The following is a 144,179-nucleotide window of genomic DNA, read 5'->3' as shown; positions in this document are numbered from 1 at the left end:
TCGCCAATTCTGGCGACGGGGTTAGCATTCCACCCTTCTAGAGGGACACGACATGCCTGTAACCTATAACCCGGTTAAAAGTCAGACAGAGCCTTAGCATCCACAAAATGGATGCTGCCACCGAGACACAAGTCTGCCCTCCTGCTGCTGGGAGTCCTCCCAGAGCAGGAGACAAGGACAAAGGGTTTCCTGCCAGGGGCGGTGCCAGCACCGTCCCAGACAGGGTTTTGTGTATTGTAGGTAGGCAGGGCTTTAGAGGAAGGTGACTGCACGTGGCACCCCGGTGCTCACTGTGCATAGGCTGGCTGGAACCAGTTCCAGGGTCACTCCAGACCCTGTGCTGGGGAAAAGCCCGCCAAGGAAGTGGGTGTAACCACCCCCCTCCTGGTCCCACCCATAGGGCAGGACCTAGTCGCGTGCCAGCCCCTTTTTCCCAGATAAAGGTAGAGACTGGCCCCCTTCCAAATCAGATCATCTTTGAATCCTGAAACTACTTTCTGCGAAAGGAACTCAAGACTTCTTCCTAAGATTTCTCCCTTGTGACTAAGGAGTAGTCACCCTGCATCCGCAGGCACCATCTAAGAACACTGCGGTCTGCTGTAAGTCCTTCCTCCGGAATCCGACTGCCCAGCTCGACGAGAACCGGCTTCCCTGGCACCTCTGACCTCTACCCACCTCTACAGCCCAGCTGAGAACCGTGGGTGCGACGAGACCTCAAGGGACCGGCCCTCTGCAAGACTGCACGACTTCTTTCCAGCAAGCCCGCCGAGTGAATTCCTGGTGAGTGCTTTGGGGTCCGAGAAGCCCCCACCCTGAGCAGCTCCAGCACCGAAGAGCAGCCCCCCAGCATCTCCACGATCTGCGTGGGGCCCTTCTGCTTTCCGCTGCTCACCGCGTTGTTTGGCTACTAGCCCGTTGGCTTGTGGCCTCCCTGACGACGCCCGACGACATTTCTGCTGCTGGTCTGGTTGCTCCAGACTGGCCCTTGCTCCCTCCCAGAAGAGGAGCACCCCGGACCCTCCTGGTCCACTCAAGACGCCATTTTGAGTCCACCGCGTGGGCTTGAATTAGCCAAGGCTTGTTGCCCAATCCTGGGTAACTTCGACGCCAACGACTTCATCCTCCGTGGGACAGCTTGCACCTCCATCCTGGTCGCCGACAACGCCTCCTGGTCCGAGAGACTGCAGAGCCCAGCAGCGCCCACTCACCTGACTGCGGTGACTTCGCCCGGTGCCATCCTGGTGCCCACTTAATCACTGGCTAGTGATTCAAGAACTTGGTCCCCTCTGCTTTCAGGTTTCTTCTTCCTTGATCCAGGCTTGGATCCATCGAACTTTCCTTCACTGGTCGCCTGCCAGCAACTTCTTCCTTCCAGGCTCCTGGTCCGGCAACGAGATCCCCGACGTCTTTTCAGACCTATGCAGCTGCAGCCCCTGGGCTAGGTAACTTCGGCACTTCGGTGTCCCAGCATAGCCTCACTATCCTAGGGTCAGGATCCACTGTCGTTTTCTTCCTACCAGGTCGGGTTCGCCCGTGAACACTAACTTTGCCTTTTCTAGCTTCCATAGACTTTGTCCCGCATCCCGCGTGAGAGTGCACACTCTGCACCCGAGTTCCCTAGGCCTCCTGCTAGTAATCTAAAGGTTCAGTAGTCCAGTCCTAGCGATCCCAAAGCCTCTGAGAATCGTTACTTACCTGCTAGTAATTCGCATTCCACTTTGAAAGTATATGGTTTTTCGTGCCCCTCGGGCATTTGTGTAACGTGCTAACTTAAAAGTATTTTCGTAAGAGTTTTGTTGTGTGCTTAGCACCCTGTCCTCATAAAGAGTACAGGGTTGTTGTGATTCTAATAAATACATTGTTTATTTTCATAACACTTGTGTGGTGTCCTTTCACTGGGTGTTCAAGGGGTAATGTGATGGTAAAACAGCTGGCTTAACACGCCCTCTAGAGTCTTAGCCTTAGACTGCTCGTATCCATGCTACTAGGATAGCTGGTCTATAAGGTTGACTTACAACCAATCATCAATAAGGGTTGTTTGGACTGATATATAGTGATCACTAGAATAGTGAGCACTGCACATCAGGCCAACTTCTCACACATCCGCTCAGGACATCTAGGATTACTCCATCTAGAAGCCCACCAGTTGTTCCTCAAAGGAGCGATAGAACCGGTCCCGCTCTCTCAGAGGGGCCGGGGGTTCTATTCAAGATTCTTCCTGGTGCGGAAGACGGCAGACACTTGGCGTCCCATCCTCGATCTTCGGGAGCTCAACACCTATCTCGTAAAGCTCTCCTTCAGGATGGTCACTCTCCAGGAAATTCTTCCTCTCTTGAATCCAGGCGACTACTTGGCGTCGCTGGATTTAGAAGACGCATATTTCCATATTCCAATACACCCAGCTCACAGACAATACCTTCGCTTTACAGTGGGAAAGAGCCATTTCCAGTTCAAAGTGCTTCCATTCGGCCTTCGGTCGGCACCGAGAGTGTTCACCAAGGTATTGGTACTGGTGGCAGCTTTTCTTCGACGACAATCTCTCGAAGTTTTCCCTTACTTGGACGACTGGCTCGTCAAGGCACCATCTTTCCAGGAAGCTTCGCAAGCCGTGTCTACTTGCCTCCATTTGTTCCGCTGCCTGGGCCTCCAGTTGAACGAACACAAGTCAGTCCTCCTGCCTTCCAAGACTGCCAGGTTCCTGGGGTCCGTGCTGGACACCACGCATTGTACGGCTCGTCCCTCAGAAGAGCGACAACAAAAATTGATGGTTTCTGTGTAGGAAGGTAGATTCCTGACTATGGTTGCCCCCAACTTTTTGCCTGGTGTTTTGCTGGTTTTCTGACTTAGTTGACCTGAGGCCCTGCTATTCAGGACCTCAGGCCCACTGCTCTCTCTGTTAAAATGGATTCCATGTACCCTAGGTACATATCCCATTGGATACTGAGTCACCTTATCAGTCCCTGTACAGTGTACCTTAGGTACCCAGGGCATAGGTGTACCCAGGGCCTACCAGGGGCTGCAGCATGTATTATGCCACCCCTGGCTGGCCATCCAAATCTGACACAACTGGCTGCTTGACAGCTGGGGCAAGGTGGTGTAATCACCCTTTGCTTTAGATATAGTATACCTATATCTAACCCTAAAATGGACACACAGATCTCCTATCAGTCACTCCTATGGCAGGCCTTAACAATCCTGAAGGCAGAGTGCTTGGAATCGTGTGAGATGGTGCTCTGGCATGAGCTGAGCCTGTCTGCGGCTTTCGGGATCTATCCCTTAGCCGTTTCCATGATATCGCATACCATATACTCTTAAGTGCATTATAATCCTCGCGGTTATATGCCAACTCTGGTATCGCTTTATCAAAACATGTCGAGTAAGGTGTCATACGAATTGGAATACTAACCCCTCGCCAATTCTGGCGACGGGGTTAGCATTCCACCCTTCTAGAGGGACACGACATGTATGTAACCCCTAACCCCGGTTAAAGTCCAACAGAGCCTCAGCTCCACAAAATGGATGCTGCCACCGAGACACAAGTCTGCCCTCCTGCTGCTGGGAGTCCTCCCAGAGCAGGAGATAAGGACAAAGGGTTTCCTGCCAGGGGCGGTGCCAGCACCGTCCCAGGCAGGATTTTGTGTATCCTAGGTAGGCAGGGCTTCAGAGGAAGGTGACTGCAAGTGGCACCCCGGTGCTCACTATGCATAGGCCGGCTTGAACCAGTTCCAGGGACACTCCAGACCCTGAGCTGGGGAAAAGCCCGCCAAGGAAGTGGGTGTAACCACCCCCCTCCTGGTCCCACCCATAGGGCAGGACCTAGTCGCGTGCCAGCCCCCTTTTCTCAGATAAAGGTAGGAGCAGGCACCCTTCCAAATTAGATCATCTTTGGAATCAAGGCACGACTTCTGCACAGCAAGCCCGCCGAGTAAATTCCTGGCGAGTGCTTTGGGGTCCGAGAAGCCCCGACCCTGAGCAGCTCCAGCACCGAAGAGCAGCCCCCCAGCATCTCCACGATCGGCGTGGGGCCCTTCTGCTTTTTGCTGCTCACCGCGTTGTTTGGCTACTAGCCCGCTGGCTTGTGGCCTTCTGAACGACGCCCGACGACATCACTGCTGCCGGTCTGGTTGCGAAAGGACTTCAAGATTTCCTTCTTCAAGATTCTCCCTTGTGACTAAGGAGTAGTCACCCTGCATCCGCAGGCACCATCGCAAGAACACTGCGGTCTGCTGTAAGTCCTTCCTCCGGAATCCGACTGCCCAGCTCGACAAGACCCGGCTTCCCTGGCACCTCCGACCTCTACTCACCTCTACAGCCAAGCTGAGAACCGTGAGTGCGACGAGACCTCAAGGGACCGACTATTGCCAAGACTGCACGACTTCTGCACAGCAAGCCCGCCGAGTAAATTCCTGGCGAGTGCTTTGGGGTCCGAGAAGCCCCGACCCTGAGCAGCTCCAGCACCGAAGAGCAGCCCCCCAGCATCTCCACGATCGGCGTGGGGCCCTTCTGCTTTTTGCTGCTCACCGTGTGGAAAAGTAAATTTTGTCATGTTCTGTGTCCCTACGTGTTATCCATCATATGTTATGTGTGCATGACCAATATGCATATGCATTCCCCATGTCCGATTAATGACGCAATTACAGTTGTGTCCACCTCTAGTATGCCAGTTTCCAGTCCTCGTGAATACTACGAATATCAGGCCTATGTGAAATAATGTTGCCACGTTTCTCAGTGTGCACGTTATTCCATTATAAAGTCCTCGTTTCTAGGCCTCAAAAGGGCCTGGACATCAGATTCAGCTCCTGTCTCCTGAAGCCTCGCTGAGGAGCGATACAGCCCCCACCTGTATCCTCGACCTTTCACTTACTTCCTGCCTCGCAGTGCCCGGTACAGCTTGGCTCTGCCTCTGAGTCTGCCAAAAGTATGTTATAGTTCCAGTTATCAGTTCAGTCCTCCTTCTCTGCATTCCTAAGCTACTGAACTGCATCAATAGTTTCCGTCATTGTCTAGCCTTCAGGGCTCCATGTTAGAGAATACTGTATTTAATGGTCATTTAATATTCTTCATCACGCACTACATGTAGAATAATGCATGGTCCAGTCTTAGAGTCAGTTAGCCTTTCCCCTCTTGACTTCTAGTTTATATCAACATGTTCTCCAAACATCAGATACTAGATAGGGTTTAGGTACATGTCGCTCCGACCCTCCAGACTTTAGTCTCTGCTCCTAGCACAGAGTTCATAGCCCTCAGCTTCTCCTAGTAACACGTCATTGCCAGTTTGCGCGCACCATCAGGTTAGAGGTCCCGGCTCCTTAGGTAGCCCCCTCCTATGTTTCCGCCCATTCATGACATATTCTGTTACGTCTGCACCACATGTCTATGTATACGCCCAGTTACACCTCTTTTTACTGTTATCTTTCGCGACTGCTACGCGTCACGCCTTCTGCTCCACCCGCTGCTACGCCTACTGCAATGTAATGCTATGTGTTTGCGCTATGTATATATGCTCGTGTATTGTTATCAAAAGTTAGCGCGCTCATCCCAGACCCAGCCCCAGCAGCTGCTGGGCCCTGCCATCCTATTCCCGTGCAGGTTGTCCTGTTCCTGTCCTTATGCTGTATTAAACCTGCAAAACTCCTACTACCTCGAATCTTGACTCTTATTTACTGAGCTAACTGTTATGATATATGTCTAGTCAAAAATAGGGTATTATTTATTTATTTACCACATAATGGCGCCCGAATAGGGACTTGCCCTTTCCCCACGCGTCGGTGAAGCCACGCCGACCCCCTGACCCTCTGCAGCCGTGACGGAACCATACCGGCCACGTGCAGATATTTCTGCTTCAAGTATCCCTCAGGCCCACGGAGGAGACGGAGGAGGCGGTCCAGCATCCAAACGAGACGGTGGAGGAACGCGGCGAGTCCCGACCAGAGCCCAAGCCAAGAGTCCAAGGTCCGAGGTATCCGGAGGCCCACCCGTAACCGAAGTCCGAAGTTCGTCGTCCGTCGTCGTAGCAGTCCAGTCCAGTCCGAAGCTTTCCGTTCTTGCTGCCCGGTGAGTACCATTACTGGGGTAGTATCTAGACAGGGTCAATCTAAATTGACTCTGGTCCGTGGGTTGGTGGTACCCAGGCCCACAAACGAAGTGTTCACCTAGGTGGATACGGGTCTTGATGCGTCCCTTTATGGGACCGGTATGTTCCGTACTGTTTCAGCAGTGCATCCAGTAACTCTAGTCTGTTCCGTTCTCGAGAAATTCTTGTGTTTCTGTTCTCAGTATTCCAGGTAATATTTCTGTCCGAACTGTAATGTTATGATGTTGTTCAATGTATTACCAATGTCGTGGTATGCCTGAATTGTTTTCCCAATTGTTATTGTTCCTCGTCTATTGTATTGTGTTCCGATTCAAGTTTACAATGTCTCTCTTTTCGAGATTACGTCAGTTAAAAACTAGAAAGGGTTTGTTAGAAGAAGCAGTTCCTGTTCCGCCTAGGGACAGTCCAGGTCACTTTATGTATCAGAAACATGGCATAAGCGCCATATTGTATCTAGATTTATGGGTAGATTATACCAAACAGTTAGAAGAAAAGTATAGATGGCCCGTATCGGGTACATGGGATGCCGAATGCATCATGCGAGTAGAAGAAGCATTATGGAAAAAGAAAGCCAGACAGTCACAGAAAGATGCCATCGAGTTATGGCGTAAAGAAGCTCATAAAGAACCGAAAAAGAAATCAGAAAGTCAGAACTAAGTAGAGAATCCCAAGAACGAGCCCAAGAAAGAGAATTAATCGAGATAGGGGAACGAGTTAGAACTGAGCAATCAGACAGACAGAGGCATGCCCTTAATAAGGGTATGTATCCTCTTCTTGCTGAGGGCTTGCCAAAAGCGACCCCAGAGGCATCCAGTAATTTCCCGCCACCATTAGTTCCGACCAAGCTGCGTCACAAACCGACCGCAGCTGATATTTTTATTTCGTCCTATCTGGACGACACAGTCCCCGAATATGCAAATCCTGTTCACGCTCCGCCAGTCCCTGTAAATCAGGTAATTCCTGCTCCTCCAGACACCGGGGTGCCCTTAACAGCCCCCCCGGGTCAGCCCGCCATACAAGTCCAGCCCACGTTACAATTACCGACCCTGCCAGGACGAAAAGCATCAGTTGATGATTCTAGTTTAGGGGCCGCAGGGGGAGGTCTTCCTCAAACCCCGCCGCCATACAAGCGTTTATCAGCACTCGAATTACATGCTCAAGCATCACAGCGTACTCCTAAAAGTAATAAGTCCGTTGCAGAAATCAGGCAAACCCTTGGCGAATGTGTCTATGACCCAGTTCCAGGCGAATTTAATATGGTTTTATATTCCGTACGCATAAGGAGGGTGACCGAGTATCTAGTCACCTTGCCGAATATGAAAGAAGATCTAGACAGAATATATCGTTTCATCCGTACAGGGGATGATCCAGAAAGTATTAGTAATGCCATGTCTCAAAGGAAAGCCGAGATTCAGCGCATGATATTAAAGTTCTTAATTAACTGTCTAATAAGAGAACAAGATTACCCGTCTAAAGACCCGGAAGAAATGAAAACTCTGACAAAGTGGAGTGATAATATAGCCGAAGGTAAGCACAATACCATTGGTGCCATGGAAAGTATGTACAAGAAAATCCGTAGAGAGATAATAAAGATACACGAACAGCGTAAAGCAGCACAAGTAAGCGAGAAAGAAAGTACCTCCGATCCTGAAGAGGAAGACGACGAGAATACTGCCAGAATAGCGTATGTAGGAAAACCTAGATTTCCAGATCGCCATTTACGTCTAGAACCCAAGTCTACTTTCCATCATTCAGCACCAGAACAAGGTTCCCTAGAACAAGTATTTCAAGCTACCGATCACATTCTGAAATCACGAATCGGTTATAGTGAGTTAAGTACTATGCATGAACAGGAATTAGTGCGATCAGCAGTCCGATGGATTACTGATTCTACCACTTTTCCAGACGAAATAGTGGCACAAATGTTTCTGAAATTGCCCCCAGCCGAGCAGCGACTGGTGGGTATGTATATGATTCAGTACCTCATTACTCTGTATGAGGGTCAGCACTCTGATCCAGGCCCGTTACATGATATCCTGAACGAGTTACTCCAGTATAAATGGAGAGGTCTAGGTACCGATTTAATTAGTGTCATTCTAGAACAGCGTCACAAATATAGAACATTCTTGAACCCGCATTTTGTTCATGTCTCACCCCCAGAAAGTAAACCATTTTACATAGACAGACAGAATCCGTTACGAGAAGTCCACCCAGTTAAAGGAACGGGTGGCAAAATGCAACGAGTGTTTGTATACACTCCAATCACAAAGATGGAACTCCTTGAAATGAAGAAATTAATTCCCTGTCATGACAAAGATCCAGCAGGGTTCCATCGAGAATTAAAAGACATGCTCCGTATGGGAGAATACACATACCCAGATATCATTAAAATGTTAAAAGTTCTGCTACCCGCAGGGGTGTATGAAAAGCTAAAGGAAAAAGAATGGGAGGTGGGAGAGAAAAAGATAGATTGGGCAGTCCTAGAAGCAGAAGATAAGATACGTGTACCAGGTACTGGTCTAGGAGAGAAATGTAAAGAATTACCAGAATTATTAATTCAAGTTTTACCCAGATTATTAACAACGAGAAAAGAAGACTGGGATGCAATCTCAGCCTGTAAACAGAAACAAGATGAAGATATTAGTGATTTTTATTCTAGATTTGAAAAATGTTTCAGTATCAACAGTGGTCTCAAGACAAGTAGTGAGTCATACCCTCACCTTTTTGTTACTAAATTAGTCGAGAATTCAAGTCCACCAATTAAAAACAGAGTTCTGAAAGTCGAAAGCACCTGGCAAGCTAATACTCCGTCCCAGATGCTCCAGATGCTCCAGTATCACCAGAATAGAATCAGGGAAGAGCAAGAACACGAAAGAAAACGTATGAAAGACACGAAAATGAAAGTGCTAGTTGCACAATCTGTTCCTCAAGACAGTCAGAAGAGGGGTCCGAATCAAGCCAGTCATCCTGCAGCTCCCGTTAAAGGGAACTGCAATTATTGTAAACAGCCAGGTCATTTTATAAATGAGTGTGCAGTTCTGAAACACAACATAGCTACTGGTAAGACTAAAGAAAGACCACGTCCGCCTAGACAAGAACAAGTTTCACAGATTCCTCAGCCACAGAATGCACCACAGACAGTTACAGCACCGCAGCCTATTGCTGCAACACAGCACGTTACATCGCAGATGTACCAGTATGCACAGTCTGAGTATCCAGAGTACCAGCCATATTCATGAAACAGCCTAGAGAGGGAGGTAGGCTTGCCTCTCATCGAGATACCTGTAGATCAAGAAGGTCCCTATGTTCACAGTCAAGTATTAGGGAAAGACAGAAAGTTTTTGATTGATACAGGGGCAAGTAGGACCACCATTAGTCACGCCGAAGTTCCAGGGGCTCCGCTCTCAGGCTCAAGAAATGTTTCCCTTGGATTTTCAGGAAAGCCTATCGTTAATGAGATTTCAAAGCCAGTCACTCTAGAAGTAGGTCCATTGTCCCGCACTACTGATCTGTTACTTACTAAGTCATGTCCAGAAAACCTATTAGGCATTAAAACACTGAAAGAATTAGGTGCAGTTATATGTTGTTCCCCAGAGGGAATACGTCTGTTCCTACGTGACTTTAAGGGTCACTATGTATTACGAGATTTTGATTCCAGACTGTCTAATGTCCCGCAGCATTTATGGGCGCAAGGTCCAACTGATGTAGGTTACATGCAAATCACACCCTATCGTGTGACTCTCAAACCAGGTGTAGTGTTACCACGAATCAGACAGTACAGATTGCCACCTGAGGCTGTAGCAGCCTTATCCAAAATTATTGACGAGCTCATGGCTCAAGGAGTAGTTGTAGAAACTGACTCCAATGTATGTAACTCTCCGATCATTCCAGTCATGAAACGTACTGATCCAAATGCACCCCCAGTATATCGATTAGTGATTGACCTACGAGAACTTAACAAATGTATTATTCCTCAGTACCCAGTTGTCCCAGATATCTCTTCCCTATTGACAGCCATTGATTCCGAAGCCACGTTCTTCACAGTAATAGACCTCAAGAATGCATTTTTTAGTGTTCCTATTCATCCAGACAGCCAGTTTCTTTTCGGATTTTGTTTAAATGGAAGGAGCTATATGTTCACACGAGCTCCTCAAGGTTTCACAGAAAGCCCTAGTATTTACAGTCAAGCACTCAAGAGACAACTAGACAACATTCACATGCCAACTGACACTGCCCTGCTCCAGTATGTCGATGATCTGCTGATCACAGCCCGTTCTGAACGTGACTGCGAGCGAGCGTCACTCACGGTTTTGTATTTCCTAGCCGAGATGGGGCACAAGGTGTCACCTTCGAAGCTTCAATTCTGTGTCCAGCAAGTGGTATACTTAGGACACTTACTGTCCAAGAGGGGTAGGCAGTTGACACCAGACCGTATCCAGTTAATAGCGAGTCTTCCCCAGCCCAGAACCCAGAAGGAGGTACGTGCCTTTATCGGCCTCACTTCTTACTGCAGACAATGGATTCCTCAGTATGCATTTCTAGCCAAGCCACTGATACAGTTAACGACACAGGAGGCAGCCGTATCGACTGTTCTCCCTTGGACATCTGAACATACACTTAGTTTCAACGAGTTAAAGAAAGCCCTATGCCAAGCTCCAGTTCTAGCTACACCGAACTACAGTAAGCCTTTTACACTTTTTGTCACTGAACGTGAAGGTACAGCATTATCTGTTCTCACACAAGATCAAGCAGGACAATACAAGCCCTGTGCTTATTTTTCGAGCACACTAGATCCAGTCGCCCAGGCGTTGCCTGCGTGCCTCAAGTCAGTTGCAGCCACAGCACTAGCTATCAGACAAAGTGATTCCATAGTTTTAGGACATACTTTGACAGTACAAGTCCCACACTCCGTGGAAGTTCTTTTAAACCGAACACAAACTCAGCACTTGACAATTGCACGTTTAACAGGTTATGAATTGACACTGTTCCAGCCACACATAGATATTAGACGCTGCAACATCCTGAATCCTGCTACACTGTTACCATCAGTTAGTTCAAATTCTGCCACACACGACTGTGTGGAAGTAGTCAACACTACGACAAAGCCAAGACAGGACCTGACAGACATTCCGTTACCAGACTCCGACCTGACACTTTATGTGGATGGTTCATGTATGAGAACTAGTACAGGAGAATTAGTCGCCGCGTATGCAGTGACTACTGACACCGAGGTTATTGAAACACACCGTATTGACACTCTGTCCGCTCAAGCAGCAGAGCTAGTTGCTCTGACACAAGCCTGCATACACGCCAAGAACCTGAAAGTTAATGTTTACACAGATTCACGTTACGCATTTGGAGTTGTACACGACTTCGGAGTGCTCTGGCAGGAGAGAGGTTTCATGACTTCTCATGGAACCAAGATTCAGCATGGTCTCCTTATTCAAGCTCTGTTAGATGCCATACATTTACCGACATCCATTGCTATCATGAAATGCAAAGCACATACAAAAGTCACTGACATTATTTCTCAAGGTAATGATCTAGCAGATCGCACAGCCAATCTTACAGCACAGACTCTAGACATTCCAGTTAACCTGACACACACTCCAGATCCGATTACATGTATGACAGTTAAGGACCCTACTGAAGATGTCATAGATATCCAGTTACATGCTACTCCTGAAGAAATCAAGAAATGGTCCGAACAAGGAGGGGTCCAGACAGATCAAGGATGGTTAACAAAGGGTAGAGCCACATGGTTTCTCCCCGACTCTATGGTTCAAGTCATCATTAATACCGCACATAGTCCAGCACATTTAGGAGAAAAAGCTATGTTAGACAGTATCCAGAACATTTGGTTCAACAAACATTTACGAGCTGCAGCCAAGCAGAAAGTCCGTACCTGTATGATATGTTGTCAGTTTAATCCAGGTAAAAGTGTCCCGGTGGAACAAGGTGGTTTCCAGCCTCCTGACCACCCCTTTGAAGTCCTCCAGATGGATTATATTCAGATGGAGCGATGTCGAGGTTTCAAGTATGTCCTTGTAGTTGTATGCGCTTTGTCCAGATGGACAGAAGCATATCCAGTTCCAGATTACACAGCCGCGACCACTGCCAAGCAGTTGGTTCGTGAGTTCTTCCCTCGATATGGACTCCCTAGAGTCGTATATTCTGATAACGGTCAGCCATTCTCATCTGAGTTGATGAAGCACGTTTCCCTGTTGTTAGGGTACCAGTGGAAGTTCCATTGTGTACGCCATCCCGAAGCAGCCGGTCTAGTCGAGAGACATAATCAGACTCTGAAAATTCGAATTGCAAAAATATGTAAAGATAAGGGTGTGGACTGGCTAGTAGCTCTGCCAGTCGCTTTGTTTTATATGCGCATGGTCGCACATTCCAGATCAGGTCTGTCCCCGTATGAGGTCGTATTCGGCCGCCCCCCTAACATGTGGGGTACTCCTAGACCCCGAAGTATTACTGATGTTTCATGTAATATGCTGACAGATTACCTAGCTTCCTTGATGTCTGCCCTCAACTCATGTCGTTCACAGGTTGCTGCCGCATTTCCAGACAATACCGAGGTGGCACCGCATGAAATCGTTCCAGGTTCCATGGTGATGGTCCGGAACTTTGACAGATCAAGTCCGCTGGAGCCACGTTGGAAGGAGCCCCGTCAGGTCCTCCTCACCACCCGTACAGCCGTGAAATTGGAAGGACGCCGCGGCTGGGTGCATCTTTCGCACGTCAAAAAATTCTACGGATTGAAACCGGTCTCTAAAAACATTTTCCAGGATATCAAGACTTGTCAAAACATTGTTCCTAAGGACTGTCCCGCAAATGACATTGATACAACCCCTCCCTTGGTAGAGAAAACTCCGCAGCAGGAGTATAAGCAAAAACTCCGGTCTAGTAAAATAAGTCAGCCAGTTTGATTGTCTAAGTCCTCCCCTAGGTGAAACGGTTAGACTGTTTCTGACATGTATAAAATAGACCCCCATAGTGAGAGAGTTAGTAAAAACTCAAACCGATGTATCGTTTTTCTAAGTTTCATATTATTTATCAGCATAATGATTTCCTGCACCAGTTATGCCTTTTTCCTATATTTCCCAGTTCTTCATGTAAATAAGTCTGCTAATGCTACAGTAGAGCACACGTTTAGTGATCTGCCTCCTCATGAACTCTCTTACCGCCTCGCTATGCGAAATAACTCATTCATCCGCATGTTACATTACTCACACCAGACCAGCAATGCCACTAATTGTTGGGTGTGTGGTCGACTCCCCCCTTTCCAGACACCGAAGGGAGTTCTGCCACTCTTTCCTTATCCTTTTTCCCATAATGGTTCGTGTGGAGCATGGTCCACGTTAACGTCATCCTCAACAGATATGTCTTTCCTTAACAGCACATGTTTCCCAGACAAGCAAGGTTTCCCCCACAGAACAGGTTTAGATCTAGAAAATGAAGTGTATAAATTAGGTAATTATTCGTCGAATTTTATGGTCCTGAATGTTCAGTCTGATACTACTCCAGACTCACCTGCTATTTCAGTACTACCAGTCAAAGGCGAACTATGTGTCCGAAATAAGGGTTCCGTACACGTAGGACATAGTGATTGTACTACTATTATCAAGTATAGTGACAGTGGGAAATCTATTTTCAAAGCTTCACGTCATTCTTATTTTGTTTGTGGTCAGACTGCATATGTTCGTCTGCCCCTCGATTGGGAGGGAACCTGTTACATTGCTTTCCTACTGCCACCTGTTTTTCTAGCCCCACCTGACTACCATAGGAATTCCTTCCTAGTACATACTAGACACAAGAGAAATCTCCCGATTGTCGATTATACTGAAACTGCTGCAGAACAATTCATTGATATTGATAAAGGTGTGTTCCCTTATTTAGGTACAGTTGTAAACAGTAAGCTAATCCGTAGGTTAACAAGAACCCTTGAAGCAGTAGTAGATGAGACTGCCTCCGCTCTAGGTAACTTAACCGAAGAGCAATCCTTTATGAGAATTGTTGTGCTCCAGAATCGTCTCGTCCTTGACGTCATACTGGCCGATAGGGGCGGGGCCTGTAGACTCATCGGATCTAGTTGTTGCATTTTCATTCCAAATAACGCGCCGTCTGTTTATTCAGCTATAACCAGACTTCATAAAATTGCCCATCTATTACACCAAGATCCAGGCACCTGGACATGGTCCGGTTGGTTCTGGAATATAATTTCCGCCTGGGGATGGAAAGTCCTGTCCTTTCTAGGTATTGCAGTAGCAATCATATTCAGCTGCTGCCTCTGTATACAATGTGGCCCTGCGATTTGCGGCATTTGTGCTACCTCTTGTATTCCTAATCCCAAGCCCCGTTTTAAAACCCGTTCCAGGATAATTCGAGACGAGCAAATGATACTATATGAAATGATAGATGGTATCATGAATATTGATGTTTCCTGATGGAAACGTAGTGACAAGGAGGGAATGTGGAAAAGTAAATTTTGTCATGTTCTGTGTCCCTACGTGTTATCCATCATATGTTATGTGTGCATGACCAATATGCATATGCATTCCCCATGTCCGATTAATGACGCAATTACAGTTGTGTCCACCTCTAGTATGCCAGTTTCCAGTCCTCGTGAATACTACGAATATCAGGCCTATGTGAAATAATGTTGCCACGTTTCTCAGTGTGCACGTTATTCCATTATAAAGTCCTCGTTTCTAGGCCTCAAAAGGGCCTGGACATCAGATTCAGCTCCTGTCTCCTGAAGCCTCGCTGAGGAGCGATACAGCCCCCACCTGTATCCTCGACCTTTCACTTACTTCCTGCCTCGCAGTGCCCGGTACAGCTTGGCTCTGCCTCTGAGTCTGCCAAAAGTATGTTATAGTTCCAGTTATCAGTTCAGTCCTCCTTCTCTGCATTCCTAAGCTACTGAACTGCATCAATAGTTTCCGTCATTGTCTAGCCTTCAGGGCTCCATGTTAGAGAATACTGTATTTAATGGTCATTTAATATTCTTCATCACGCACTACATGTAGAATAATGCATGGTCCAGTCTTAGAGTCAGTTAGCCTTTCCCCTCTTGACTTCTAGTTTATATCAACATGTTCTCCAAACATCAGATACTAGATAGGGTTTAGGTACATGTCGCTCCGACCCTCCAGACTTTAGTCTCTGCTCCTAGCACAGAGTTCATAGCCCTCAGCTTCTCCTAGTAACACGTCATTGCCAGTTTGCGCGCACCATCAGGTTAGAGGTCCCGGCTCCTTAGGTAGCCCCCTCCTATGTTTCCGCCCATTCATGACATATTCTGTTACGTCTGCACCACATGTCTATGTATACGCCCAGTTACACCTCTTTTTACTGTTATCTTTCGCGACTGCTACGCGTCACGCCTTCTGCTCCACCCGCTGCTACGCCTACTGCAATGTAATGCTATGTGTTTGCGCTATGTATATATGCTCGTGTATTGTTATCAAAAGTTAGCGCGCTCATCCCAGACCCAGCCCCAGCAGCTGCTGGGCCCTGCCATCCTATTCCCGTGCAGGTTGTCCTGTTCCTGTCCTTATGCTGTATTAAACCTGCAAAACTCCTACTACCTCGAATCTTGACTCTTATTTACTGAGCTAACTGTTATGATATATGTCTAGTCAAAAATAGGGTATTATTTATTTATTTACCACAACCGCGTTGTTTGGCTACTAGCCCGCTGGCTTGTGGCCTTCTGAACGACGCCCGACGACATCACTGCTGCTGGTCTGGTTGCTCCAGACTGGCTCTTGCTCCCTTCCAGAAGAGGAGCACCCCGGACCCTCCTGGTCCACTCAAGACGCCATATTGAGTCCACCGCGTGGGCTTGAATTAGCCAAGGCTTTGTTGCCCAATACTGGGTACTTCGACGCCGACAGCTTCAACCATCGTGGGACAGCTCGCCTCTCCATCCTGGTCGCCGACAACGCCTCCTGGTCCGTGAGATCTGCAGAGCACAGCGTCGCCCACTCACCTAGTCGAGGTGACTACCATCCGGTGCCCTCCTGGTGCCCACTGACTACTGGCTAGTAGTCACGAACTTGGTCCCCTCTGCTTTCAGGTGTCATCCATCTTCCAGATCCAGGCTTGGATCACTTCGAACTATCTTCACTGGTCGCCTGCCAGCATCTTTCTTCCAGGCTCCTGGTCCGGCAACGAGGATTCCCGACGTCTTTTGAGACATATGCAGCTGCAGCCCCTGGGCTAGGTAACTTCGGCATTTCGGTGCCCCAGCATAGCCTCACTATCCAAGGGTCAGGATCCACTGTCGTTTTCTCCCTACCAGGTCGGGTTCGCCCGTGAACACTAACTTTGCATTTACTAGCTATCATAGACTTTGTCCCGCATCCCGCGTGAGAGTGCACACTCTGCACCCGAGTCCCCTAGGTCTCCTAGAAGTAATCTAACGATTCCCTAGTCAAGTCCTAGCGATTCCAAAGCCTATTAGTACTGTACTTACCTGCTAGTAATTTCGCATTCCACTTTTAAAGTATATGGTTTTTCGTGCCCCTCGGGCATTTGTGTATACCGTGCTAACTTAAGTATTTTCGTAAGAGTTTTGTTGTGTGCCTAGCACCCTGTCCTCATAAAGAGTACAGGGCTGTTGTGATTCTAATAAATACATTGTTTATTTTCATAACACTTGTGTGGTGTCCTTTCACTGGGTGTTCAAGGGGTAATGTGATGGTAAAACAGCTGGCTTAACACGCCCTCTAGAGTCTTAGCCTTAGACTGCTCGTATCCATGCTACTAGGATAGCTGGTCTATAAGGTTGACTTACAACCAATCATCAATAAGGGTTGTTTGGACTGATATATAGTGATCACTAGAATAGTGAACACTGCACATCAGGCCAACTTCTCACACTGCTCAACTACTCTGCCGCAGCAAGGTCCTGTTGGTCCGCCAATACAAATCCCTTCTCGGATCGATGTCATCCTGCATACCATTAATACCGCATTGCAGGCTACGGATGCGTCCTCTACAGGAGGAGCTGGACAAGCAATGGCGCCAGGCAGAGGGGTCGTTCAACGACAGAGTTGTCGTAACATCAGCAATGAGAACAGCGAGCGAATGGTGGCTTCGGAAAAGCAATCTCGCCCAAGGCCTAACGTTCAGGATTTCTCCTTCACCCATGATCATGACCACGGACGCCTCGTTGGAAGGCTGGGGTGCAGTGCTCCGAGAGCTTCAAGTCAGTGGCCATTGGAGTCCACGACAGCGCCAGTGCCATATCAATTTCCTGGAGCTGACAGCCATTCGGTTGGCCTTGCAAGCTTTTCTACCCAGAGTGGGCAACCGTTCAGTGCTGGTCCGGACGGACAATACGACGGCCATGAACTATGTAAACAAACAAGGAGGCACCAAATCGCAGACTCTGTCCGCAGAAGCTCAACGGATTTGGGATTTCGCGATTCACAACAACATCACTCTGAGAGCCGAGCACTTGGCGGGAACTCTCAATGTCAAGGCGGACGCCTTAAGTCGCCAGACGGAAGTGACTCACGAGTGGGAGTTGAATCAATCCATTCTCGACGGAGTGTTCTCAGTTTGGGGGACGCCGGCCATCGACCTCTTTGCTTCGCCGGAGAACGCCAAATGCCGGTTTTACGCAAGCAAGGTTCACCATCAGGGGTCCCTAGGGAACGCTCTTTCGATGGCCTGGTACAGCGCGTTCTTTTACGCTTTTCCTCCCATTCCCCTCATTCCTCGAGTTCTCAAGAAAATGAAGGCGGAACCCTGCAGGATGATTCTAATTGCTCCGGCGTGGCCCAGACAATTCTGGTACACAGAACTACTGCGGCTCTCCCAAGCTCCTCCCATTCAGTTGAAGCCCATTCCGTCCCTCTTGTCCAGGAGTCAGGGGCAGGTTTTCCACCCGGATCCGAGATCCCTCCACTTGACGGCGTGGCTCCTGAACACAGAGAATTCAGTCATCTAACATTGTCTCAAGAATGCAGAGAGGTCTTGGCTCAAGCCCGAGCACCTAGTACCAACAAGACGTACACGGCAAAATGGAAGAGATTCTGCTTGTGGTGTCAACGGGAAGGTCTCCATCCTTACACTTCCCAACCTCATCAGTTGTTGCCGTATTTGCTATCTCTGGCTAAGTCTGGGTGTGCTAATTCATCGATCAAGGTGCATTTGGCAGCCGTATCAAGGTTTCGGCGCAGTTCCTCAGGTCCTTCCTTATGGTCCTCTAGAGTTGTTAAACAATTCTTGAAAGGTTTATTCCGGATGTATCCGCCAGTCCGCCCTCCTCCTCCAGTGTGGCAGCTCAACATGGTCTTGGCGCAACTCATGAAGGCTCAGTTTGAGCCGGTACACAAGGCAGACTTAAAGTTCCTATCTTGGAAGCTGGCCCTCCTTCTGGCCCTCACGTCAGCTAGGCGAGTGGGTGAACTTCAGGCGCTCTCCATAGTACATCCATTCCTGCAATTTACAAGACAAGGTCTGGTTCTTCGGACAAATCCCAAATTCATCCCGAAAGTGCCATCTGAGTTCCACTTGAATGAACCGGTGATTCTGAAAACCTTCTTTCCGCATCCTTCTACGCCTGCGGAGCGTACGCTCCATTCTTTGGACGTTCAACGATGCTTGAAGTTTTACTTGGAGCGCACACGTCCCTTTCGGAAGTCAAATCAGATGTTTGCGTCCTACAGTGCACCTCGTAAGGGGTTACCTTTGACAAAGAGTGGCATTTCCCGCTGGATCTCCAGTGCGATTCAGTTCTGTCATCAGGAAGCGGGCAAGCCTCTGGACGGCAGAGTCCGTGCACATTCCACGAGGTCGGTGGCTTCGTCTGCGGCTCTCTTTTCGGGAGTTGCCATTAAGGACATCTGCAGGGCAGCAACGTGGAGCAGTACTCATACCTTCACGAAACACTACTGCCTGGAGTCTGCAGGACGAGATGATGCGGCTGTTGGTCAGGCAGTCCTGCGGAATCTGTTTCATTGAGAGGTGAGCTTTCCCTACGATCCCTCCATCCTGGTGAGCACATTTTGTTTGGTTTTATTATGCTTATGGATTCTTTCTATGGTTATGTGATGCCATGTATTTACAAAATGTGTTCTTGGTACTTTACTGCTAGCTATTCTGATACAAAGCATGGGAATCTATGAAAGTTCCAATACTGGGGCAAGAAAACAAGTTACTTACCTGTAACTTTGGTTCCCCAGTATTGGTAACTTTCATAGATTCCCATGCGCCCGCCCGCCTCCCCTGGGAAAGCTCATCCTTTTACAGAGTTAGTGGCAGTTTGCACAACGGCTACGAAAATCTGAGGCTCTGAGCTCTCTCAGGAAGGTTCTAGAGGGTGAGGCTGCTCTGATTGGTCCTGGCAAAAGTTTTGTCTCTTTTTACAAAAAGAGGTGGATAGAATACAAAATGAGATGAGGCCTAGGCCTAGGTTTCTCTTTTGTTTCTATGGTTTTTATACTACCGAGGCTCCCATTCCGACGACGGGGAATGATACAAAGCATGGGAATCTATGAAAGTTACCAATACTGGGGAACCAAAGTTACAGGTAAGTAACTTGTTTTCTTCCCAAATCCTACCACTGCAGCCGAGAGAACACTGCATTTGTTAGATCTGAAGAGATGTCTTAAATTCTACATCGACAAGACACAACACTTCCGTAAGTCATCTCAACTCTTTATTGCCTTTAGTAGACCACGGAAAGGCATGCCCCTGACAAAACAGAGTATTTCAAGGTGGATTTCTTCTGCGATCACCTTATGTCACGACAAGGCCGGACGGCCTTTGGACTCACGAGTCAAAGCTCATTCGACAAGAGCTATGTCCACGTCTGCGGCGCTGTTCGCTGGAGTGCCGGTATTGGACATCTGCAGAGCGGCGACCTGGAAGTCCCCGCACACCTTCACCAGGCGAAAGCAGAAGACGGTATTGTATATGAAGGGGGTAACCCATATATACTACCTGACCTGGGTCAATAAGTACAATATCAAAAAAGTGTGGTCACGGTAGCAAGCAAAGCTTTTGCATTCTTATATAGTAGCATAAACACAACACAAATTAAATTAAGGGTGGCTTGTTGTCCACTATTGTATTTTTAGGGATACAACATGTCTGATGCAGTTATTTTCAAAACATTAGCAGACAAGAGCCATAGAGTTGCTCTTAAAAACAAATATGCAATATTTTACAGTGCTCTGGATGTGATAGGTAAGGAAGGAATCGGGGTAAAGTGTTTACGTGTAGGTAGGGGACAGGGAAAGGTGATAGTGACATATATATATCAATATTATTTGTTGTATACGTTTCTGTAGGAAGGTAGATCCCTGACTATGGTTGCCCCCAACTTTTTGCCTGGTGTTTTGCTGGTTTTCTGACTTAGTTGACCTGGGGCCCTGCTATTCAGGACCCCAGGCCTACTGTTCTCTCTGTAAAATGGATTCCATGTACCCTAGGTACATATCTAATTGGATACTGAGTCACCTTATCAGTCCCTGTACAGTGTACCTTAGGTACCCAGGGCATAGGTGTAACCAGGGCCTACCAGGGGCTGCAGCATGTATTATGCCACCCCTGGCTGGCCATCCAGATCTGACACAACTGGCTGCACGACAGCTGGGGCAAGGTGGTGTAATCACCCTTTGCTTTAGATATAGTATACCTATATCTAACCCTAAAAATGGACACACAGATCTCCTATCAGTCACTCCTATGGCAGGCCTTAACAATCCTGAAGGCAGAGTGCTTGGAATCGTGTGAGATAGTGCTCTGGCATGAGCTGAGCCTGTCTGCGGCTTTCGGGATCCATCCCATAGCCGTTTCCATGATATCGCATACCATATACTCTTAAGTGCATTATAATCCTCGCGGTTATATGCCAACTCTGGTATCACTTTATCAAAACATGTCGAGTAAGGTGTCATACGAATTGGAATACTAACCCCTCGCCAATTCTGGCGACGGGGTTAGCATTCCACCCTTCTAGAGGGACACGACATGTATGTAACCTGTAACCCCGGTTAAAGTCCAACAGAGCCTTAGCTCCACAAAATGGATGCTGCCACCGAGACACAAGTCTGCCCTCCTGCTGCTGGAAGTCCTCCCAGAGCAGGAGGCAAGGACAAAGGGTTTCCTGCCAGGGGCGGTGCCAGCACCGTCCCAGACAGGATTTTGTGTATCCTAGGTAGGCAGGGCTTCAGAGGAAGGTGACTGCAAGTGGCACCCCGGTGCTCACTGTGCATAGGCCGGCTGAAACCAGTTCCAGGGGCACTCCAGCCCCTGGCCTGGGGAAAGCCCGCCAAAGGAGAGGGGTGTAACCACCCCCCCTCCTGGTCCCACCCATAGGGCAGGACTTAGTCGCGTGCCAGCCCCCTTTTCCAAGATAAAGGTAGGAGCAGGCCCCCTTCCAAATTAGATCATCTTTGGAATCAAGACACGACTTTCTACGAAAGGACATCAAGATTTCTTCTTCAAGATTCTCCCTTGTGACTAAGGAGTAGTCACCCTGCATCCGCAGGCACCATCTTAAGAACACTGCGGTCTGCTGCAAGTCCTTCCTCCGGAATCCGACTGCCCAGCTCGACGAGAACCGGCTTCCCTGGCACGTCTAACCTCTACCCACCTCTACAGCAAAGCTGAGAACCGTGGGTGCGACGAGACCTCGAGGGACCGGCCATCTTCAAGACTGCACGACTTCTTTCCAGCACGACCGCCGAGGGATCCTCTGGTGAGTGCTTTGGGGTCCGAGAAGCCCCGACCCTGAGCAGCTCCAGCACCGAAGTTCAGCCTCCCAGCATCTCTACGATCTGCGTGGGGCCCTTCTGCTTTCTGCTGCTCACCGCGTTGTTTGGCTACTAGCCCGCTGGCTTGTGGCCTTGTTAACGACGCCCGACGACATCACTGCTGCTGGTCTGGTTGCTCCAGACTGGCCCTTGCTCCCTTCCAAAAGAGGAGCACCCTGGACCCTCCTGGTCCACTCCAGACGCCATTTTAGGTCCACCGCGTGGGCTTGAATTTGCCAAGACTTGTTGCCCCAATCCTGGGTCCAGCGACGTCGACAGCATCATCCATCGTGGGACAGCTCGTACCTCCATCCTAGTCGCCGACAACGCCTCCTGGTCCGTGAGACTACAGAGCACAGCGTCGCCCACTCACCTAGTCGAGGTGACTACCATCCGGTGCCCTCCTGGTGCCACCTGACTACTGGCTAGTAGTCACGAACTTGGTCCCCTCTGCTTTCAGGTGTCATCCATCTTCGATCCAGGCTTGGATCACTCAAACAATCTTCACTGGTCGCCTGCCAGCAACTCCTTTCCTTCAGGCTCCTGGTTCGTCAACGAAGAATCCCGACGTCTTTTCAGACCTATGCAGCTGCAGCCCCTGGGCTAGGTAACTTCGGCATTTCGGTGCCCCAGCATAGCCTCACTATCCAAGGGTCCAGATCCACTTTCGTTTTTGACCTACCTAGTCGGGTTCGCCCGAGAACACTAACTTTGTGAATACTAGCTTCCATAGGCTTTTTCCCGCCTTACGCGTGAGAGTTCCCACTCTGCACGTGGTGTCCCTAGGCCTCCTGCTCCTAACCTGAGTGTTCAGTAGTGTAGGCCTAGCGTTTCTAAAGCCTCTGAGAATCGTTACTTACCTGCTAGTAATTCGCATTCCACTTTTGTAGTATATGGTTTTTCGTGCCCCTCGGGCATTTGTGTAAATTGTGCGACTTGAAGTATTTTTATAAGAGTTTTGTTGTGTGCTTAGCTCCCTGTCTCATAAAGAGCCAGGGTAGTCTTGTTATAAATAAATAAACTGTTTATTTTCATAACAACTTGTGTGGTGTTCATTCACTGGGTGTTCAAGGGGTAATGTGATGGTAAAACAGCTGGCTTAACACGCCCTCTAGAGTCTTAGCCTTAGACTGCTCGTATCCATGCTACTAGGATAGCTGGTCTATAAGGTTGACTTACAACCAATCATCAATAAGGGTTGTTTGGACTGATATATAGTGATCACTAGAATAGTGAACACTGCACATCAGGCCAACTTCTCACAGTTTCCGTGAATGATCAAATGTTCCCAATATCATACATAACTCGAGTGCCCAAAATTAATCCTATATGGTGTCGCAGGAGTTTGTATTGCGGTGTTGCCAACGTTTCGACCCCTCCAGTTCGGACCGGTTTTTGTCCTTGGGATGGGGTCTTCATCAGGGCAATGGGAGCACTGGTATATCGGACGGGGGACGAGATCCGCCGTGCTCGATGTGATAGTAGGGCTTGGAAAGCTCTTCAGTAGGAATGGTAGCAGTCCTTAATGACTGGTACGTAACATTGAAGGAAGTAATATATGGCAAGTCTGTAGCATGGTCCGCTTACAGATCTCCGGAAACAAATTCCCTTGGTGCCTCAAAAGACGGTCTCAGCTCGAGTATGGAGACAAAAGACGGGGCAAGACTGCAAGGCTAGCCAGGGGCTCGAAATAATTCAATTATGGCCGGCGACCAAACGGTCCCACAGTCGTCTCTGGCCTTCTTGATGCCTCGCCTCACCTCACAAGTCACAAGCACACTTTATCAATTGCGCAATGCGCATTACAATGGTCAACAGACCAGCCCGACACATAAGGGTGCAGCCACAGCCGTGGAGGCAGAGACATCTGCGCGCTGCACACCAATATGAAGAGGCCATGGCGAGGTGCAACGAACAACAGCGATGCACGGCCGGGAAACGTAAGTTACGTTATGTATTAATTACCAAAAATGGCTGACAAATGTGTCGTGCTTCTTAACTCTGCTAAGGCGGCACCTGGTGCGTAGGGGCCCGCGCAAGCGGGGGCTGCGAGGGCCTGTGTTCCGATTGTGATAACAACTGATGCCAGTTCAAAATGTTTGGGTGCAGTTATGGTACACATAGGGGTTTGAAGAGACTATCGCTTTTGCTTCTCGATCATTGAAACAAGCTGAAAACAATTATTCAATAATAGAGGATGATTTAGCTATACACTGGGCACTCCAATAATTCAGGAACTTTATTTGAGGACAGTTCTCTGTAAAGACTAATCATAAACCTCTCACAGCGGTGGTCACAAGAAAGGGGCTGGATTGTATCTCAAGCAGAATCAGTAGAGTATGTCCCAGGGGTAAAAAGATTTGCAGCAGATTGCCTCTCATACCTTGTTGAAAATCCAAAAGGAATAAGGGAAAGGATCAAATCACAGGAAGAAGATTTTGATTTTCAACAGGAAAGTGTATGTATGGTAACCCAAGGAGCAGGAGACGAGACACAATGGAAAGCAGAATTAGAGTCCGACATCTTGTTACAGAGAGTGTGTGAGAACACTAAAAAAGGGTGGGCAGGCCAAGACAGACACAATGAACAACTCAAACCATATTGGATGGTAAGGGAAGAATTATCCTTGATGGATGGGTGTCTTTTCAGAGGCGCAAAGTTAATTCCTCCAATAACTCTGACAGATAAACTCCTTGACCTGGCTCAGGAAGGTCATTCGGGTGTCACTAAAACCAAACCGAGATTACATTTAGATTTCTGTTGCCTAACATGGATTTAGACATTGAAAGGAAGATACGGGAGTGCTTACCCTGCAGTTCCAGTGACAAGGTTCTCAAGCTCCATACACCACCCATGCAGTGCAGATCACCACCCAAGGGCCCTTGGATAGATGTAGCGTAGACAGATTAGGTCCATTATCAATGGAGAAACAGTCTCCGTACATCATTGCACTAGTAGACCATTTCACTTGTTGGCCTGAATTGAAGTTTGTCTCAAAAATGAATACCAAGACAGTGACAAGTTTTGTAGTGGAAGTATTTGAGAGAAGGATTGCCCAGCTCTTTACAGACCGACAACGGGGTTAAATTCTGTTCTCAAGAAATGGAAGTTTTTGCGTTGTAATGGGAAATGTCACAAGGTGAGTGCACTCTATTACCCAGAGGCCAACAGGATGGCAGAAATATTGAATAGGACTATCAAATAGGGTATCCAGTTAGCCAAGGTTAGCGGGGTAGATTGCAGAGAAGAGGTTATGAAGCGGCTGGAAGCATATCGGTTAACACCACACCAAACGACCAATGAAGCGCCATTTCAGTTGATAAAAGCAAGAAAACCCAACTCTAGGTTGGCACCAAGGTGGATGAAGCGGCACAAGGGGTGGGTAGATGTCACTGGTAACACAAAAAGGAGAGACAGGGAAAATATGCCACAAGTTGAAAAGAAAACTAGATATGACAGAATACACGTAACGAAAGAGACAACATTTGAGATAGGTGATTTAGTCAGAGTCAAAGCTCCCACTTGGAGAGCAAGATGGTCAAAACTTACTGAACCTATGAGAATTGTGAGACTCTTCAAAAACGCAGTAAAAACTCAAGATGGGAGAATTTAGAACAAGGGAAGAGTTGCTAGATGCAATTTTCCTGAAAAAGGAGTGATCACCAGGAAAAGGTACAATGATAAAGCTAATGAGACCGTCCGTACTCCACTCACAACTACCTTAGGAGGTATTGAGAACTCCTTTATGTCAAGTGGGAGAAAAACATGTTGTCCAGGTTATCCTAATGATTTTGTGGTCACGTACACTTAACAGTTTGCTGTTAATGTTTATTCCAGTTGAGGATGCTTAGTTTCAAGTTGCTTCTTTTGCCACATACCTCCTGTTTGCCTCATTCTTCTTACAGGATGGAGGTTTCAGTCCTAAGGAGGGAGATGTGTGGTATCTTCCCCGTAGTTCCTCCCTGGAAAAAGTCTTAGTGATAATTATCCAGTATTGGGGTATCCTTCATAGATTCATATGCCTGAATCATTCCCCGTCGACGAGGCGGGAGTCCCACGGTAAAAAATATATACAATAGCAGTGACTAAACATTGTTTGTAGTAGGCTGGAAAGGACTATAGGCCCAACTAGGCCCAAAACTTAGCAGCCTATCTACCTCATTATGTAAAAAGAACTGAAACTGTAGCCTCAGCCAATCAGCTGTCCTCACCCTCTAGAACCTTCCCAGCTCAGGCAGTTCTCCTCAGATTTTCACCGCACGTCGTGGGTGGAGGGAGTCTCCCTGAGCTCTGCTCGGTTTTTTCTTCAGCTTTACATCTTTTTGGAATTATACTTCATTTCTCGGTCCCTTTTAAGGCAGTAATATGGCAGTATGGCAGTAAACAAGGTAATAGACTATGATTTATGTCTAACCTTTTCCTCAATAACTTTACTCTCACGTTCTGAGAGATGAGGCTATTTTGGGTGAGAGACTTTAACCTGCCACTTCTGAGGAGGACAACGAGGATAAGGAGAGGTCAAAGGGAGAAGTCGCGCCAGGAGCTTAAAGAGGGCGCGCATTAAAGCCATAAGATTCACTTTGAGTCTTTATAGGCATTTCTCGCAGAGGATGCAACTCCCTTTTATCCCTGACACTACATCAGGGAAGTCCTCTTGACCTGACATTAGGAGTATATATCATAACTGCATGTCTACTATTACTGCCTTCACCTTTTAAGATCCTCATCTACGATGATCGTCGACGACAGCCTCATCTTCGAGGGATGTCGACGATGGCCTCAGAGAGTCGTTGCCGATGGCTTCATCTATGATGGTCGTCTACGACTGGCCTCGTCTACGATGGTCGTCGACGACTGGCCTCGTCTACGACGGTCGTCGACGACGGGCCTCGTCTACGACGGTCATCGACGACGGGTCTCGTCTACGACGGTCGTCGACGACGGCCTCATTCATCTATGTCGGTCGTCGACGAACAACGGTCGTCGACGACTATCTCATCTAAGGCGACCGTCTATGACTGCTTTATCTTTGATAGTGTCATCTACAATGGCAATGGCTAGCTACGACGGTAGTCTATGCCAGCCTTACCAAGGTAGCCTCCTATACATATCGCCTCATCTGTGAATGGCCTACGCTACACTTGTCGTGTATTTCTATAGGTTCTGAATCGATCCCCCTATTCCTGACCCTATTCTGGTTAAACTTACTAGCTAGTTAACTAACAGTCAGCCCATGAGGCAAGAAAACCCCCATGATGCAGATACCGTTATCTGACGCAGTCACACTACGGCACAGGAACGTGTTATCTGATTAGGTCATAACGCTTGAGATCTAATTAGACAAGCGACATTCCTCCAGCCCCTGATAAGGCATACGACGTTCTCATAACAAATCAAACCTATGACAACCTGGATAATCCGTGCGGCCATTGTTTTGATTTCACAGAGAACTTTAGTAAAGAATGTGCTAACGAGCAAGTCGTATGACATCTTTATTGACGTACCTATGTCCATCCTTACGTCAATCCCGGCACCTTTAAGGTATAAATATTGCCGACCTTGCCCTATGCAAACACACGCGTGGTGACAAGACGGAGCAGCCATACTTGCCGAAGCCGAGAGCAGAAGCAGACCCCGCAGGCAGCAGCCCCGCCTTCCTGACGCGCTGAGAGACGCGCTGCTATCTCAAGCCGAGAGACCCAGCACCGGCGCTTCTGGGCAGCCCTCGCAGGCAGCCTGGAATATCGAGAGCAGAGAAAGAGATACCATTCCTCATTCATCCTAAATTCCAGGTACAGAACTGAATAACCCCTCCTAGAGAATTCTTTAGTTATCCACTTGGCAAAAACAAACTTAACTTAAACTGTAACTTTCTATTCCCGCCCACGTATTAGACTTAGGTCAGGTACACGGGGTAGGCGTATTTAGAAACACCAGTTGAGTACGTTTAGTCAAATGTATATGTGTATGTAAATATATTTTAATCATTTTAAACATCATATGGCTCAGAAACCATATCAATGTTTTTACAGTATTATTTTATACTATTGCTTCTAATGTATGCACTTTACTTAACTATAAGTATTGCAATAATATCGATCCATTTCTCTTGTACGAGAAAAGAGACTGATCAATAAATAACATCTTTTATTGAACACGCCCGTCTCCTCCTTTTCTCTACACTCTGATGAGACTAAGAATGCACGTACTGACTGAGTAAAATAATTGCCTTGTGCTCACACGACTCTTGAGATTGACTCTTGATTAGGGGAGAGCAAAGTTGTCATGTTCTATGGTTGTCAGAAACTAAATCCCTTCTTGTCTAATCAGGGGAGTTAATCCTTCCTTGAACATTCGAGAAAGTTTCTAGCGAACTCTGAGCTTAGCTGGCAAACCCAAAAATTAAGTCTAGTATCGACAGTAGTAGACCTAGTTAACGTCTGGCCTAGGCCTTTACTGCTGTAGGTACTATTCCAATGCGCAGAGCCTATTGGGAAAATAGGAGCTACACTACATGGCGCCCAACGCGTTTGGAAAGGGCGATAAAACTAACGTAAGACATTTAGAGTAACTCAGTCGTGCTTTCTCACTCAGACCCCTTTTCCCAAATACTCCAAAGACGTCTGGAGTGGGTGAAAGGTTATAATATCCTCCAAAACCTCGCAGGAGGGAACTCCTATGTATGGTTCTTGGTCTAAGTCAACGTTGAAGGATAAACAGTGTTCCAAAATATTGTGCATCTAATCTCTGTTTCCATAAAGAAACCTGATCTGCAAATAAACATAATACCATCCTGTCAGCAAAATGGACAGCGATGAAGAACGAGAGGTTACTAGATTAGCTACTGAAATAGCAGATGCTGATGCTACCATGCAAGCAGCAGACGCGGATATAATACTCATTCCGGTCGCCAAAAGAAGATCTATAACCTTAAAACTTATAGAAAATGGACTGACACCTAGAGGTGGCACAGTCATATTCGTAATCGAGGCACACGAATATCGGCAGACAGAGGTATACTATACATGGATACATTTTCCAGCAGCTAATACTATAACAAAGTACTTCCATTATTACAAAGTAGAGGAACCTCCTAATGAGTACACTCCTTTCGAGGAGGTGGAAGTACCACTCAAATTCCAAGAGCATTTGCTCTTATTTGATGGCGCCCTAAAACATAATAATCACATTACAAGGCTCGGTCCTTTAGGAAGACCAGGAGCAACGTGGCCGGTCTTGGCCGGATACACACCATATCCAGACATCGAAAGAATGCCTGCAGCAGAGCTGCTAATACAGCTAAAACAACTACTAAAAATTCACAGACAATTAGTTCAGTATGTAATGCGGACTTCAACAATACAGCCAGCGATTAAACTTCCACAGCTGACCCCTCACCAGGGGAACACAAATAAAATTACACCACAGAACATCCAATCCTGCCTAGGTAAAGTTCCAGCTAAACGGGAACAAATACCATTCTGGTTGGCACAGAAAATTACCCAAATAGAGGCGGTGTTTCCTGACACCACCCCATTAGAGAAACACAGGATTCTGACTATATGTCTCCCAATGGGAATCGCACCACACATTGAGGACTGTGACACTTGGGGTACAGTCTTTGCTTCCATCTACACAAAAACGCACGGTGTTCCATCCATTTCGGTAATACCAGATGTGCTAAAACAAATTCAAGATGAATACGGTCCAGAACCTGCTTTAACTCTTGGTATGAAATTACTAAAAGACTTCAAGCAGGTATCGGCTATATTACTAGCCAACATAAAGGGTGAAGCAGCAAACGCGGCGATCCGCCAGAGGTTAAAAGAGACAGATATAGCAGACCAACCAGCTGAAATTGCCAGAATCATAGAAAAATCCTATGAAGAACTAGGCAGAGATAGTCTAGGTGGAATACCAGTAAAACCGCAACTGACTACAAGTCCAGAAAAAATGTTTTTTAATAATAATAATAATTCACCAAAAAAGAACTGGGATGGGAACAAACAATCCAATCCTAAAGAAAAGAAATTCCAGTCCAGAGGAAGGTCTCCTAGGCGAAGAGAGAAATCTCCAAACCCGAGACAAAGGTCACCTCAGAGTGAACCCTCTGGGAATAGATATAACCCTAGAAATAGGGATAATATTAAAAAACCTGATAGATATCAAGACATTGATACACGTCCCTCTCAATCTTTTCAGAATTCCTCGCAGAAATCGGAAAGAAGAGGACGATCAGAAGAGCACGCCAAGTCCAAAGACAAGGAACCTGCTCAACTGAAAAAGAAATCACAATTTCCAAAAAAGAAGGTAGCCAGTATCAAGGTAGTTAACAATGCCGAGAATACTGAGGACACAACTGAAAAACGGAGAGTGGGCTCAGACAATGCTAGACAGCGCAGCAGAGGTGAGCATAGCTCGCAAAGTCCTTATGAATCATCTGGAGACAGTGGACACGAATGAATACCTTCAAGTGGAAACTGCAGATACCAGAGTTAGCAAGCCCCACAAAATATACGAGATAACATTACGTATAGAGGGAGATAAGACTAGGAAAATTAGGGGACTATTTTGGGATAACCTCTCCAAAGGCTATGACATCCTTCTAGCTGAAAAAGACTGGCCACCAGAGTTTGTCAGGGAGTGCCCTCATGGCGAAGAAGTAATTATGCCTGCCTTCTCGAATCAAATCCTGATTCATAAAAAAAACACACTTGCTAGAAAGTGGGCAGTGGCCTTAGCACCTGCTTTATACAAAAATCATGTAGGATGGGATGAGGATTCTCCTCCTCACAAAATCCAGTTAAAATCACAACCTACTGCACAAAGGCAGTACCCAGTTAAGCAAGAAGCTAAAAAACAAGTAAATGAAATACTAGACCAGCTAGAATACCAGGGGGTGATTGAAACTTGCACCTCACAAATGAACAATCCTTTGTTTCCGGTCTCCAAACCAGACAATTCATACCGTCTAGTTTTGGATTACCGACACCTTAACACATGTTGCAAAACTTTTGCAGTGCAAAACTCACACAGTGCTGCACTAATGAATAACATAGTGCGCAAAAAATACAAAACTACCTTGGACATCTCCAACGGATTCTTTTGTCAAAACATAGCACCAGAGAGCAGATATTTAACAGCTTTCTCAGTAAATGGCACTCAAAAACAATTCTGTCGGTTAGCCCAGGGGTACAAGAATAGCCCGGGGGTATTCTCAGCGAGAGTAACAGAATTACTACAACAATATGATGATGAAGCATTATCTTATGTCGATGACATTTACTTAACAGATGATGACTTGGAGACTCACTTGAAAAGAGTGAACACCATAATACTTGGGTTCGCTGCAGAGGGTTACAAATTCAACTTCAAAAAGTCCAGAATTGCCCATCTGACGGTCCTATTCTTAGGATATGAGTTATCAAGTGAAGGCAAAAGCCTGGCAGACAATTTCCTAGAGAAATGTGCCGTAATCCAAGCTCCTAAAACACTAAAAAACCTACAGTCAATTCTAGGCTTCCTAAATTTCGGAAGAACTTACATTGCAAATTACGCAGAAAGGGTCAAACCCCTTTATGATCTAATTAAACCAGACTTTAAAAGATCCAGTTGGACTCAAGCACACACAGAAATTTTGAGATCCTTACAAACAGACATGCTAATTAAAACAAAATTAGAAACCCGTGATAATACACGCAACCTTGTGATCCGAGTCATCCCAGGGAGATGCGGATTCACATACCTGACCTCTAATGAGGGAGAAAAGGTACCAATTGCATTCAAATCACACTTGTACACAAAAGCTGAACAGAGATTCAGCAACAAAGGAAAAATTGTTCAAGCAGTTCAAACCGCAATAGCTAGAGAAAAAGACATAGCTGACGGTAGACATATCACAGTCAGAACAGCTGAATCAGCCTTTGAAGCATTAACAACACCGTGTAATTTACCAACAACAACATTGGATCCAGAATGGTTACAATGGGTAAATTCAATCACAACGGACAAAGTATACTACTTCTTTGATCCAGAACTAGAAGAATTAAAAAATCTAAAATATGAAAAAACGTATCCTCTGCCAATCGACATTCTGCCTCTACGACATTACGCCTGTGTAATCTATACAGACGGACATGCTCAACCCTCCGTTTGGGGAGAACATGCATACAATCCCACATGTGAGATCACAAAAGAAGTGTGGCGCGGAGGTAAACTAAGACCTCTATTAACAAAATCACACTCAGTAGAAACAAATTCAGAAATGCAAACTGAAATAATAGCTTTGAAAATGGCGCTAGATAATGCGGATCGCGAATTCCCGACACTTATAGTGTCAGATTCATATTTCTGCGTCAAAGCATATAACAAGGATTTGCAGACATGGATTCAGAACGGTTACAAAGATGACACAGGTGCACCAATAAAGCAGAGACTTCTCTGGGAACAAGTAGCTCTTTTGAAGAAAGAACTACCAAAGACTCACGTGACTCACTCACTGAGTCATCAACGTGATGGCGTTCACGTTGTGGGGAATTCATTGGCTGAGACAGCCGCAGCGGCAGCCACTAAATCGGCTCCCGTAGATCGAAAAAAGCATACATTAAAATACATTGACGGTGAAACATTGCTGGCGGTGAAAACGTCATCGAAAGGCGACTGCTCAGCGTTACCGATCAACTATCCACTCAATTATACATACATAATCGATGCAAACTCCGTCCCTTTTGCTCGAATCCCTGGAGTGGGGGATAGAGTGATTCCAAACAAGGACAGGAGATACTTGTTAATCGCAGACGCACATATGGGCGAGGGTCACAGACACCTTAAATTAAAAGATTCTCTGGAAGATTTACAATCACGGTACTGGTGGCCAGGCATGAACCTCCATCTTACCATCTTTGTAAAAAACTGCCCAAACTGCAACAGAGATCGCAGTGGGGAGAGAAGCAGTTTAATACCTCGTCGTATCAAGGCAGATAATATTACCAGCAAAAAGAATGGCTTGCGATTAACATATACAGGCTAGTTCCCACTTATAATGTAGATCCACAGCACTCGGCTGACGTCCGGACTATTATACAAGATTTGCGAGTCTAAATGGCATATACGCTAAGAGCATGCTACGTTCGACCATTTTTTTTTCTTTTTCTCAGGCAATCCAGCCTGGGGGGGGAAAGAATGGCCAAATGAGCACAGCCCAGCGGGAATCTTCTCACTTCCTTCCTGAGGGTATGGGATGGTGTAAAGAAAAAACCAAGACAGAAAGCAATCTATAATAGAAAGGATATTAGGTTCGGGAGCTGGGTGGGTCAAACATCTAATAAGTGTCCAACGTAGTCTAAATAACTTGCCAAGAAATTCTCTGAAGGGATTCAGTCCGTACGAATTTTTATTCGGAACTAGGATGTTGATCTCTGACCTTGATAGTCAGACTTCAGTGGTAACAGAAAAAAGCTTTGATGTCAAAGACCGTTTGGCTATTTTGCAGGACTTAAACAAAACAAGAAAAGACCTGAGCAACATACAGTTGAAACAACAGCCAACAACCACTGAAGAATCACCACCTGTCCCAGCAAGACCTGTCTGGATTCCAAAAGTCTGGGATCTAGTCAGGGAGAAGATCGCGGTAAAGAAGGAATTTGGGCCTTCTTACAGAAAAGCAGTTCCTGTCTTGTCTGTCAACGGGACAAGATCAGTTGTACTACCGCCACTTGCTGGAAAAAAGGAGAACCGAGTTGTATCCATCGACCTGGTAAAACCACAACATGTGGCCTATAACAAACAGTAGGCCAAGTGGACTCCCAATAAGTAGCAGAACACCAAGGTTTGCTACCAGTACAGAGGTCCTAACAAAGAGGCTCATCACATTCGAAACGCCTACAGAAGAACAACAAGGACTATGCAACAATGCAATAGAACTTAGACCTCTGAAAACCCAAATAAAGACATTTAGCAGAGACACACCAATCTTTACTGAAGTACCAAGTGAAAATGCAAAAAACAAAAATCCTGAACCAATTGGAACAATTGACAGAACTGCATCCGGTTACTTCATCAACTTCGATGATTCCTCTGAAGGCTTCAGCGAACAAAAGACACAGCCATCATCAAAATCCTTTAAAGACAAAGCGAAGGAACTTTTGAAACAACTAAAAGAAACATATCTGATTTCTCCATGGATTGAATTTTGGGTGGGTTTTGGTGCATTTATCCTCATACTTTGGCTCATCATGGTATTTACTTTGGGACGCTTCATTGAGGGAAAATATGCTAAAATGGACACAGCAAGTCAGAACATCAACTTGGTCCTCAAACCACACACATCGTCACACGTCGAGAAACGAGAACTTTCTTCAGAACTTTCTTCAGCCAACTTCACAGCAATTGCAATACCTGGTGGGGTAGCCTGGGACAACACTGACTATGAAATTTATGGTCCGGTCGAGATCCTGAAATATCCACACCAAATTAAGATCTCTTTGAGTGACTTTGCAAAACCAAACTCATTTGCTGATGATTGGGACTTTGAAAGTATAAACAATATGATGTCTGACTTAGTAATGTCTGCTAAATTTACAAAACATGATTATTTGCAAGGTTCTACAAATTATGATAGTATGTATTGCTATAACCACTATGGTAACCATTTCTTGCATAAATCTGCACAACCTAGAAATGTTTTAAATTATAATCAATGGGAACATTGTGCTACACCTCCAAAAGGGAGCTCTAGAACCGTTTATGACAAATATTCATACTTTCAAGGTTTTAACACTAGTAATGCTGAAACATTTTATTATAAATTGTCAAACAAGACAGGGACCAAAACCATGATAACCAACACAAAATTGATTTATTCTGATTCATTCTTTGAAAAAATGAATACTTTTGGATTCGATTATTGGGACAAAAATGTTGATTTGAAAAGTGTTTGGGGCACAAAAGAATGGCAAGTACAGGGTTTAGAAGCTTTGTTTAGAGCCTGCATGATCCCAGAACAAATGATATTTTTAAATGACACTGTTCAACAAACCACCTGTCTTGGCTTAGCCAAAATCAAAGATTTAAATAACCCGTCTATTCCAAAGCCAACAATGTTTAGCAATAACTCTGATACAGATGAAGAAATAGACGTAAACCATATACTTAACCAAAACAGAACACATCCTGATTGGAAACAATGGTTAATCTGGCCCACAGATACAAATCACTGTCAAGATAGATTCCTGAATAAAACACAGGGTTTCAAAATGACCAGGCCAGACCCTAGATATCCCCAAAGACATCACCCAGGGATAATAACAACCTACAGTGTGGGCAAATTATGCCTTCAATGGCTACAGTCTTCCACACTGCCTGAAATTAAGCAACACCTAACTTTACTTACTGATGGTGCTGACTTGCGTGATTTCATAATGGGACCACGCAAACAGCGTCAAAAGCGTTTCATAGCAGCCTCTGTATATGCAGCATATAATGAGGCCTGGAAGGTTACTCAAATTGAGACAGCAGAAAGAATACGGGAAATTGACCGTATTAATTTGGAAAAATCACTTTCTGTAGTGGACAATGGGTTAATGACTCTGTCCTCCAGAATTTTTTCATTGGACAGCATTGTGTCTTCAGCAATCGATATATTATCGCAAGACTTACTGTTATTACAACATGGTCAGTCACAATTGCGTTCTATCGTACAGCTTGGCTGGACGTTACAAAATCTGCGTTCAGGCTATGTGCCTTGGCGTTTAATCAACACTACGTCATTATTCCAAATCTTTAACCTTACTGATAGACAAATCGGTATGGCGCAGAAGGGTGCTGATTATACAATCTTGAGCATTGAAAAACTAGAAAGATTACCGTTGACAATGTCAGAACGACCTGTCAGTGAATGGATAATCCACGGAATCATAAATATTCCAATCTCAACCTTCAGGTTTCAATACTGCCAAAAATATATACAGGCTGGCATGTACGAGAAATTGGGAAAGGGGTACCTTAAAACAACTTGGAACCTGCCCTATTCACATGCATGTGTCAGTAACAAAGGACAGAAAGTGTTTCTTAGTGGCAACAATTGTGCTATGTCACTAAGCGGCACGCTTCTGTGTAACGGTATTAGTTTGCACGGAGCCTGTGAAGGGAATTCATACAACCTTTCATGTCACCAGCAAGGCGCACCTGCAACTGAAATAGAACCATTCTTTCAAAGACTCTATAATGGGAGTTACATTCTTATTGTAGACCGCAGATGCTGTAGTCTTATGCCCGGGACTCCTTATCTCGTCACTACGACGGCGAAGGTCAAGTGCTGTGGACGTTCTTTGTTCCCCAGCTCCTTTCCAGACAGGGAGGCGAGGGCATGGCCCAGTTTGAAAATTACTTCTATTCGAATAGACACTTTAAGCAGAATGAAAACAGTGCTTCTTCAGACGCCTACAAGGCTCACGTCATCAAAAGAAACGTATGATCTACAAGTCGCAAGGACGACTGCAGAGATACATACATTATTATCAACCAATTCCCCCGTACATTTCGCGGAAATCCTGAGCGAAATCTTAAATATTTCTGATACCACAGGAGTCTCAAAGGTATTTAAGACAGTATTTTCGATGGCATTAACACCATTCAAAGCCATACTGGGTATTTTTCCAGATTTCGTCCATTCGATTTTTGGCGGACTTCCCCTAATACTAGGACTAATTGCAGGAATCCTATTCCTAGTCCTTATTTTTCGATATGGCAACCCATGTCACAGATCAAACTCTCGCGACAATGGAAGATACGATCCTAGCCATTGGATACCGGGACCGGATATCAAAAATCCTGGGACTCTCCCGGCTTAGAGACCTGAACATGACTTGGTTTCTATCATTTCGACCAATGTGGCAAAGGTGTGTTTTACCTGTACTAAGGTGTCTGCTATGCGGAGAAGAATGCGTGTTAGACACCTGTCTGACGCTACAATCGGATGCGCCGGTGGATGCAGATACACTGTTGGTTCCTACCAAGGTTCACGCTTTGTGCTGCCCTCAAAGGCTGCCAATTCTGATGACGGCATTCCTGGAATCTTCACCACTGCGATTGAAGAGTAGTGAAGTACGAGATGAAAGCAGCATCGAACAGGTACGACCTTCTGTCAGCAATGCAAATCAGAATGTCAATGCAGACAATCATGCGCATGAATGCATGGTTACCCCTATTTCCGACTTAGTGGAACTTTCCCATGAAGCTGTTGACAGTTTTTTCGAAAGCCTGAATGATATGATGTTCTCTCCGGAACAGAAATAGAGACTTTTGAGTAAACTCGCACACGGCGTTCCCTGAATTCGGCCTTCAACTTTAAAAATAAAGTCACATGAACAATTACAATCCAGTTCACGGACAGCAACTTTTTTCAGCAAGCCCTTAAAATATTTTTCTATATATTTTTTCCCCGGGACACTGATCTTCTGCTTAAAGTAAGAAACTATTCCTAGAGAACTAAGATTTCTATTTTTTTAGATACTTTATAGACTTTATATGGACTTTAGCTGCCCGCTGGTATGTTCACGATATATTTTATGTGATGAAATGGTTTCGACTTTTTTTCTGTATAGCCATATTAAGAGCCATTTCATGTGTATTTCTCATATACCAACAAGCAATAATGCATAACAATGCGTGTTTACTTTTGCATTTAATTCATAGCTTAAGTGCATACAATATATATGACTGCAATTTTTCAGTATATTTGAAAATTTCAAAATGCATTTATGTATTTTGGGGTGGTAAGGTATACACTATACTCTATAGTATGTTGTACTATGTTATACTATGCATAGATTAGTAGATATGACCATAGTTAGCGTGGAGTGGGTGTCGTGTATTTCTATAGGTTCTGAATCGATCCCCCTATTCCTGACCCTATTCTGGTTAAACTTACTAGCTAGTTAACTAACAGTCAGCCCATGAGGCAAGAAAACCCCCATGATGCAGATACCGTTATCTGACGCAGTCACACTACGGCACAGGAACGTGTTATCTGATTAGGTCATAACGCTTGAGATCTAATTAGACAAGCGACATTCCTCCAGCCCCTGATAAGGCATACGACGTTCTCATAACAAATCAAACCTATGACAACCTGGATAATCCGTGCGGCCATTGTTTTGATTTCACAGAGAACTTTAGTAAAGAATGTGCTAACGAGCAAGTCGTATGACATCTTTATTGACGTACCTATGTCCATCCTTACGTCAATCCCGGCACCTTTAAGGTATAAATATTGCCGACCTTGCCCTATGCAAACACACGCGTGGTGACAAGACGGAGCAGCCATACTTGCCGAAGCCGAGAGCAGAAGCAGACCCCGCAGGCAGCAGCCCCGCCTTCCTGACGCGCTGAGAGACGCGCTGCTATCTCAAGCCGAGAGACCCAGCACCGGCGCTTCTGGGCAGCCCTCGCAGGCAGCCTGGAATATCGAGAGCAGAGAAAGAGATACCATTCCTCATTCATCCTAAATTCCAGGTACAGAACTGAATAACCCCTCCTAGAGAATTCTTTAGTTATCCACTTGGCAAAAACAAACTTAACTTAAACTGTAACTTTCTATTCCCGCCCACGTATTAGACTTAGGTCAGGTACACGGGGTAGGCGTATTTAGAAACACCAGTTGAGTACGTTTAGTCAAATGTATATGTGTATGTAAATATATTTTAATCATTTTAAACATCATATGGCTCAGAAACCATATCAATGTTTTTACAGTATTATTTTATACTATTGCTTCTAATGTATGCACTTTACTTAACTATAAGTATTGCAATAATATCGATCCATTTCTCTTGTACGAGAAAAGAGACTGATCAATAAATAACATCTTTTATTGAACACGCCCGTCTCCTCCTTTTCTCTACACTCTGATGAGACTAAGAATGCACGTACTGACTGAGTAAAATAATTGCCTTGTGCTCACACGACTCTTGAGATTGACTCTTGATTAGGGGAGAGCAAAGTTGTCATGTTCTATGGTTGTCAGAAACTAAATCCCTTCTTGTCTAATCAGGGGAGTTAATCCTTCCTTGAACATTCGAGAAAGTTTCTAGCGAACTCTGAGCTTAGCTGGCAAACCCAAAAATTAAGTCTAGTATCGACAGTAGTAGACCTAGTTAACGTCTGGCCTAGGCCTTTACTGCTGTAGGTACTATTCCAATGCGCAGAGCCTATTGGGAAAATAGGAGCTACACTACATGGCGCCCAACGCGTTTGGAAAGGGCGATAAAACTAACGTAAGACATTTAGAGTAACTCAGTCGTGCTTTCTCACTCAGACCCCTTTTCCCAAATACTCCAAAGACGTCTGGAGTGGGTGAAAGGTTATAATATCCTCCAAAACCTCGCAGGAGGGAACTCCTATGTATGGTTCTTGGTCTAAGTCAACGTTGAAGGATAAACAGTGTTCCAAAATATTGTGCATCTAATCTCTGTTTCCATAAAGAAACCTGATCTGCAAATAAACATAATACCATCCTGTCAGCAAAATGGACAGCGATGAAGAACGAGAGGTTACTAGATTAGCTACTGAAATAGCAGATGCTGATGCTACCATGCAAGCAGCAGACGCGGATATAATACTCATTCCGGTCGCCAAAAGAAGATCTATAACCTTAAAACTTATAGAAAATGGACTGACACCTAGAGGTGGCACAGTCATATTCGTAATCGAGGCACACGAATATCGGCAGACAGAGGTATACTATACATGGATACATTTTCCAGCAGCTAATACTATAACAAAGTACTTCCATTATTACAAAGTAGAGGAACCTCCTAATGAGTACACTCCTTTCGAGGAGGTGGAAGTACCACTCAAATTCCAAGAGCATTTGCTCTTATTTGATGGCGCCCTAAAACATAATAATCACATTACAAGGCTCGGTCCTTTAGGAAGACCAGGAGCAACGTGGCCGGTCTTGGCCGGATACACACCATATCCAGACATCGAAAGAATGCCTGCAGCAGAGCTGCTAATACAGCTAAAACAACTACTAAAAATTCACAGACAATTAGTTCAGTATGTAATGCGGACTTCAACAATACAGCCAGCGATTAAACTTCCACAGCTGACCCCTCACCAGGGGAACACAAATAAAATTACACCACAGAACATCCAATCCTGCCTAGGTAAAGTTCCAGCTAAACGGGAACAAATACCATTCTGGTTGGCACAGAAAATTACCCAAATAGAGGCGGTGTTTCCTGACACCACCCCATTAGAGAAACACAGGATTCTGACTATATGTCTCCCAATGGGAATCGCACCACACATTGAGGACTGTGACACTTGGGGTACAGTCTTTGCTTCCATCTACACAAAAACGCACGGTGTTCCATCCATTTCGGTAATACCAGATGTGCTAAAACAAATTCAAGATGAATACGGTCCAGAACCTGCTTTAACTCTTGGTATGAAATTACTAAAAGACTTCAAGCAGGTATCGGCTATATTACTAGCCAACATAAAGGGTGAAGCAGCAAACGCGGCGATCCGCCAGAGGTTAAAAGAGACAGATATAGCAGACCAACCAGCTGAAATTGCCAGAATCATAGAAAAATCCTATGAAGAACTAGGCAGAGATAGTCTAGGTGGAATACCAGTAAAACCGCAACTGACTACAAGTCCAGAAAAAATGTTTTTTAATAATAATAATAATTCACCAAAAAAGAACTGGGATGGGAACAAACAATCCAATCCTAAAGAAAAGAAATTCCAGTCCAGAGGAAGGTCTCCTAGGCGAAGAGAGAAATCTCCAAACCCGAGACAAAGGTCACCTCAGAGTGAACCCTCTGGGAATAGATATAACCCTAGAAATAGGGATAATATTAAAAAACCTGATAGATATCAAGACATTGATACACGTCCCTCTCAATCTTTTCAGAATTCCTCGCAGAAATCGGAAAGAAGAGGACGATCAGAAGAGCACGCCAAGTCCAAAGACAAGGAACCTGCTCAACTGAAAAAGAAATCACAATTTCCAAAAAAGAAGGTAGCCAGTATCAAGGTAGTTAACAATGCCGAGAATACTGAGGACACAACTGAAAAACGGAGAGTGGGCTCAGACAATGCTAGACAGCGCAGCAGAGGTGAGCATAGCTCGCAAAGTCCTTATGAATCATCTGGAGACAGTGGACACGAATGAATACCTTCAAGTGGAAACTGCAGATACCAGAGTTAGCAAGCCCCACAAAATATACGAGATAACATTACGTATAGAGGGAGATAAGACTAGGAAAATTAGGGGACTATTTTGGGATAACCTCTCCAAAGGCTATGACATCCTTCTAGCTGAAAAAGACTGGCCACCAGAGTTTGTCAGGGAGTGCCCTCATGGCGAAGAAGTAATTATGCCTGCCTTCTCGAATCAAATCCTGATTCATAAAAAAAACACACTTGCTAGAAAGTGGGCAGTGGCCTTAGCACCTGCTTTATACAAAAATCATGTAGGATGGGATGAGGATTCTCCTCCTCACAAAATCCAGTTAAAATCACAACCTACTGCACAAAGGCAGTACCCAGTTAAGCAAGAAGCTAAAAAACAAGTAAATGAAATACTAGACCAGCTAGAATACCAGGGGGTGATTGAAACTTGCACCTCACAAATGAACAATCCTTTGTTTCCGGTCTCCAAACCAGACAATTCATACCGTCTAGTTTTGGATTACCGACACCTTAACACATGTTGCAAAACTTTTGCAGTGCAAAACTCACACAGTGCTGCACTAATGAATAACATAGTGCGCAAAAAAATACAAAACTACCTTGGACATCTCCAACGGATTCTTTTGTCAAAACATAGCACCAGAGAGCAGATATTTAACAGCTTTCTCAGTAAATGGCACTCAAAAACAATTCTGTCGGTTAGCCCAGGGGTACAAGAATAGCCCGGGGGTATTCTCAGCGAGAGTAACAGAATTACTACAACAATATGATGATGAAGCATTATCTTATGTCGATGACATTTACTTAACAGATGATGACTTGGAGACTCACTTGAAAAGAGTGAACACCATAATACTTGGGTTCGCTGCAGAGGGTTACAAATTCAACTTCAAAAAGTCCAGAATTGCCCATCTGACGGTCCTATTCTTAGGATATGAGTTATCAAGTGAAGGCAAAAGCCTGGCAGACAATTTCCTAGAGAAATGTGCCGTAATCCAAGCTCCTAAAACACTAAAAAACCTACAGTCAATTCTAGGCTTCCTAAATTTCGGAAGAACTTACATTGCAAATTACGCAGAAAGGGTCAAACCCCTTTATGATCTAATTAAACCAGACTTTAAAAGATCCAGTTGGACTCAAGCACACACAGAAATTTTGAGATCCTTACAAACAGACATGCTAATTAAAACAAAATTAGAAACCCGTGATAATACACGCAACCTTGTGATCCGAGTCATCCCAGGGAGATGCGGATTCACATACCTGACCTCTAATGAGGGAGAAAAGGTACCAATTGCATTCAAATCACACTTGTACACAAAAGCTGAACAGAGATTCAGCAACAAAGGAAAAATTGTTCAAGCAGTTCAAACCGCAATAGCTAGAGAAAAAGACATAGCTGACGGTAGACATATCACAGTCAGAACAGCTGAATCAGCCTTTGAAGCATTAACAACACCGTGTAATTTACCAACAACAACATTGGATCCAGAATGGTTACAATGGGTAAATTCAATCACAACGGACAAAGTATACTACTTCTTTGATCCAGAACTAGAAGAATTAAAAAATCTAAAATATGAAAAAACGTATCCTCTGCCAATCGACATTCTGCCTCTACGACATTACGCCTGTGTAATCTATACAGACGGACATGCTCAACCCTCCGTTTGGGGAGAACATGCATACAATCCCACATGTGAGATCACAAAAGAAGTGTGGCGCGGAGGTAAACTAAGACCTCTATTAACAAAATCACACTCAGTAGAAACAAATTCAGAAATGCGAACTGAAATAATAGCTTTGAAAATGGCGCTAGATAATGCGGATCGCGAATTCCCGACACTTATAGTGTCAGATTCATATTTCTGCGTCAAAGCATATAACAAGGATTTGCAGACATGGATTCAGAACGGTTACAAAGATGACACAGGTGCACCAATAAAGCAGAGACTTCTCTGGGAACAAGTAGCTCTTTTGAAGAAAGAACTACCAAAGACTCACGTGACTCACTCACTGAGTCATCAACGTGATGGCGTTCACGTTGTGGGGAATTCATTGGCTGAGACAGCCGCAGCGGCAGCCACTAAATCGGCTCCCGTAGATCGAAAAAAGCATACATTAAAATACATTGACGGTGAAACATTGCTGGCGGTGAAAACGTCATCGAAAGGCGACTGCTCAGCGTTACCGATCAACTATCCACTCAATTATACATACATAATCGATGCAAACTCCGTCCCTTTTGCTCGAATCCCTGGAGTGGGGGATAGAGTGATTCCAAACAAGGACAGGAGATACTTGTTAATCGCAGACGCACATATGGGCGAGGGTCACAGACACCTTAAATTAAAAGATTCTCTGGAAGATTTACAATCACGGTACTGGTGGCCAGGCATGAGCCTCCATCTTACCATCTTTGTAAAAAACTGCCCAAACTGCAACAGAGATCGCAGTGGGGAGAGAAGCAGTTTAATACCTCGTCGTATCAAGGCAGATAATATTACCAGCAAAAAGAATGGCTTGCGATTAACATATACAGGCTAGTTCCCACTTATAATGTAGATCCACAGCACTCGGCTGACGTCCGGACTATTATACAAGATTTGCGAGTCTAAATGGCATATACGCTAAGAGCATGCTACGTTCGACCATTTTTTTTTCTTTTTCTCAGGCAATCCAGCCTGGGGGGGGAAAGAATGGCCAAATGAGCACAGCCCAGCGGGAATCTTCTCACTTCCTTCCTGAGGGTATGGGATGGTGTAAAGAAAAAACCAAGACAGAAAGCAATCTATAATAGAAAGGATATTAGGTTCGGGAGCTGGGTGGGTCAAACATCTAATAAGTGTCCAACGTAGTCTAAATAACTTGCCAAGAAATTCTCTGAAGGGATTCAGTCCGTACGAATTTTTATTCGGAACTAGGATGTTGATCTCTGACCTTGATAGTCAGACTTCAGTGGTAACAGAAAAAAGCTTTGATGTCAAAGACCGTTTGGCTATTTTGCAGGACTTAAACAAAACAAGAAAAGACCTGAGCAACATACAGTTGAAACAACAGCCAACAACCACTGAAGAATCACCACCTGTCCCAGCAAGACCTGTCTGGATTCCAAAAGTCTGGGATCTAGTCAGGGAGAAGATCGCGGTAAAGAAGGAATTTGGGCCTTCTTACAGAAAAGCAGTTCCTGTCTTGTCTGTCAACGGGACAAGATCAGTTGTACTACCGCCACTTGCTGGAAAAAAGGAGAACCGAGTTGTATCCATCGACCTGGTAAAACCACAACATGTGGCCTATAACAAACAGTAGGCCAAGTGGACTCCCAATAAGTAGCAGAACACCAAGGTTTGCTACCAGTACAGAGGTCCTAACAAAGAGGCTCATCACATTCGAAACGCCTACAGAAGAACAACAAGGACTATGCAACAATGCAATAGAACTTAGACCTCTGAAAACCCAAATAAAGACATTTAGCAGAGACACACCAATCTTTACTGAAGTACCAAGTGAAAATGCAAAAAACAAAAATCCTGAACCAATTGGAACAATTGACAGAACTGCATCCGGTTACTTCATCAACTTCGATGATTCCTCTGAAGGCTTCAGCGAACAAAAGACACAGCCATCATCAAAATCCTTTAAAGACAAAGCGAAGGAACTTTTGAAACAACTAAAAGAAACATATCTGATTTCTCCATGGATTGAATTTTGGGTGGGTTTTGGTGCATTTATCCTCATACTTTGGCTCATCATGGTATTTACTTTGGGACGCTTCATTGAGGGAAAATATGCTAAAATGGACACAGCAAGTCAGAACATCAACTTGGTCCTCAAACCACACACATCGTCACACGTCGAGAAACGAGAACTTTCTTCAGAACTTTCTTCAGCCAACTTCACAGCAATTGCAATACCTGGTGGGGTAGCCTGGGACAACACTGACTATGAAATTTATGGTCCGGTCGAGATCCTGAAATATCCACACCAAATTAAGATCTCTTTGAGTGACTTTGCAAAACCAAACTCATTTGCTGATGATTGGGACTTTGAAAGTATAAACAATATGATGTCTGACTTAGTAATGTCTGCTAAATTTACAAAACATGATTATTTGCAAGGTTCTACAAATTATGATAGTATGTATTGCTATAACCACTATGGTAACCATTTCTTGCATAAATCTGCACAACCTAGAAATGTTTTAAATTATAATCAATGGGAACATTGTGCTACACCTCCAAAAGGGAGCTCTAGAACCGTTTATGACAAATATTCATACTTTCAAGGTTTTAACACTAGTAATGCTGAAACATTTTATTATAAATTGTCAAACAAGACAGGGACCAAAACCATGATAACCAACACAAAATTGATTTATTCTGATTCATTCTTTGAAAAAATGAATACTTTTGGATTCGATTATTGGGACAAAAATGTTGATTTGAAAAGTGTTTGGGGCACAAAAGAATGGCAAGTACAGGGTTTAGAAGCTTTGTTTAGAGCCTGCATGATCCCAGAACAAATGATATTTTTAAATGACACTGTTCAACAAACCACCTGTCTTGGCTTAGCCAAAATCAAAGATTTAAATAACCCGTCTATTCCAAAGCCAACAATGTTTAGCAATAACTCTGATACAGATGAAGAAATAGACGTAAACCATATACTTAACCAAAACAGAACACATCCTGATTGGAAACAATGGTTAATCTGGCCCACAGATACAAATCACTGTCAAGATAGATTCCTGAATAAAACACAGGGTTTCAAAATGACCAGGCCAGACCCTAGATATCCCCAAAGACATCACCCAGGGATAATAACAACCTACAGTGTGGGCAAATTATGCCTTCAATGGCTACAGTCTTCCACACTGCCTGAAATTAAGCAACACCTAACTTTACTTACTGATGGTGCTGACTTGCGTGATTTCATAATGGGACCACGCAAACAGCGTCAAAAGCGTTTCATAGCAGCCTCTGTATATGCAGCATATAATGAGGCCTGGAAGGTTACTCAAATTGAGACAGCAGAAAGAATACGGGAAATTGACCGTATTAATTTGGAAAAATCACTTTCTGTAGTGGACAATGGGTTAATGACTCTGTCCTCCAGAATTTTTTCATTGGACAGCATTGTGTCTTCAGCAATCGATATATTATCGCAAGACTTACTGTTATTACAACATGGTCAGTCACAATTGCGTTCTATCGTACAGCTTGGCTGGACGTTACAAAATCTGCGTTCAGGCTATGTGCCTTGGCGTTTAATCAACACTACGTCATTATTCCAAATCTTTAACCTTACTGATAGACAAATCGGTATGGCGCAGAAGGGTGCTGATTATACAATCTTGAGCATTGAAAAACTAGAAAGATTACCGTTGACAATGTCAGAACGACCTGTCAGTGAATGGATAATCCACGGAATCATAAATATTCCAATCTCAACCTTCAGGTTTCAATACTGCCAAAAATATATACAGGCTGGCATGTACGAGAAATTGGGAAAGGGGTACCTTAAAACAACTTGGAACCTGCCCTATTCACATGCATGTGTCAGTAACAAAGGACAGAAAGTGTTTCTTAGTGGCAACAATTGTGCTATGTCACTAAGCGGCACGCTTCTGTGTAACGGTATTAGTTTGCACGGAGCCTGTGAAGGGAATTCATACAACCTTTCATGTCACCAGCAAGGCGCACCTGCAACTGAAATAGAACCATTCTTTCAAAGACTCTATAATGGGAGTTACATTCTTATTGTAGACCGCAGATGCTGTAGTCTTATGCCCGGGACTCCTTATCTCGTCACTACGACGGCGAAGGTCAAGTGCTGTGGACGTTCTTTGTTCCCCAGCTCCTTTCCAGACAGGGAGGCGAGGGCATGGCCCAGTTTGAAAATTACTTCTATTCGAATAGACACTTTAAGCAGAATGAAAACAGTGCTTCTTCAGACGCCTACAAGGCTCACGTCATCAAAAGAAACGTATGATCTACAAGTCGCAAGGACGACTGCAGAGATACATACATTATTATCAACCAATTCCCCCGTACATTTCGCGGAAATCCTGAGCGAAATCTTAAATATTTCTGATACCACAGGAGTCTCAAAGGTATTTAAGACAGTATTTTCGATGGCATTAACACCATTCAAAGCCATACTGGGTATTTTTCCAGATTTCGTCCATTCGATTTTTGGCGGACTTCCCCTAATACTAGGACTAATTGCAGGAATCCTATTCCTAGTCCTTATTTTTCGATATGGCAACCCATGTCACAGATCAAACTCTCGCGACAATGGAAGATACGATCCTAGCCATTGGATACCGGGACCGGATATCAAAAATCCTGGGACTCTCCCGGCTTAGAGACCTGAACATGACTTGGTTTCTATCATTTCGACCAATGTGGCAAAGGTGTGTTTTACCTGTACTAAGGTGTCTGCTATGCGGAGAAGAATGCGTGTTAGACACCTGTCTGACGCTACAATCGGATGCGCCGGTGGATGCAGATACACTGTTGGTTCCTACCAAGGTTCACGCTTTGTGCTGCCCTCAAAGGCTGCCAATTCTGATGACGGCATTCCTGGAATCTTCACCACTGCGATTGAAGAGTAGTGAAGTACGAGATGAAAGCAGCATCGAACAGGTACGACCTTCTGTCAGCAATGCAAATCAGAATGTCAATGCAGACAATCATGCGCATGAATGCATGGTTACCCCTATTTCCGACTTAGTGGAACTTTCCCATGAAGCTGTTGACAGTTTTTTCGAAAGCCTGAATGATATGATGTTCTCTCCGGAACAGAAATAGAGACTTTTGAGTAAACTCGCACACGGCGTTCCCTGAATTCGGCCTTCAACTTTAAAAATAAAGTCACATGAACAATTACAATCCAGTTCACGGACAGCAACTTTTTTCAGCAAGCCCTTAAAATATTTTTCTATATATTTTTTCCCCGGGACACTGATCTTCTGCTTAAAGTAAGAAACTATTCCTAGAGAACTAAGATTTCTATTTTTTTAGATACTTTATAGACTTTATATGGACTTTAGCTGCCCGCTGGTATGTTCACGATATATTTTATGTGATGAAATGGTTTCGACTTTTTTTCTGTATAGCCATATTAAGAGCCATTTCATGTGTATTTCTCATATACCAACAAGCAATAATGCATAACAATGCGTGTTTACTTTTGCATTTAATTCATAGCTTAAGTGCATACAATATATATGACTGCAATTTTTCAGTATATTTGAAAATTTCAAAATGCATTTATGTATTTTGGGGTGGTAAGGTATACACTATACTCTATAGTATGTTGTACTATGTTATACTATGCATAGATTAGTAGATATGACCATAGTTAGCGTGGAGTGGGTGTCGTGTATTTCTATAGGTTCTGAATCGATCCCCCTATTCCTGACCCTATTCTGGTTAAACTTACTAGCTAGTTAACTAACAGTCAGCCCATGAGGCAAGAAAACCCCCATGATGCAGATACCGTTATCTGACGCAGTCACACTACGGCACAGGAACGTGTTATCTGATTAGGTCATAACGCTTGAGATCTAATTAGACAAGCGACATTCCTCCAGCCCCTGATAAGGCATACGACGTTCTCATAACAAATCAAACCTATGACAACCTGGATAATCCGTGCGGCCATTGTTTTGATTTCACAGAGAACTTTAGTAAAGAATGTGCTAACGAGCAAGTCGTATGACATCTTTATTGACGTACCTATGTCCATCCTTACGTCAATCCCGGCACCTTTAAGGTATAAATATTGCCGACCTTGCCCTATGCAAACACACGCGTGGTGACAAGACGGAGCAGCCATACTTGCCGAAGCCGAGAGCAGAAGCAGACCCCGCAGGCAGCAGCCCCGCCTTCCTGACGCGCTGAGAGACGCGCTGCTATCTCAAGCCGAGAGACCCAGCACCGGCGCTTCTGGGCAGCCCTCGCAGGCAGCCTGGAATATCGAGAGCAGAGAAAGAGATACCATTCCTCATTCATCCTAAATTCCAGGTACAGAACTGAATAACCCCTCCTAGAGAATTCTTTAGTTATCCACTTGGCAAAAACAAACTTAACTTAAACTGTAACTTTCTATTCCCGCCCACGTATTAGACTTAGGTCAGGTACACGGGGTAGGCGTATTTAGAAACACCAGTTGAGTACGTTTAGTCAAATGTATATGTGTATGTAAATATATTTTAATCATTTTAAACATCATATGGCTCAGAAACCATATCAATGTTTTTACAGTATTATTTTATACTATTGCTTCTAATGTATGCACTTTACTTAACTATAAGTATTGCAATAATATCGATCCATTTCTCTTGTACGAGAAAAGAGACTGATCAATAAATAACATCTTTTATTGAACACGCCCGTCTCCTCCTTTTCTCTACACTCTGATGAGACTAAGAATGCACGTACTGACTGAGTAAAATAATTGCCTTGTGCTCACACGACTCTTGAGATTGACTCTTGATTAGGGGAGAGCAAAGTTGTCATGTTCTATGGTTGTCAGAAACTAAATCCCTTCTTGTCTAATCAGGGGAGTTAATCCTTCCTTGAACATTCGAGAAAGTTTCTAGCGAACTCTGAGCTTAGCTGGCAAACCCAAAAATTAAGTCTAGTATCGACAGTAGTAGACCTAGTTAACGTCTGGCCTAGGCCTTTACTGCTGTAGGTACTATTCCAATGCGCAGAGCCTATTGGGAAAATAGGAGCTACACTACACACTTGTCACCATCTATGAATGGTATCATCTATGGATGGCCATCATTCAATTGCCTCATCTATGAGTACCTCTTTTACGGATGATATCACCTATTTTAACCTCATCTTTGATGGTTTTGTTACGACTGTCTTCTATGACAGCATCTTTCTCTACCACTGGCCTTGTCTACCAATGGCCTAGTCTACCAATGGCCTAGTCTACCAATGACCTAGTCTACCCCAATGGCCTCGTCTACCAATGGCCTCATCTACCAATGGCCTCGTCTACCAATGGCCTCGTCTACCAATGGCCTCGTCTGCCAATGGCCTCGTCTGCCAATGGCCTTATCTTCCATTGCCCTCATCTACCGATGGCTTGATCTGCCAATGGCCTCATTTACAAAGGGCGAATGGTGTCATTTATGTTACCCTTATCTACGGATGCCCTCATTTAGGATTGCCTCATCTTCAATGGCATTGTGTGTGGTGGTCGTCTATGACAGCCTCATTTAGGATGGTTGCTCATGACGGTTATCTATGCCGTCGTTCTAGTCTGCAATAACCTCGCCTATATAACCATGTTTTATAAAAAAACAAAAAAAAGAAAAAAAAAAGTCTATGTTGGGATTGGCTGCGATGGCCTTAGCGGTAACAGCAGCATATATACTTTTAATGCAGTGGGCAGCAGCTAGATTTTGACTTCCAGCTACAGGTGAGGAGACAGAATATCTCCTTCATGGTTTCGAGGAGGCATGCAGGAAGATAATGAGAGTGGTACCTATAATAGACATAGTCTATTCCAGCAGTGTTTCTGTGCATAAAAAGATATTGTGTACCTACCAGTAGCCCATCCGATCTGACAGCCCACCGTTCGGCCACATCACAGGCCGTTCAACGGCAATCTAAAATCCTGCAGCGCCGATCACCACAACGCCTGACAAAAAAGGATATTGTCTTGGGCTTATGGGGAACAAATTCTCTACTTTGGCAGCGGCCTCTAGTAGAGCTGGCAATCCTTTATCCATGATCTGCTGTTATGACCGTCAAATGTGGTCAGACATAGCGAGTTTCAATGACCTCATTACTGAGGACCGAAGGCGGAATGCAGGAAAGATTCTGTTGAAAGGATGCAGAATCAGAAACTTTAGATTGCGCCTTAGACATTGTGACCACCAACCTCCGTCGCTTAGCAGGGGAGGCAATGCTTGGACGCCAGGGATGGCTTAAATCCGCTACCTTCAGACCTGAGCAAAGATTCTAGGCATGCCTATGATGAAGAGTTTTTTTGGTTGGTAAACATTTTAATGAAGCCCTCTTAGTTATAAAATCTGGCACTGATACTGTACGATCATTAAGCACCCTTCAATATGGGCGCTGATTTTTTCAGAGGAGCTAGATGAAGGGGTTTTTCATCAAGAGGAGGATACCAAAACCAACTGAATAAGCAGTATCAATCTCAATACAGCCTTGCAGCTAGACAACATGCCGTAGATAATCTACGTCTCGTTTCTCCCATTAGGGTGGTCGAAAGAGATTTCAGTATCAAGCCAGAGACGCTAAGAGGAAGCCATGATCTCCACAGGGCTCCAACCATTTTACCCTCTTCTCGCATGGGCCCGAAGATTCCAGGTTTTTGTTTTCAAGTGACAGGGAACTATGTCAGGCCAATGGGTTCTAACCTAGTAACCAATGGTCACTCCCTGGAATTTATCAAACGGTCATATACTACTCCGCCCAGGGGTCCCCCTCCCCCTCGTTTTCACAACAATTAAGTTATTTAAACGAAAGATATTTTAGGGCTTGTGTGGATAGAGAGGATGCGAATTTCCACATACCTATCCACCCCAAACAGCACAAATATTTTCGCTTTCAGGTGGCTGACGCCCATTTTAGGTGCAAAGTGCTCCCGTTTGGGCTGAGATCGTCACCAAGAGCTTCTCACGAAGTACTTGGTACCAGTGGCAGCAGTATTGAGATCTTGAGGAATGCAAGTATTCCCCGCTCTAGACGATTGGCTGTTCAAAGGTCCTTCAGAACACGAAACCAAGATTGCCACGGTAGATGTACCCATCTCATCTTTTCTCTGGGGCTGATTCTCTACGACAGCACATTGCTGTTAAGTCCTCTCCGAGTAAATGTATTTTCGCGGAGCAGGGTTACACACCATCCAGAACAAAGCATTCTTGTCACACGACCGCCAGTTGCGTTTTCAAAGATTGGCAAGGTTAACTTCAAGGGTCAGTTTCAGTTCAAATATTTGCTTCATTCCTGAGGATGTGCTCTTCAGCGATACGTCTCATACCCTTAGCATGACTCAAAATGAGATCTTCTCAGGAAGGACTACAGTCTATGGACCAAAAAACAATGGGTTCGTTCGACGACACCATCAAGGTTATGCCGTGCATGATAAATTCTGTACATTGCTGGTCGCAGACAGGGAATATAACCCAGGGTCTCACGTTCCTGCAAACCCTTCCAGGGTTAGTTTTAATGACTGATGCCTCCATGGAAGGATGCGGAGGGCATCGGCAGGAATTGCAGAATTCAAAGTAAATGGTCTCAAAGACAACAGCAAATCAACAGGCTTGAGCTCGACAACGCTGTTCGGTCCCCCCAAACATTCCTCCTGAGCTAGTCCAGGCCGACAATACCATCGGCGTGTATTATATCAATAAACAATGAGGAACTAATTCAGCTACACTCTCGCAGGAGGTTTAGGAATTGTGAGAAGGTGTCACATTTCACAAGATGTCTTGAGAGCTGAACACGACAAGGCTCTCCACAATAATAATAATAATAATAAAAAACATTTATTAAGCGCCTGGTTGCACAAGAGCGACTTTGTGTCCCCGCTCAATGCTCTGAGCATGTCTCAGTCGGATTGTCACGAGTGGAAGCCGTAAAAGGGTCAGGTGAACCCAGTGTTCCAAGTTTGGGTTAAGCCGGCACGGGATCTATTTGCATTCTGAGAGAACAAGGACGGCCGATATTATGCCAGCAGGTTCCCTCAACAGGGATCAAGAGGGAATGCCCTGTCCATGCAATGGTCTGGGATTTGTGCGTACGCTTCTTCCCCCAATACCATTGATTCCGAAGGTGTTCTGTAAAATGAAGCTGGAAGGTTACCGTCTACTTCAGATTGCACCCCGTTGGCCAATATTGGTTCTCAGAACTTCTGCTATTGTTTCCAGGCAAGTCAGGGGACGGAGGCCAAGTGGTTCGTCCGGACCCACAGGCACTGCACTTGCACGTACAGCTTATCATTTGTTAGAGTTTAAGGGCATCAACATTTCAAAGGGCATCAACATTTCAAAGAACTGTTGTGAAATATTGGGAAAATCTCGTGCCCAGGGCACAATCAAGGCTTATCGCCTCAAATGGAAGCGATATTGCGGTTGGTGTGAGGTGAATGCTATTCACTCAATTACAGTTACTGCAGAACAAGTTCTCCATTATCTGCTCTTCTAGCCAAGTCTGGGCTTAGTTTTTCGTCTGTCTAAATGTGTCTTGATGCTCTTTCCAGATTTAGGAAATGTTAAGATTTCCTTTTTTCTGCTCTTTGTCACTTGCCAAACAGTTTATGAAAGGGCTTTTCCGAGCCTTCTCTCCAGTGCGAGCATCCTTCCCGTATGGGAACTGAGCATTGCTAGCGCAGTTAATGAAGTGTACATTGGTCCATTCCTAGGGTACCAACACAATTTCACTTTAACCCCTTCCATGCTCATGACGGAACGGTTCCGTCATGAGCGTCGGTTGAGCTGTGCTCATGACGGAACCGTTCCGTCATGGTTCCATAAGCCCAATGGAACGTTCAGCACAGCGCGGAAATTCGCGCCGCGCTGAAGCGGTTAACGAACCGGTAAGATTAAAGACATTCTTTCCGGATCCATCTGCTCCAGCTGAAAGAGCAATACTCTCACTGGATGTTTAACGCTGTTTTAAAAATTCTAACTGTAGAAAACTAAGGATATTAGATGATCCAGCCAGCTGTTTGTGGCTTATGGTCAAGCAACTCTTAGAACGGCTGTAACAAAGGCAAGAATAGCCAGATGATTAGCATCTTTTCTGCCATGACAAGGCTAACAAACCTTTGCAGAGGAAAGTCGAAGCTCTCTCCGACTAGAGCAGTATCAACGTTTGCAGCTTTATTGGCTGGAGTAATTCCAGAAGTTATATGGGGCTGTGACATGGGAAAATGTCCACACGTTCACGAGACATTACTGCCTTCAGTCTGCAGGTCAAGAGGGTTCGGCAGCTGGGCAAGTTGTCCTACGCTACCTCTTTTCGTTAATACCAGTTTTGGTGACCCTTTGGTTTTTTAAATATTATCTATGCTTGCCATTATTCATGATATGCAAAAGGTTATGCGATTTTAACATGTTATATTTAAATATACTCTAGAATGTATATTGGATGTGTATGAGACTTACATATTCACGTATGAACCTTACTATGCATGTCTCTTTAGTTCTTATAACTCATGTTTTAACTTTGAATGTTTGCATTCTCAAGCCTCTGTTAACAAATAATGGATGCAACTGACAGTTTATTAGCACAAGTCTATAGTGTTATACTATTTTTCAAAGCTGTCTTATTTTACACTGTATTATATGAAGGTTTTTTATGCATATGTTATGAAACGTGTTCGTGCTCTATAACCTTCCAGGTTGTGTGGGAATATGTGCATTTTGTTTGTCTCCCACCTTCCTCTACCGACAGACATGGTATTACTGCTTGCTATTCTGATTCAGGCATGTGAATCTATGAAAGATACCCCAATACTGGATAAGAAAACAAGTTACTTACCTGTAACTACAGTTATCCAGTATTGGTATCTTTCATAGATTCACATGCACCCACCCTCCTCCCCGGAAGAGCAGTTTCTTTGTTATGGATACTACTTCTCACTTGTGCTGGGAAAATCTGAGGAGAACTGCCTGAGCTGGGAAGGTTCTAGAGGGTGAGGACAGCTGATTGGCTGAGGCTACAGTTTCAGTTCTTTTTACATAATGAGGTAGATAGGCTGCTAAGTTTTGGGCCTAGTTGGGCCTATAGTCCTTTCCAGCCTACTACAAACAATGTTTAGTCACTGCTATTGTATATATTTTTTACCGTGAGACTCCCGCCTCGTCGACGGGGAATGATTCAGGCATGTGAATCTATGAAAGATACCAATACTGGATAACTGTAGTTACAGGTAAGTAACTTGTTTTCATATCCCTGGAGAAGAAGAAATTGTGGTGAAACCCACCTTCTTTTTCTAGTATGACTACTGTTAAAAACCACACACGAGTGCTTGGTGGGATTGCGAGTGCCCAAACTATGGCAAGCACAAATCTCTACCACCACCTCACCCTCACCCACCCTCTCACCCTCACCCACCCTCACACCATCTCACCCAGCCTCTCACCCCCTCACCATGACACCCTAACATCCTCACACACCCTCTCACCCCCACACTCTCACACCCACACCCCCTCACCCTCATGCACCCCCTCACACACACTTTCACCCTCACACTATTACCCTCATATGCCCTCACCCACCCTCTCACCCTTCCTCACCCTCCCTCAACCTCTCACCCTCACACACCCTCTCACCCACAGACCCTCTCATCCTCACACACCCTCTCATCCTCACACACCCTCTCATCCTCATACACCCTCTAACCCTCACACCCCCTCACCTTCACACCCCCTCACCCACCCTCTCACCCTCACACTTCCTCACCCTCATGGAAGGTTGGGCTCGCAAGACAGTTCTACCGCTCTCTGAAAATGCTGCGTATTTCACTTGGAGAGCGCGTGGTGTGTTTATGTTTTGACTTGGAGAGCGCGGGGTGTGTTTCGTTCCCACGGTCTCTGAAGTTGCATCTAGGCGCTGCAGCTGGTCCATTCTGCAGGGCTGTAGGGGGCGCTGTATAGTGTGCCTTCACTGTTCGCTGTCCCGCCTTCTCGAGGATTATCTCTCTCCATCCAGACATATGTCCCGGATAGCACCCCCTCCCGTTGTCAGACGCTGATTGATCCAAAGTCTGATGGTCCTAATTTACACCTCTGCCTTCACATGTACTGACTAATTTGTGCCGCCCTCTCACTGCTAAAGGGAGTACAGCCCCCTCTTACCCTGCAGTGGACGCCTCTCGCCAGTGACCCGGTCACGCACACTTCCTAATCTGCCACAAGGCTTTCTCCCACTGAAGCGTGTGCACTTCCTTTGACACCCCACCCCCACTCTCATATGTTCCAAGTCTTCACCCCTCCCCCCAAAACAGCAACAGGATCGCTATTCACAGAGTCGCAAATATGCAGAAGGTGGTCGACACCTTGTCCCCTCCAAGGTGACCCTGTGGGTTCTCAGCCCCAGACTTATGAAGGGCTTGGGGTCTCCTTCAGTGTAGGGAGCACAATACCCCAGGAGGGTAGTAGAGGATGCCGGGATACCCAGAGAATGTAACCAGTGATGCCCCCTACCAAGGGGGTGTAACCTTAGACGTCTGTCCTCACAGGGGACAGTGCCAGGAGGCCTGTCTGTGAAGGGAATGTAACTAGCTCCTGCCTACAAAGGGAATGTAAGCCTAGATGGCTGCCTGCCAAAGCATTGTTGCTGTAGACGCTTGGATGACCTGAAAGTACTGTCCTAGATGTCTTAATACAAGGGAATGACTGTGGAATGTAACCATACATGTGTACACACTGGAATTACTAGATGATGTCACCTACCAGCCAGGAAACGTAGGTGTGTAAATGTCCCTGTAGTATGTAGCTGTATATATCCTGTTACGCTTTCAGTGTGACTACCAATGTCAAAGGTTACAAGGAAGCCTAACCACATAATTCTAGATTCTTTACGATTGTGGAAATGTCATTAGAGACTGTTACACCCCCAGGGAATGGAATTACAGATGCCTCTTAAGCAGCTATTGTACATTTCTGGCGACCCATGGGGTGTTAGCGCAGCTGTTTGGGAATGCGCAGTGCTGCTGTGTTATTCAGTAGATGTGCAGGGGCGAGGCAGTTGTGGGAACGAGGTTAGACAACTCGGGCAATGAGTAAGGTAAGTAGGTGATCGGCCTAAACTAAGGAATGACTGCCCGAATGCTAACTGACCAGCTTTGGAAATCTCAACTGATAATTGATTCAGAGATCAGAACATGCTTGCAAGAGGAGAGAGGGGGCAGGAGGAAGGAGGGGGCAGGCAGCCATGAAAAGGGAATACTGTGTAACCTGGTTCCTATGCTTCGAGCCTTTGCTGGCTCTTGGAATTATGCTCTGTGTATAGCTCTGTTTGTGTGGCTCTGTGTGTGTGGCGCTCTGTGTGTGTGTGTCGCTCTGTGTGTGTCGGTCTGTGTGTGTGTGTGTGTGGGGCTCTGTGTGTGTGGCGCTGTGTGTGTGGCTCTGTGTGTGTGGCTCTGTGTGTGTGTGGCTGTGTGTGTGGGGGTGCAAATGCAATAGGTCTCGCATTTGCGAGAGATTAAGCTATTGGCATTGTAAATGACAATGTCATTTATTTATCTGTTTTTAAAACCGACACATAAACAACAATTTTGTCATTTACAATGCCAATAGCTCTAACTTTTGCAAAGGCGAGACCGTTGCATTGTAAATGCTTGTTTCCTTAGCTGTCAGGAGCACGGAGAAAGAGTTATGACAGGCAGGGAGCGCTTGACACACATGTTGTGAATTGGCCCTGGCACACATGTTGTGAATTGGCCCTTGAGACACATGTTGTGCACCGGACCTTGACACACATGCCGTGCACCGGCTTGTGACACACATGTTGTGGACCACCCTTGACACACATGTGCATTGGCTCGTGACACACATGTTGTGCACCGGACCTTGACACACATGTTGTGCACTGGCTTGTGACACACATGTTGTGCACCGACCCTTGACACGCATGTTGTGCAGAGCCCTTGACAGAGCCCTTGACATACATGTTGTGCACCAGTCATTGACACACATGTTGTGTACCAGCCCTTTACACACATGCAGGGTTGGCTTTAGCAATTGTGGCGTCCTGTGTGACATTGTTTGTTTACACACCCCAATAACCACATCTACCACCGATTCCCTCTCTACCCCCATGTAACCGCGCTCCTCGAGTCTTCGTAACCACTCTCTCTGACTGATTTAGTTTTATAGCGCCACTCATACCGGTGCAGGGTGTCAGAGCACTTTAAATCACACAGATTGGCACAGAGACAATCATGCGTGTGTAAGTCAGTAAAAAGTAAGAGGACTTTAAGGTGTACTTTGGTCTGGAAAAGCACAAATTCAGAATTTAAAACGTAACATTGTTAGGGGTTTCCTTTAATTAAAATTGATTTCTTTTACCCAACTGAACCCTTTTTTAAAGTTTAGGATAACGAAAGACTGGGGAAAAGACATAGCGCTAATACATATCTTGTAGTCTGTACGGAGCTCTTTGATGACAGTTAATAGCTCACTGTGCTATATTAGGATTTTAACTTATAAACTGCAAGTAACAAAGGATCCCTGGGAAACCAGCAGTAACCCACTGACCTGTTTACATTATATGTAGTTTGTGATCTGCATGGTATATATTCTTTGCAATGGACACATTAACCCACTGCACTACCTTAGGATGAGTTCAAACGTCCACCAGACAAACCTCCATCTCTCTCCAGCGGGACATTCACCTCTGGAGGGCTCTTGGCGTTTTTATTGACGCCTGAAAATTGCTGGAAGCAAGGAACGCGACACCAGGGGCTTTTAAAAGGAAAATATACTTGCAAGCCGGCGCCCCCACCCCAAGTCAGCCCCGGTGCGGTGGCACCGCTCGCACCGCCCTGCACACATGCTGTGCAGGTGTCTGGCGGTGAACCCGGCAGCCCCCCCCCCGCACCGAGAGGCCTGCTCCCCCCCTGCACCGAGAGGCCTGCCCCCCCCCCCCACCGAGAGGCCTGTTCCCCCCTGCACCGAGAGGCCTGCCCCCCCCCCCCACCGAGAGGCCTGCCCCCCCCTGCACCGAGAGGCCTGCCCCCCCCTGCACCGAGAGGCCTGCCCCCCCCCGCACCGAGAGGCCTGCCTCCCCCCCCCCTGCCTGCAGGGGGGGTCATGTATGTGCACGGGTGGGTCATGTATGTGCTCCTCTCCTTCACAATCCTGGCCTCTTCCTAATGTTAATGGTGAGATGGCTTCAGACGCAGGGTCCCCGCGCGCTCCACACATATTCAAATAGAATCACGTGACCCCCGCCCCCTCCGCACAGTGCGGCGCCTCGAGGTCTCTCCTCACCCGCGCGCCTCGGTGCGTCACCGCGCGCAGCCGCTCCCGCCTCCCATTGGCTGGATCCGCCGCGGGCGGGACCGCGGCATTCTTAGAGCACAGCGACGAGCACGGGCTCCGATTGGCTGTCTACGCAGGACTCGGATTTCTAAAATGCGCCTGGTGCTGATTGGTGGAGGCGCCCGCCTTGCCTCCCTGCAGGTCACTGGATTGGCTGCAGAGGATGCCCGTCCCCTGGGGTGCGGGGTGTGAGAGGCACGTGCAAGAGCGGAGGAGGGGGCGCGGTGAGCACAGAAGAGCCCCCCAAAGAGTGAGCACCTGTTATATCCTGATCATCTCCTTCCCTGCTGCTCAGCCTGTGTGTGTGTGATGTCATTGGAATGTTACTGTGTGCATGATTTGAATGTGTGGTCAGTTTGATTGAGTGGGCTGAGCAGCTGGATGCTGCTCCCGGTGGGGCCTCCTTCCTTACTCCTTATTATCTTATATTTACCTAATTTTAACTAATAAATACCAATTTAAGAATACTAACATCTACTGGATCTTCTTAATTTACAAATTACATATACTACTTTGCAACAATGGCGACGAGGGAGAAAGAACTACGTGTGCAGGAACTAAATTTACAATATGGAACTACAAGATATGAAGAAAAGTTTATAAATGAAGACAAGCAACGCTTAATAATGCCCCACCGGTGTCATGTCACATCTGACAGCCTACAGGAAACATCAATAAAGGTATGTTTCAAGCGTTGGTCTTTGTGCAAATTATTAAATTTTAAACTAGGAGATTTATTGGCAAGAGCGTCAAAATTTCGAGTTATGACTGTTGTCAGAGAGAAACAGTGGAAAACTTAAATATATTTCGTCAAGATGTTCAGAGCCCAACTTTAATTGACTATCTAATTTTATAAGGGCAAAGATGTGAACTGACTATTTATAATTCAAGGCAAAGATGTGAACTTTTAAGCATTTTATTTGATGTGGCGCGGCTGCTTTCAATTGATCCATAACCTGTGAAGATAATTGTGACAGATATCTGGACTATTTAAAAGTAAATTGCAGCTGTGAAACAAATGAGCGCTGCGTTCATGGGAAGACAACTACCTTTTCAATTCACCATCCACAAGCAAGTGTACACGCTGCGATTTTGTTTTCACTCTGTAACTTCCGTTTTCATTAACATTTATAGTTATTTGGAGCAGTGTTTAAGAGGTAATTGGGTGCCAGCGTGATCAACTTAACAGCTGCCAGCGCGCCCAACTTTACGGAGCTGTAAATATTCCTTTCACTAAAATTTCTGACACTCACCGTCCTGTTTGGGGATGTATGACGTTATAACGCATACTTTTACTCCGCAGACCATTACAACGCGACTTTTACTCCGCATACCGTTACAACGCATAGCGCCTTGGGGCGCTGGATAGTGGTAAGTATAATTTACTATTCTAACTCCAGTCCCCGTGGACCCTAGGGAAGGTGTTGGATAGTAAATTATACTTATCCCCTATCCTAGAGCGCCCCCCAGCGCAATGCGTTGTAATGGTATGCGGAGTAATGGTCGCGTTGTAATGGGTCTGCGGAGTAAAAGATCCGTTGTAACGGGTGTATACCCCTGTTTGGAGATGACGGTTGAGTTGTCAGTTGATTTACAGCGATCCTTGTCCTTCCCCTACTTCACACTATGTGATGACGTTTCAGAAGGCTCTGAGGAGTTGGCGAAAGGGAGCTCTCCTCGTGTTCTATTTCCGTGATGTCAGCCTATGACTCACCGCCTTTGTTAAAGCACATCTTCTCAGCCTATGAGTCATCGTCTTTAATCAAACGCAACTTTACTGTGAATCATCGGGGGAAGACATGACAGCGTGAAAGTTACTGCATGCCATCGTCAATTTTCAGGCATTTTCCGATGTAAAAAAAAAAAACATTTAATCCGCTGATGTAGTACTGAACGAGCCTTTTCATTCCAACAGCATTTCTAACATGAAGATTTTCTTTCTGGGTGTCTGCCAGCGTTTACATCATCGTGTCACAGCGACTGACACGCTAACTTGTTTTAAACCCTGCTAGTTTCTGGGATGTTTTCGTTTATATTTCAAGAGACAAGGTACTATTTATTTATTTAAGTCTCACAATTCACAACGTCCAGCATGACAACGGTGACTACCTTTATTATTTTAGTTTCTTATTTTCTACAAGTTACTACATAATAATTGTTTTGATGTACATGTTATATTCTGAATAATTTATGGAACTATTATTTGCTGAAATTGATCGATTAATTTATTTAAGTTCTGAGTGATGTTCTTATTTACTGTTACTGCAGGAACTGTTATATCCTGTAATTAATGAATTAATTTATGTACACTTTACTTTAAAGGTCGATTTTAATGGTCAAGTTTTAATATGCGGAGTTGTGACAATGTTTGAATTTATTTATGGAAATGAACCACAATTGTGCTCAATTAATTTGAGGTGTTCATTTAGTTGTTGATATTCAATTATACTGATTTTGATGAACCACTTATTTAATAGTGCTCTATTTTAAATAGAGGAGTTCACACTTTACTACGATTAGTTGTGCAGAGTCTACATTTATTGCTGAACTTTGAGGAGTTCAATGTTGGTGTGTATTTTCTTGAACTTTGAGGAGTTCAATGCTAGTATATATTTTGATGTACTTTGAGGAGTTCAATGATAGTGTATATTATAGATTTGTTGCGGAGCCACATAGGTGCTCATAGTTTGAGACGCTCCTGTATTTTCTGAAGTTTAGTTCTCCAGTTTGGAATTTTATGATGCATATGTTGCGGAGCCACATACGTGCTCATAGTTGAGGAGCTCCATTTCTTTGTGATCAAATTATATGAGGCTGCAGAGTCCTCAGTTATATTTATTCATGTTTTATTTTGCTGAACCACGCAAGTGCTCTTTTCAATAAGAGGTGTTCAGTTACAGAGAGTCGTTAGGTAGCCATGTACCCATGCATTAGGTGTTATGCGCTTTGTTCTTTTTACTTTATTTAAGTGTGTTTCAAATAGCGTGGTAACTCCTACATCCTAAATTGGTTATTCTATTAGGACGCCATCTTATTTAGTTTATTTCCCTTTTATTACTTTTCGTGACAGTCTGGCCAACTACCACGATTGGTGATATTTTGGGTTTTTCTTTAAGATGGGGGATGGTTCTATATGATTACTCTCTGATTTTGTGCGAAAAGATATTATTCCTGATATTGTGCGAGAAGATATTATTCCTATTTTCATCTTTCATGACTGATATATTACCATTTCATTATATTACTTACAGTTATTCATTTTCTATGTTAACTGCTCATTTCATGATACAGTTACTCATTTTCTATGTTGACTGCTCATTTCAAGATATTATTTACAGTTAATCATTTTCTATGTACTACTTATTCGTAATCCTGATTTTGTCACCATCAGGACATACTATAATTAGTTTCACTTTATCTCTTTTGTTTTCATTGTTTTAAAAGAGGGAGATATGTTATATCCTGATCATCTCCTTCCCTGCTGCTCAGCCTGTGTGTGTGTGATGTCATTGGAATGTTACTGTGTGCATGATTTGAATGTGTGGTCAGTTTGATTGAGTGGGCTGAGCAGCTGGATGCTGCTCCCGGTGGGGCCTCCTTCCTTACTCCTTATTATCTTATATTTACCTAATTTTAACTAATAAATACCAACTTAAGAATACTAACATCTACTGGATCTTCTTAATTTACAAATTACATATACTACTTTGCAACAGCACCCCAGAGCCACCGACCCGAGAGGCATCCCAGAAATGTGAGACCCCCCCAGAGGCACCCCAGAAATGTGAGAGCCCCTCCTGAGGCCCCCTCGACATGTGAGAGGACACGAGAGGCACCCCAGAAATGTGAGGCCCGAAGAGGCACCCCAGAAATGTGAGAGAACCCAAGGGGCTCCCCTGAGGTGTTCACACCCCAAGCTCAGCCGTCGTCTTCTGAGCCCCCCAGAGGCCCCCCAGAGATACCCTAAAGACGCCCCAGGAACCAAGAGGCCCCCAGAAGTGCGAGCCCCCCAGGCCCAGCCGCCTGCCCGTGAGAGCGCCAGCAGGACACCCCCCCCCCCTCGGCGCGGACAATCGGGCCCCGAGACGAGAACGGTCCTGGCCCAGGGTGCAGAGCCCCCCCCCCCCCGTGACGTGTGAGCGCCATCGAGCCCCCCTCGGCTGCTGAGCCTGCAGGTCGGGGAGCACCAGAGCTGGTGAGAGATTTATTGAAAAATGATGACCCGGGGTGAGGAGGGGTGTATGAGAAGAGCGGGGGGGGCATGCGAAGAGGGTGGGGGGCATGTGTAGAGGGTGGGGGGCATGTGTAGGAAGGCAGGTCACTTGCAATGGGAGGGGCCCCAGTGGACAGGCGCATTAGCGGGGTGCCGGGGGGGGGGGGCGTGCCAAATGTACTCAGAGGTTGGAGGGCAGGGAGCGGGGGTCACTAACCCCATGACCGGTCCGAGGGGGCGTTTGATGGCAGCACGGCAGGGTGTGTATAACGCAACAAGTGTATTTCTTTCTGCTCGGGTTGAGAGCACTTTTATTGTATGGGCCCACAAATGCCTCACACACCACCCTTACCTAAGACACCACCCTTACCCCACACACCACCCTTTCCCCACACATGCCTCACACACCATCCTTACCTCAGACACCACCCTTACCCCACACAACCCTTCCCCACCCTTACTTCACACACAACCCTTACCCCACACACCATCCTTACCCCACACACCACCCTTACCCCACACACCACCCTTACCCCACACACCACCCTTACCCCACACACCACCCTTCCCCCACACCACCCTTCCCCACACATCATCCTTACCTCAGACACCACCCTTCCCCCACACCACCCTTCCCCCACACCACCCATACCCCACACACCACCCATATCCCACACACCACCCATATCCCACACACCACCCATACCCCACCCTGACCCCACACACCACCCTTATCCCACACCACCCTTCCCCCACACCACCCTTCCCCACACATGCCTCACACACCATCCTTACCTCAGACACCACCCTTACCCCACACACCACCCTTACCCCACACACCACCCTTACCCACACATGCCTCACACACCATCCTTACCTAAGACACCACCCTTCCCCCACACAACCCTTCCCCACCCTTACTTCACACACAACCCTTACCCCACACACCATCCTTACCCCACACACCACCCTTACCCCACACACCACCCTTCCCCACTCTTGCCTCACACCCTCCTTACCTAAGACACCACCCTTCCCCCACACCACCCTTCCCCACACATGCCTCACACACCATCCTTACCTCAGACACCACCCTTCCCCCACACCACCCTTCCCCACACATGCCTCAGACACCACCCTTACCTCAGACACCACCCTTACCTCAGACACCACCCTTCCTCCACACCACCCTTCCCCACACACGCCTCACACACCACCCTTACCTCATACACCACCCTTCCCCCACACCACCCTTCCCCATATATGCCTCTCACACCATCCTTACCTCAGACACCACACTACCACACACATGCCTCACACACCACCCTTACCTTAGACACCACCTTTTCACACACATACCAATAGAGCAGGTAACAGTGCTCACCCGAATTCCAAGAAAGCAGGTAACAGTGCCCAACCGAATACCAGGTAACAGTGCTCACACAAATACCAAGAGAGCAGGTAACTGTGCTCACCCAGGTAACAGTGCTCACCCGAATACCAAGAGAACAGGTAACAGTGCTCACCCTAATACCAAGAAAGCAGGTAACAGTGCTCACCCGAATAGCAAGAGAGCAGGTAACCGTGCTCACCCGAATACCAAGAGAGCAGGTAACCGTGCTCACCCGAATACCAAGAGAGCAGGTAACAGTGCTCACCGAATACCAAGAGAGCAGGTAACAGTGCTCACCGAATACCAAGAGAGCAGGTAACAGTGCTCACCCGAATACCAAGAGGACAGGTAACAGTGCTCACCCGAATACCAAGAGGACCGGTAACATTGCTCACCCAAATACCAAGTGAGCAGGTAACCATGCTCACCCGAAAACCAAGAGGACAGGTAACAGTGCTCAGCCGAATACCAAGAGAGCAGGTAACAGTGCTCACCCGAATACCACGAAAGCAGGTAACAGTGCTCACCCGAATACCAAGAGGACAGGTAACAGTGCTCACCCGAATACCAAGAGAGCAGGTAACAGTGCTCAACCGAATACCAAGAGAGCAGGTAACAGTGCTCACACGAATACCAAGAGGACAGGTAACAGTGCTCACCCGAATACCAATAGAGCAGGTAAACATGCTCACCTGAATACCAAGAGGACAGGTAACAGTGCTCACCTGAATACCAAGAGAGCAGGTAACAGTGCTCACCCGAATACCAAGAGAGCAGGTAACAGTGCTCACCCGAATACCAAGAGAGCAGGTAACAGTGCTCACACGAATACCAAGAGGACAGGTAACAGTGCTCACCCGAATACCAATAGAGCAGGTAAACATGCTCACCCGAATACTAAGAGAGCAGGTAACCGTGCTCACCTAAATACCAAGAGAGCAGGTAACAGTGCTCACCCGAATACCAAGAGAGCAGGTAACAGTGCTCACCCGAATACCAAGAGAGCAGATAACAGTGCTCACACGAATACCAAGGGAGCAGGTAACCATGCTCTCTCGAATACCAAGAGAGCAGGTAACAGTGCTCACCCGAATACCAAGAGAGCAGGTAAGTGCTCACCCGAATACCAAGAAAGCAGGTAACAGTGCTCACCCGACTACCAAGTAACAGTGTTCACACAAATACCAAGAGAGCAGGTAACCGTGCTCACACGAGTACCAAGAGAGCAGGTAACAGTGCTCACCTGAATACCAAAAGAACAGTGCTCACGGAATACCAAGAAGACAGGTAACAGTGCTCACCCAAATACCAGGAGAGCAGGTAACCGTGCTCACCCGAAAAACCAAGAGAGCAGGTAACCGGGCTCACCCGAATACCAAGAGAGCAGGTAACCGTGCTCACCCGAATACCAAGAGAGCAGGTAACAGTACTCACCCGAATACCAAGAAAGCAGGTAACAGTGCTCACCCGAATACTAACATGACAGGTCACAGTGCACACCCGAATAACAAGAGAGCAGGTAACAGTGCTCACCCGAATACCAAGAAAGCATGTAACAGTGCTCACCCGATTACCAAGAGGACAGGTTACCACAGTCCATGTGCACTTTCAGCTCTGGCTAAAGTTTGTACCGGAAGAAAGATTTGTGTGTAATCTGTGTAGGATTAAAAGTGTGCATGCATGCAATGAAGGCTCTTAATTAAACATGTACATGCATGCAATGAAGGCTGTTCATTCAAAGTGCATGCATGCAATGAAGGCTGTTAATTAAAAGTGTGCATGCATGCAATAAAGGCCGTTAATTAAAAGTGTGCATGCATACAATTAAGGCTGTTAATTAAAAGTGTGCATGCATGCAACGAAGGCTGTTAATTAAAAGTGTGCATGCATGCAATGAAGACTGTTAATTAAAAGTGTGCATGCATGCAATGAAGGCTGTCAATTTAAAGTGTGCATGCAATCAATGCAGGCCGTTAATTAAACATGTACATGCATGCAATGAAGGCTGTTAATTAAAAGTGCATGCATGCAATGAAGGCTGTTAATTAAAAGTGTGCATGCATGCAATGAAGGCCGTTAATTAAAAGTGTGCATGCATGCTATGAAGGCTGTTAATTAAAAGTGTGCATGCATGCAATGAAGGCTGTTAATTAAAAGTGCATGCATGCAATGAAGGCTGTTAATTAAAACTGCATGCATGCAATGAAGGCTGTTAATTAAAAGTGTGCATGCATGCAATGAAGGCTGTTTAATTAAAAGTGTGCATGCATGCAATGAAGGCTGTTAATTAAAAGTGTGCATGCATGCAATGAAGGCTGTTAATTAAAAGTGTGCATGCATGCAATGAAGACTGTTAATTAAAAGTGTGCATGCATGCAATGAAGGCTGTTAATTAAAAGTGTGCATGCATGCAATGAAGGCTGTTAATTAAAAGTGTGCATGCAATGAAGGCTGTTAATTAAAAGTGTGCATGCATGCAATGAAGGCTGTTAATTAAAAGTGTGCATGCATGCAATGAAGGCTGTTAATTAAAAGTGTGCATGCATGCAATGAAGGCTGTTAATTAAAAGTGTGCATGCATGCAATGAAAGGCCGTTAACACTGTTTAATGACCGCGCAGGTCAATGACTTCACTTGGCGCCTCTTATAAGAAGGGAATGCGCAGATCTGCCGGTGGTTCAGTGTCCAGAAGCAACCTTAGATCAGAGTTCTTCAAACTTTTGAAGTTTGAGCCCCCCCAGCTGATTTTTTTTAAATGTCGGGCCCCCCATACCACCTGACAGAAATTTCTGGAATCTGGTACACTGCATAATCGACCGCCACCCACATATCCCGGGCCATATCCGGCAAATAATGTTCAAAACAATGAGTGTTTCCTCCTTCTCCATTAATTCCCTCACTACCACTCGCCAACAATGCACCTCATCTCTCTATAGCACCTCTCTGGCAAACATATAATTTTTTTTTATAGTGCTACTCATAGTTTCATCATACTCAGGGGCATATGTGCAAGCCCCTATAGACACCACACCGTCACTTTTTACGACGATATGATGGCGATAGGGGCATTGCCGTATTTACAAGGCAGAGTTAAGCAACTTAACTTGGCTTAACGCTGCTTTGTAAATAAGGCCCCCTTTCATGCTATGCTTAGCGTGAAAGGGTGGGCAGTGGGTGTTGTGGTGGGCGTTCCACTGCAACAGGCACTGATTTTGATGTTGCGCCCTATTTACAACAGCAGCGTAAAAGTGAGGCAGCGTTAAAATTAAGAACAGGGAAAACCTGGTCTTAAGCTGGCGAAACTAGGAGAGATGCATTATTTCTCCTCATTTTTGCTTCATCCACGTGCGCTGCCTTGTGCAGCACAAATGGAAAAAGCAAAATGCCTTGTATTTGTAATGTTAAAAAAAAATCAATTTTTTGATTTCTGTGTGTACTGCATTAAGCAGCACACATGGAAGTGGGACAAATGGCATTTAAAGATTGTTTATGTACAGGAAGGTCCCCCTCCTGTACATAAACAATCTTTTCCCTGCACCCAGACACCCTTGCTCTATGGTGCAATGGTGTCTGGGTTGGCGCTACACTGCTAAGTTTAGCGCCAGCGCAGTGGAAACGCAAGGCTGCACCATATTGTTGTAAATATGGTGCAGCCTTCAGTTTCTGAAGTGGTGGAGAGAGGCCTAAACCCATGACTGCTAACGCCTCACTCCGCAACTTCCTTGAACATATGCCCCTCAGTTCTTTGATCTGCATGGTACACCTTCTTTGTAGCAGGCACATTAACCCTCTGTGCTGTGAGGGTGGCAAGAGTGCTCATGTGAGTGCACAGTGAGGTACGCGACAGTGTGAGTAGGGTAAGTGGAGGGACTGCAGTGTGAGCGAGGTGACCATATGAATTTGGGTGTGCATGTTAGTGCAGAGTGGGACTAATGAATGCATGGTTAGTGATGGGCTTGTTTAAGTGAGATTGCAGATTGAGCAGTGAGGGGGACAGGTGAGTGAAGTGTCACATGAGTTCAGGGTGGGTAGTATGCTTGTGTGGCTGCAGGTTGAGGTTCAGGGAAAACCGCACAAGTGCGTTGTGAGAGCAGGTGATCACTGAGTGCAGGGTGAATGGTGTGAGTGCATGGGGGTCAGTGTGAGGGAATTGTGATCGCTTTGAGTGCAGGGTGAGCTGGTGATCGCTGTGAGTGCAGGGTGAGCATGAAAGTGAAGGGCGAGAATGAGGAGTAAGTTGTCTGAATGCAGGGTACATTCCCAGACACTTGCAGTAACTCAGCATGCAATTGAAGGCAGCGCTGGGTTTCAGATATGTTAAACTATTGCTATTGCAATTATGGCATTAACCAGGGATCGAGGGTGGAGGAAATAAATACTGGGCTGATCTTGCAACAAAATTCCACTTTTATGCTTAGGGTTGCCAGCTAATTAATTTGATGTCCCACATGGTACAAAAAAAGCAGTCCCCAAAAGCTCTATTTTCAGCACTTCACTGTGCATACTCTGAACAGCAAATATAAATAGAAAGCACTTTAAATTGTGTTTTAGGGCAACTTGAATGATATGACTGATAATAAAAGCGAATAAAGACAGAAACGTCACATCATAAATGAATACATACTTCTTTATAACTCATATTTAGTGTCAAGAGAAGCAATTTGCAGGCTGTTTAAACACCTGACTGGGATTTGTCTTTTTGCAATTTAAGACTCTTTTAGCCCTGTGATCATTGCTCCTGCCAGTGTAATTTAAAAAGCAACATTGTGCCTTTCTGGGAAGAGCTGTCCCTCCCTGGGCGGGGTTACATTCCGAGAGCTGAAATGCTTCAGCTGCAGTGAGAGGCAGGAAGCTTCCCTGCTAAAACTGAAAGCAAGTAACAGACATTCATCTCATCTGCAGTGTGAGGCAAGGAGTCTCCTCTGCTATGAAATTGTGGTTTTCAGTTTTAGCAAAGGGGACTCCTTGCCTCCCAGTACTGCTAAAGCATTTCAGCTGTCGGAATTAACCATGATACCCCCCCCCCCCCGCCCAGGGGGGGGCGCCCCACAGATTGATGAACTCTGCCTTAGATTGAATGTGCCGATGAAAGGTGCGAGACAGAGAGCCCCCAGCTCTCCTTAGAGCACACGCACACTTTTCATACCGAGCTTGCTGCTGCAAACATGTGCATACACTATCAAGAAGCATACACTACTCTTGCAGGGACCAGCTGAGGCTGACTGCAATAATAACCGTTCCCACCTTTGTACATGTCACTCACTCTGCGAAGCACACATGCAGCTTCAGAATCGAGCGACCACAGGCGTCCTTTTAGTGCTACAATCTGTGGTTCACTTGCCTCGCGTCAGTAGCTCGTGTTAGTTTTCATTCACAGACAAAAGTAGGAATCCAGAGCGTGGATGGGGTGGAGAACAGTTCACACAGCTATTTGCCCCAGAGTCTGCCCTGCAGCCCCCGAGACAGTGCAGCACGAGGGTGTCAGATCATGGCTCCTGCTCGGGCCCCCCCCCAGAGACAGAGCAGCACGAGGGTGTCGGATCATGGCTTGTGCTCCCCCCCAGAGACAGTGCAGCACGAGAGTGTCGGATCATGCTTTGCTCGGGCCCCACACACAGCCAAAGCCCCAGAGACAGTGCAGCGTGAGGGTGTCAGATCATGGCTTGTGCTCGGGCCCCCCAGAGACAGTGCAGCACGTGGGTGTCAGATCATGGTTTGGTCACGGGCCCCGCACACAGCCAAAGCCCCAAAGATTATATGCATTTTTCAATATTGCCTTCTCATTCAGAATTTACCTGTGGAAGGTGCCCCTTGCATTCTTCTGTCTTCCACAGACAAATGTTTTCAATCTGCTATGATAAAGAACTCTGTGTGTATCTGCAGTTTCACTGGAGTCTTAAAATATATTATTTGGGGGTACTTCAATCAATCAATCAGGGTATTGTAAAGCGCGCTACTCACCTGTGAAGCTTGTTTCCTTTCCAGTAAAGAATTGGCTTGGTAGTTTGGTCTGCCCTGTTCCCATGATGCACTGGGCCAGGGCCAGACTGATTTGCATATAGCCAGGTTCTGAACTGGGATGGTGCAGTGAGCTTAAAAACGGTGATGAATCAAGCCCTGATCTTTGGACTGGGTAGGAGTGTTCTGCTTAATTCAGATACTCTGTCCATCACCACCCCCTTTTTGAATCGTTTTAGCCACCTCAAGTGTGGAAGGGTATGCTCAGATGTGAGTCCCTTGCTGACTGCACCATCAGGATTCAAGCAAGCCGGGCCGAAGACGGCTGCATTGCCAGAAACCGGTCCCCGGAAGCTTGTTTCCTTTCCAGTAAAGAATTGGCTTGGTAGTTTGGTCTGCCCTGTTCCCATGATGCACTGGGCCAGGGCTAGACTAATTTGCATATAGCCAGGTTCTGAACTGGGATGGTGCAGTGAGCTAAAAAACGGTGATGGATCAAGCCCTGATCTTTTGACTGGGTAGGAGTGTTCTGCTCAATTCAGATACTCTGTCCATCACCACCCCCCTTTTTGACTCACCTGTGAGGGTCTCAAGGCACAAGAGTGGGGGTGGGGTCAACAGTACTGTTTTGCTGAAGAGTCAGGTCTTGAGTGCGTTCCTGTCTGATGTTGGTCGGGATCTCTTTCCAGGTCTTTGCCTCAATGTGGGAGAAGGCTCTTCCCCCAGATTTGACTCTGTGGATGCGTCGGGTTTCGGCGAGGTTGGCGGATCTGAGGTTCCATTTGGATACGTGGAAGATGATTCTGTCACTGAGTTATTGGGAGCCGGTGTTGTGTAGGCATTTGTAGGCGTGGGTGAGTACCTAGAAAGAGATTCTCTTCTCGACGGAGAGCCAGTGGAGATTACGTAGGTGTTGACTAATGTGCTTATGTCGAGTCTGGCGGCAGTGTTCTGTATCGTCTGGAGTTTGTGGGTTCAAGACTTGAGGCGACGGCGTTGACCTGGCAGTTCATGGAGATGGAAGAGTCGAGAATGATGCTGACATTTCTGGCATGGTCCTTGGAGGTTGGGGGGCTGCCAAGGGCGGTAGGCCACCAGCTGGTGTTCCATGCAGATGGAGTGGTCCCGAGGACGAGGTCTTCAGTCTTCTCTGAATTGAGCTTCTGGCAGCCTTTGCTGGAGGTGGTGAGGCGGAGGGAGTTTTATTGCGTAATGGCGAGGCCTCCTCCTGGGTGGTTGGGGCGGTCCTTCCTCTGGATCTTGTAACCGTCCGGGATGGCTATGGTGACGTCGGGGGCAGAGGAGGCGTTGGTCAGGTTTCCGTGAAAAAGGCGCCGTCGAGTGAGAGTGAGTCTAGGAGGTTCCAGATCTCCATGGTGTGTCTGTGCATGGAGCACACGTTGAGGAGGATGCATCTTAGGGCATCAGCAGTATTGGAGTCCGGGCGGTGGTGAAGGTCTGGCAGCAGTGGCGGCAGGAGAACTAGCCGTGTGTTGTGTCCGGCCTGACATGTTGGCAGTTGTTCTTTCTTTCAGGCTTGGTAGCGAGGAGGGCGGCTGAATCGTAGTGGTGGATGGTGAGAGTTCCAGGGTCCCTAGGACTGGACGCGGTCGCGTCGCGGACGGGCATAGACGGGCTTGCCTTTGGCATGCCTTCGGTGCGCCAGCGGTGTTACCGCGCAGTGGCCGCAATTAAATAGGGAAGGGGGAGGGATGTGCAGCTGGGAGGTGGGAGTGGCACCGTCCCGCGGGAGGGGCCGCAGGGGCAGCAGCGGTGGGTAAACTGAGGCTGAGGAACAGGGGAAAGTTGAACTAAGCGCAGTAATTAGGTCAAAAAGCAAATAAAATTAAAATCCTGCTATGGAGCAGCAGGCGAAGGGCAGAGGAGTGGGCTGAAGGCAGGCTGGATCCCGACCGAGGCGGGCAGCAGCCTCGAACCTCCCCGGTGGAGGTTAGAGGTCGAGCACAGCGGAGCTGCTGGGGAGGCAGCCGGCCTAGACCAGAGGTCAGAGGTCTTGCTCCTTTGCTAAACTTGTCTCTCTAAGCACTTCCATCTCTTACACTTTCATTTACAGAGGGTGGAGGTGCCGCAGCCACATATCCCAGGAGTAATTCTTTTTGACTCGTGTACAAAAAGATCCGAGGGGTGTCAGCGAAGTAAGCATTTGTTTTTGAACAATATAGAGTCCTCGGGCTGTTTCTGCTCATTTTGCACACGTAGATATACAAGAGCTACAGGCTTCACTTGCACTTTTCCCTGGTTCAAAGGTCTGAACATGTGCACAAAAGAGGAACTTTACACAGTGGGCCAGTGGCCGTGACCCTAGTGACCCAGATGAAAAGTTCTGTTCACACTGTTAAATCTCTTAACCACCGTATAACACCACCAATGCTCTATGCACTATGTTCATGCCAGCGACAGTATTCCACTGTCCCCATTGAAGACACGCATGGCTGGAGTTAGCGCCGGTGGCACCCAGTGTGACAGTCTTTCTTTACATTCACAATTACCTCCTTCTCCATTCATTCCGTCACTACTGCCCTCCCACAGAGCCCCCTCATCTCTCCGTAGCCACTTTCTCACATGTTGTTTATTTTTGTTATAACACTACTCATACCAGGTAGAGTGCCAGAGCACTTTGCATAACACATACATTCAAACATTGAATCATACATGTGTAAATTATTGTATAGAAAATATTACACAAGACGTTTGGAGAAGATTGCTTGTGCCGATGGCAAGTCTGTTGCTCTGCATTTCTTTCCTGTCCTTGATTTGCAGAAGACGTAGGCAAAATATATTTTTCTTTGTGTCCTGTATTTCTAACTCGACCATGTTTTGCTTGCATGTGACGTCACTAGAGGCTGTGCAGATTTCTCACCTGTAAAACTTTTTGTTCTCTAAACGGCCTGAGCAAATTGTTAGCTCCGTTAATATCAGGCTGCATTTGCACCTTTCCCATTATTGTGCTCCGCGAATGTGAGATTCTGGGACAGGGACGTCCATGGAAAGTAGCAATTTTCAGCTGCAGGCCGAGCTTGGGAGATGGGAGACTAAACCTTTGCGTCTTGGTGGGTGTACATTTTCTTTACATCATTATTGGCCTCAGAACTCTTTAATTTCACCAGGAAATAGGGAAATACTGCTTGAAATGTAATTGAAAGTGTAATGTTTGCTCTCTAAAATCATCCATTTACAATCAGGTTGATTAGAAAAGTTGAGCTCCCACATCTCAGATTCAGATATTTGGTGAAACCTTCCCTGCCACTGTGAGGTGCAGCAGGTGGTCCCTTCAGGAATATTCCAGCAGGAGAAGCAAAGGCCAGAGCTGCTTGAAGTAAAAGAGGGTGCTGGAAACAGTCGTTGAAGGTAATGAAGCTAGAGAGAGGGAGCTGCAAAAGAGGTGAGAGAGTTTAGGGATAGCTGAAGAACGGACAGTGACTGCAAGAGCGGCAAAAAGATGAAAGGAAAGTGAGTTATATCTGGAGAGGTGGGCAGGTAAAGGCAGAGCTCTTCTGAAAAAGATGACATGGCTCAGAGAGATTAACATTCTCAGGATGAAGTCACACGCAGACTCTAAATTAACCTGTGTGTGTGATAATAACACATGTTCTACTATTCTGTATTCACAAAAATGGTACCCCACTTGTGTGGCTGGGCCTTGCGACACAAAACACCCCAAAACTTGACCGAGGAGACATCGTGTTTTACCCAGTATAATACAAGCTGGCACCTAGGGAAACCTACCAAAACAGCCCATTTTTCAAACCTAAACAGCGGAGGAGTCCAGGGGGGGGGGACTTGCATGGCTCTCACCAGAATCCCCTGCACAGTTCAAAAAAAGTCCTGGAATCTGCAGGCAACCACAAATGTCCTCCACTCGGCATTCCCCCAAGTATCCCGAGCAAAGCTGTGCTTCCCTTGTGTGAGTGGGCCAAGTGCCTGTGACAATGAAGGGCCCAAAAGGTGTTGTGGAGACATCAAAATCATCTATCACAAAACGACCTGGTTTTTCAAGAGGGGGACCTGTGTTTTTGTTCCCGGGCTAAGTAGTCACCTAGGGAAACCTACCAAACCCAAACATTCTGACAAATAGACACCCAAGGAAGGGATTCCAGGGAGATGCGGCGTGCATGGATCCCCAATGTCTTTGTAACCAGAATCCCAGGCAAACCTCAAATTTAGCTAAAAAAGTCATATTTTCCTCACATTTCGGTGTGGGGAAGTTTTGGGATCACCCGTCTGTCTCAAATTTCCTACCCACCAGCATTCCCAGTGGTCTCCCAATAAAAATGCTATCTCACTTGTGTGGCGATCCAGGTGACCGCGACAAAACATATTGTGGCGATAATGATAACTATGATAGGTGTACTAATTAGTCGTGGGTTGGCGACCATGTAGAGAAATCGTTCAAACACACACATTTTTGAAAATTAGACACCCGAGGAAGTCCAGGGAGGTGTTGGTTGCATGTTGGTTGCATGGATCCCCCAACGTCTTCTTACACAGAATACCCTGCAAAGGTGAAATGTTGAATAAAAACACTATTTTTCCTTTAATTTTTGTGACGTAAAATACAGGAATGTGACTGGATCCAAAAACCTTTTAACAGCCAGAGTTCCCCCACTTGTCCCGATACAAACTCTACCCCACTTGTGTGCCTGTGCCTAGTGCCTTCGACAGAAATGGATCACACGGACGGTAGTGTGTTTAGAGGGGTCACACATGCTTTCATATTTGGGACCATCCAGGAGGCAGAATGGCAGCTTAACTTCTATCAACAATTCTGTCTCTTCAGTTTAATTATCTACAGTGGGATCTCAGACTCTATGATTTCAAGCATTTGCCCCTCAACAATACATCAGTTATAGCTTTATTTACACAGCTTTCTGAAAATACAAAGATTACTGTAAGACTAAACATCTATTATTGCTGTGAAGACCATTGTAGCTGTTGACTACTAGCACTTGAATGTTAAAATAATTTTTTTTCCTCACATAGTGGAAACTTTACCATGGTGGTGGTGGCTGTGCTGGAGGTAAAGTGAATTAGAACCTGAACAAACACGATGCCCTGCAGGCAAGACGTTGACCTTTGCCGAAGAGGTGTCATTAAGGTAAGTCGATGACTAGAAGGTTTACCAAATCCTTGGACCTCTTGGGGGTCCAAACAAAAATCTTGATTAGCATAGGATCGGATTATAGGCATACCTTTTTTTTTTTTTGCTGGTGAACCACTAAACATGGAAACACAGACATAGAATTAGCTTAGCATCATTGAATCATTCTTTGAAATTTGCCCTCCTCCGATGCCCTCACTGTGGTGCATTAGCTGCCACGAGACCCACAGCACCGTTTCTTATAGTTGGTTCAAGGCAACCTCACTCCTGTTTTGTGTCTCCTGGTGGTTCCAAAAATGTTGGGTACAGGGACAGGTTGTAGGCACACTCTCTCTTTTTCCCCCTCTAGGTGGACGAGGCGCTTATACAACCAGCAACTACACATGTTTAGCTTTGGGAAAGTTTGCAGGTACGTGACTTGGAGCTTGCCTTGTGCTAATGGCCTCACTGAGGTGCTTTTGCTGCCAGCAGAGCCAAAACACAACTTTGTACAGTCGCACAAGGCAACCTCGCTCTTGTTTTGTGTCTCCTGGCTGTGCCAATAATGCTTTTTATTAAAAACCGTTTTTATCAGCATTTTACAACATACATCCCAATCATATACTCATAGCACTTCACAAGGATGTAATCAATCAGCTTAAATTATCACCAGTATAAGATGTGACCCCACATGGATCACCGGCTCCTGGTACCACAGGGGTTCAATGTGTATATCCACAGGTTACAGATTCTGCCGGTCTGACGTATTTACCCAGATACCTTAATTCCCCCATTTATGCTCCCTGTGCATAAAATACCTCTATAAGAGTTTCCGGGATACCAGGATACTGTATACGATCTGCTTCCTTTTTGCAGTGCTCCACAGGTGTCTTAGATAGGAACTAATGCAGTGGCCATTCCACAAAGTAAAAGTAAACCTATATCAACAAACAACCCTACCAGTGGTAATGCTGGGGTGTATAGTAGGTTACCAGCTGTTCTTTGTATAATTCACTTCCAACACTCCAGTACCACAAACAACAGAACCTTCGGCCATGGGAGATCAGCCTTTCGAGCCGGAAGCTTTTCCAGCAATGCATCTTGAAAAGTAAATCTACCCTTCAGGCACATTTCCTCCTGACCAGTATCTGCCAGCCACTAAGCCACCCACTGCAGTTGGGCAGATAAGTAATACAATTCGAAGTCTGGCGCTCCGAAGACACAGTCACTGGGTGGGCGTAGACGAGTCTCCAATGACAACCTGTGCCGACCACCATCCTACACCATCTTTCTGAGTAATGTGTCCAATTATTTAAAACAGGTCCCAGGGATTCTGACCGGAAGGTTGGTACAATGAATAATGTAACAATCTTGGTAACATAATCATTTTTGATGAGGAGATACATGCTATAACGGGCAGTTTCAGAGACACCCAGAATGGGATACTCTAACTTAGGATCTAAGGGCGCCCCCTAAGTTTCCTTCTCTCAAATCATCCAACAAGTGAAACACTTGGATTTCTAGGTACTTAAATGCTGTTGGGGACCACCCCAAACTTGGTGGCATGGGATCCAGCTGTCGACTGGCTTCTACCACGGGGAACACACAGGTCTTAGACCTATTTACTCAGTGGCCCGAATTAAGTGCAAATTCCTCCAGTATGACCATGGCGTGCTGTGAGCCTGCTGATGCATCATCCAGATAAAGTAGGAGATCATCTGCATCCAATAAAATAATATGTTCCCTACTGTCTATCTCTATGCCATAACCGACGCCCTCTTGTTTAAACAGCTCAGCCAATGATTTTATGGCGGAAGCAATTAGCAGGGGCGACAACGGACATCCCTGTCTCGTGCCTCTATAAACGCTGTACCGTGCTGAGATGCTGTGGCCCATCCTAACCCGTGCGCTGGGAGACTCATATATTAGCTTAATCCATTTCACCCATTGCTCCCCCAATTGCATCCGAAGCATTGCTTTGTATAGGTAATCCCCTCTAATGCCTCCCTGGTGGATGTAGGCAGTGAACCTCTATGCACCAATGTGGCATACAAGGCCTCCAACTGTGAGTGGGGGGCTCGCAGAGTCAAAGTTAAAGGTCACACAGAATTGCCCTGGGAGGCCATCTGACCCTCAAGTCTTCGCACTAGACATAGCTTTAATGGCGCCTCAAATTGTTTGGACCATGAGGGGGCCTCCTAGTTCTTCCCTAGCTGTCTGGTATTGCCTGGGGTATCCTGTTAAGAAATGTCGCCAGGCCTTTCTCGTCCAAGGGGTCCGCTCATCCATATAAAGATTCAGGGTATTCTTGGAATGCCATATTAATCTCCCCAGTAGCATAGGCTGGGGTATTGTCATCCAAACTGATTTGGGTGATGGACGTCCCTCCGGTCTCAGGTCTAATGAGCCATGCCGACAACCTACTAGGTCTACTCTCATCATGTGCCTGTGCTATGTTATTCTTTATAGACGTGGCACTGTAAGTGCTCCATTTATTCGCTATAGTGTTCCCTGGCCTCCCTGAGTCGGGTTTGTACATGTTCATCTAGCATCACCATAGTGTCCAGTTCATGCAACCTGGTGTTGAGGCAGAGTAGGGTATCACTAAGCTCCTCCTTCATACCAAGTCTGCCCCATGCAATGAGTTGTTCTTGGTTCTAAAATAAAAGTAACAAAGTAATATTTTATACAAACATTGAAGTTGGAATTAGTCATTGAGTGTGAGCCTCCGTTTTTTTGACTATGTGTGTACAATACATGCTTAACACTACCCTCTGAAAAGCCTACCTGCTCAACCACACTACCCCAAAAGAGAGTAAGGTATTATCTACTTTAGCCTCTGGAAAGTCTCTGGAGATCCACTGGACGCTGTGCACACTATACCTTACTTTGGTATAGTATACACAAAGCCAACTTCTTACACACTGTACACAGACACCCGTGTCTGACTATATTCCCCATTAGAAGACATGGTACCAGTGTAGTGTAAGTGTATCTAAGCTATGCTAATGCTCTGTACTTAAAAGGAATTACAGAAAGTGTTGTGTTAGACCCTTGACATTCACTTCAAAAAGCTTACAGGTATAGTACATGCCTATGTTAGCAGTGGTTTCCTGTGGAAACCTCAGTTTTGACTAAGTTGTAAAGCAATCCAAGTCTTTATCCCACCGCTGCCACCAATGTAGGAGGCTAGCTCAGTATATGTTGTACACCTAATGGTGATACATGTTGCGCTCCAGTCCAGGCAACAATTAGCGATAGTGTAAGAGGTCCCTGATAACCAAAGCTCTCAAGGGGTAGCTGCGGAGAGCAGCTAAGGCTTATCCAGGAGAGTTTAAAGCAGGTGCAATTACCGCACAAGTCAGACAGTGATGTAAACACAGGAAAAAACCACACCAGTGTTACAAAAGTTGGTACTAATTATTACAACACCAATCACTAACTACTTTGGTATATCTCCTACCCGGAGATATGGATACACATAAAGACATCAGCAAACCAGGTAAGTAAACACATAAACACATGGGCCCCTAGTGGGGGCCAAACCATACATGATGTAAGTGGAATGCAAAAGGAGTACCTAAGCAAGACTATCACTCAAAGATTTGTAGGCCAGGGAAAGCATGGAACCACTAAAGGTAAGTAACGAGGAGTCCCTAGACGTCCGTGGGCAGAGGTGATACCCAAAGTCAGTGTCCATATGATACCCAAGTCATGTCCATATGATAACAAGGGAAAGGCACATTTAGTCGTTTTAGCATTCAGGGCCCTTCCCAGAGGACCCCTAGGAAACCCTTTGGAACCAGGGGGGTTGTAGAGTACCCCCACCTGTGGATACCCAGAGAAGCAGGATACCTACACCAGGGAGCCCGGGTGCATAGGTGTGAAGTGGTGATGGAACCGCCCGTTGAAGTCATCTTAGGATATCCAGCTTCTACCTTGATGGACCAGGTTGCGGAACCCAGGCATGGATTCTGGACAAGGAGTACCTGTGGAGAGAGGAGACCTAGTCCAAACCACCCAGAGTCATCCAAGAGGTTCAGGAGCACAGTGCCCTCCCTTTTTGGGGGTACTTCATGGTAGAACGGAGGTCTTGGAGTTGCAGCTGTGAAGACAAGGGGAGGAAGTAGGATCACAGGAGCCATCCACGAGCTGTCCCACGACGGTCGACAAATTGCAGGAAGGTCAGTGGCCAGCAGGACCACCAATAAGCCTCGATAAATGTAGCAGATGTGTTGCAGCAAGAGTTGCAGAAAGGAGGACCAGCAAGGTCAAAGTAACCCACCCACCAAAGGTATGTTAGTTCGGCCTCAGGATGCAAAGTGCCAGCAGGAATTGATGAAGACCCCGGCGGGACCCTCTGTCAGCAGGCACAGGCAGTCGCAGGGAGGCCTCTGCAGCACAGCGAAGATGGAGGCCCACGTCTAGGAGACTTCTGGACTGGAGTGCCACGAGCATTGGTAACATAAAACAGACACAGGGGTTTGGTTTCAGCAGCTCCACAAGGGATTGCAGTCTTCCAAATCGCACAGAAACAGGTCACTTCAGGCCTCTGGAGCATCACCAAACCACCACCTGTGTTGTAGCTCCTGGAAGAGTCCGTGGGACAGCAGGATCCATAAGCCAGTCATCAATTAGGTTCCTGCGGCTGCAGGGGAGTGACTCCTTCTTGCTGTCCTTGATTCACTCAAAGTCCTTGTGACCCTGGAGGATGCACGGCCATTGTGGTTGCGGAGTCTTTGCAGACGGTGACGCAGTTGCAGCAGGAGCCTTTCTACCAGAAGCAGACTTGTCTTGGTTCCTGGCTAAGTCCAGCAGCAGAGTCCAGTGTCGATCAGCAGAAGAATCTTGTTCCAGGCGAATCTAGGGCCCCACCCTCACAGTATCCCTTAAGTACGCCAGGAAGGGGGTTGGACAGCTTCTACAGTGACAGCTCGTTATTGCTACCTGTGTTTTGGGCCACAACATTACTGCTGCTGGGGGCCTTACTCGCTGCTGGGCCACACCATCCCTGCTGGGGACTACATCCCCCATCTTCCCTCGCGGCACGCACGCCGTGCACCGCGCCTGAAGCGCCAGGAGGCGCATAAGATGGGGACAGGGCTCCCGCAGCGCGGAAGCCCGTTATTGCTACCTGCGGTTTGGGCCACAACATTGCTGCTGGGGGCCTTACTCGCTGCTGGGCCACACCATCACTGCTGGGGACTACGTCCCCCATCTTCCCTCGTGGCGCGCACACCGCACCTGAGGCGCCAGGGGGCGTTTAAGAAGGGGATAGCGCTCCTGCAGCGCAGGACACGCGTGGGTGCAAACGTGCAAAGCCCGGGCCAAGGGCGGGCCCGTATGAGCCCGGGCCAAGGGCGGGCCCATCTGAGCCCGTCAGAGTCCAAAGGAAACCGGGCTTGGCCACCCCCCTTACCTCTGCAATGGATATGCACAAGCATCTTTGCACTCAAAAACAGGGGGGCCTAAAATCAAAAATGCCAAGAAAGTCTGCATCCATTATCTCTTATCAGACCTTGGCGTGGGAGCCTTAAACCAGGAGATAGCTAATGCAGAACAGGAACTGGGTTTGGGTATGAGCCAAAACTGTAGAGAGGTAAATATTGCACCTGAACCCCTGACTATAATTCCTGCTGCCCTGGAACCAACGGTATTGATAAATATCCCGATGGCAGGGAGAGAAGCATTGAAACATGCCGTTGTCTTGACGGGGGACTTGGATGCCATAATTAATGAAAGCCCGCCGGACTTGGAAAGGGTAGCAAATGGGCCGACCCTGGTGGTTACTGGGAAAAAGAGGGACAGTAGAAAAGTTAACAAAGGGGATAAGGGCTCAACGAAAGAGTACACTGAATCAGGGTCACACGGTGGACGAGAACATTCAATTGACATTGCAAAACGTAGTGGAGGACATATTTAGTACTCGGTTTGAATCTATACTTACTGGTATTGCCAAAGATATTATTGATACGATGAACACTTGTATTGCCGGCATTTTGAATAAATGCGAGAGAATTCCTGTCTTAGGGATCCAAGAATTCGACCCAGCTCTACGAGTATAAGAATGTTACCCAATACCCAATCAGAGACTAGGTCTCATACTGGAGAGAACTACCTTGACCTCCAATCTCAGTCGCGGACTAGGCTAACAAGCAGTTCTTTAGTTAGACCTGAGGTAGCCCACTACCATCATGCGGGGGGGGGGTGCTGCCCATCCACACAGACCTGACCCACTTAAATCTGCCCGTTAATGGTACAACTGTGGTGAGCACAGGGCTGCCGGCCCTATGCGAGGGGAATACAAGACCCAAACATTGTAGAATTAGTCTCCCCCCAGAAGCCACTCCTTTGGTAGCAGTTGTAGTAGGGGTCCCTCCACTTGGAGTCCATGATAATGAATCCACACTGGCTCTGATACGCAAAACCAAAAATTGGTGCGACCAACAATGCTTTGGTAACCCGGAGATTTTACCTAACATCATAATGGCCAGACAAGTGGGGTGGGTTGGGAATAGACCCAAACAGGTTAACGGCGACTGTATTATTGTTAACTTTAATAAACGTGACATAGTCGACAGGCTGTCTTGGGATGCCTCTGATTTAGAGAAGGGGAGCATTAGGGCTTTGACTTTAGGCTTTTTCTACCCCCCTGCAGGGCGATCATTAGTATTTGATAGAACTCATACTGAGGCTCACTTGAAGAGGACTTATCAGATTTTTAATCTTCCATCTCGTAATATAGTCTCTGAGTTCTGTCCCGAAAGGCCCCATGGGAGTGATGTGACAGCCCCCCAATTGCCATCCTCACCTTTAGGGTTCGAAGGAGGCGGTTTAGCTCTAACAAACCGATTCCTCCCATTGTCCCAGTTAGATGTAAACAATTGACTGGAGGTGCCCGATGATCGTTAACCTGTATTTAGTCCTAACGGTCAGGCCAAATTAGAAGAAATTCATCCTAAATGTAAAATTATCAGCTGGAAGATTGCGGGTCTTAGAACAACAAGCATTGGAAATGCAATAGGTCTCGCAGCATTAGAGTTAGTGCTTTTAGAATTGTTTATGGGTTTTTTGTTGTAAATCTTTAGCATTTTTATTTCTTGTAGCCAATGCTAAAGAATTACAAATCAAAAAAGCCATAAACAATTGTAAAAGCTTTAACTAAAAATCCTCTGAGACCTATTGCACTGTGTGAGGGTGAGGTGTTGAGGGTGAGTGAGGGTGAGGGTGAGTGAGGGGTTGAGGGTGAGTGAGGGGTTGAGGGTGAGTGAGAGTGAGTGAGGGTGAGGTGAGTGAGGGTGATTGTGAGTTAGGGTGAGGTGTTGAGGGTGGGTGAGGAATGGTTTCCCTTGACGTAAAGTAAGGATTAACCGCGCTTCTCAAGAAGCCCCTATCTACGCAGAAGACCAACATAGTTTGCGCTCTTGTATATTTTACTTTGTTAGCCTCTGCCTCTTTGCATGTAGATTTGGAAATAAGACAGGTGGTGGACGGTACTGAATGTCTGCTTCACAAGTTAAAAGGACAAGGCAAGATGCTGATGCTGAAAAAAACTGGAGGACGAAGTATCCACTATGGAGGGAAACATTAACTTTTCTCCCCGATCGTGCACTACTAATGATACATAAGAGGACTTCATGAGTGACATTAAAAACAAATCTTGTTCAGTGGAGTGCAGGTTGTTCTAATTTTACATGCAATATTGCTGTGACCAGCGAAACGTGTTGCAATCCTGAAACATCTACAGTGGTGGTTAAACCTGTGTGCGTCTGTGCTAGGGAAAGTTTGGGGGAGGGGGCGAAGGAAGTTGGGAGTGGTGGGTGATGAAAGACAAGCAGAAGTGCGACCTGCCAAGAGGAACGGGTAGGAGAAAGTGTAGAAAATGCAAAGTAAGCACCGTAAGGGTGGGCACATTTCACAGATCGCATGCATGAGTAGCTGCTTTCTGTATTTGACCCTCCTAAATGCAGTTACTTTCGACACGACACGTCTGATGATGCTTTTTATTCTGTATGGAAAAAATAAAAATGTTATTTTCTATACCTGTGGCACCCTTAATCTGAGGCCTGCCAGTCTGTCAAATTCCAAGCTGCGCCTGTGCTAAAGGGGACTTTGCTTAATGGCGTACGTTATCCAGTTTCACAGATCAGCCAGAATGGGGCCTTATTTAGAGGACTCAAACCTCAAAAAGGTAAAAAGCGGGTGCATTTAGGGGACTCAACAGATGTTTTCCTGCAGATCTGCGAAGGTGTGCTGGAAGATGAGGTGTTTTAAATAAACCCAAGAACTTAAAAGTTAAACTTAATAGTTTATGGTCATGGTCTTGAAATGTAACCAAGTCTTGATAGGGAGCCAATGCAGTTTCTTTAATGAGGAATGAAGTATGAGGCCCTCGGTGGGTTAAGCTGCCCGAGTTGTTGTGTTCTGTAGTATTTATGCTTTAGTTTGGTTCTAGTGGCTTGCTTGGGATATGAAGGAAAGCTTTGAGAAATGCTTGTGGTACTGGAAACATTCTTAATGGATATAAGCCTATTAGGTGAAACTCAGTCGGAAGCATTTACCTGAATGTTTCAAAATTTTGAGGTTTGTCTAGATGTTCTCGGGAGGTGCGTTAGAAACGCATGATTTCATCTGTTTTCCACTGGAATGGTTGCAATTTCTAGAAGATGGAAAGAAAGCAAAGCAGCGTAGTGGCATGCCTCTCACTCCTGATTTAGGCTGGCATTCATTGCACAGAAGGAAGACGTTATTGTTGTTAGATTAGAGGTTGCAATACATTCATGTCTGCATATAATGACCGTGAAACTCCTCATATCCGGTCACGCGTGAATTGCTCAGAGTTCTAGAGCAAAATGGAACACAAAATAACTTCCTTTTTAATTTCATGGTGCAGCTGCAGGGAATACAAATGCTTTTTTAATCCATATTAGAACAAATGCATTTTAGTATCAGAAAAAGTTAAACTTTGTAAAATCAGGTCCAAACAGTATAAATACGATCGCATAGGGATTAAATATATCCTCAAAATAATGCGACACGGCGGGAAGGGGAGGGGGCGGAGCGGGTCAAATAAACAAACAAGCCGGAGGGAAGAGAGGGGAGGGGGGAGGAGAAATGCGACACGGCGGGAAGGGGAGGGGGCGGAGCGGGGAGAGCGAGAGCGGCATGTGGGTGTGAAGGAGCCTAGATGTTCTCGGGAGGTGCGTTAGAAACGCATGATTTCATCTGTTTTCCACTGGAATGGTTGCAATTTCTAGAAGATGGAAAGAAAGCAAAGCAGCGTAGTGGCATGCCTCTCACTCCTGATTTAGGCTGGCATTCATTGCACAGAAGGAAGACGTTATTGTTGTTAGATTAGAGGTTGCAATACATTCATGTCTGCATATAATGACCGTGGATGGGGGTGGGCAGGGAGCGTAGGGACGGCTCAGTGGCCTGAGGCAGAGCGCACCATATGGAGAGGGAGGGGGGTGGCAGTGGGAGGGTGATTGATGGGCGGGGCAGTGCTGGGGAAGCCTTTGATGTGGCCTGGCGGCCGTGGAAGCCGGGCCTTTGAAGTGAAGCTAAGCTTCACTTCAAAGGTGTCGGAGGAATGCGGGCGGCTGTGCACGCGCTTTTAAGCTCAATGCGCATGCGCATTGAGCTTAAAAGTCACGGGCACTGCAAGGAATCGCCACGATTCCTTGCAAGTTAGATAAAGAGTCGATGAGCCCCTATAGTCTCGCTTGCTCGATGCGCATGCGCATCGACAGGCGAGACCTAAAATGAGCAGATCCAAGTTGACTAAACTTTATAAAATATTATGATATCATCGCTCTCCAGGAAACTTGGGATGGGGGATAATTTCAGGTTGGATGGTTTTACATCATATTGTTTACCAGCTCTCCCTGCCCCGGCAGGTAGTGCTAAGGGGGGTCTACAATTTCTTTTCTTCTTAAAGCTAAAAGGGTCACTGAAGAGGTTGGATATGGCCTCCCATAACTACCTGATAATGGAATTAACTACTCCTAATTACCCTAAAATACTATTTATTAATTTTTTATAATTCTGCATACGCAGCAGGGGGAGGCCCTGGAGGACCTCTTGGCTGGAGCTGATCTCTATGAACCTAGTTTGAATGATCGAACTGACCGGTTTCCTACGTTTAAAGCCAAGGATAGGGACACCATTATTGACTATATATTCTTGTTCCCCTCGCTGTTAGCTAAGGTATAATTTTATAATGCTAGGTTGTCCCCTTTTAGTGATCACAATCCTGTCATTTTAGAGTTAGATATAGAAGATTGTGGTATTCTGGGTCCAGCGGGAAAGCAAGTGGTCGCTAATTCTGTGGCAACTAGTGATAAAGGTAGGAGGCTTAAATGGTCCAAAGTAATCCCAGATTCCTTTTTTACAGATCTTTGTACGAAGGCTGAAAATAAATCATTGTGAAATGTGCTGATCACACCACCCCAAGGATTGAGGTCCTTTGAGCCTTTGAAGATATTTGTGACCAGATAGCATCTGAGCTGACAGTTACAACCAAACCTAGATCAAATAAGGGAGAAAGATGGTTTGATAATAACTGTTCACGGGCCCACCGTAATCTACTCCATGCCCTGAAAAACATACCTCGAGATAGCAAACTGATAGCCAGTCTAAGGAAGCAATATAAGTTAGCGGTCCACATACAGAAAAATGAGATTAAAGATGAGGCTTGGAACGCACTTTTATTGGTTGAAGTTTTAAAGGATAGCTCGAGATTCTGGGCTATCGTTAATACACCCCTTTTTACTGGCTTTGAAAACGATCCCTTGGAAAGTAATATTCTCCAGTATTGGTATCTTTCATAGATTCACATGCCTGAATCATACCCCGTCGTCGGAGTGAGAGTCCCACGGTACATAAAAATGCAATAATTATGCTAATACTAACCATAACATAGGTAACATAGAACCAGGAAGTAAAGTAGTCAGGAACTACAAGGAAAAAAAATCTTCCACATCTATGACTTGTCCAAGTCATTATATGCACTCCAAACTGCAGCCAATCAGGCAACAGCACCCTCCAGAATGTTCTCCTCAGAGGCTCAGGCTCTCAGATTTTCTACCGCACGTCGTGTGAAGGGAGTCTCCCTGAGCTCTGCTCAGTACTTTCCTAATTCCTCAGGAATTTCTTCACATCATGATTTCTTCTTCAAAGAAATCTCTCTTTAGACCTTGTGAGTCTTGTGGGAAGCTCTGGCTGTTCTCCGGAAATCCCCACAAAAAGTGCATTTACTGCCCTTACCCGGATCACCAGGTGAGAGACTGCAAGGTATGCAGGACCTTCCCTCAGAAAACCCTCAGGGACAGAGAATGGAGTCTACTTCTGTGGCTACAGAAGATTAAGGACCAAGACAACCCCTTTTCTGAGGTGGGAATTATTGCCTCTGGTTCAACTATGTCCTCTAGGAAGAGGGTTGCTGATGAGGACTTATCTTCTCCTGGGCTAAGGTTTTGAGAAACAACAACCCTCTAAGGGTTCGGAATTGCCTTCCACCTCAAAAAAGGCTCCTCCACCTTCTAAGGGCAAGCCTCTGCCCTCTACACCCCCGAGAAAACCTGCAAAGTCTCTGGCTTCAAAACAGCCTTCTGAGAAGGATTTACCTCAGAAAAAGACCTTGTCGTCGACAGTGTCGCCAACGACTTCTTCGTTGACGAAGATCACCATTGACGCGACTTCTACATCGACTGTTACCTTCATGTCACTAAGACCTCAAATGATTGTCATCGGCGTCATCCCCGTCGACGCTAGTCTCTGTCTCCGTGAAGCCAATCTCGTCGACAAGGGAGATATTGCCGAAGGTTGGAAGGATCTCGTCGCCGACTAAGGTTGGAAGGATCTCGTCGACGACAAAGGTTGGAAGGATCTCGTCGACTGCTGCCTCGTTGACGGCCACCTCGTCGTTGACGACCGCCTTGTCGCCGAAGACTTCCTCGTCGTCGACGACCACTTCGTCGGCGAAGACTGCCTCGTCGACGAAGACTTCCTCATCGTGGATGAGGAAGTTTTCGACGATGGTCACTACTTTGACTTCAGCTCAACCGACGGCGACGACGTCTACAGCCCCCGCGTTGACGCTACATTTATCTTGCACAGAATTGCAGGTCTGGTCAGCGTCTACGGCTACATCTACATAGTCTACTACAGCATCTTCTTTATTACAGAGATGTGGTTCTTCACTGGAGGCCCTCTCTCCATTGCATATTTCTAGAACCAAGGTATCTCTTGAGGTCCCTGAACAATTACTGGAGTCGGAGGAGAATGAGGAGGATTCTGAAGAGGACGACAGATTTTGCACTGCCAGAAGCCCTTCAGAATTGTTCATTAAATATCAGGAGGATGACCAGGATGAACAGCTTTCCCCAGAGCCTGTGGCCCCACCTTCAGATACATTACCTACAGCACAGATGCCTCTAGCTCTGCTAAACAATCTTCAATATATGTTAGACGACTATTCTCGCCGGTTTCTTCCATCTGAATCGGCGGAGTCCATTGCACCGACACCTATACCTCAAGCTTCCACTTCTGCTTTCAGGTCTCCTAGACAGTCTTCTCCGTTACCGTCTCATCATTCCCATGATGAGAACTCATCTGATGATGAGGATAGGGAGGAAGGAGAAGTGGATGATAGATCTCTTATGTCGGAGTGGGACGAATACCAAATTCAAACTTTGTCTCCTTCAACTCCAGCTCCCATTGATTCTCCTCCAGTGGACACCGGAGGCTTCCACCTCCTGATGGAAAGGGCAACACAAAGGTTCCTTCTACCTATGGAAACGAACAAGGATGAAAGCTTCCTATACGATTTCAAGGATCAACCAAGGAAGCAGATACGGACTATCCCCATTATTGATTTTATCTGGAAGGAAGGATTGAAGGTTATGACAGCTCCTGCTTCTATCCCTCCGGTTTTGCCCCGGCTCGACAAAAAATATAAAGCGCCAGACAACTCACAGGCATGCCTCATAGGTCAGCCAAAAACGGACTCGGTAACTGTACAAGCGGCACAAAGACGGGCTAGGAATCCCTCTTCCCCAATCACAGCTCCTCCGGATAGGGATGGCAGACGATTAGACGCAATTGGCAAGAAGGTTTCCTCCATGGCAGCACGACAGTCCGTCCTGCTAATTTACTGGCCATCTTAGGTCAGTACGACAGGCAAATGTGGTTGGACATTTCGCCATATATCAACATGTTCCCGGAACCATCAAAGGCTGAAGCTTTAAATATCCTACTAGAAGGGGAGCGTATATCTGCTGAGATCATAGATTTAGCCGTGGATGTCGCATCCACAGGATTTAGGCAACTAGCGGGTGCTGCAGTGCTACAGAGACAAGGCTGGTTGAAATCGACATCTTTTCGCCAGGAGGTTCAGGCAAAGATTATTGACATGCTGTTTGATGGAGAGTCACAATTCGGCCATCACGTGGAAGAGGCCCGGCAGACCATCAAAAAAGATACAGAAACAGCAAGATCTCTCGGTACTCTGCAATTCCGTAACCTGCCCTTTTGGGGTGCTAAAAGACGTGGATCATTCTCTAATCGAGGGCGCTACAACCAACAAAGATCATACCAGTCCTAGCAAGGTAATCAGCTATGCCAGTCTCAAAGACAACAGTCGTAGGGACAACGTAATACATCGTATTCGCAGAATAAAAGGAAGCCCTCCTACCGCGGAAGGGATTCCAATAGGAAACAATGAGAACTGCCACCTGCCACCTCTTCTGCCGCATTCCCATGTAAAAGTTGGAGGAATGATCTCCCAATTTTACTTGAACTGGTTTGCAATAACATCAGCAAAGTGGGTTCTGGACATCGTGGCCAGAGGCCATGCTTTAGAGTTCATGAAGATTCCTCCAAACTTTCCTCCAAGAGGCCCACCTCCAGCTCATCTCAAGGAGCTTTTCCCCCCCAAAAATTTGATGATAAAAAAAGGAGCAATCGAAAGTGTCCCTCAGTTACAGAGGGGAGCATGATTTTATTTGAGTTTTTTCCTGATAATCAAGAAATCGGGAGAGTGGCGTCCCATTCTCGATCTTTGCTCCCTCGACAAATACTTAAAAAAGTTGTCCTTCCGGATGTTAACGCTTCAAGAAATCCTTCAACTCCTTTCGGCGGGGGATCATATGGCCACCCTCAACCTCCAAGACGCTTATTTCCATGTGCCAATTCTTCCCAGACACAGAAAATTCTTGCAGTCAGAGTGGCTGCCAGGGACTTCCAGTTCAAAGTCCTTCCTTTTGGACTACGTTTAGCACCCCAAAGTTCTAGCACTGGTGGTGGCACACCTTCGTCTGGAAGGGATTCAAATCTTTCCATACCTAGACGACTGCCTTATCAAGGCGAATTCTTTTTCAGCCAAAAGCACCCACATCCAGAAATGTTTGTCCCTGGTTTTATCTCTGGGTCTCTCTATCAACCTCGACAAGTCTCATCTTGTTCCTTCACAAAGACAGACATTCTTGGGAGCAACGTTGGACACGCAGCTGACTCAAGCCTTTGTCTCAAACGAAAGACAGCAAAAGATCTGCAAACTGGCCCACCTATTACGATCAAAAGAGTGCGTTTCAGTCCGGAAGTTCAAGTCTTTTTTAGGGATGATTTCTTCTTACATCCCATTGATACCCAACTGCGCCTCAGAATGAAGCCCCTACAAGAGGAACTGAACCACCAATGGTTGCTGGTTTCGGGATCATTCGATCTCATTCACATCACTCCTCGAATGCGAGAAGCTTTCCTCTGGTGGACTCTAAAAAAGAATGTGGAGGAAGGATGCGCATTCCTAGCGCCAAATGTTACCATCACCACAGATGCGTCCCTCGAGGGATGCGGGGCATATCTTCAAGGGCTGACGGTCAGCAGCAAAGGGAGTGTCCAACAACGGAAGTGGCATATCAACCTTCTGGACTTGCGAGCCATCTTCTTGGCCCTGAAATCCTTTCCAATCGTCATTCTGGGAGCTTCAGTGCTAATTTGGACAGACAATACAACAAGTATGCACTACTTGAACAAGCAAGGAGGAACAAGGTCTGCCCTACTCTCTCAACAAGCCTAGGAATTCTGGGACTGGGCCATACGACACAGTCAGCCTATCAGCGATCCATGTGCCGAGAGTTTCCAATGTTTTAGCGCAGTGTTTCCCAAACTGGGGTCCGCGGACCCCCAGGGGTCCGTGACACATTCCCAGGGGGTCCGTAGGCAACAGTTTTAAAAGCACAGAAAAGTTTCTTGTATAATTAGCAGCTTTCCAGCAACAATAAAAGTGTCAAGATAATGCCAGTGATTAATGTACCTGCTGGAGCGTGAGGAGAGTTTTGTTCAGTGGCAGCTTTAATTTAACTAATGTAGCACAGACGGTTATTGTGCCTACTGCAAAGAACTTGTAACATGCATTTTAAAAAGCAGTATTTTATGTGCATAGGTTCATGGTTACTGCTGTTGTCACAGAGATTCGTTCGTTACTGTGCACTTCATAAGTGACAATCGTAATCTAGCAGAAGGACCTATAAACTGTTTAAAGAGCTGCTTGCAAACTGCATGGTACCAGTTAGTAACTTATATTTTTTCCCAGTTATTCATTATCCTGATGCTGCTAAAAGGATTTATTTGGGTGGAAATACATTTTTAATGTTAAAGTCAGTGCTATCCACTGTGTTATGTTCTGAATCATGAGTTTGTGCTTTTACAGACCAAGCACTCTTTAAACATTTTATATACACACTGATTTACATGTATGATTCAATGTCTCTATATGTGTGTGATGTAAAGTGCTCTGACATCCTACAATTGTATGAGAGATGCTATAAAACAAATGAAATAAATGTGACAGAGGGGCTATTACTTCAATATAAAATACTAAGGGCCAGATGTACGATCCGTTTTTATATGCGCGAATGGGTTCGCGAACCCGTTTGTGCATGAAAAAACCTACTGGTCCATGTACATAGCCTATTTCGCGAGTTGCAATTTGTTTGCGACTCGCTAAATAGGTTTTACAACTTGCTATTTGGAAGGGGCATTCCCTTCCAAATAGCGAGTCTCAAAACCATGTACAAATGTTTTGCGGTCGCAAAACAGTCGCAATTACCATCTACTTCAAGTAGATGGTAATGCATTTGCAAATGGGAAGGGGTCCCAGGGGACCCCTTCCCCTTTCCAAATGCATGCAAAATTATTTTTTAAGGGCAGGCAGTGGTCTCAGGGACCTCTGCCTGCCCTTAGAAAATGAAACCAAAACGATTCATTTTTTTTTTTTTTAAATGCATGTTAACGGGCTGCATTTTTTTTTAAACTGCTTTATTTAAAAGCAGTCCCAGACATGGTGGCCTGCAGAGCCCAGCAGGCCACCATCCCTGGGAGGGCTGGCATTCCCAATGGGCTCGCAAATTGCAAGAGGCTCATTAATATTAATGAACCTCGCAATTTGCGACCCCATTGGGAATCCCAAACAGTGTTAAACACACTGTTGTACATTTCATTTAGCGACTCGCAATTTGCCACTCGCAATGTGTCGGCCATTGCGAGGCGCTAAATGAAATGGTCGTACATCTGGCCCCAAAATCCTTAGTACTTTGAGTATTTGTTTTGTGTGCACACGTGTGTATTTTTTCGAATTACTGTTTTAATATTTGAAATTTAACTTATACAAATTGCTTGGGGGTCCCCGTCTTCCAGTGGTGACTCAATGGGGGTCCTTAGGAGTCAAAAGTTTGGGAACCACTGTTTTAGCGGATTCCCACAGCAGATCAACAGTATCCACTCACGAGTGGGAACTGCATCAACCAACGTTAGCTCGAATATTTCAGGAGTGGGGTCGTCCCGATCTAGACCTGTTTGCGACCAATCAGAACCGCAAATGCCCATTCTTTGCAAGTTGGCTTCCCCACAAGGGGTCTTAGGGGAACACGTTTTCGATGAATTGGTCGCGGATATATGCTTACGCCTTTCCTCTGATACCGTTGGTTCCCAGAGTTCTCCGGAAAAGGAAGAGAACCCTTTCGCCTGATTCTTATTGCTCCCAGATGGCCTCGTCAGTTCTGGTTCACCAAACTTCTCCTTTTATCAGAAAGCAATCCCATTCAGTTTTGACCAATACCGAACCTCCTGTCCATACAGAACGGACAGTTCTGTCACCCGGACCCTGCATCTCTGAGATTAGCAGCCTGATGCCTGAACACTATGAATTCGCTCATTTAAACATTCCTGCGGATTGTAATTAAGTTTTAGCTAAGGCTAGAGCGCCTGCCACTGTTAAGACGTACAGGCTTAAATGGAAATGATTCTGCATGTGGTGTCAAGTCAAGTCAAGTCAAATTACTTTATTCGTATTTCATTTGAAAAACATAAAAGCTTACTACACACCCCATTGTCAAGTCATCTTCCATACATTCTATCTTTAGGTAGGCTCCTCTGCTATTTCTTAAACCATACTGTTTTAAAATTGGTGATAAAAACAACCTCTTTGACGACGTATAAAACCTGCAAAACAGAATTACATGCAGTGTAGATTGTGTCGAGGTACCGTCACAATGACATAATACTAAGGTACGTGACCAATCGTTCATCATTGGGAATGTAATGACCCTGTGCACAATACCTAAACGAAAACGTTTCAGTAACATCCGATCAAAGGGGCGTGTCACATGACAGATATGGCTGAATCTCAGTGCATAATAACGTAATGTGATTTTCCATGATAGAATGTTTTTCTTTCTCCACAGACCAGCGCTTTTCCTCCAGATAGGACAAGTATTTTTTTTTAATAACATCCTCGAAGTAATATTCATACATTCTGGATTTGAAAATAAATCTGGATGGCCAATTTCGTCTGCCGTTTCCCTAATATGTCGTAGCCATGGGATGCATTGTACATTATTCAATTTTAAACAGTCCATGATGACAATCCGGTTAAAAACTGCTTCGGGGGAATTATAAATCTTGTACCAAAGTAATAAAGGGCCAGATTATATATCTAGGTACAGCTAATAAATAGCGCAGAAAATTATTTTCACAACTCTGTATGTTTGAGGCATGTGGGCTGCTGAATTCATATCTTGTGCATAGATCGCCGCCTAGTGTTGGGTCCGGATGATTGCACATTGTTGTCCTGGAAGAGTCTTCAAAGTATCACGAGATAGGTGGCTCCTCCCTCGGACTACTGTGCGCATGGGCATCCTCTCCATCCTCAGATTGTTTTTTTCCGCCATTGGGTTTGGATGTACCTTTCTTTACTCAAGTTCGGAAACTTTCTAAAGGCCAACAGGCCTTCGGGGTCGTCAGTATTGTCTTTCGATCGGTGCAGAGTTATTGTTCCAGTTCTTTTGAGCAGGACGTCGAGGAGAGCCGCTTGGCCTTTTCGACACCAGAGGCCCGATCGTCGATGGAACGGATCCCGTTCAAACGATGCCCCTTCTGTAACTCAAAGTACCCGCACATCGATGTACACCCGGTGTGCAACAAGTGCTTACCACCCGACCACAATGAGGACAACTGTCTAGCTTGTGCTCGATTCCGGTCAAAGAAGACGCTTAGGCTCCGACGTGCGGCAAAGCAAACGATGTCGAAGCCAGCGCCCGACCCGGTGAATATCTTCGGTGAAGAAGACGATGAGGTCGTCGAGGCTCAGGATCCAGGACAGCAATCGTATCCCGGTTCGGAGCATGACTCCACCTATTATGAAGACGTCGATGATGAAGGCGATAATGAAAACAACGTCGAGGTAAGGGACGACGTATCCCCCATCGGAGCCGTCGATGACGACTCAAGCGATGAACCAGGCCCAACTGTGGGTACGGGGCCCAGAACAGACACTGAAAGGCTTCCAAGGGCTCAGGTTGAGGCATCGCCGGAAGGCCTTAGCCAAGATCAAGAGGAACGTTCGATAGCCCCGCGTCTCGGCCCGGCTAAGAACATATCACACGAGCCATCGGTCGCACTACTGAAAGCGAAACCGAAAGACATCAAGTCAAAAACGAAACCGAAACTGCTGCAGACAGTCTTCGGATCGAAGACTTCGAACATGTCGGATTCTACAAAGAAAGCAAGTGTCGGCGACCCTACGAGTTCAACAATGAAGGCCGTCGAGCCAAAGATCGGTGCGCTGAAATCCATCACCAAAGTCAAGCAAGTCGAACCGACAAGGTTGACGTCGACGGACAGCGACACTAACAAGGGACTCGAGTCTCGGAAGGTTCTCGATCCGAAGCACCGAGTCGACAGGCCGAAGCTCGTCAAAGCCCTCGAGCCGAAAACCAAAGGCGCCTCGAAGGAGCACGTCGAACCGAGCAAAAGAGCGCGCCTCCGACGCCTCATGCACCGAAGTCAATGCAAAGCCTGCGGCATACTGACAAAAGGGCTGCGTCGGTTGGACCTCTATCGACGCCGGCCCCGAAAAAGGTCAGTCTGTCTAAAGACTCGTAGCCACCGATAAAGTTTGGACTGCCCCCAACTGCACTCCCTAAGGCGCTCGATCCGAAACAAGGGGTCGAGACACCCAGGTCGGTGTCGACTGGAAAGAGAAGTCATACCCCAGAGGAGGACATTGTATACCAAGAGCCCTCCTATGATGAACAGTTGAAGCTGTATATCGACTCCGAAACTGGCACACTTTCCATCTACCAAAGGAAAATCAGGTCGGAAAATCCTATCGAATCATATAAAATTCCACCCAAAAGGAAAAGGGATTCTTCTACATCACCTGTCCTTTTTGAGACTGTAAGCTACCATGACCAGGACACTTCTGGATACTCGCCCACGCACACTACTGAGGATGTGGGGTATGACTATGGTGGTCAATATGATTACCCTGCGGACACAGATCAAGATGACCACACTCAGCCATGGGCAGACACTATTGACCCTGGGGAGTCACAGACTATTCCTGATACTCCTTCTTATCATGTCAAAACTTCCCCGACAGAAGATACAGCTGCGTTTAACGCATTGATAGAAAGGGCAGCACAAAATCATGATGTGGAAATGCATGCTGACCCAATTGAAGAGGACTTCTTGTTTGACACTTTCTCAGTTTCAGAGAAATCTGTTAAGACATTGCCAATGTTGAAAGGTGTTCTTAAACACGCAAAAGACATTTTCAAAGAAACCACAAGAGCAAGGGTATTAACCCCATGATTGAAAGGAAGTACAGACCGGCGCCTGTGGACCCTACATACATTAGGGGACAGCTGCCATTGGACTCTTTAGTGGTATCAAATGCTCGTAAGCGTGCCAACTCGCAAACTACTGGTGATGCTCCTCCTCCAGACAAAGAGTCTAAAATCTTAGAAGCATCTGGGAAAAGGGTAGCTGCTCAAGCAGCTAATATCTGGAGAATTTCAAATACACAGGCCCTATTAGCCAGATACGACAGGGCGCATTATGACACACTAGAGCAACTGCTACAGCATTTGCCTGATGCCTACAAAGAGGGAGCAGAAACACTTATACAAGAAGGGAAGCTAATATCCAACGCATCCATTAAATGTGCTCTTGACGCAGCAGACACCGCAGTCAGGGCCATAAACACAAGTGTCATGCTCAGGAGACATGCTTGGTTGCGCATCTCTGGCTTCAAACCTGAGATTCAAACCACATTATTAAATCAGCCTGTGAACCCTGATTTTTTATTTTGTCCTGATGTGGACACAATCTTAGAGAAGATTAAAAAGGACACAGAGACAGCCAAATCCATGGGTGCCTTGCAGTCACAACAATTCAGAGGCGGCTCCTTTCGTCGCTCCGGTAACAGAGGAGCTACAAGAGGCCAGGCATCCCAGCAGACTCCATATGGTAAAGGGAGCACGCAAACCACTTATAATAAGAACAATAGAGGTGGATACCGTGGCAACAGCAACAAGGGCAGAGGACGAGGGAATAACAACACCAGATCCTCCGCCAATACTAAACAGTGATGCCTTGTCTCTGCCCCCAGACCATGTAACACCGGTCGGGGGACGATTACAACAGTTCCTGCCAGTCTGGGAGAGCATTACCACAGACAGGTGGGTGAGACAACTTATTCAGTACGGCTATTGTCTAGAGCTAACGTCCACTCCACCCAACATACCCCCAAGACACCGTCCTATGTCCGCAGAGCACATACACTTATTGCAGCAGGAAGTCATCAGCATGCTGCAAAAAGGGGCCATAGAACTCGTCCCTATACAGCAACAGGGTACCGGGGTGTACTCGCTGTTCTTCTTAATCCCCAAAAAAGACGGGTCTCTCAGGCCAATACTGGACCTCAGGCCCCTAAACCAATACATCTTGTCAGAACACTTTCACATGTTCACTTTACAGCAGGTTCTACCATTGCTCAGTCAGGGAGACTTCCTCGCAACATTAGACCTAAAGGATGCGTATTTCCACATACCTATACATCCAGCACACAGGAAGTATCTCAGGTTTACCATATTAAATCAGCACTACCAGTTCAAAGTACTGCCTTTCGGGGTGACAACTGCCCCAAGGGTGTTTACCAAGTGCCTGGCGACGGTAGCGGCGCACCTGCGGAGGAACCATATTCACGTCTACCCCTATCTGGACGACTGGCTTATCCAAGCAAGGTCAGCCCAGCAATGTGCCAACCACATGTCCCGCACTATTCACCTCCTGCACAGCCTCGGATTCTCATAAAACTACACAAAGTCTCATCTCCAACCCGCCCCCGTACAACAGTACCTGGGAGCGACAATAGACACTCTGGCAGCAAAGGCTCAGCCAAACTCAGTAAGAATCAACAGCATTTAATCGCTGATCCAGGGATTCAGACCCCAACACTCGCTCCCGGCACGGGTGTTTATGCAGTTAATAGGCATGATGGCCTCCTGCATCTTCATAGTCCCTCACGCGAGACTACACATGCGTCCGCTTCAGGAGTGCCTAGCACAGCAGTGGAACCAGGCTCAAGGACAATTGAAAGACCTAGTGTTGGTGACCGGTCGCGCATACAACTCTCTGCATTGGTGGAACCCACAAAACCTGTGCAAGGGTCGACCGTTCCAAGAGCCTGTACCACAAATAGTGCTGACGACGGACGCATCTCTCCTGGGATGGGGAGCGCATGTCCTCCATTACACAGTCCAGGGGCTGTGGACAACTCAACAGAAGAAGATGCACATCAACCTGCTGGAACTGATGGCAATCTTCATGGCAATGAAGGAGTTCAAAGTACATTTGTGCAACAAAGTCGCGTTGATCTGGACGGACAACATGACTTCCATGTACTACATACAAAAGCAGGGAGGGACACACTCTCCACAGTTGTCACATCTAGCCCAAAGCATGTGGAAGTGGGCCATTCAGAGGAACATCTTCCTCATGGCGGAACACCTCACAGGCAAGGACAACCAGATGGCGGATCTGCTCAGCAGACACAGCCACCAGATGCACGAGTGGGAGATACATCCCTCGGTGCTGCACCCGTACTTCCAGCAGTGGGGTCAACCAGAAATAGACCTGTTCGCCACAAAGGAAAACGCAAAATGCCAAAGCTTCGCCGCCAGGTTTCCACATCCGCAGTCTCAGGGCAATGCGATATGGATGAACTGGTCAGGCAGATTTGCGTACGCTTTTCCACCAGCCCCGCTCATACTGCTAGTGGCACGCAAACTGCGACAACATTTGATGACACTCATCCTAGTTGCTCCAACGTGGGCAAGGCAACCATGGTACACCACGTTCCTGGAACTTTCCGTGGTGCCTCATCAAAGGCTGAGATTAACACCTAGTCTTTTAACGCAGAGCCATGGCGACATTCAGCACCCAGATCCGCAACAGTTGAACCTTGCGATCTGGCTCCTGAAGTCATAGAGTTTGGTTACCTCAACTTGCCTCCTGACTATGAATATTATCAAAGAGGCAAGAAGACCTACTACCAGGGCATGCTATGCGGCGAAGTGGAAATGGTTTGTCATCTATTGCACCAATAATGACATAAATCCGCTGGACGCATCTACTCAAAACATCATATGTTACCTGTTGCACTTACACAGATGCAATCTGGCTTACAGTTCCATACGTATACATTTAGCTGCTGTGGCAGCTTATCTTCAGAACAGGCAGCACCTTTCCCTCTTCAGAGTTAAAGCTTTCATGGAGGGACTCAAACGAGTAATTCCTCCTAGACACCCACCTTCACCTGTCTGGAACTTGGAACGTAGTTCTCACCAGACTAATGGGACCCTCTTTTGAACCGCTACACTCTTGTGAGATACAGCCCCGCGTCTCGGCCCGGCTAAGAACATATCACACGAGCCATCGGTCGCACTACTGAAAGCGAAACCGAAAGACATCGAGTCAAAAACGAAACCGAAACTGCTGAAGACAGTCTTCGGATCGAAGACTTCGAACATGTCGGATTCTACAAAGAAAGCAAGTGTCGGCGACCCTACGAGTTCAACAATGAAGGCCGTCGAGCCAAAGATCGGTGCGCTGAAATCCATCACCAAAGTCAAGCAAGTCGAACCGACAAGGTTGACGTCGACGGACAGCGACACTAACAAGGGACTCGAGTCTCGGAAGGTTCTCGATCCGAAGCACCGAGTCGACAGGCCGAAGCTCGTCAAAGCCCTCGAGCCGAAAACCAAAGGCGCCTCGAAGGAGCACGTCGAACCGAGCAAAAGAGCGCGCCTCCGACGCCTCACGCACCGAAGTCAATGCAAAGCCTGCGGCATACTGACAAAAGGGCTGCGTCGGTTGGACCTCTATCGACGCCGGCCCCGAAAAAGGTCAGTCTGTCTAAAGACTCGTAGCCACCGATAAAGTTTGGACTGCCCCCAACTGCACTCCCTAAGGCGCTCGATCCGAAACAAGGGGTCGAGACACCCAGGTCGGTGTCGACTGGAAAGAGAAGTCATACCCCAGAGGAGGACATTGTATACCAAGAGCCCTCCTATGATGAACAGTTGAAGCTGTATATCGACTCCGAAACTGGCACACTTTCCATCTACCAAAGGAAAATCAGGTCGGAAAATCCTATCGAATCATATAAAATTCCACCCAAAAGGAAAAGGGATTCTTCTACATCACCTGTCCTTTTTGAGACTGTAAGCTACCATGACCAGGACACTTCTGGATACTCGCCCACGCACACTACTGAGGATGTGGGGTATGACTATGGTGGTCAATATGATTACCCTGCGGACACAGATCAAGATGACCACACTCAGCCATGGGCAGACACTATTGACCCTGGGGAGTCACAGACTATTCCTGATACTCCTTCTTATCATGTCAAAACTTCCCCGACAGAAGATACAGCTGCGTTTAACGCATTGATAGAAAGGGCAGCACAAAATCATGATGTGGAAATGCATGCTGACCCAATTGAAGAGGACTTCTTGTTTGACACTTTCTCAGTTTCAGAGAAATCTGTTAAGACATTGCCAATGTTGAAAGGTGTTCTTAAACACGCAAAAGACATTTTCAAAGAAACCACAAGAGCAAGGGTATTAACCCCATGATTGAAAGGAAGTACAGACCGGCGCCTGTGGACCCTACATACATTAGGGGACAGCTGCCATTGGACTCTTTAGTGGTATCAAATGCTCGTAAGCGTGCCAACTCGCAAACTACTGGTGATGCTCCTCCTCCAGACAAAGAGTCTAAAATCTTAGAAGCATCTGGGAAAAGGGTAGCTGCTCAAGCAGCTAATATCTGGAGAATTTCAAATACACAGGCCCTATTAGCCAGATACGACAGGGCGCATTATGACACACTAGAGCAACTGCTACAGCATTTGCCTGATGCCTACAAAGAGGGAGCAGAAACACTTATACAAGAAGGGAAGCTAATATCCAACGCATCCATTAAATGTGCTCTTGACGCAGCAGACACCGCAGTCAGGGCCATAAACACAAGTGTCATGCTCAGGAGACATGCTTGGTTGCGCATCTCTGGCTTCAAACCTGAGATTCAAACCACATTATTAAATCAGCCTGTGAACCCTGATTTTTTATTTTGTCCTGATGTGGACACAATCTTAGAGAAGATTAAAAAGGACACAGAGACAGCCAAATCCATGGGTGCCTTGCAGTCACAACAATTCAGAGGCGGCTCCTTTCGTCGCTCCGGTAACAGAGGAGCTACAAGAGGCCAGGCATCCCAGCAGACTCCATATGGTAAAGGGAGCACGCAAACCACTTATAATAAGAACAATAGAGGTGGATACCGTGGCAACAGCAACAAGGGCAGAGGACGAGGGAATAACAACACCAGATCCTCCGCCAATACTAAACAGTGATGCCTTGTCACTGCCCCCAGACCATGTAACACCAGTCGGGGGACGATTACAACAGTTCCTGCCAGTCTGGGAGAGCATTACCACAGACAGGTGGGTGAGACAACTTATTCAGTACGGCTATTGTCTAGAGCTAACGTCCACTCCACCCAACATACCCCCAAGACACCGTCCTATGTCCGCAGAGCACATACACTTATTGCAGCAGGAAGTCATCAGCATGCTGCAAAAAGGGGCCATAGAACTCGTCCCTATACAGCAACAGGGTACCGGGGTGTACTCGCTGTTCTTCTTAATCCCCAAAAAAGACGGGTCTCTCAGGCCAATACTGGACCTCAGGCCCCTAAACCAATACATCTTGTCAGAACACTTTCACATGTTCACTTTACAGCAGGTTCTACCATTACTCAGTCAGGGAGACTTCCTCGCAACATTAGACCTAAAGGATGCATATTTCCACATACCTATACATCCAGCACACAGGAAGTATCTCAGGTTTACCATACTAAATCAGCACTACCAGTTCAAAGTACTGCCTTTCGGGGTGACAACTGCCCCAAGGGTGTTTACCAAGTGCCTGGCGACGGTAGCGGCGCACCTGCGGAGGAACCATATTCACGTCTACCCCTATCTGGACGACTGGCTTATCCAAGCAAGGTCAGCCCAGCAATGTGCCAACCACATGTCCCGCACTATTCACCTCCTGCACAGCCTCGGATTCTCATAAAACTACACAAAGTCTCATCTCCAACCCGCCCACATACAACAGTACCTGGGAGCGACAATAGACACTCTGGCAGCAAAGGCTCAGCCAAACTCAGTAAGAATCAACAGCATTTAATCGCTGATCCAGGGATTCAGACCCCAACACTCGCTCCCGGCACGGGTGTTTATGCAGTTAATAGGCATGATGGCCTCCTGCATCTTCATAGTCCCTCACGCGAGACTACACATGCGTCCGCTTCAGGAGTGCCTAGCACAGCAGTGGAACCAGGCTCAAGGACAATTGAAAGACCTAGTGTTGGTGACCGGTCGCGCATACAACTCTCTGCATTGGTGGAACCCACAAAACCTGTGCAAGGGTCGACCGTTCCAAGAGCCTGTACCACAAATAGTGCTGACGACGGACGCATCTCTCCTGGGATGGGGAGCGCATGTCCTCCATTACACAGTCCAGGGGCTGTGGACAACTCAACAGAAGAAGATGCACATCAACCTGCTGGAACTGATGGCAATCTTCATGGCAATGAAGGAGTTCAAAGTACATTTGTGCAACAAAGTCGCGTTGATCTGGACGGACAACATGACTGCCATGTACTACATACAAAAGCAGGGAGGGACACACTCTCCACAGTTGTCACATCTAGCCCAAAGCATGTGGAAGTGGGCCATTCAGAGGAACATCTTCCTCATGGCGGAACACCTCACAGACAAGGACAACCAGATGGCAGATCTGCTCAGCAGACACAGCCACCAGATGCACGAGTGGGAGATACATCCCTCGGTGCTGCACCCGTACTTCCAGCAGTGGGGTCAACCAGAAATAGACCTGTTCGCCACAAAGGAAAACGCAAAATGCCAAAGCTTCGCCGCCAGGTTTCCACATCCGCAGTCTCAGGGCAATGCGATATGGATGAACTGGTCAGGCAGATTTGCGTACGCTTTTTCACCAGCCCCGCTCATACTGCTAGTGGCACGCAAACTGCGACAACATTTGATGACACTCATCCTAGTTGCTCCAACGTGGGCAAGGCAACCATGGTACACCACGTTCCTGGAACTTTCCGTGGTGCCTCATCAAAGGCTGAGATTAACACCTAGTCTTTTAACGCAGAGCCATGGCGACATTCAGCACCCAGATCCGCAACAGTTGAACCTTGCGATCTGGCTCCTGAAGTGATAGAGTTTGGTTACCTCAACTTGCCTCCTGACTATGAATATTATCAAAGAGGCAATAAGACCTACTACCAGGGCATGCTATGCGGCGAAGTGGAAATGGTTTGTCATCTATTGCACCAATAATGACATAAATCCGCTGGACGCATCTACTCAAAACATCATATGTTACCTGTTGCACTTACACAGATGCAATCTGGCTTACAGTTCCATACGTATACATTTAGCTGCTGTGGCAGCTTATCTTCAGAACAGGCAGCACCTTTCCCTCTTCAGAGTTAAAGCTTTCATGGAGGGACTCAAACGAGTAATTCCTCCTAGACACCCACCTTCACCTGTCTGGAACTTGGAACGTAGTTCTCACCAGACTAATGGGACCCTCTTTTGAACCGCTACACTCTTGTGAGATACAGTTCCTAACGTGGAAAGTGGCCTTTCTAGTGGCCATTAAATCCCTTAGAAGAGTTAGTGAGCTGCAAGCTCTAACTATTCAGGAGCCATTCATACAAATTCACGCAAATAGGGTTGTGCTTCGAACAAACCCTGAATTCATGCCAAAGGTGGTATCTCATTTTCACATCAATCAAGCTATAGAACTGCCAGTGTTCTTCCCAAATCCTGATTCACTGGCAGAAAGAGCTCTACATACCTTAGACGTTAAAAGAGCTCTCCTGTACTATATCGACAGGACAAAACTTTTCAGAAGAACTAAGCAACTGTTTGTTGCCTTTTCGCCACAGCACAAAGGAAACCCCATTTCCAAATCAGGTATAGCCAGGTGGATTGTTAAGTGCATACAAATTTGTTATCAGAAGGCTAAACGCACATTAACAGTACCCCCAAGAGCGCATTCCACACGCAAGTTAGGGGCATCCATGGCTTTCCTGGGTAACATTCCTCTAGAGGATATCTGTAGAGCAGCCACATGGACCACCATACACACATTCACCAAACACTACTGCGTTGATGTACACTCAAAGCAGCAAGCTGCTGTAGGTCAAACTGTTCTCAGAACTCTTTTTCAGACTGCTGCAGCTGGCACGGGCAACCGCCGCTAGGGAGGGTACTACTATTTATTCTATGCATAGATATAAATTCAGCAGCCCACATGCCTCGAACGGAATATGCTACTTACCAGTATGCATCTGTTCTTGGCATGTAGGGCTGCTGACATTTATATCGCCCACCCTCCTCCCCGGTGCCTGTCGCAGCTGTAGCACTCAGAACTATTCACAAGCATGGTCATCACTTACTGTATCATACTCCATCTCTGCCACAATGGCGAAAAACAATCTGAGCATGGAGAGGATGCCCATGCGCACTGTAGTCCAGGGGAGGAGCCACCTATCTCGTGATACTTCGAAGACTCTTCCAGGATAACAATGTGCAATCATCCGGACCCAACACTAGGCGGCGATCTATGCATAGATTTATTTATTTATTTATTTATGGCTCTTATAAAGCGCACAGCTACCTCCATCGGAGGTGTCCCGGCGCTAGATATAAATGTCAGCAGCCCTACATGCCAAGAACAGATGCATACTGGTAAGTAGCATATTCCTTCTACTTGATAAACCGAGTTTCTGATTATATGAGAAACCCACTTCTCCCATTCTATGGCGGGTGCCAATCTCGAGTGAGAGAGAGACGCTAATGGGGTAGTGATCACTCAACGCATTGCATAGTGTCACAAATGTTAGAATCTTTATAAATTTCGTATTTTTTTTAAAACAAAACAAAATCAATCGTCGTGTTACAACCTCTCCCTATATATGTGGGCTTAAATGCTTCTGGGGGGTGCATAATTCATTAGCATAATCTAGGTTAAATTCGGACATGATTTCATTCAACATATCTCCCACCAGTGAATGTGTAAAATGTGATACAGCATCATCTATTTCCTCCCCTAGCCCACATATACCGTTCTGGTAGTGCCTACACATATAACAATTGAAATCCCCACCCCAAATACAACACGATTTCCCTTTAGGCCTCTCTTGGAGTTTCCTCAGGTCCCTTTGTAGTTGGTTCAGCACGCTCAGGATCATATTTTTTGGAACATTATTATAAATATTGACAATTATCAAGCGAACAGCTTCCTTCCATTGTATCTCCACAATCTGGTAAAAATCATTAGTTCTTACAAACGTTACTTTCTTCATAGTTAACAGATTTGAAATATAAATACATAGGCCACCTTTGGGTCTGCCAGCTTTACTAGGAAGAGCTGGGGTATGAGAAGTCCGATATCCCTCCATATGGAGCTCACTGATCTGCCAAGTCTCTTGTAAGCAGACTATCGGGTGGTCATCCACAACTTTCATCCATGCTGGGTCATGTGTCTTTGCTGCCAACCCCGCTATATTCCAGAACAATAACTTGCAATGTTGAATCCCTGATGATTGTGGCCTATCAAGTGGTTTTATTTCTTTATTTATTTTATTTATAGTATTTGTAAAGCGCTCTGCAACCCTACGGGCATCCTGGCGCTATAGGAGTATAACGGAAACGATGTGCATCATGGGTAGAAAGGATGGTCATTTGATTCTGGGCCAGTTAGACTTTAGGGAAGAGCCTTGTTTTTACCTTTTTTTGAAAGGCCATCAGTTCGTCTGTTTTCCTGATAGCAGTAGGTAGGCTATTCCAAAGATGGGCTGCCGCTATGCTAAAGGCTCTGCCACCAAGAGTGGCTTTCCTGATCCTGGGTACCCTGATGAGGTTAGTGGAGGAGGATCGGAGGGTCCAAGTGGGTTCATACCATTAGAATTTGTTTTGTAGTGGTAGGGGGCCCATCCCATGCACTGCCTTAAAGACAGTGCATAGGGATTTGAAGAGGATCCTCTGATGTACGGGCAGCCAGTGTAGTTCAGCCAGTGCAAGAGTGGTGGAGGATCTTCGTCCTCGGGAAAGTGCCATTTTGGCTGCTGCCGCCTGGATGCGCTGAAGTCTGGAAATCAAGTAAGCAGGAGATTCCAGTAACAGAGCATTACAGTAGTCCAGGCGGCTGAGAATGGTGCTCCTGACTATGGTGGCTCTGACCTGTGCTGGTAAAAGGGGCAGCAGCTTTCGAAGGCCTCGCATTAAGGCGAAGCAACTGCTCACCTGCTTGTTGACAATGGTCTCTAGACTCAAACTGTCATTGAAACTGACCCCCAGGTTCCTAACTGATTTTACTGGAGTTAGTAGCTCCCCTGGCTCCAAAGGCCAAAAGTTTGCAGTACTTATGAAATCATTAGGGATAGCTTTATCCGTCTGTTCCATTGCATGACTTACAGTTTCTAATTCTGCCATTCCTTGTTTATAAAGAGACTGAGGGTCGGACATTAGACAGCTATCCAAGGGGTCTTCCACCTCATGTTGTTCTATAGACGTGGCTATTAAGCCTTTATCTACCCTTGTCTCCAGAACCGTACAATTAGTTGGCATGTGATCCTTCCTGCCCCTACTAGGGTCTTCTGGTAATAGTCAGTCCACATTCCCCAGCGATGATAAAGGTTTGAATCTGTTTTGTACTGCCACATTAAAAGGGTTACACCTAGCTCTATAGTTCTGTCCTTCCAAAATGTTGGGATTATAGAAAAAACCTAAGGGGAGTACACACATTTCTCTCTCATTGATATGTGTTTTACCTATCCTGGTCAGTAGTACATGAATGAGTCTGCGCCCTGGTTCTCTGACTCCTTAAGAGAACTAAAACGCTGCTGCAGGCAACGAGAGAGAGCCTGGCGTTTAGATTTTCTCCCGGAAAAAAAGGTAGCCTACAAAGAGGCTATAAAGGCTTATAGAGATGGGATTAGGACGGCGAAAGCGACCTTCTACTCTGATAAAATCCTAGAGGCCAAATCTAAGCCCAGGGAAATTTTTCAGATAATAAAACACTGCTCAAGTGTCAATACCGCCCCCCCTCCGAGCAAAACCCAAGACCAATGCAACGAGCTAGCAGACTTTTTCCACAACAAAGTCCTGAAAATATACTCCACCTTTCAAACGGGAGCCACAGCCCCGGAGATAGCCGACCTACCCTCCCCTAGAATCCTCCCTCCCCCAGAACAGTCAATCCTCGAGCACTTCCCCCCTCTGGACCTCGACACCCTCGGCAGAATGGCACGCCAAGTCAAATCAGGCTCTCCGCGTGACCCAGCCCCACCAGAAGTTCTGATAAAAGCACATGCAGCCACTCTACCTGTTATTCTGGAACTCCTAAACACATCCATAGCCTCATGTACGGTTCCTATAGCATGGAAACAAGCCATGGTACGGGCGTTGCCGAAAAGACCCAACCTGGACCCCGATGACCACTCTAACTATCGCCCCATTTCACTCCTCCCTTGGGTCGGCAAGGTGTTGGAAAAATACATAAATGCCCAGCTGGTCCAGTTCATTGAAAATCACTCCCTACTGGATGTATCCCAGACAGGTTTCAGGCCGAAGCATGGCACCGAAACTGCCTTATTAGCGGTCGCCGAGGAATCCCGAAGGGTGCTGGATCAGGGAGGATCAGTGGCAGTGATCCTCCTTGATCTTAGCGCCGCCTTCGATACGGTCAGCTATGCCACCTGCTGAACCGTCTCCGGGACATCGGAGTCTCAGGCGACGCTCTAAGGTGGTTCGACTCCTTCCTGTCCGATAGATCTTTCCAGATCTTCGATGGCGACATTATATCATCCAGCAAGCCTCTCAGCTGTGGAGTACCACAGGGCTCTTCTTTGAGCCCTGTGTTATTTAATGTTTACATGAGACCACTGGCCGGGATCGTCGAACCGTACGGCATCAAAATTGTGTCGTACGCCGACGATACTCAGCTAGTGGTATCATTGGCCCAAGAGAACATCAGTCAACTCCATGGAGGCCTGCGGAGCTGCCTAGAAGATGTTAAGGAGTGGATGACCAGCTCCTCCCTTAAACTGAACGGGGACAAAACGGAGCTCCTGCAGCTGGGCCCAGCCTCGCCGATACCTTTCATCTCCCTATGGCCCCAAGCCCTGGGCACCCCCCCTACCCCCAAGGAAAGCGTCAAAAGCCTAGGAGTGTGGCTGGACAGTAAGCTTTCCTTTTCCACCCAGGCTACTAAGCTGTCCGCCACCTGCTTTGGCATCCTTAAGACCCTAAGGAAAGTTCTTCCACTTCTTCCTCTAGAAGCCAAGAAAGTGGCAGTACAAGGCCTCATCCAGTCCCGCCTGGACTCAAACAATGCCCTATATGTAGGAGCTCCCGAGATGACTCTCCGGAAACTTCAGGTGGTACAGAACTGCGCAGCACGCACCCTGCTACTGATTCCACGAGCCCAATCAGCCAGACCTGCATTAAAAAGCCTTCACTGGCTACCAATCAAGCACAGGGTGACATTCAAGGCGTTGTGCATTGCGCACCAGGCCTTCTGGAAAACAGGACCCGCAATTAACAACAACCTTGTCATCCCCTATCACCCAAATAGGAACCTCCGCTCCACTAAGGCTTTCCTGGCAGTGGTTCCCAGAGTGAAGAGAGCTAGATCCGGGGGTAGACTGTTCTCATTGAACACAGCTAAACTTTGGAACACCCTCCCCCTTTCACTCCGTTCCAACCCGGACCTGCTCTCATTCCGTAAAAAGCTGAAGACTTTGTTATTCGCCAAAGCCTCCGAGCTCTAATCTGTCATTCAGTATGTCTCTCCAATTCTTGTTTCAGCGCTTGGACGCCCTTGGGCAGCAACCGCGCTCAATAAATTTATTTCTAATTCTAATTCTAATGTCTAAATTTTAGCACAATACAATCCCCAGCCACCATTTTCCCTCTATTACCTACCCAGCTAATCCGGCGGGCCATTTAAAAATTTGTAAATAGAGCTTCACCCAAGCCAGTTTTGTCCCCTCACCATGAAAGTGATTTGTTACGCAGAGTTTCCCAGGATTCATGAGCTGCTTCCGGTAGGGGCGGGACATTTGCTATTACGATACCATAAGGTGAAGCAGCCGGGGGCAAATCAAGATGGCTTCCATCGTTTCTATGAATCTTAGGCATAAGCCTCTCTATCATGTGGTGTCAATCTGCCAATATTCATCCGCTTCATGCAAAAGCTGAGCAGGTTTTACCATTCATTTTACATTTGGCAAGGTCAGGCCTTTCTCATTCTACTTTAAAGGTTTTTTTTAGCGGCCATTTCAAGGTTTCGGCAAGATGGTTCCAATTCTCTCTACTCAGCTGGAATCATACAACAATTCTTTATGGTTTAACTCTCTTTATTGGTTTCCAGACAGTATAAAGAAACAGGACCGCCAGCTCCTGAAGGACATTTAAAATAAGACATTATACAGTCTGCAAGGTAAGTATTACAAAGTAAATGCTAGGAGCAGGTCAACAAGAGGAAGCCCCCCAGAGCAGGGGAAACCCCAGAACACACCCCACCCTCCATAAAGAACCCCCCCTCCCCTGACCACGATTGCTAAGGAAACAAAAAGGGAAAAATGTGGAATAGAGCCGAGCCTGCCAGTGACAACTTGCGTGCCTGGGTTCACATTTTGCCGGAATCTGCGTGTCAGCCAGCCTCAGAAGCCTCAGGTAGCGAGGGCAAGATAGTTCCGGAAATTCCGCCGTAAGCAGTCAGGAAGGGGCGCCACAACTCGGGAAATTCCTCCCCCCCCACCCGCCAATGAGAGGGACATCTTCTCCATCCCCAGCACCCTCCTGAGCCTCTGCAGCCAGCCCTAATGTGGCGGCGCTTGTGGGGAGCGCCAGTGTGAGAGTAAGTTCTGAGTGGCCGACCCCAGGGCGATGGCTATCAGGCGACCTCTCCTGGACTTCAGGGGATACATCAGTGGGTTGGGTAGGCCTAGGAGTATGTAGGCCGGGAAACGGGGAAGCTGTGTGTCTATATGGGAGTCTATTTCATCGAGAATTGTGGACCAGTATGGTTGGATGCAATCGCAGCTCCATAAAAGGTGCTCCAGGGTATCCAGCTCCCCACACCCCCTCCAGCAGCGGTCGCTAATGCGGGGGTCGACATGATGGAGACGCTCCGGCGTGTAATACCAATGGTTCGAGGCATGTGGGCTGCTAAATTCATATCTTATGCATAGATCGCCGCCTAGTGTTGGGTCCGGATGATTGCACATTGTTGTCCTGGAAGAGTCTTCGAAGTATCACGAGATAGGTGGCTCCTCCCCTGGACTACAGTGCGCATGGGCATCGACTCCATCCCCAGATTGTTTTTTTTCGGCATTGGGTTCGGATGTGGTTTCGACGTCTCCGTGTCGGAACCGATAAACTTTCATCTTAAGGCCAAAAGGCCTTCGTTACCTGCGTCGGTATTGTTTGCGTGCGGTCTCTAGCGTCGTCCGACTCTCTAAGCCGGATATCTACGGAGTCAAGTAACTCCTCGGACATCGAGGCCTTCTCGTAGCAGCAAGACCCGACGAACTTGACATGGAGCGGAGCCCGTTCAAGTTCTGCCCCGTCTGTGGATCCAAATATCCACACATCGATGTGCATCCGGTCTGCAATAAATGCCTGTCGCCGGACCACAACGAAGAAGACTGCATGGCCTGCTCCAAGTTCAGGTCCAAGAAGACGCTCAAGCTTCGGTGCGCCTTGAGGCCCAGCGAGCGACCCCGGCACCCGACAACATATTCGACGACCCCGAGGAGGAAGGCGACAGCCATCATCTCCAGATTTCGCCACCGTCGACGGAGGTCCAGGCCGATCCAGAGGAATACATCGAAGGACAGGCCACGGACCTTGAATACGTCGAGGAGGTAGGGGATGACGAAGAAGTTTATGGGGCCGTGGAAGATAGCTCAGAGGAAGAGCTATGCCCCGAGGTCTACGTTATTGAGGCTCCGGTCACGGGATCGCCACTCGGCCTTACCCACGACCATGCACCGCTATCCCCGGCCCCGCCCTCTGGCCCGGCCACGGACACTCGAGCGGAGCCGCCATTGCCCGTATCGAAACCGAAAGCGAAACCTTCGGATCCAACGGGACACAAAATGGCCGACGTCCAGTCGAAAACGAAACCGAAAACTTCGGACTCGACTAAACCTAAGATGGCCGACGTCGTACAGAAAGTTTCAAAACATGCTCCATCTTCGACTCCGTCGACCTCCGGCCCACAAAAGTCGAAGAAGGCTGTTGAGACGACAGCACCGCAAAAGGTGCACAAACAACCCTCCACCAAGAAGGCCGTCCCTCAGGCATCGACCACGGTTGATCCAGCGCGGACGCCTAAACCTCTTGAGACGCCTTCGGACGCGGTTACGGCGCCGTCCGGTAAACGCACGGCTGACCCAAAGTCGACTAAAGGCCACAACCCAAAGGCCGCTGGCTCAACGCATCGGCACAAGGATGCGGGATCTGCGGCATCGGCGACAAAGCCTTCATCGGAGCACCGAGGCATTGCGGCCGAAGATTCGTCGACGCCAATACCGTCGACACCCAGCAAACCCGACGCCACCGAAGATCGGCCGTCGGTTCCAAAACCTGCTGCCTCCTTTACACAGCAGCTAACTGACTCCCTTAAACGTATAAAGGATAAGACTTTGTCGTCCACGGCTTCCACGCCATCGGCTCCGAAATTGGTGGACGCACCTGAAAAGTCCTCAAGCAAGCTCCTTTACACCCTGCCACCGAAGGTGGCCCCGGAGGCCTTCGCAACCACGTCGGTGCCAAAACCGTCGGATACGTCCACGCCAAAGGGCCTATCGGATCCGTATCTTGCCTCTGAGGAGCAATCTGAGCATTGCATCGATGCCCACACAGGGAAACTGACACTTTATAAAAGGAAAATCACTTCCCAACCACTGGAATCATATGTTATTCCACTAAAGAAGAAGAGGCCAGCACAAGACATTCCTTCACTTGTTGAGCCTATTCTGCCACCACCGAGACGGAGTCCATCACCTTCACCCAACCAATCAGGAGGGGATGATGATGACCAACAGGACCAATACAATTTCCCGGTTGGCAATGACCCTGATGTTCAGCAGGACTCATATGGCGACGCTGGGGACCAGAGTGGACATCAGGTGGTACAAGATCCACAAGGCTTTGGGACATGTACGTCTCCAACAGAGGATTCTGCTGCATTTAATGCTTTACTCGAACGGGCAGCAGCAAATCATAATGTGGACATGCATGCTGACCCGGTAGAGGAAGACTTTTTATTTGACACTTTCTCCGTCTCAGAGAGAACAGTTAAAATACTTCCTATGCTCAAAGGTGTCCTTAAACATGCCCCAGAGATCTTTAAAGAGCCTACCAGGGCAAGGGTGGTGAACCCACGTATTGAGAAAAAATACAGGCCAGCACCTGGAGATCCTGCATATATTCGAGGACAGTTGCCCCTGGACTCGTTGGTGGTCGCCAATGCCCGCAAAAGGGCAAACTCCCAAACCACGGGTGAAGCTCCTCCCCCAGACAAGGAGTCGAAAGTGCTTGAGGCATCGGGCAAAAGGGTGGCAGCACAGGCTGCCAATGTATGGCGTATCGCAAACACGCAGGCACTATTGGCACGATACGATAGGGCGCATTACGACACCCTAGAACAGCTCCTTCAACACCTACCTGATGAGTTTAAAGAAGCAGGCGAAATGCTCATACAAGAGGGAAAGCTTATCTCCAACGCTGCCATTAAGTGTGCACTTGATGTGGCAGATACAGCGGCTAGGGGGATTAACACTAGCGTCATGTTGAGGCGACAAGCTTGGCTTCGCATATCTGGATTTAAGCCTGACATCCAAACTACAATCCTCAACCAGCCCGTCAATCCTGACACCCTGTTTGGTCCAGATGTGGACACCACCCTTGAAAAGATTAAAAAAGACAACGAGACTGCTAAGTCCATGGGGGCGCTTCAGTCTCAACAATTCAGGGGACACACTTTTCGTCGCTCAGGAGCACGTGGTGTTACCATAGGACAATTGGGTCAACAAACACAATACGCGAAGGGTGGTGCACAATCCTCGTACCCCAAGCAGGGTAGAGGGGGTTACAGAGGTAACAGTGCCAAAGGCAGAGGTAACAACAACTCACGTTCCTCTGCCGCCAACAAACAGTGACGCTCTGTCACTGCCCCCCGACCATACAACACCGGTCGGGGGGAGACTCCAGCAGTTCCTGCCAGTCTGGACGTCCATCACCACGGACAGGTGGGTGAGAAAACTTATCCAGTACGGTTACTGTTTGGAGTTGACATCCACTCCACCCAACATTCCCCCAAGACACCGTCCAATGTCGGCAGAGCACTTGCACTTATTGCAGCAGGAAGTGCTAGTGATGCTGCAAAAAGGCGCAATCGAGCTCGTGCCAGTGGAAGAGGAAGGCACGGGGGTCTATTCCCTGTACTTCCTCATCCCAAAGAAGGACGGATCCCTCAGACCTATTCTGGATCTACGCCCCCTCAACATGTACATACTGTCAGAACACTTTCACATGCTGACACTGCAACAAATCCTTCCCCTGCTCAATCAAGGGGACTTCCTGGCAACCTTGGACCTCAAGGATGCCTATTTCCACATCCCACTCCACCCATCCCACAGAAAGTACCTCAGGTTTACCATTCTCAACAGGCACTATCAGTTCAAAGTCCTACCCTTCGGGGTGACTACTGCCCCCAGAGTGTTTACAAAGTGTCTGGCGACAGTGGCGGCGCACCTCAGGAGACAGAACATACATGTCTACCCGTACCTAGACGACTGGCTTGTTCAGGCAAAGTCGGAACAACAGTGCGCCGCAGACATGTCCCACACTATTCACCTCCTTCACAGCCTGGGGTTCTCGCTCAATTACCCAAAGTCGCACCTTCAACCGGCCCATGTGCGGCAGTATCTGGGCGCGACAATAAACACCCTGACTGCTATGGCTCAGCCCAACCCAGTCAGAATCGACAGCATTCAGTCGCTGTGCCAAAAGTTCAGACCGCAACACTCCCTGCCAGCGAGAGTGTTCATGCAGTTGATAGGCATGATGGCCTCCTGCATCTTCATAGTCCCGCACGCGAGGTTGCACATGCGCCCTCTCCAAGAATGCTTGGCACATCAGTGGACACAGGCTCGGGGACAGCTAACAGACCTAGTGTTGGTGACCGGTCGGGCATACAACTCTCTGCATTGGTGGAATCCACACAACCTTTGCAAGGGCCGACCGTTCCACGAGCCAGTGCCACAGATAATCCTAACAGCGGACGCATCTCTCCAAGGATGGGGAGCTCATGTGCTCCACTACACGGTGCAGGGACTGTGGTCCACTCAGCAACAGAAGTTGCACATCAACTACCTAGAATTGATGGCAATCTTCATGGCGCTCAAGTCCTTCAAAGTACATCTGTGCAACAAGGTCGTGTTGATCCGGACGGACAACATGACAGCCATGTACTACATCCAGAAACAGGGAGGTACTCACTCGCCACAGCTGTCTCAGAGCATGTGGAAGTGGGCCATTCAGAGGAACATCTTCCTCATGGCGGAACACCTCCCGGGCAAGGACAATCAGATGGCGGATCTGCTCAGCAGGTACAGCCATCAAACGCACGAGTGGGAGATACATCCATCAGTACTCCACCCGCACTTCCAGCAGTGGGGTCATCCACAGATAGACCTCTTTGCCACAAGGGAAAACGCAAAATGCCAAAGCTTTGCCGCCAGGTTCCCTCACCCGGAATCGCAGGGGAATGCGATATGGATGAACTGGTCAGGCAAATTTGCGTACGCTTTTCCCCCAGCGCCTCTCATTCCGCTGGTGGCAAGAAAGCTAAAGCAACACTCGATGACTCTCATCCTGGTTGCTCCAACATGGGCACGCCAACCATGGTACACCACGTTTCTAGAACTTTCCGTGGTACCGCATCAAAGGCTGCATCTCACATCCCGGCTCTTGACGCAGAACCATGGCGACATTCAGCATCCGGATCCGCAACAGCTCAATCTGGCGATCTGGCTCCTGAAGTCTTAGAATTTGGCTACCTCAACCTGCCTCCGGAATGCATGGACATCATCCGGGAGGCACGTAAGCCCACTACCCGAGCTTGCTATGCAGCTAAATGGAAGCGGTTTGTCATGTACTGTGCAGACAACAAAATCAACCCGCTAGATGCATCCATTCCTAACATCATCTGCTATTTGTTACATCTTTACAAATGCAATCTAGCGTACGCTTCCATTCGAATACATTTATCCGCCATAGCGGCTTATCTCCAGAATAGACAACACCTCTCTGTTTTCAGGGTGCCTGCCATCAAAGCCTTCCTAGAAGGACTTAAGCGAGTCATTCCTCCAAGAACACCACCAGCTCCAGTGTGGAACCTCAATGTGGTCCTCACTAGGCTGATGGGCCCACCTTTTGAGCCACTGCATTCCTGCGAGATTCAGTTTCTCACATGGAAAGTGGCTTTTCTCATTGCTATCACGTCGCTCAGACGTGTAAGTGAGCTGCAAGCGCTCACAATCCAAGAGCCATTCATACAAATACATTCCAACAGGGTAGTGCTCCGCACTAACCCCAAATTCCTTCCTAAAGTGGTATCACAGTTTCATCTCAACCAAACTATTGACCTGCCTGCATTCTTCCAAAACCCACAAACGGTAGCAGAAAGAATGCTTCATACATTGGACGTTAGGAGGGCGCTAATGTACTACATAGACAGAACACAAAACTTTAGAAAGACACAACTTTTTGTTGCCTTCTCAGCACAGCACAAAGGCAACCCTATTTCCAAAGCAGGAATAGCCAGATGGATTGTTAAGTGCATTCAAATCTGTTATCAAAAGGCTAAACGCACCTTAACAATACCCCCAAGGGCGCACTCCACGCGCAAATTGGGGGCCTCCATGGCTTTCCTAGGGAACATTCCCTTAGAAGACATTTGTAGAGCAGCCACATGGTCTACACCACACACATTTACCAAACATTACTGTGTGGATGTGCATTCAAAACAGCAAGCAGCTGTAGGACAGGCTGTTCTCAAGACACTCTTTCAAGTTTCTGCAGCTGGCACGGGCAACCGCCGTTAATGGAGGGACTGCTATATATTCTATGCATAAGATATTAATTTAGCAGCCCACATACCTCGAACTGAATATGCTACTTACCAGTATGCATCTGTTCTTGGCATGTAGGGCTGCTAACATTCATATCGCCCGCCCTCCTCCCCGGTGCCCGTAGCTGCTGCAGATACTATCTCTATATTCATCATTAGCATGGACATCCTTTACACTGTTTCACTCCATCTCTGCCACAATGGCTAAAAACAATCTGGGGATGGAGTCGATGCCCATGCGCACTGTAGTCCAGGGGAGGAGCCACCTATCTCGTGATACTTCGAAGACTCTTCCAGGACAACAATGTGCAATCATCCGGACCCAACACTAGGCGGAGATCTATGCATAAGATATGAATTTAGCAGCCCTACATGCCAAGAACAGATGCATACTGGTAAGTAGCATATTTATTTCTGTGAGGCCTGTGTGGTACGCCGAGTGTCGCGCTCTATAATAAATGCCACTCCATCCCTTATGTGAAAGGGCTCTACCCAACTCGCGCTCCCATCTCAGCTGCCCACATTGTAAGTGTAAGTAGAAGCCGAAAGGAGGTGTTTGTACAAATCAGAGATCAGTTTTTGTCCGATGAGCGGGAAATCAACCATCTCTCATACGGGGTCAGGAAGCGCTGTGCCACGGGTCTAATTTGTGGTTGGAGCGCCCAGTGTCGAGGCTATAAATAGTGCATTCTGCCCCTCTCTGGGATGCCATACTGTTCCCGCAGGCGCGGGAACAACAGAATGCCACTGAGGTCGAAAGAAAAGGTTTCCTAGGGACCGACAAGGAGAAGGGCGCCAGTCCGCAAATGCCTTAGAGTCCAGCCCCGGCGTGAAATCAGGGTTGTCAAAAAGTGGTGGAAGGGGGGAAGGGAACGACGTCAGCTCACAGGCGGTAGCGGTGCAGTCCCAAGTCTCTAAAATGGTGCTGGTAATATAGGAAGCATAGAGGTTGGGAGGTCTGTGCGTTTTCCTGAGGAAGGGAATTCCCTGCAGGGGCCTGCCTGCAACTGCCTGGTCCTGGAACAACCAGTGTTTCTTGGACTCCGAGCGTTGCCACTCCACTAAGTAGCGAAGCTGCACCTCGTTGTAATAAAGCTGCAGATCCGGGATACCAACCCCACCCTGCTCCGGAGGGAGAACCGCCACTGCATGCTTGAACCGAGGTTTACGGCCCTGCCAGATGAACTGCGATAGATCAGACTGGATTTGCTGGCTCCAGCCCGCCGGAGGGCGCAAGGGAAGCGTCTGAAATAGGTAGAGATTCTGGGGGAGGATCGTCATTTTGACCGCCGCTATCCTTCCCAGCCATGAGAGGGGGTAGTGCTTCCATCTGCCCAATTCCCTACGGATCAAGGTTCGCAACCGTTCGTAGTTGGCTGCGACAGTAACTGGTATGGTGTGGCCTAGGAGGACACCCAGGTACGGAACGGAGGTGGTCGACCATTGGACGGGGTGCTCCTCCTGTAAGTGGGCCAGCGTTTTCGCCGATAAGGAGATATTGAGGGCGACTAATTTATCCGTGTTGATTTTGAAGCCTGCTGCTTGCGCAAAGGCCTGTAGCTCCACAAAAAGCGCTCTCATGGATTGGGCGGGGTCAGAGAGAGACAGCAGGTTATCATCTGCGTAAAGGCTGGTTCGAGGCATGTGGGCTGCTAAATTCATATCTTATGCATATATCACCGCCTAGTGTTGGGTCCGGATGATTGCACATTGTTGTCCTGGAAGAGTCTTCGAAGTATCACGAGATAGGTGGCTCCTCCCCTGGACTACAGTGCGCATGGGCATCGACTCCATCCCCAGATTGTTTTTTTCCGCCATTGGGTTCGGATGTGATTTCGACGTCTCCTGTTCGGTATCGATAAAACAACTTTGAAGGCCACAAGGCTTTCTTTACTTCGTCGGTATTGTTAGCGTTCGGTCTCGTGTGTACTCCAACTCTTCGAGTCGGATAACTGTGGAGTCGGGTGACTCTTCGGTCATCGAGGCCCTGTCGACGCAGCAAGACCCAGACGACGCTACGATGGAACGAAGCCCGTTCAAGTACTGTCCCGTGTGCGGTTCGAAATACCCACACATCGACGTGCATCCTGTATGCAAAAAGTGCCTGTCGCCGGACCAAAACGAGGCCAACTGTATGGCCTGTTCCAAATTCAGGTTGAAGAAGACGCTCACGATTCGGCGCGTGGCGCGCCTCGAGGCCCAGCGATCGGCACCAGCGCCGGTCGACATCTTTACAGACCCCGAAGCAGACGAGCAAGAGCTTCACCTGCAAATCTCACCTTCATCGGCGGATGTCGAGGCCGACTACGGGGAACCCATCGAGGGCCTGGACCTGTACGAAACCGTCGAGGAGGTAGGGGACGACGAGGAAGTTTATGGGGCCGCGGAAGATAGCTCAGAGGAAGAGCTATGCCCCGTGCGTACAATTACTAAGGCTCAGGTCACGGGATCGCCACTCGGCCTTACCCACGACCCTACTCCTCGATCCTCGGCCCCGCCTCCTGGCCCGGCTACGGACACGACTACGGAGCCTCCATCACACAAATCGAAACCGAAACCTTCGGAATCGAAACCTACAAAGATGGCCGACGCACCATCGAAACTGAAGACGTCTGGGACTGCATCAGCGCCGTCGTCTTCGGAGGCCTCGAAGCCAAAGAAGGCTGTCGATCAGGCTAAGGTACCGAAAGGGGCCAAGGAAACCGGCTCGAAGAAGGTCGTCGAGCCAGTGTCGTCTACGGTGGTCGAGCAGAAGTCGAAAAAGACTGTCGAACCTCCTTCAGCTACGACTGCCGCCCCAACAGGCACGCGGACAGTCGAAACGGCGTCAGCAAAGGGCACCGAGCCGAAGTCTGGAGCCCCTACGCCAAAGGTCAAATCCGCTGCTCCAAAGTCAGCGACGTCGACGACTAAGAACGGGACGGGGGACCGGAACACAGCTGTCGAAGGTGCATCCGCGCCTCCGCCGCACAAAGACATATCGTCGACGCATGGCTCTTCCCCTGTGGATGGGCAGAGGTCATCGGTCGGCTCGACGAAGCCATCCGCTTCGTTTACAAAGCAAGTCACGGACTCCCTGAAACGAATAAGGGACAAGGCGTCGGAGCAGAAAACACACTCAGTGCCGAGGCAGAGTGTTCCACTAGACAAGACTCCGCTGCCGATACTCTACACTCTACCGCCAAAGGTGGCGCCGAAGGCTTTTGCCCCTCGTACGGTGACCGAGGAATCAGTGGCTCAGCTCACGGGAGGTTTTGGTCGACCACCCTTGCCTACCGAACATTCAAAGCAGTTTATCGACACGGGTAGATTAACCCTCTATAAAAGGAAAATTACAGCACAGCCTGTTGAATCCTATGTCATACCTCTAAAAAGGAAAAGGCCTGCACCAGACACGCCAGACCTTGTTGAACCCATCCCTCAAGGGCCTGGGAGAAGTCCTACACCTTCACCCACTGGATCCAATGGGGATGAGGGTGACCAAGATGAGCAGTTTAACTTCCCGGAAAATACTGACCCTGATGAGCAGCAAGAATCATGGATACACTCTGGTGATCAGGGGGACCAACAGCTGGTCAGTGACCCACCTCTGTATGGTGTTAAAACTTCTCCCACTGAAGACTCTGCGGCATTTAATGCCTTACTTGAAAGGGCAGCTTCCAACCACAAAGTAGAGATGCATGCCGACCCAGTGGAAGTTGACTTTTTATTTGATACTTTTTCAGCATCAGAAAAAACGGTGAAGACACTTCCAATGCTTAAGGGGGTTCTCAAGCATGCCACAGACATTTTCAAGGAACCCACCAGAGCCAGAGTGGTGAACCCACGTATTGAAAAGAAATACAGGCCGGCACCTGGTGACCCTACCTATATTCGAGGACAGTTGCCTCTAGACTCTTTGGTGGTCTCCAATGCCCGCAGGAGGGCAAATTCACAGACAACGGGTGAAGCTCCTCCCCCGGACAAAGAGTCTAAAGTGCTGGAAGCAGGGGGCAAAAGGGTGGCTGCGCAGGCAGCCAACATATGGCGCATTTCTAACACTCAAGCCCTGTTAGCCAGGTATGATAGGGCGCACTATGACACCTTAGAGCAGCTCTTACAACACCTTCCAGACCAGTTTAAAGAAGGAGCTGAGATGCTGATACAAGAGGGCAAGCTCATTTCTAACGCTGCGATTAAATGTGCGCTAGATGTCGCTGATACAGCAGCAAGAGCAATAAACACTAGTGTTATGTTAAGGCGTCAGGCATGGCTCCGCATCTCAGGGTTCAAGCCTGAGATACAAACGACTATCCTCAACCAGCCTGTCAATCCAGACAGACTGTTTGGCCCAGAGGTTGATACCACCCTCGAAAAGATAAAAAAAGATACTGAAACCGCTAAGTCCATGGGGGCGCTTCAGTCTCAGCAATACAGAGGGAACACTTTTCGTCGCTCAGGTGCACGGGGTGTTGCCAGAGGACACTTAGCACAGCAGTCGCATTTCAACAAGGGAGGCGCCCAGGCCTCGTACCCCAAACAAAATAGAAGTGGTTACAGAGGAAACAGCGCAAAGGGCAGAGGCAGAGCCAACAATAATTCCCGTTCCTCCGCTGCCAACAAACAGTGACTCCCTGTCACTGCCCCCCGACCATCCAACACCTGTCGGGGGGAGACTCCAGCAGTTCCTGCCAGTCTGGACATCCATCGCCACAGACAGGTGGGTCAGGAAACTTATCCAATACGGCTACTGTTTAGAGCTAACATCCACTCCACCCAACATACCCCCAAGACACCGTCCTATGTCAGCAGAGCACTTGCACTTATTGCAGCAAGAAGTCCTGGTGATGCTGCAAAAAGGCGCTATAGAGCTCGTGCCGGTGGAGGAAGAAGGCACAGGGGTTTATTCCCTGTACTTAATCCCAAAAAAGGACGGCTCGCTCAGGCCCATTCTAGACCTACGCCCCCTCAACCTCTACATACTCTCAGAACATTTTCACATGTTAACACTACAGCAGGTTCTACCATTGTTAAACCAGGGGGACTTCCTCGCAACCTTGGACCTCAAGGATGCTTATTTTCACATACCACTCCACCCGTCCCACAGAAAGTACCTCAGGTTCACCATACAAAACAGGCATTACCAGTTCAAGGTCCTGCCCTTCGGGGTGACCACTGCCCCCAGAGTGTTCACGAAGTGTCTGGCGACCGTGGCGGCGCACCTCAGGAGACAAAACATACATGTCTAGCCTTACCTAGACGACTGGCTCGTTCAAGCAAAGTCGGAACAGCAGTGCGCTGCGGACATGTCCCACACAATTCACCTCCTTCACAGTCTGGGGTTTTCGTTAAACTATCTAAAGTCGCACCTCCAGCCAGCCCATGTGCGGCAGTATCTGGGCGCGACAATCAATACTCTGACGGCTACGGCTCAGCCAAACCAGGTGAGGATCGGCAACATCCAGTCGCTCATCCGGAGGTTCACACCGCAACACTCACTCCCAGCGAGAGTGTTCATGCAGTTGATAGGCATGATGGCCTCCTGCATCTTCATTGTCCCGCACGCACGGTTGCATATGCGTCCGCTACAAGAATGCTTGGCACATCAGTGGACTCAGGCTCAAGGACAGTTAAAAGACCTAGTGTTGGTCACCGGTCGGGCGTACAACTCTCTGCATTGGTGGAATCCACACAACCTTTGCAAGGGCCGACCGTTCCAGGAGCCTGTGCCACAGATTATCCTAACAACGGACGCATCTCTCCAGGGGTGGGGAGCTCATGTGCTCCACTACACTGTGCAGGGACTATGGACGACGCAGCAAAAGAAGATGCACATCAACTATCTGGAATTGATGGCAATCTTCATGGCACTCAAGTCCTTCAAAGTGCATCTGTGCAACAAAGTCGTGTTAATCCGGACGGACAACATGACGGCGATGTATTACAAGCTTAAGGCGCGAGATGGCCACGATTACCTCCTCAAGCCTAATATCCCGATCTAGGCAGGCCACTTGGGCTTGGTGCAGGGACGGGAGCTGCGCGGCTTGCAGGTATTCAAGGCTGTGCTGCGTATTAAGGGAGTCCCCCGAGTGGAGCGAGGCATAAAAGTCACGATTTGACTCTGCTATGGCGACATCGTCAATAGTGAGGTCGCCCCCTGGCCTGCGTATAGCCTGAACTCCCTGTCCCACCTCCCGTAGATTATGAGCCTAGAGACGGCCACATCTGTCCCCCCTTGTGTAATAAGAGTGCCGGAGACATAGGGCTGCGTATTCAGCTTTATCTTGGTCTAGAGCAGCTAACTGTTTCCGTTCTGTACAGAGCTGACGCCAGGCTCTGGCAGCGCCAGTGCGCTGGTGCATCTGTTCCAGTACTGCAACGCGGTTCGTTAGTGCGGCCCGTTTTTGGGCCCGTTCTTTATTGATGGCAGAGGAGATTGCAATGAATTCTCCCCTTAGTACCGCTTTAAGAGCCAACCACTGCGTCACTTGTGACGTGTCCTGATTAGCATTGTCTGTGAGATAGTTTGAAATAGCTCCCTTAATGCGGTCTATGGTGGCGTTCTGGTGCAGCAGGGAATCACGAAGCCGCCAGTGTCGCTGCGGTGTCTGAGAGTGGGGAAGCAGGAAGGAAGCCAGAATCGGGGAATGGTCCGACAGCGACGCAGGAAGAATGTCGGTAGCTAATGACATTAACGGAGTGGCGCACAGAAAGTAGTCGAGTCTGGCGTATGTCTTATGCGCCCCCGGAATAGTATGTGAACTGCCTCCACATGTCCACCAGACCCAAATCCTGAAGCCGCCCCAGACTCTCCCGGGAAAGGGCCCCTACCTGGCTAGCGTGCTGGCATGAGCGGTCGGTGAGGTTGTCAAACACCAGGTTTAGGTCTCCTCCCAGAAGCAGGCGCCGCTCAGACTTCGCTGTGGCTACTGTGAGTGCGTTATGTAAGAATTTGTCTTGGCCATCATTCGGGGGCGTAAACCGAGCCAATGATAAGGGACATCCCTGCAATTTGGAATTGGTATGTGAGCAGACACCCTTTTGTAGGAAGGTAGATCCCTGACTATGGTTGCCCCCAACTTTTTGCCTGGTGTTGTGCTGGTTTTCTGACTTAGTTGACCTGGGGCCCTGCTATTCAGGACCCCAGGCCTACTGCTCTCTCTGTAAAATGGATTCCATGTACCTTAGGTACATATCTAATTGGATACTGAGTCACCTTATCAGTCCCTGTACAGAGTACCTTAGGTGCCCAGGGCATAGGTGTACCCAGGGCCTACCAGGGGCTGCAGCATGTATTATGCCACCCCTGGCTGGCCATCCAAATCTGACACAACTGGCTGCACGACAGCTGGGGCAAGGTGGTGTAATCACCCTTTGCTTTAGATATAGTATACCTATATCTAACCCTAAAATGGACACATATATTCCTATCAGTCACTCCTATGGCAGGCCTTAACAATCCTGAAGGCAGAGTGCTTGGAATAATGTGAAATGGTGCTCTGGCATGAGCTGAGCCCGTTTGCAGCTTGCGGAACCAAGTCCTAATAGCTGTTCCATGATAACGCATACCATATACTCTTAAGTGCATTATAATCCTGTGCCAACTCTGGTATCGCTTTATCAAAACATGTCGAGTAAGGTGTCATACGAATTGGAATACTAACCCCTCGCCAATTCTGGCGACGGGGTTAGCATTCCACCCTTCTAGAGGGACACGACATGCATGTAACCTGTAACCCCGGTTAAAGTCAGACAGAGCCTTAGCTCCACAAAATGGATGCTGCCACCGAGACACAAGTCTGTCCTCCTGCTGCTGGGAGTCCTCCCAGCCCAGGAGGCAAGGACAAAGGGTTTTCCTGCCAGGGGCGGTGCCAGCACCGTCCCAGACAGGATTTTGTGTATCCTAGGTAGGCAGGGCTTTTAGAGGAAGGTGACTGCAAGTGGCACCCCGGTGCTCACTGTGCATAGGCCGGCTGGAACCAGTTCCAGGGGCACTCCAGCCCCTGATCTGGGGAAAGCCCGCCAAAGGAGAGGGGTGTAACCACCCCCCTCCTAGTCCCACCCATAGGGCAGGACTTAGTCGCGTGCCAGCCCCTTTTTGCAGGATAAAGGTAGGAACTGGCCCCCTTCCAAATCAGATCATCTTTGAATCCTGAAACTACTTTCCACGAAAGGAACTCAAGACTTCTTCCCAAGATTCTCCCTTGTGACTAAGGAGTAGTCACCGTGCAGCAGCAGCAGGCACCAACCAAGCATCGCGGTTTGTTGCCAGTCTCTCCTCCGGATCAAGACTGCTCCAGCACGACGAGAACCGGCTTCCCTGGCACCTCTGACCTCAACCTACATCATCAGCCCAGCTGTGATCCGTGGGTGCGACGAGACCTCGAGGGACCGGCCATCTTCAGAACTGCACGACGCTTGTCCAGCACGACCACCGAGTGACCCTCGACCGAGTGCTTTGGGGTAAGAGAAGCCCCGACCCTGAGCAGCTCCAGCACCGATGTTCAGCCCCCCTGCATCCACGAGATCTGCGTGGGGCCCTTCTGCTCCTTGCTGCTAACCGCGTTGTCCAGGTCGCTTGCCCGTTGGCTAGTGGCCCTCTCACGACGCTCCACGACGACAACCACTGCTGGTCTGGTTGCTCCAGACTAGCCCTTGCTCCCCTCCAAAAGAGGAGCACCCTGGACCCTCCTGGTCCACTCAAGACGCCATTTTAGGTCCACCGCGTGGGCCTTGCATTTGCCAAGACTTGTTGCCCAATCCTGGGTCCAGCGACGTCGACAGCAAGAACCTTCGTGGGACAGCTCGCACCTCCATCCTGGTCGCCGACAACGCTTCCTGGTCCGAGAGACTGCAGAGCCCAGCAGCGCCCACTCACCTGGCTGAGGTGACTTCGTCCGGTGCCATCCTGGTGCCCACTCAAATCACTGGCTAGTGATTCAGAACTTGGTCCCCTCTGCTTACAGGTTTCTTCTTCCCTGATCCAGGCTTGGATCACCACGAACTTCTTCACTGGTCGCCTGCCAGCAACTTCTTTCTTCAGGCTCCTGGATCTTCAACGAGGGTTTCCGACGCAACTTGAACCCTATGCAGCCGCAGCCCCTGGACTAGGTAAACCAAGTACTCCGGTGCTTCAGCATAGTCCAACACTGTAAGTGTTCGGATCCACTCTTGTTTTCGACCCACCTAGTCGGGTTCGCCCGAGAACAGTAACTTTGTCTTTGCTAGCCTCCATAGACTTTTTCCCGCCTTACGCGTGAGAGTTCCCACTCTGCACACGACGTCCACAGGCCTCCTGCTGCTAATCTAAGTGTTTAGTATTGTAGGCCTAGCGTTTCTAAAGTCTATGAGAATAGTTACTTACCTGCTAGTAATTCGCATTCCACTTTTGTAATATATGGTTTTTCGTGCCCCTCGGGCATTTGTGTAAATTGTGCGACTTAAAGTATTTTCGTAAGAGTTTTGTTGTGTGCTTAGCTCCCTGACTCATAAAGAGTTCAGGGTTAAGCATGAGCGCAAAATCCGCTCCGATCGCGGATTTTGCGGATTTTCGGCAAATCCGCGATCCGCGAATTCTCGCGGATTTGCCGAAAATCCGCAATCCGCGATCGGAGCGGATTTTGCGGTCAAAAGTTCAAGTGCGCCTAATTAACGATGGCGCCGGCAAGCTGCCAGCGCCCATCCTGCAATTGTTACTTAATTAGCTTCAACAGGAAGCTCTAACAGATAAGATACAGCAGGGGCTCGAGCGCCTGCTTTATTTTAGCAGTTGGAGCTTCCTGTTGAAGCTAATTAAGTAACTTTTGCAGGATGGCGCTGGCAGCTTGCCGGCGCCATCGTAAATTACTTCAACAGTGGTGTCTTCTTGAATAAATATGAAGGGCAGGGTTCATTCGGGCACGACGGTCCTGGCACAATTAAATAATAAATCTGCTGCTCTGATCGGTCTCTGACCTTTTATACACACAAGAGGCATGCTCGCATGGACGCCCTGTCCGTTTGGCCCCGCCCACACACTCGAGGTGTGCACCGTCTTCCCGCCATTTACCCACTATGATGGACATTTCACTCAAGGGACCCCTGCGCACTTCGGCGCGATTGCATAGTGACACACACTTGGTCGCTGGAACTAGTTGAAGCGCAAATGCAGTGACTCATTCAGCAGCCCAAAACAAAACGGGAGGCTGGGCATCTTTGACTTTCACGAGCGCAACCCCCGTGCTGTTCCTGTGACCAGGGGCTTCTGTCTCTTAATCTGCTGCTCTGATCGGTCTGTCACCTTTTAGACACACAAGAGGCATGTGCGCTCGCGTGGAAGCCCCGTCCGTTTGGCCCCGCCCACACGCTCGAGGAAGCCCCGCCCCCAAAATCCGCAAATCCGCTGAATCCGCGGATTTTGCGGATCCACGATCCGTGAATCCGCTGGATCCGCGAATCGTGGATCCGCAAAATCCGCCCATGCTTATTCAGGGTAGACTTGTTATAAATAAATATCTGTTTATTTTCATAACAACTTGTGTGGTGTCCTTTCACTTGGTGTTCAAGGGGTAATGTGATGGTAAAACAGCTGGCTTAACACGCCCTCTAGAGTCTTAGCCTTAGACTGCTCGTATCCATGCTACTAGGATAGCTGGTCTATAAGGTTGACTTACAACCAATCATCAATAAGGGTTGTTTGGACTGATACATAGTGATCACTAGAATAGTGAGCACTGCATATCAGGCCAACTTCTCACACCTTTGATCTCGGCCTCTTTCTGGATCACCTTGCCCTGAAAGGATTGGGAGATTAGTATAGCAACCCCCGCTGTTTCAGAGGAGTGTGAGGTGAAGAGTTGTGTGGGGAAGGCACAAGACTTCATCCTGTGGTGGTCTTTGTGTATCAGGTGAGTTTCCTGTAAAAGGCATATGTCAGCCATCGACTGGATCAGATAGTTAAGGACGGCCCGTCTCTTGATAGGGTTGTTCAGGCCCCGAACATTCAGGGACAGGATTTTAAACGTGGGACGTGGCATTGTAAGAGAGTGGGAGGTGTGGATCCAGGTGTATACCTGGCAGATCGCGCATGCACATGAAGTAAGGGGAATGCAGTATTATGGTGTCTAAGGCAGGTACGACGGCAAGGGACGTGGCAATGTGGACAAAGGGAACCCACCCATCGAATACAACTAAGTGAGAAGGAAAGGGAGACCTAAAGGCCCAAAAGTGGAAAGTCCCCAAAAACCATCTCCAACGGGAGACAGCGTAGTCAGTACAAAGAGCAAAAAAAGTCCATCAACCCGGGGTGCCCGGTCAAGGAACATGGGGATCATTATCACCAGTCCAATCTTCATGACTGCCCCCCCGCTGTCCGCCGCTAGTCGGAAGGGAGAGTAGAGTGTCCGTGGAGTGGGTGACATTCACTTGGCGGTCGAGTCTTCCCCAGCCAGGGCCATGGTGGCTACAGACAGGGCCTCCTGTTGGCTCTTCGTTATCTTGGACGGGGGTGGCCTCCGCAGAAAGTTTCCAGTTTTGAAGTTGTGCTGCGGGCATCGTCTTCCTCGGGTGGGTCCGCTAAACCCAGTATGCGACATGCTTCCGTGAAAGAGCGAATCTGGTGAAGCCTCCCACCATGCCGAAAAATGAGGCGAAAGGGGTGGCCCCTGGAGTATTGAATCCCTTGCTGTCTCGGATGCTCCGTTACTTGGCAAAATTGGCGTTGTTTCTGCAGTGTCATTAGGGCTAGGTCTTGGTAGAGGACCGGGGAGTGGCCATGGTAAGAGATGGGATGCAGGGACCGGGTTTTGTTGAGAATAGCTTCTTTCGTCTTGAAATCCTGTACGCAGACCAGGATGTCCGCTGGTGGTGCATTAGGGGCTCGGGGAGGTCCTACCCTGTGCGCCCTCTCTAGGACCACGCTGAGTCCTGTGCCTCCCCCAAGATGAAGCGAAAGAGGCCCTGGGTGAACGTGAAGACATCACGGGTGTCCTCTGTGAGCTTGACTCCCCGGATCTGGATGTTATGCTGCCTAGAACTTAGAAGGTTCTCCAGGTCCTCTAGCTGCGTCTGAAGGTTGATTTTCTGGTCCTGGAGCCTGATCATCTCCTGTTGTAGCGTAGTCTGGTCTGAGACCGTGGTATCATGTCTCTCCGCCATGGAGGCCACCCGTTCTCCAAGCCCATCCACATCGCGAAGCAGTTCCTTAGCCTCCGCAGCAAACTCAGTCTTTTTTTGAAAATTTGTTTATTTGCATATCAAGTAGAGCAACCGTGTGTTATAGTCGGTATATAAGCAATCACATATTGGTACGCTCTTTGCGGCACATTAGTAACAGTCGTGATATAAATTTCTATTTTGTTGCATTGCAGTTAACTAAACAGAACCCTTATGATACCCTCCACCCGTCACCCCTTGTAAACCCACCCTAGGCACTCATACTTCATAAATGCAGTTATCCATTGGTATTTGGCCACTCCCATAAACAGCTCACTTCCGATACATTAGTCTATACAGTCAGCCAGAGACATAAACAAAAAATGCGTGGGTTTCCCCATTGTCGTGTGTCGAAGTGCACCAGTCACTTTCGCGGCAAGTTGTGGTGTAGTGAGGGCAGCTCACAGTTCAAGCCGCAGATAACGAGTCATTACACCTCTCGTCCCCCTCCGCCTCAAAGGGTCCCAGCATGGCAAACCAGTCCAGTGATATCCGTGTCTTCCTGTGGCCCCTACGTTCTTCGCGCTGCAGTGCCTCTCCCTCTGCTCTGCCCCATCGTATAACCTCTGTTCTCCACATGTCAGGGTCAGGTGGTTTGGGCGATTTCCACCGCATGGTTATCGCGCGTTTCACAAGTAGCATGGCCATATCTGTGAAGCGTGTCGACACACTTCTTTTGCGCGCCCCTGGTCCTAGCCCTAGTATTGTGTGTTCTAAGGTGTGTGTTAGCAAGGGAGCACCCGCTTTGGTGAGCGATTCGTGTATATTGGTCCAATAATAGCCTAATTTCGGGCAGTCCCATAGCATGTGTATTAGTGAAGCATCATCGGCTCTGCATCGAGGGCAGGTGTCAACAGCGTCAGGGAACATAGCGTGTATACGGCGTGGCGTGAGATACGCCCGATGTAAGACCATCAATTGGATAAACTTGAACTTCGGATTTCTAGCTACTCCTTTGGAAAATTGCAGGATACGCTCCCATTCTTTATCCTCGAGTGGCCTTCCTATGTCGCCCTCCCATTTGACTTTAAGGGGCAGTAAAGAGGTCGCCCTCCCGGTTCTGATTCCAGCAGTAAGCCATCTGGTCAGGTGGCTTCCCGTCCCCATGAGGTACTGCATCGTTAGTAATGGGCTTGTGGGTGGCTCTTCGCCCTCTCTCGCCCACAGTGCTGTCACGTAGTGACGTAAACCAGCATGTAGTAGGAACGAGCCTCCGGGGACGTTATGTGTGGCCCTGAAGTCCTCAAAGGACAACATGCGTCCATCTACGAAGAGGTCTCCGACGTGCGTTACCCCTGCGTCGTGCCATGATGCTAGCTTGTGGGCTGTGAGCGTTCCCGATTCCAGCGGGATACCTAATAGCGGGATCGTAGGGGCGTATGAAGTCGTGGGGGACGTGTACTTTACTGCTTTCCGCCAATATTGTACTGCAAGTCGGAGAAGAGGGGGAGTGTCCCCAGGTAGCACCGATCGGGGCAAAAGTAAGATGTGGAGTTTTCCCTTGGACCGGTCCTCTTCTGTCATGTCAATCTCATGTAGGTTCCGGCCAGCCAGCCAGTAAGCCAGTCATTGTAACTGACAGGCAAAGTTATAGGCTCTGAAGTCCGGTGCTCCCATTCCCCCAGCCCCAGAGGTAAGCTGTAATTTAGCAAGGCCTATGCGTCTCCGCCCCGATCCCCATATAAGTTCCGTTAGTAGTGTGTCTAGCGCCCTGAAAGTTGAGGCTGGGATCAGGAATGGCAAGTTAGTGAAATAGTAAATGAGTCGGGGAGCAAACTCAGTCTTTACCGATTGGATGTCTTCCCTGAGCGTGAGAAACATGGATTCGAGGAAGGCCTTCGTTATGGGTTCATCCCCTGAGTTCGGGGCGTGTCAGCCATGTCAGGTTGGAGAGTGAACGCCCGAAAATGTCTTTGAGGCCCTTCGGCTTAGTATTCCTGGCTTTGGTCATGCTACCGAGTCCAAGTGGTTGATGGCGTCGCGGGTCCGGAGCTGAGATGGGCTCCCCCAGAGTTGGGCTACAGGAGTGGGGCGAGGCGCACGGTCCGCCGGGTCCACCGAAGAGGGGGCACCTCACGCCAGGACAGGCCAACATTTCTTCCCGTCAGTGATCTTCTCCACACACCGCCACCCTCCTGCGGCATCAGAAAATCGCAGGTCCAGGCTCCTTCCGTCCCCTCCCTACCGCCCAGGCTGGTGGGCTCAAATATGTCACTGAGGCCAGGAGTCCGGGATGTCCAGCGCTCCCCAAGTGTACCCCAGGGACCCCCAGCACCTGCGTGCTCCCTGCGGCTGTATCTCGATGGTTCACCCCCCCTCCTCGGCTATGTGCCCTGATCTCAGAGCAGCGGGGGTGTTGCTGCAGATTCCTGTAGAGGAGAGGGTTACACCGATGGGGGCCCCGGGGGAGCACCCACTCACCTAGTGCCTCTGGATGCATGTCCCCACTAGGCTCGTGTCCTCTGCAGGCGCTGCTCCACGATGGTGTCGTTCTGCTGATCCGTCCGTGCCCCACAGAGCACTACCATGATCATCGGCTGCGCCTCAAGGTGTCCCACCGTTGCGGCGTGCTGGCACTGTAGGTTCTGGCGCTACGGGTCCCCAGGTGCAGGCCGGTTGCGCCCCGTTGTTCCACTATGTGGGCCCGCCTCCTTGGCCCGGTATAGGCCTCTCTCTGCGGCAACTCACGGGATCGCCCAGGCCCTGATGGCCCAGGACAGGTGGCGATTTACAGCCCCCGCTATTTCCGCCGATCACCGCTTTTTAGGGCCCGGGCTCCTACAGGCCGAATCCCCCAGGCGGCCGGGATCGGGTGCCTCGGCAAGGGCCTCCTCGGCTTAGGGCCCGCCAGGTGCTATGGGGATGGGTGGCAGGGCGCCGTGGACGGGCGATCCGCCTATGTGCCAATCTGGTGTCGCAGCACGGCCTCTGATTGCGGCCTATTCCCCAAGGTCGGGCCGTCGTCACCCTCCTCGTTGCTGGGGGCAGCGCTGCAAGCCACTTATCGGCCAAGCGCAGCCGAGGCATCGAAGATGAGAGCTGGCCTCGGCGGTCCCGGTCGGGAAACCGTCCCTGGTGCTAGGCCTCTGTCGCGCCGATAAAAGCCACCGCCCGGCCCAGCTCACCGCGCCGGATCCACCGCTCCCGGGCCGCCGGCGGATCACAAGTCTGCAGCACAGGGCAGCCCGATCTTCCGATCACCAAATGCGTGCCTCTCCGCTCTCCTGGTGCTAGAAGATGCTGTTTCGGCGGACGGCAGGTAGGAGCTAGGGAAAAGATGTCCTACACCACCACCATCTTGGCCACGCCCCCCACAACAATTCTTTAAGGGACTGTTTCGGATATTTCCTCCTATCCGGCGTCCACCTCCATCCTGGCACCTCAACGTGGTACTTGCACAACTCATGCGGCATCCGTAAATCTGACCAATTATTTGTAGCCTACAGAAGGATACGGCAGGGACACTCGGTATCCAACCAGACCATAGCTTGTTGGATTTCTGCTGCAATTTCCTTCTGCCATCATCAAGCAGGAAGACCTTTGCAAATTGCTCCAAAAGCACATTCGACAAGAGCAGTCTCATCCTCTACTGCTCTCTTTGCTGGTGTGCCTCTTAAATAAATCTGCAGAGCGGCGACTTGGTCCTGCGGACACACCTTTACCAAGCACTACTGTTAGGAGGCTGCCAGTAATGCAGATACGTCAGTGGGACAAGCGGTTCTCAGTAATCTTTTTAAATTAGATGAGCCTCTGTTCTTCCCTCCCCCTCTACACTGTTTCTCAGACATTGTCATGCTTTCATGCTTATTATCTATCTATAGCCCTGTATTGGCAAGCATAATTATAGCATTCTTGGTATGTTATAGCATAATGTTTTGGTACATATGTTTATGTTACAAATAACGTCTTCCAAGCATTATTTTGGGTACTGCTATCTACTCTGATTCAGGCATGTGAATCTATGAAAGACACCCCAATACTGGAGAAGAACAATAGTTACTTACCTGTAATTTGTGGTTCTCCAGTATTGGTGTTACATAGATTCACATGCAACCGACCCACCTCACCTCAGAGCCTCGCTTATGCTCTTTGTATTTGGTTCACTCTTGTGCGAGAAAATCTGAGAGCCTGAGCCTCTGAGGAGAACATTTTGGAGGGTGCTGTCGCCTGATTGGCTGCAGTTTTGACTGTATATATTGACCTGGCCAAGTCATAGACGTGGATGTTTTTTTCCTTGTAGTTCCTGACTACTTTACTTCCTGGTTCTATGTTACCAATGTTATGGTTACTATTAGCATAATTATTCCTTTTTTATGTACCGTGGGACTCCCACTCTGACGACGGGGAATGATTCAGGCATGTGAATCTATGAAAGATACCAATACTGGAGAACCACAGATTACAGGTAAGTAACTATTGTTCTTACTGAGGCACAGTGGCTTTCTCATTTTGAGGGAATTTATGGGTCTAACGTGGATTTGGACCCTTGTTCTAGTTTACTACCCCAGAGGGTCTCAACTTCGCTTGTCTTTTTGGAGGAAGACATTGAAAGGGCAACAATAGAGATCTCTAGCAATAAAGCACCTGGCCCCGACTGTGTTCCAGCGGATTTCTATGAATTCCACCCCAAATTTTGGGCGAAGATATTAACAAATGTCTTTAATGCTTCAGGGGCCCTGGGGTTTCCTGCATCTTGGTCCCTGTCGACAATTATACCGGTTTTAAAAACTGGTCAGAGAGGGGATCCACGATGCTATAGACTGATATCATTGATTGATTCCGCATTCAAAATACTAGGCAAAGCGATTCTAGCCAAAGTAATGGTTTGGGTGAATGATAATGAAGTTTTATCCAACCTACAATATGGCTACGGACAAGGCAGATGCACCATGGACCAGTGCCTTAACCTGTATTTATTAATAGGCAAATATACTATGGCTAAAGTAGGTTCATTACATATGGCCTTTATGGACCTCTCCTCAGCGTTCGATCTGGTTAACAGATCGAAGCTGTGGATTATTGTGCTTGATATGGGCATTGATCCTTGCCTGGTTTATTTTTTGGCAGATTTGCACCGGCATCTATCAGTATCTGTTAGGGTATCTCAGGAAGGTAATTGCACAAGGCACTTCAAATTGGGTGGGGGCGTCCGTCAGGGGTGTATATTGGTTCCACTGCTTTTTACCCTGTATATATTAATTCGCTAGATAAATCTTGAACTGTGGCAATGCTGGACGTTCCGCGTGTAGGCAAAAGGACTATTCCGGTTCTTCTATATGCGGATGACGCTGTGTTATTAGCCCATACTGCTGTAGGCCTACAAAGGCTCTTGGATGTCTTTGGGGCTTACATGCAGTCTCTGGATTTGATAGTGAACATCTCGAAATCATATGTTAGGACAATGGGCCGAGAAAATAGAAAATCTAAACCTTTTTTCTGTGATGGAGCCGAGGTGACTGGGGTGACCTCCTTTACTTATTTCTAGGTACTATTTGATGAAAGATGCTCTTGGGTTCCCCAACAGAAAGTTTAAAAAAATGCAGTAGTCAGATCGACCTCAGCTTTATTAGGGTTTGCACAGCGACTGGGGGCAAGGCCTTTTGAGGTCATGCTTAACATCTATTGATCCAAATGTCTGGCTATTGCTATGTAGGACTCCTCTTTCTGGGGCTGTAAACAGCAGGAAGGGGTACAGATAGCAGAAAAGAGATTAGTAGGTGCCCTCTTGTCTGCACCACAATCATTCTGAACCTTTGCTATCCATCTGGGGCTGGGCTATGTTTCCAATTTGCTGAGTCTAGCCCCGTTGGTCTGCTGGCTTAAAACCTGGCTTAATCCAGATATAACACTGAATCATCAGATCCTGCGGGATTGGGTTAAGCTGGATAGAGCCAGTAGCATCCTGTGGTTGTCTTATGTCAAACGTATGTTTTCCAAACTGGGCCGTCCTGAACTTTTTAATGCTCCCGAGGTGACTAAAAAAGAAGATGTGAAATGGGTTAAATCTCAGTACTTTAATATAGTGGCGATGGAACGTGAGGAGCAGCAGCTACAGAAACCTCAGGTTAGGGCCCATTATTTGACACAATCTTCCTTGTTAATTGAGCCCTATCTGAAAATTGTGACTAAGCCTTTTCATCGTTGGCTCCTGATCAGGTTTCGTTTTAATTGAATCCATTTCACGCTTGTTGACCTGCCGGGGAGGTGTAAACCAGAAGATGCAGCCCCGTGCCAGTGTGATAATCATTCTTCACAGGACACACTGCATTTTAGGATGTTTTGTGGGTATTATAATGAAATTCGCAGGAAATCTTCAGTCCCTTTATAGAAGGACAAAGGCTTTTTACAGGTTAGACCAGCACTGCTTTACCCTTAAATGTTTAATAACACCTGGGATATTTTTAATATTGCCAGTTTTCTTGTTGCTGATGTACGTCTTAAGAAAAGGAAAAACCCTATGGTAAACATGTATAAATACCCTATTTTTGTATTTCAAGGAAATTCTATGTAACTTGATATATTTATGTCCTAACACGGATGAATTATATTAATGATGCCGCCATTTTTATTCTTTTATCGCTCACATGTATTTATTGTTAACTTGATTTTGGTTTTTGTATATTGTGCTTTGTACTTTTATGATTTTAAATAATCAGATAAAGTGGATTGACTGACTGACTCACCTATCGGTGGATCAGGGACGCCATTCTGGTAGACTGACCGGTCATACGCTCCCGGGTACCTCTGCTTCACTTGCTTTCAAGTGGCCACCTGGCAGAGCTGTGGGTACCTCCCCAGGAGAGGAGCTGGGCAGGGGCATTGTCACTCTATTGTCCTTTTTGTGGTTTTGCACCAGAGCGGGAGCCAAGGCGGCCTGCACTGGGGCTAACTGGTTTATGAAAGTAGGGCACCAAATGTGCCTTTAAAAGCTGTCTTGTGGCACTCGGGGGCACCCCCACCCTAGACCTGTGACACCTATTCCTAAAGGAGAGGTGGAGCCGCCTAGTGTTGGGTCCTTCGCCTACATGCCAAGAACAGATGCATACTGGTAAGTAGCATTTCCTAACTGGGTGCACTATACCAGTGGTGAAGGTACAGGTGCATGAGCCCTGTACCCCTACAGTGTCTATGTCCATTTTTAGACATTGTAAGTGGTGAGGGTACAGGGCTAATGCACCTGTACCCTCAGTCCATTCTTAGACAATGTAAGTGCAGTCGTGCATTAAGAGTATATGGTGCTGGGAGGTTGTCATTACGAACTACACTGAAAACTGAGAAGTTAGGTATCAAACTTCTCAGCACATTAAACTCAAACTGATGCCAGTGTGGTATTTATTGGAAAATGCACACAGAGGGCATTTTAGACATGCCCCTGAAAACTAATCTACCACTAGTGTCCAGGCTGCGCGGCTGCTTTCAGCAACTGCCACCAACAGAAATGTTTCTGGACCCCTGGGCCGAGAGCCTGCTGCTTTCTGGGGCCTGAAACAAAGGACGTCCTGGGCAAGATGCCAATCCGCCTCCCCCAGGAGGGCATTGTTCATGAAGGGGAAGCTTCAAAGGCTTGCCACCTTTGTGAGCTGCCCCAGGCCACTTGCTGCTTTCAGCAACTGGTCCCGCTGGTTCTGACCCCCACTTTGGGCAGGAGAACTGACAGGAAAAACAAGTGAGGAAGACACCTCGGGTGGGGGAGGCGAGGTGAAGCACAACCCTCAGTCACCGCCACTCAGCCAACCAGGGACAGGCTCATGCCCCCCTCCCACTGGAGGGTGGCATAATAGGGGTGTACCCACCCCAGGGAAGGAACCCATTGGTCCCTGCCTTTTACCTACCTGTAACACCCCTTAATCTAGTATTTAGGGGCACCCCTGAACGTTGCTTCCTCAGACAAGAACCTGCAGCAATAAAAGAAAAAGGACTGAACCGCCGTGCCGAAGCTAACAAGAGGAAGACTCCCACTGACTTCGCCCCAGTCCTACCGGCCTGTCTTCACCTCGAAACTGCTCCTTCAAAATCCAAGTGTGTCCTGCAGCCAGCAACCTCGAAAACCCCGGAAGACCTGCCTGCCTTCAACCACAAAGACTGTGTCTCCAGTGAACACCTGATTTGTTAATCTGAAACCTCTTTCTCTGGCCAGACACTGCAAATCCGCCCCACTCTGCACCCGCCGTCCACAGCCTGAACTCGAGTGGGTAAACACCACAAGGAGGTCACCCCGGCGATCCTGACCCGAGATGCAGCAACCTCTGACCTGCCTCAAGCCTCCAGCCTAAATCCAGAAGGTCTTCCCAACTGCGATCAGGAGCTGGTAAGAAGATCCAAACCCAAAAGACACCCTGCACCTGACGCCCCATGGCCTTAGGTGGCCAAACCAACAGTGCCTAACCAACCCCAAACTTCACAACTAACCTCTTGAAGTGGCGGTGGCACCCAGAAGTCCTTCGTCCACAAGCCTGCAGTGCCTTTGCAAACTGGAGGATCCCCATTGCAAAAAAACAGGTCGCCCAATGTCGAAACAGCACCCTGCACCCGGCCTCCCTAGTGCCGCTGAGGGTGCACCTTTGGTGCTACTTTGCTTCCCCATTTGCCCTGAGCTAAAGTCCAGGAGCTTGGTTCCCACAACCAAGGGGCCTGCTCATCAGCAGCCATCAACCAGAGCCCCATTTACCCCCATTGGATAACATTGGGCCTCCGCACTCTGCACCCGGCCGCCATAGTGCCGCTGAGGGTGTAACTAGAGTGCATCCTTGACCCTGGGGGACCCCTGAGTCTACCCCCAGAACCTCAACTCCCAATACCAAATAGTTAACTCAAAACCGATAACATTATTTTCCTCCATACGATAACATTAACTGTTTTTCTTGGAAAAGTTTCTAAGCGTGGAATTTGAAAACCTAAAAACATTTTATAAAAATGCACTAACAAAAACAACTTTACTTACCTATTTACAGGAAATGTCACAGAGTAGTATCCAGGTATACTACTCTGAGTAAAAAATGTAATCTCAAAAGTAACGTGCCTGTCATTTACTAAAAGCCCATTCAAGTCTATGTACTGTATTTATAAAGTATTGCATTTCTCTAAAACCATACTGTAAGTCAAAACAAAGTGCATATACAATTACAATTCAAACTGTTTATAAACTGCATTACTACTGTAAAGTATTTCTTACTTACCTGGCCAGGCATGCTTGGTTCTAGAAAATAAAATAACTAAAGTGATATTTTTTTATACAAAAACAATTGGCCTGAAGTTCAGTCTTTTGAGTGTGTGAATTCATTTGCTGACTAAGTACAAGAAATACTTAACACCGTCCTCTGATACTGCCTTACTGCTTGCCTAACTACCACACATAGAGAATAAGGTTCTATGTAACTTAACCTCTGTCTACCTTAGGGGTACCACTGGACTCTGTGCACACCATACCTCACCCTGGTATAGCATATACAAAGCCAGCTTCCTACCGTAAGTCAGCCCTGCTGCAGGCCTTTCAGCCCTAAGGTAGGGTGCTCTGTACCCTATGTGTAGACATATCTGCATATCTCTTTAATAAATCATCGCTGTTGGATGTATTAATAATTGCACACAGAGAACTCTTTAGACGGTCCCCTGAAACCTACAAAGCAATGGTGTGGTCTCAGACGAGTCTTAGCCAGCCTCCCACCACCAGACATGTTTTTGACCTCATGGGTTGAGAGCCACCGCTCTCATAGCCCAGGAACAAAGCCTGCTCTGGGGTGAGGCGCTTCACACCTCTTTCAGGCAGGAAAGACAGTCCAAGGCGGGAAGTCTCAAAGCCGGTGTCACATTTGAAGTACATCATCCTTCTGCACGCGTGCATTGCCGTCCCTCCAGAACCCCGAATACATCGAATTATTTATTTGATCCATACAACCTCGCTAGATTAAAGTTGGTTTGTATTCGATGAAGACGTCTCTCCTATCAACCCCTAGAGGGAGCTTCGACAAATAGCAGAGAAATTTCCGAACAGAACCCCGAATACATCCAAATATTTATTTTATCCATAGAACCCCGCTAGACAGAAGATGGTTTATATTCGATGAAGACTTTTTTCCTATCAACCCCTAGAGGGAGCTTCGACATATAGCAGAGTAAATCCCTAACAGAACCCCTAATACATCGAAATATTTATTATTTTTTCAACAGAACCTTGCTATATAAAAGATGTTTTTATTCTATGAAGACGCCTCTCCTATCAGCCCCTAGAGGGAGCTTCGGCATAAAGCAGAATATTTTCTGACGATAGCCAATCCACGCAGTCTACGAAAGCAAATATAAGAAGATGTCAGCATATTTTGAATAAATTTACACTGTATTTCTCCTCTGATCCTAAATACAATTTTAAAAAAATATTCTTTTTGTTGTTTGGTGGAAAATGACGGTCTCCTGATGAAGGCTGTGGCCGAAACGCGCGTAGTGTTCCATCTCACCGCACTGCCAACGTCAATAGTCCCAATACCAACTGGTCATTTGACATTGTTTTCTGTTTTTTGTATTTGTGTCTGTATAATCTTGTACTTTTTTTGATCATTTTGTATTTAAATTGTTATCAAATTCTTATATATAAAAAGCAAAAATATGAAAAAATAAATAGATAATATATATTTTTATATCAGACATTTTGTGCTTTTTCTATATTGTGTGTGTATTGCTATGTAGTCCACCTTATAGACATTGGCTTATAAGAATTGATTTACTTGCTACATTCTGTTTTTCCAATTACATTTGAAGTACAAGCCAGGCATCTCCAGATAGTGGAGGATGCAAACCCCCCAGTCCTGCTCCACATTTGATGGTAAAATTGGTTAGATTAGGAGGTGTGCCCGCATTCAGCCAGCACCACCCTGAAGTTGGAGCAGGCGGTTTGGACCCTGCTTCTGCAGTTCCTCCATCTAGGGAAGGCAGAACTTAACCTGTAAGTGCTAGGGTAGTGCCCCTTCCAACAGGAAGTGGTCACCTAAAGATTAGTAGATACCCTAAAGGTAAGTAGTCCATTGGCTACTACCTGTCACTCCCTTTAATGCCCCTAAATGTAATATTTAGGTGCCAACCCTCGACCGTAGTTTACATCTGTACACATTGCATTGTATCCTGAAAACATTATAAATATAATACGAAGCACAGTTATTCAATACACATCTTTCCAAATTGTCATATACTCATTACTAAACATCTATATATAAACATATTATTACTACTTTTTATCCTTTCCTTTGTAGCCCCTGGCGAATGCACTGCATTAGAACGCATTTCAGTGCAGTCCCCTTATAATCTAAGCCAGAAAACTTTAAAATGCATTCACAATATTCTATTTAGATATATACATTAAATAATACTTCTCCTTGTGCCGCTAATTAGACAAAACCCTGCTAGAACTCAATGTACCCAATGCTATTCCATATTTGCTTGTGGCCATAGCCAGTTACCTAACCTGACCAAATTGTGTGATCCTGGGCATTTCATCCCCCACCCCTTTATATATATTTTTTTATTATCACATTCAAGCAAACCTCGAAATATAGGACTTAGTAACGTTGCAACTTGTAACATCTTTCTGTATTATTGGAACCCTGGCCACCCAGATCATCATTGGGGAGAGGAGTTGGCCTAACAGCTAGGGCGGTCGACCTCAAATCTTGGTAACTGGGTTCGAGTCTCGGCAATGATGCTCAACATCCTGTGATTCAGGGCAAATCACTTAATCTTCCCGCGCCTAACAAAAATGAATGTGTCCTTGTGTAACAACTGGTGCTATGTAAAGCAGTCTGATACCCGATTCGGGTCAAGTATACACAATATAAAACTCTGTTACAAAAAAAAAGTCATCCCTGGCATCGTTGTCATGGTGCGGAAGCCACTGAGAATTCATCGCTCAGTTCAATACTTGCATTGTTGTCATGGTGCTGAGGCCGCCCAGATCATTCATCTCTTAGTTCAATACTTGCATCGTCGTCATGGTGCGGAGCCCACCTAGATCATATATCTCATATTTCAATAATTGCATTGTTTTCATGGTGCGGAAGCTGCCAAGATCATTCATCTTAGTTCAATACCTGCATTGTTGTCATGGTGCGGAAGCCACCGAGATCACTCATCTCTTAGTTCAATACTTGCATGGTTGTCATGGTGTGGAGGCCGCCCAGTTCATTCATCTCATAGTTCAATACTTGCATCGTCTTCATGCTGCGGAGGCCGCTCAGATCATTAATCTCTGAGTTCAATACTTGCATCATTGTCATGTTGTAGAGACCGTCCTGATCGTTCATCTCTAACATCAATACTTGCATTGTTGTCATGGTGCCGAGGCCCCAGATCATTAATCTCTGAGTTCAATACTTGCATGGTTGTCATGGTGTGGAGACCGCCCAGTTCATTCATCTCATAGTTCAATACTTGCATCGTCTTCATGCTGCGGAGGCCGCTCAGATCATTAATCTCTGAGTTCAATACTTGCATCATTGTCATGTTGTAGAGACCGTCCTGATCGTTCATCTCTAACATCAATACTTGCATTGTTGTCATGGTGAGGAGGTCGCCCATATCATTCATCTCTTAATTCAATACTTGCATCGCTCTCATGGTGTGGAGGCTGCCCAGATCATTCATACCGTGGCTCAATACTTGCATCGTTATCATGGTGCGGTGGCCCTACAGATCTTTTATCTCCTAGTTGAATACTTACATCTTTGTCATGTTGCGGAGGCCGCCAAGATCAATCATCTCCAAGGTCAATACTTGTATCATTGTCATGGTGCAGAGTCCGCCCAGATAATTCATCTCTCAGTACAATACCTGCATCCTTGTCATGTTTTAGAGGCTGTCCTGATAGTTAATCTCTTAGTTCAATCCTTGCATCGTTGTCATGGTGCGGAGGCCGTCCAGAACATTCATCTTAAGGTTCAATGCATGCATTGCTCTCATGGTGCGAAGGCAGTCACGATTATTTCTCTATGTGTTCAATACTCATGGTGCAGCGGCCACCCAGATTATTCATCTTAGTTCAATACTTGCATGGTTGTCATGTTGTGGGGATCATCCTGATCGTTCATCTCTTTGTTCAATACTTGCAACGTTGTCATGGTGCAGAGGCAGCCCAGATCATTTATCTCTTAGTACAATACATGCATCATTGTCATGTTGTAGAGGCTGCCCTTATTGTTCATCTCTTAGTTCAATACTTGCATCTTTGCATTGGTGCGGAGACCCCAGATAATGTATCTCTTGACTTAATACTTGCATCGCTTTCATGGTTGGAGGCTGCCCCGTTCATTCATCCCGTGGCTCAATACATGCATAGTGTCATTGTGCAGATGCCGCACAAAATAGTTATCTCTTAATTTAATACTTGCATCGTCCTCATGGTGCGGAGGCCGGTCAGATCATTCATCTCTGAGTTCAATACTTGCATTGTTATCATGTTGTAGAGACCGTCCTGATCGTTCATCTCTAATGTCAATTCTTGCATCGTTCCCATGGTGCAGAGGCCACCCAGATCATTCATCTCTTAGGTCAATACATGCATCATTTATCTGTTGACTCATACTTGCATCTTTGTCATGGTGCAGATGCCGCACATAATAATTATCTCTTAATTTAATACTTGCATCGTGGTCTTGGTGCGGAGGCTGCTCAGATCATTCATCCATGAGTTCAATACTTGCATCGTCCTCATGGTGCTGAGGACGCCCAGATCATTCTTCTCTAGGCCCTATATATGCATTGTTGTCATGGTACAAATGCTGCACAAAATAACTCTCTTAATCTAATACTTGCATCATGGTCTTGGTGTGGACGTTGCTAAGATCATTCATCATTGAGTTCCATACTTGCATCGTTGTCATGGTGCGAAGGTCTCACAGATAATTCATCTCTGAGTTCAATACTTGCATTGTTGTCATGGTGCGGAGGCAGCCCAGATCATTCATCTCTTAGTTCAATACTTGCATCGTTGTCATGGTGCGGAGGTCTCACAGATAATTCATCTCTGAGTTCAATACTTGCATTGTTGTCATGGTGCAAAGGCCGCCCCGATCATTCATCTCTTAGTGTAATACGTGCATTGTTGTCATGGTTTGAAGGCTGCCCCGATCATTCATCTCTGAGCACAAGACATGCATTGTTGTCATGTTGTAGAGGCTGCCCTTATTGTTCATCTCTTAGTTCATTACTTGCATCTTTGCATTGGTGCGTAGACCACAGATCATTTATCTGTTGAGTTAATACTGCATTGATGTCAATGTGCAGATGCCGCACAGAATAATTATCTCTTAATTTAATACTTGCATCGTGGTCTTGGTGCGGAGGCCGCTCAGATCATTCATCCCTGAGTTCAATACTTGCATCGTCCTCATGGTGCGGAGGCCGGTCAGATCATTCATCTCTGAGTTCAATACTTCTTTGTCATGGTGCTGAGGACGCCCCGATGATTCTTCTCTTGGCCCAATATATGCATTGTTGTCATGGTGCAAATGCTGCACAGAATAACTCTCTTATTGTAATACTTGCATCGTGGTCTTGGTGCAGAGGCTGCTAAGATCATTCATCACTGAGTTCCATACTTGCATCGTTCTCATGTTGTAGAGACCATCCTGATCGTTCATCTCTGGAGTCAATTCTTGCATCGTTGTCATGGTGCAGAGGCTGCCTAAAACATTAATCTCTAGGTTCAATACTCGCATCATTGTCATGGTGCGGAGGCCCCAGATCATTCATCTCTTAATTCAATACTTGAATTGTTGTCATGGTGAGGAGGACGCCTAGATCGTTCATCTCTTAATTCAATACTTGCATATCTCTCATGGTGCGAAGGCCGCCCAAATCATTTTTCTTTAAGTTCAATATTTGCATCGTTGTCATGGTGCGGAGGCCGCCCAGATCATCATTCTTAGTTCAATACTTGCATTGTTGTCATGGTGCGAAGGCCGTCCCGATCATTCATCTTAGTTCAATACTTGCATCGTTTTTATGGTGCGAAGGCTGCCCAGATCATTCTTCTCTTAGTTGAATACTTGCATTGTTGTCATGGTGCGGAGGCTGCCCAGATCTTTCATCTCTTAGTTCAATACTTGCATCTTTGTCATGTTGTAGGCGCCGTCCTCATCGTTCATCTCTTAGTTCAATACTTACATCATTGTCATGGTGTGGAGGCCGCCCAGATCATTCATCTCTTAGGTCAATACATGCATTGTTGTCATGGTGCAGATGCCGCTCAGAATAACAATCTCTTAATTTAATACATGTATCGATGTCATGTGCGGAGAAAGCCCAGATCATTCATCTCTTAATTAGATACTTGCAATGTTGTCATGGTAGAGAGACAGCCCGTATCATTCATCACGTGGCTCAATACTTGCATTGCTCTCATGGTGCTAAGGCCGCCCAAATCATTTATCTACAAGTTCAATATTTGCATCGTTGTTATGGTGCGGAGGCCGCCCTGATCATTGATCTTTTTTCAATACTTGCTTTGTTGTCATGGTGCGGAGGCCTTCTAGATCATTCATCTCTGAGTCCATTACTTGCATCATTTTCATGGTGCGAAGGCTGCCCAGATCTTTAATCTCTTAGTTCAATACTTGCTTTGTTGTCATGGTGCCGAGGCCGCCCAGATCAATCATCTTAGTTGAATACTTATCTCACCCTCATAGTGCTGAGGCCACCCTGATCGTTCATCTCGAAGGTCAATATTTGCAACGTTATAATGGTGCGGAGGCCGCCCAGAACATTCATCTCGAAGGTCAGTACTTGCATCGTTGTCATGGTGCAGAGGTCGCCAAAAACATTCTTCTGTAAGGTCAATACTCGCTTCTTTGTCATGGTGCGGAGGCCCCCCAGATCATTCATCTCTGAGTTCAATACTTGCATCGTTGTCATGGTGCAGAGGCTTGCCAGAGCATTAATTTCTTAGTACAATACTTGCATCGTTGTCATGTTGAAAAGGGCCGTCCTCATCGTTTTTCTCTTAGTTCAATACTTGCATCATTGTCACTTTGCTGAGGCCGACCAGATCATCCATCTCTCAGTTCAATACTTGCTTC

Source organism: Lissotriton helveticus, chromosome 7, assembly GCF_964261635.1.
Source record: "Lissotriton helveticus chromosome 7, aLisHel1.1, whole genome shotgun sequence".
NCBI classification, from domain to species: Eukaryota; Metazoa; Chordata; class Amphibia; order Caudata; family Salamandridae; genus Lissotriton; species Lissotriton helveticus.
This window is presented reverse-complemented; position numbering follows the sequence as displayed.